The sequence below is a fragment of the Ammospiza caudacuta genome, chromosome 26 (assembly GCF_027887145.1).
Source record: "Ammospiza caudacuta isolate bAmmCau1 chromosome 26, bAmmCau1.pri, whole genome shotgun sequence".
In the NCBI taxonomy this organism is placed as follows: Eukaryota; Metazoa; Chordata; class Aves; order Passeriformes; family Passerellidae; genus Ammospiza; species Ammospiza caudacuta.
In genome coordinates, this window is record NC_080618.1 from 5,531,713 (window position 1) to 5,655,587 (window position 123,875).

A 123,875-nucleotide genomic window follows, 5' to 3' on the forward strand; every position below is an offset into this window, starting at 1 on the left:
ATAGTATAGTATAATAAAATAAAATATAATGTAATATAATATAATATAATATAATATAATATAATATAATATAATATAATATAATATAATGTGATATAACGTAATATAATATAATATAATATAATATAATATAATATAATATAAATATCATAAAATAATAAATCAAGGGAAAGGGGAGGAAATGGGAGGAAACGGGAGAAAAGGGGAGAAAGTGGGAGAAAAAGGGGGGAAAATGAAGGAAAAGGTAGGAAAAGGAGGGAAAAAATGGAGGAAAAGGGAGAAAGTGGGAGAAAAAGGGAGAAAAGGAGGAGAAACGGGAGGGAGGGGGGAAAAAGGGGGAGAAAAAGGGAAAAAAACGGAAAAATTGGGAGAAAAAGGGAGAAAAGGGGGGTCCCGCCCAGACCCCGCCCATTTAGCGCTAAGCCCCACCCCTGTCCGGGCTAAGCCCCGCCCCCGTATCGGGACGCTTCATTAGCATAACTCCGCCCCTTTGCATTGAACCGCGCCCACTCCCGTGTAGGCCCCGCCCACCCTGCGACCCGCCCGGTGCCGTTCCCGTTCCCGCGGCGGAAGGGGCGTGGCCCGGGCCGGAAGCGGCGGGCGGGCGGCGGCGGCGCTGGTGCCGCTCCCGGTCCCTGTCGCGGTCCCGTCCCGTCCCGGTCCGGTCATGTCGGGCCGCTGCTGCCACGGGCAGACGCCCAGCCGTGACATCCCGGGCCCCGGGAAATGCCTCGCCCTGCCCGACGGGGCCCCGCTGCCGCCCGGCGACTACAGCACCACACCGGGGGGCACCGTGTTCGGGACCACGCCGGGCGGTGAGCGCCGGGACAGCGCGGGAGGGAGGGCTCGGTTCCAGCAAGGGGCAGGGAGCGCTCCCGTCCTGTCCCGGGATAGGAACCGGGAGCTCCCGCCCGGTACCGGGGCTCGGTGCGGGTTTGGGGGAACCTCGCAGGGAGCAGCTTTGGCCTCCGCGTGGTTACTGATTAATTGTAATCTCCAATATTTGCTGTTTTCCCTGGCAGCCAGCAAAGCCTGGGGGCTTTTTTTCTTTCTTTCTTTATTTTTTTATTTTTTTATTTCTAACCCCACACCGCTCCAAATTCTGGAGCTGCAAACGCGCCATGGGCTCCTTCCCTCTTTGCCGGCCAGGAGAGGAACCTCCTGTAGGGACTTGTCCTTAAGTAAAGTAATAAACTGATTATGCCAAGGGTTCCTCTATCAGAGAGGTTTTGTGTCCCCAAGAGTAATAAACTGATTTTGCCAAGGGTTCCTCTATCAGAGAAGTTCAGTGTCACCATCTCTCCTTGGCACTTGTGTGTCCCCATCTTTCCGTGGCAGTTTTGTGTCCCTATCCCTCCATTTTTGCCAGTTTTGTGTCCCCATCCCTCCTTGCCAGTTTTGTGTCCCCATCCCTCCATTTTTGCCAGTTTTGCGTCCCCATCCCTCCATTTTTGCCAGTTTCGTGTCCCCATCCCTCCTTGCCAGTTTTGTGTCCCCATCCCTCCATTTTTGCCATTTTGGCCCCCAGAGAAGCAGCCCCAGCTCCAGGTGGTGGCACAAGGTCAGTGTAGGGGATTCCAGCCGTCTCTGCTGCCCCCAAGCCGGGTTTTGGGGTGATTTTGGGGTGATTTTTTTTCCCCCACACCTTGTAGAATCTCCCCTTTGCCTCCCTATCCAGGCGGGTGTAGCACCAGGAATGGTGAAGGCAGAAAAACAAACCTTGGGAGGGCATGGAGGGGTTGTTGTCCCGCAGGATTTGAGGGGTTAAATGGCAAGGGGAGAAGGGGAAGTGACACTGCTGATTCACGTGTGCAGAACAGCCGGGTTTGGGGTGGGTTTGGCCGGGTTTGGGGTTGTTCTGGTCGTGTTTGGGGTGGTGTTGGCCGGGTTTGGGGTGGTTTTGGCCGGGTTTGGGATGGTTTTGGTCGAGTTTGGGGTTGTTCTGGTCGGGTTTGGGGTTGTTCTGGTCGGGTTTGGGGTGGTGTTGGCCGGGTTTGGGGTGGTTTTGGCCGAGCTTGGGGTGGTTTTGGCCGAGTTTGGGGTTGTTCTGGTCGCGTTTGGGGTGGTGTTGGCCGGGTTTGGGGTGGTTTTGGCCGAGTTTGGGGTTGTTTTGGTCGGGTTTGGGGTTGTTCTGGTCGCGTTTGGGGTGGTGTTGGCCGGGTTTGGGGTGGTTTTGGCCGGGTTTGGGATGGTTTTGGTCGAGTTTGGGGTTGTTCTGGTCGTGTTTGGGGTTGTTCTGGTCGTGTTTGGGGTGGTTTTGGCCGGGTTTGGGGCTGTTTTGGACGTGTTTTCCCTCCTCTGGAAGCAGCGAATTGCTGAAGGCTCCAGCAGCACCTGTGGGAGCCTTCCCCAACCCTGAGTAATGCAGCAGAAATGAAATGAAATGAAATGAAATGAAATGAAATGAAATGAAATGAGCAATTAGCACAGCAGAAATGAGATGAGCAATTAGCGCGGCAGAAATTAAATGGGCGATTAGCAGCGTGCAGTAATGAGCCCTCCAGGGCTGGCAGCCCTTTGTCTCCTGCGTGTTTGGAGCAGGAGGAGAAGCTGGCCTGGGTTTGTGGCCGGGGTGTGCCCACCTGGCAGTGCCCGGGGCTGTCCCTGTTGGGGACACCGTGTTGGGGACACCGTGCTGCCCAGCCCTGCTGTGGTGCTGAAGGGAGAAGGGACTCAGAGCTGCTGGGGGACAGAGCCACGGGGCTGTGTGTCTGTCCTGTGGGGCTCTCAGGGGGCACAGCATCCCGTGGAGTGTGGGTTTTGCTGCTAAACACGCCCTGGCAGCACCCAGAGCTGTGGGGAATGTGGGTCTGGGTGGGTGCAGGAGCCTCTTGGTGACAGCCTGGGCTGGGTGTCCTGTCCGGCTCCATCTGGGTGTCCTGTCCTGCTCCATCTGGGTGTCCTGTCCTGTCCTGCTCCATCTGGGTGTCCTGTCCTGTCCTGTCCTGTCCTGCTCTATCAGGGTGTTGTATCCTGCTCCATCTGAGTGTCCTGTCCTGTCCTGTCCTGTCCTGCTCCATCTGGGTGTCCTGTCCTGCTCTGAGTGTCCTGTCCTGTCCTGTCCTGCCCCACCTGGGTGTCCTGTCCTGCTCCATCTGGGTGTCCTGTCCTGCTCTGAGTGTCCTGTCCTGTCCTGTCCTGCCCCACCTGGGTGTCCTGTCCTGCTCCATCTGGGTGTCCTGTCCTGCCCAGGGTGTCCTGCTCTGAGTGTTCCTGTCATGTTCCATCTGAGTGTCCTCTCCTGCTCCATCTGGGTGTCCTGTCCTGCCCCGAGCATCCTGTCCTGCTCTATCTGAGTGTCCTGTTCTCCATCTGAGTGTCCTGTCCTGCCCAGAGTGTCCTCTCCTGCTCCATCTGAGTGTCCTGTTCTCCATCAGAGTGTCCTGTCCTGCTCCATCTGAGTGTCCTGTCCTGCTCCATCTTGGTGTCCTGTCCTGCTCCATCTTGGTGTCCTGTCCTGCTCCATCTGAGTGTCCTGTCCTGCTCCATCTTGGTGTCCTGTCCTGCTCCATCTTGGTGTCCTGTCCTGCTCCATCTGAGTGTCCTGTCCTGCTCCATCTTGGTGTCCTGTCCTGCTCCATCTTGGTGTCCTGTCCTGCTCCATCTTGGTGTCCTGTCCTGCTCCATCTTGGTGTCCTGTCCTGCTCCATCTGAGTGTCCTGTCCTGCCCTGCTCCTCCTGGCCACATCCCCCTGCCTTTCAGGAGCTCTGTTGGAGGAAGGTGGAAGCTCCCATTGCTGCTACAGAGCTGCACTTCCAGCAATCCCTGTCCTCTCCTCCCAGGAATTCCACACCCCTCTCCCAGCCAGCTAAATGTAGAGATGGATCCTCCTCCTGAAAGAACTGGAGTTCAGAATCACCAGTGAGAAGTTTTTTGGTGTTTTGAGAACTCCCTGGCAGAGCTCCACAGGAACACAGCTGCTGGACGTGTTGTTTTATGGATTTATTGTATATTTACAGTGCTCAGACCAAAGGGAGTTGCTTGTGCCAGGACAGATGGTGGCAGGAGCTGTTTGCCCACACTTGTGTACTTTAGTTAACACTTTTGGGGAGGGCACAAGGACAAATCCCTTTCCCTGTGGCTGGAACGGGAGCAGAGCAGGACACACCTGATCCAGAAGGGGAAGCAAACACTGGCTTAAGGCTGTGTGGGCTGTTTGGAGGGATCCCTGCTCTGCCTGTGGTTTTTGAGCACTTTCCATAAATTCCTTTATAAGGAACAGGGTGTTCAGTGCTGTTCCTAGAAATCCATGCCTGCAGGCTGGAGCTGGCTGGTTCCTGGTTCAGCTTTGGAGCATTAACCACGTGTGTAAACCCTGAGCAAGGTGTGTGTAAGTGCTGCTGTGCTGAGAGAGGTGCCCATGCAGGAATTCCACCTGTCCACCTGCAGCTTTTAGCCCCATTTCTGGCCATGACTGGGAATTAAATTCAGTTTTCTATTTGCTCTGTGGGCTGCTGTGACCTTGGGCAAGGTGGGAAGGGTTGGATCTGCTGCTTCTAGGGGTTTTGGAGCCCAGGGACCCAGAATTCTGGAAACTGAAGTGCTACATCACATTTACCACTTAAATACCCAATCCCTGAGCGTTTTGGGCTGTAAGGGAATTTAAAAATGATGGAACGCTGTCCCCCCAGGTACCAGGATTATTTATGACAGGAAGTTTCTGATGGAATGCCGCAATTCCCCCGGTGCCAAAACCCCTCCCTCCGACCTTCCCGACATTCCAGGAGTCACCAGCCCCAGCGTGGAGGAGCTGAAGGTGGAAAATCACCACGTGCAGAGCTGTGAGGAGAAAGTGAGCGCAGGTGAGTGCAGGCAGCAGGGCCCAGACAGCTTCTGAGGGGCTCTGCTGGCTCCTAGAAGGTCCAGAGCTGCTTTGGAGCCAGGAGATTCTCCAGAAACTTCTTGGAAAGGCTCGGTGTCACAGGGTTTTGCAGTTGTTTGATCCTCAGCAACGTAGCTTTTGCAGTTTTAGGTGTAATTTAATATGATTCCCATTAATTCAGCCTTTAGGAGGCTCTGCTGGTTCCTAGAAGTTCCAGAGCTGCAGTGGAGCCAGGAGATTCCCAGGAAATTCTCCAGAAGCTTCTTGGAAAGGCTCAGTGTCACAGGGTAGCAAAGGTTTTGCAGTTGTTTGATCCTCAGCAACGTGAGTTTTGCAGTTTTGGGGTGCAATTTGAGATGATTCCCATTAATTCAGCATTTGGGAAGCTCTGCTGGTTCCTAGAAGGTCCAGAGCTGCATTGGAGCCAGGAAATTCTCCAGAAACTTCTTGGAAAGTCTCAATGGACTCAATGTCACAGGGTTTTGCAGTTGTTTGATCCTCAGCAATGTGGCTTTTGCAGTTTTGGGGTGTAATTTGATAGGATTCCCATTAATTCAGCATTTGGGAAGCTCTGCTGGAATGGAGCCAGGAGATTGCCAGGAAATTCTCCAGAAACTTCTTGGAAAGTCTCAGTGGGCTCAGTGTCACGGGGTTTTGCAGTTGTTTGATCCCCAGCAACGTGAGTTTTGCAGTTTTGGGGTGTAATTTGATAGGATTCCCATTAATTCAGCCTTTGGGAAGCTGCTGTTGGATCAGGAGCCCTGTGCAGAGCAGAGGAGCAGCTGCTGCTGCCTCTCCCTGAGCTGGGCTGTGCTGCAGCTGCTGGAGGTTCAAGTTACAATTCAGAGCAGGATTTACTTGGGTTTTTAATATCAGCCTGAGTGGGAAATTCCTCCTGCCTGTTTCTGACCCCATTTAGTGACAGGGACACTTCTCTGAGGCCCTGCTGCAGCAACACAAGCCAGTGCTGCCTTGAAAAATTGTTTTTAAAATTATTTGAGGTTATTTCTGAACCTACCAAGTGGAAGCATTTATCTCCTCTCTCTAAAAATAAAGATCTAAAAGCTCTCGTTGTGTGATTGCTGCAAGTAAAACCTTTCCAGGGTCAGGATTGCCCCGTGCTGTGACCTGAAATGGCTCAAGGGACACCCCTGAAATGCTGGGCCAGAGAATCCCTGTCCTCAGGAGCAGCTCCTGGCTGTCAGGCTGTGGGATAAGGGCTGTGAAATGTGCCTGGCTGGGTTCTGTCCTCAGTGTGGTTGTTACAAGGAAATCCAGGGGGAAGAATTGATTATTTAAAGGGCATTATTTAAAGATCCATCCCCCCCCAGCAGCGACACCTTTAGCACAGCTTCACAAGCTGATTTTCACACCAACCCTGCTGCCTGAATGCACCTTTTAAACCCAGACTACCCCATTCCTGAAGCACAGCTGCCAGCCACCGCAATCTTTGCTGTTTAATGTGGAATTTCGGGGCCTCACCTGTGGTTTTTGTCCCTCCCAGCAGGTGAGGAGGAGCAGTTTGACATGGACATCTAAACACACCTGCCCTGGAGTGATCCAGTGAAGCAGCAGGACTTGTCTGGAGGATTCTCACCAGCAGCCATGCCTTGAGTGCCTTCCTGCTCTGGGAAAGGCAGATTATTCCCTCAGGAGAGCAGGGTTTGTCCTGTTCCAGGGGCCAGGCCAGGGGTGCTGCAGGGGAAACTCTGCCCCACCTTGGTTTTGGTTCCAGTTTTATGCTTTTTGTTAATCATTTTAATACTGTAACAGTAACGGAAATGCAATCGAAGGGAGAAATAAAAATCACGTGGAGTCTCCTGGTGTGGAGATGAATGCAATGAATGTGATTTCTGTGCCTTATTTCAGCAAGAAACTGCCAACCTGAGGGGTTAAATGGTGCTCCCTGGGGCTGCAAGCATCCCTGGTCTTTGGGGGAATTTTATTGTGCCAAATCTGCCCCAGAACAGAGACAAAAACTGTCCCAAGTCCTTCCAGAAGGTTCTGTCACGAAATACTGTAACAGAAATGCAATATAAGGGAGGAATAAAAATCACGTGCTGGTGTGGAGATGAATGCAATAAATGTGATTTCTGTGCCTTATTTCAGCAAGAAACTGCAAACCTGAGGGGTTAAATGGTGCTCCCTGGGGCTGCAAGCATCCCTGGTCTTTGGGGGAATTTTATTGTGCCAAATCTGCCCCAGAACAGAGACAAAAACTGTCCCAAGTCCTTCCAGAAGGTTCTGTCACGAAATACTGTAACAGAAATGCAATATAAGGGAGGAATAAAAATCACGTGCTGGTGTGGAGATGAATGCAATAAATGTGATTTCTGTGCCTTATTTCAGCAAGAAACTGCAAACCTGAGGGGTTAAATGGTGCTCCCTGGGGCTGCAAGCATCCCTGGTCCCTGGGGGTGTTTTATTGTGCCAAATCTGCCCCAGAACAGAGACAAAAACTGTGCCCTGATGTCAGAACTCATTGCATCCCTCTGGGTGTCCAGAGTTGCTGAGGACCCCGTCAGGGGGCTCAGAGACCCTGGCACACAGCCCAGAGCACCTGGGGATTTGATTTTGGCCCCTGGAGCAAGTTGCCAACTTTGTATGAGGATGTGAAAGTCACACAGGTTTGAATGGTGGAATAACAAAATGATCACAGGGTGAAAATGTAGATTTTAGGATTTTTGGTATGGGGTTTATGGGGACAAGATGGAGGAATCTGGGTGTGTCCAGCCTTTCTTTCTTCTTCTTTTTGTTGTTCTCCATTTTCTGCAGTGATGTTGGCACTTTGGGGTTGGTCTAGAGTAGAAGTGCACTGTCTAACACAGGTGATGGGTATTGGGAATTAAGTGTAAATATGTTACACGTAGTTTGTGGTATAAAAGGACAACACAGAGTGCCCGTGGCTGCCCTGCTGAGCAGATCTCGGCTGGGCAGAGAGAAAATTTTATAGATGAGAATTAATAAACAACCTCAAGACTGAAAAGTGAAGAGTCCAGACTCCTTCTTCAGTTGCACGGGCTGAAGCAGAGACACCCTGCACATCCTGGGGCAGCAAATATCAACCAAACCCAAGACCCTGAGTGCTTCCAGAAGGTTCTGCCACAATTGGTGTTGCAGCCTGGCTGAGCTGCAGGTGGGGATGTTTGGGCACAGTTCACCTGGAGGCTCTTGGAGGGCTCCTGGCTGTGCTGCCCTCCAGTTTTGCCCCTGTAATTCTGATTTTTCTGACATGTGCCAGCCTGGGTTTGTGCTCCGTGGTGGAATTTCCCTGCTGCTTTAGCCTTGCTTCTCTTTTTTTATCCTGAGGTGGGCAGGGGAAAGAGCTTTGGGGAAGAGGTTTAGAAACAAAAACAGTCTGGTTTTGAGAGGGGAATTTTCATCAGAGAAATAATTACATTTTTATTATTAATAATAATAAATTTAAATAATAATTATATTAGTTATAATTAATTATAATAATATAATTTCTATATTAGTAAATATATATAATGATATATAAATGTATGTAATTAAATATATACTATAATTATAATATAATTAAATAATAAGTACATTCTATTATTAATATTAAATTTAAATAATAATTATATTCATTATAATTAATTATGATATATTTTAATATATTATTAAATATATAATTACATATAAATGTATATAATTAAATATATAATTTAATTCTAATAATATAATTAAATAATAATTATATTCTATTAACAATGATAAATAAGTATTATATTTGTTATAATTAATTATAATAATATATATTTTATATATTAATAAATATATAATTATATATAAATGTATATAATTAAATATAATTTACTTCTAATAATATAATTAAATAATAATTATATTATATTAATAATAATACATTTAAATAATAATTATATTATTTATAAATAATAATAATTTTTAAATATATAAAATTATACTTTTATATAGTATTAATTCTAGAATTATATAATTAAATATATAATTTAATTCTAATAATTAAATAATAATTATATTATTATATTAATAACAATGAATTTAAGTAATGAATAAAAAATAATAAATTTAAAATAATTTTAATTAATTGTGCTGTTTGGGTCCCCAGAGCAAATATCTTCATTTTTAGCCTCTGTAATGTTTGATAAATGTGGTCAGGACATTTATCAACCTCACAGAGTCTGTAAAACGTTGCTGTGTTGCTGCTGGGGGGTGGAAGAACCTCAGAGGAGGAGAATCCTGAACTTCAGACTTCCCAAAAACCACAGGGAGTGTCTGTGCCCACCAGCTTGGGCAGATAGCATTTAAATATCTGCTAATGATGCTCGGTGGTGACATTATGATATGCAAACCCTCCATAATGAGTAACAGAACAAAGCAATTGCTGCAGATAAACCTGCATTTCTCGAAGATAAGATTGAAGGCTTTCTCTGAAACCTTAATGGGAACAAATCCAAATTTTATTGCCCTCAGGTGTGACTTTATCTGGGTTCTGAGGATGGTTTAGAGAGGAGCTGCTGCAGCTGGGACTGACTTTTTTCTATTTTAAATTGGTGGTTTTGGTTTAAAATAGCACTGCTGGGCTGCGGTGCAGCTGCAGCTTTAGTTTTAGGAAAATTCCCGTGTTGATGTAAATTCCCCAAAGTTCCCCCACTGCAGGGAGGACTGAAATAGCCCTGACAGGCTGGGCAGGCTCTGCAGGGATAAATCCCTGTGCTTGTGCTGGGGTTCTCCTGCTGGCCCAGCCAAAATGAGGAATTCCCACTCTGCTGTGGGTTTGTCTGGGTGTCACCTCCCTGAGCTGTGTGTCTGGGCAGTGTCCCTGTGTCACCAGCGCTGTGGGTTTGGGGGGCACACATAATTCTGGTGACCCTGGCATCCCCCAGGTGCCATCCCAAGCTGAGGGCTGCATGGCCAGGAAGGTTTGGGATTCCTCGAGGTGCTGAGGGCTTCACATCCGTGCTGTTTTGGGGTCCCCTGAGGTGTCATCCCAAGCTGCATATCCAGGCAGGTTTGGGATCCCTCAAGGTGCCACCTCAAGCTGCACATCCAGGCAGTTTTGGGATCCCCCAAGCTGCACATCCAGGCACTTTTAGGATGTTCCAAGGTGCCATCCTAAGGTGCATGTTCAGGCACTTTTGGGATCCCTTAAGGTGCCATCCCAAGCTGCACATCCAGGCAGGTTTGGGATCCCTCAAGGTGTCATCCCAAGCTGCACATCCAGGCAGTTTTGGGATCCCCCAAGCTGCACATCCAGGCACTTTTGGGATCCCTCAAGGTTCCACCTCAAGCTGCACATCCAGGCAGTTTTGGGATCCCCCAAGCTGCACATCCAGACAGACTTGGGATCCCCTGAGGTGTCATCCCAACCTGCATATCCAGGCACTTTTGGGATCCCCCAAACTGAGGGCTACACATCCAGGCCATTTTGGGATCCCTCAAGGTGCCATCCCAAGCTGCCCTTCCAGGTAATTTTGGGGTCTCCCAAGCTGCACATCCAGGCAGGTTTGGGGTCCCCCAAACTGCACATCCAGGCAGTTTTGGGATCCCTCAAGGTTCCACCTCAAGCTGCACATCCAGGCAGTTTTGGGGTCCCCCAAGACGCACATCCAGGCCATTTTGGGATCCCTCAAAGCGCCATCCCAAGCTGCACATTAGGCAGGTTTGGGATCCCTGAAGTGCCATCCTAAGATTTTGGGATCCCCCAAGCTGCACATCCAGGCAGTTTTGGGATCCCCCAAGCTGCACATCCAGACTATTTTGGGATCCCCTGAGATGTCACCCCAAGCTGCACATCCAGGCACTTTTGGGATCCCTCAAGGTGCCATCGCTGCACATCCAGACAGTTTTGGGATCCCCTGAGGTGTCATCCCAATCTGCACATCCAGGCAGCTTTGAGATCCCCCAAGCTGCACATTCAGACAGGTTTGGGATCCCCCAAGCTGCATATGCAGGCAGGTTTGGGATCCCCTCAGCTACCACCCCAAGCTGAGGGCTGCACATCCAGGCAGTTTTGGGATGTCCCAAGCTGCATATTCAGGCAATTTTGGAATCCCTCAAAGTGCCATCCCAAGCTGCACATTAGGCAGGTTTGGGATCCCTGAAGTGCCATCCTAAGCTTTTGGGATCCCCCAAGCTCCACATCCAGGCAGTTTGGGATCCCCCAAGATGCACATCCAGGCAGGTTGGGATCCCCCAAGATGCACATCCAGGCAGTTTGGGATCCCCCAAGATGCACATCCAGGCAGTTTTGGGATCCCCCAAGCTCCACATCCAGGCAGTTTTGGATCCCCCAAGCTCCACATCCAGGCAGTTTTGGATCCCCCAAGATGCACATCCAGGCAGTTTTGGGATCCCCCAAGATGCCATCCCTGCACATCCAGGCATTTTGAGCAGAAATGAGCTGATTTCAGCCTCGGCCAGCCATGGCTGTTGGAGTTGGCCTTTCGTGCTGGTACAGAAGTGGCTGCCTGGTGTTTGGGGGTGTCAGGTATTGCAGGTAATGCCCTTAAATGCCATTCCTGCCACCTGCAGGAGAGGTAACACGTGCTGGAGGTGTTAATGCTTTGTGTCCCGGCAGCAGCTTTGGCAGCTTTGCATCGGTATCTGCAGCTTATGCAGATGGGGGAGCATCAAAGCACCAGGTGCCTGTGCCAGAGGGAGGGAGGAAACCCTGTGAAACACCTGGCCAGGTGTCACCGGGGCCCTGCTGGGTGCTGGGTGCAGGCCCTGGGGCCATGGGTGCGTTGGGATCGTTATGGGGGCACACAGAGCCTGACCAAAGCCTGAAGTGATGAAGGGATGTGCACATCTGCTCTGGGATGGTTTTGGGGGCACACGGAGCCTGACCAAAGCCTGAAGTGATGAAGGGATGTTCACATCTGCTCTGGGATGGTTTTGGGGGCACACAGAGCCTGACCGAAACCCCAAGGTGAGGAGGTGATGTTACCACAAAATGATAAGAAGAGATGTTAAATACTTCATATTTATTCATGTTTATTCGTATTTATTCAAGCATGGAATTGTAGAGTATGGCAACCAAAAATTACTCAGATCAGGACATGATAATAAGAGATATTAAATGCTTCATATTTATTCATATTTATTCAAGCCTGGAAGTGTACAGTATGGCAACCAAAAAGTACTCAAATAAATATATGTCATGTCCCTCAGAGATATTTTTTTGTTAGAAGTTGTCCCGACAGCAACACTTTTCCTTATTTTTAGGGATTCTTTTATTAAATCTTTGCTTACTGATCTCAAAAAAGCTCATCAATTCGGTTCCACTGTGCACAGGGCACATCTGCTCTGCTGCAATTTGTCCCAAACCCGTCCCTTAAACCTCTCCACCCGTGGTGTGGGACCAAGTGGTGTCAGCATCCCATTGCTCTGGTCCTTCACTCCCTCCCTTCCCCCTGACACCCCCAGCTGCTGCATCCTTCATCCACACGTTTTTGGGCACATCTCCCTCATGCTTTCACCTTCAGAGCCCTTCCAGGAGCAGCTTGTGAGATGCAAAGCTGTGTTTCGTGTCAGGTAGTGTGACTGCGAAATGTGCAGACCCCGACAATGGGAGAGCTGTGAATTCTAATAATAACTGAGGAAAATAAAGCATGGAAAAAGGCCTTTGAACCTATCTGTTGTTTGCAAATTAACCCTAGTTGATTTAGGAGCATTGGAATTAAGGTGTTAAACATGTTGCTTTTTGCTTGCATTTAATCCATAAAGAGCTCTGCAATAATAACCTTTTGAAGGATAATTTTAGAATATTACTTGTGTCCTTGAAACTATAGCTTTGGAATATATATAAAGGAAATATGCTTATCTCATGCCTTATTAAAGCAGAGAAAAACAGCTTGAGAAAGGAAGATGAACATCACCTCAAGGGTTTATGGTTTCGACCAAAGCGAAGCTGGACATCACTGTTATGAGATTTATAGGCTTTGCAATTAAAAGGTGGACACACATCTGGGGAGCTGGACCCCACCAGATGGGATTCCTCTTTCTTCTTTTGGAAACTGGACCGTCACCATCTGAGAATACTCATTCGAGATACATCCTGAGAAATTAAAATCACAGTAGCGTATAGAATTGTGATGTAATGATTTGGAATAAAAATTGCTGATGAGTAAAAGATTGGAAATAGAAACTGCTGAAAAAAAACTGATGAGTGCCCCTATAAATACCTGTAACCATCAATTATCGGTGTGCAGCTGGAGGGAAAACTTCCCCCACTGTACCCAGCGCTGTATTGCTCACACTTTACCACATTAAATAATAAATTGATCACTGCTTGAATATTGGCCTAGTCAAGCTTCTCATTCATAACAAGCTCAGCATCCCAGGGCACATCCCTGCTCCCCAGGCTCTGTTCCTCACCCCACACTTGCTCTCCCAGGCCCAGGAGCTGCTTTTGGCACGGGCTGAGCCCCGTTGAGCACGGTGGGAGGGATGGAGGCAGCCGTGGGTGGCTGAGGCACAGCTGGGATGCTCCAGGGAGGTCCAGGCGCAAGTTGGCTTTGTCCTTGCATTTCCCATCCCAGCCCCTTTTTGTCTCAGCCCGCTGTCCCTGTGTCCTGTGTCCCTCAAACACCACCTGCCTGGCCAGGCTTTAAAGCACCATTTGTACAAATACCACCCCGGCTCTGTTTGTTCTCACTCTTTCCTTTTCACGTGTCCAAAGTCATCTCGGCCCTTCCCAGAGCACGAACCTGCCAGTTCCTGAAATCTCAATAATTCATAACATTATTGTTATAAATAAGAAGCTTGACTAGGCCAATATTCAAGCAGCAATCAATTTATTATTTAATACGGTAAAAGTATGAGCAATACAGCGCTGGGTACAGTGGGGGAAGTTTTCCCTCCTACCGCACACCCATAGTTGAGGGTTACAGGTATTTATAAGTGTATTTATCAGCTTTTTCAGCAGTTTCTATTTCCAATTTTTTTTTACTCATCAGCAATTTTTATTCCAAATTATGGCATCACGATTCTATACACTATTGTGATTTTAATTTCTCAGGATGTATCTCAAAAGGAGTATCCCCAGATGGTGATGGTCCAGTTTCCAAAAGAAGAAAGATGAATGCCATCTGGTGGGGTCCAGCTCCCCAGATGTGTGTCCACCTTTTAATTACAGAGACTCTAAATCTCATAACAGCGATGTCCAGTTTCCCTTTGGTCAAAACCATAAACCCTTGAGGTGATGTTCATCTTCCTTTCTCAAGCTGTTTTTCTCTGCTTTAATAAGGCGTGAGATAAGCATATTTCCTTTATATATATTCCAAAGCTATAGTTTCAAGGACGCAAGGAATATTCTAAAATTATACTTCAAAAGGTTATTATTGCAGAGCTCTTTATGGATTAAATGCAGGCAAAAAGCAACATCCTTAACACTTTAATTCCAATGCTCCTAAATCAACTAGGGTTAATTTGCAAACAACAGATAGGTTCAAAGGCCTTTTTCCATGCTTTATTCTCCTCGGTTATTATTAGAATTCACAGCTCTCCCATTGTCGGTGCCCACACATTTCACAATCACAACTACACACATCGCCTGTTTGTACATGACACGGAACACAACTTTGTATTTCACAGACAGATGAAGGTGTCATGGCTGAAATTCCATTGCTGGGTGCTGACTGAAAGGCCAGGCAGACAATCGGAGCATTTTTCCCTCGCTGTCCTCTGGCAGGGATGATAACCACAAGGTGCCTGTGCCCATCGCATTCCCTCCTCCTCCAGCTGCATTACACTTTACCTTCCATTCCAAAATATAATTGAAGGCTCCTGGGCAGGACTGGGGCTGTGTCCCCGTTTATTGTCCTCATGTCTGGGTTCCTGTGTCCCCCAGCCGATGTAGATTGGGGCAGGGGCAGGGCCAGAGCTCTCCCTGCTCAGATCAGATCCCCCCTCCCATCTTTAGGCAGAACCTCGCCTGAACCCGACTTTATTGTCATTGCCGCGCACTTTGATGTTTTCCTTACAGCCCTGGAATCCCGGCCTTTATTTTTCCACCCAAGGGAACGGCTGCTGCCTCCCCCTTGGCCCGGCACAACTTTTTGAACCCTCTGCTGGATTCCAGGCAGGCGTGACGGAGGGGCAGAGATGGCAGAGATGAGATACAGAGCCCGATGGAGGGGCAGAGATGGCAGAGATACAGAACCTGACAGGGCAGGGGTCCCGGGGGGGCATTGAGGGTGTAAATCCTCCTGCTTTGGAACCCTCTGTGAGCAGCAAAACCGCGCAGAAAGAAAAAGGCAAAACGCCGCAATTTTGCATCCCCCAGGCTGTGCTTTGCCTCCTGCCGGGGGTCAGCCCCGCGCCCCCGGCCCACCCTTTGACAGCTCCTGCAAATGACCCTCTAATGACGGGCTGGTGGCGGTGTGAAAGCTCCCGGAATATGGAAGCGGCCCCGGGGAGGGCTCGCTGAGCTGGGGGAGCTGCAGACACGCTTTGTTTATCCGCCGCCCGGGATGTGGATTGGGGATAATCAGCCCGGGCTGGGATGTGGAATGGGGGCTGCTGCTCACAGGAGGGGCGGGCTGGGGATGGCCCAGGGACAGCAGGGCCACCAGGGCCAGCAGGGCCACCAGGGCCAGCAGGGCCAGCAGGGCCAGCAGGGCCAGCAGGGCCACCAGGACCACCAGGGACACCAGGGCCAGCAGGGACACCAGGGCCAGCAGGGCCACCAAGGACACCAGGGACACCAGGGCCACCAGGGCCACCAGGGACACCAGGGCCAGCAGGGCCACCAAGGACACCAGGGACACCAGGGCCACCAGGGCCACCAGGGCCAGCAGGGCCAGCAGGGCCACCAGGGACACCAGGGACACCAGGGCCAGCAGGGCCACCAGGGACACCAGGGACACCAGGGCCAGCAGGGACACCAGGGACACCAGGGACACCAGGGCCAGCAGGGCCACCAGGGACACCAGGGCCACCAGGGCCAGCAGGGCCACCAGGGCCACCAGGGACACCAGGGACACCAGGGACACCAGGGCCAGCAGGGTTTGGAGTCCCGCCCGTGCCCTCTGCTGTCCGGGGGTCCCCAGGCGTGATTTGTGTCCCTGTCCAGCTGTGAGCCTGGGGGTCCCGGCGCTGCCAAACCCGGACTGATCCCCCCTCCTCGGGGCTGCCAAACCCGGCCAAACCCAGACTGATCAATTCGGCCAAACCCAGACTGATCCCCTCTCCCCAGAGCTTCCAAACCCGGACTGATCCATTCAACCAAACCCGGATTAATCCCCCCTCCCGGGGCTGCCAAACCCGGCCAAACCTGGACTGATGAATTTGGCCAAACCCAGATTGATCCCCTCTCCCCGGGGCTGCCAAACTGGGCCAAACCCGGACAGATCCATTGGGCCAAACCCGGACTGATCCCTGCTGTCCAGGGCTGCCACACCGGGCCAAACCCGGACTGATCAGTTCGGCCAAACCCAGACTGATCAATCCGGCCAAACACGGACTGATCCTCTCTCCCTGGGGCTGCCAAACCTGGCCAAACCCGGCCAAACCCGGACTAATTCCCCCTCCCTGGGGTTGCCAAACCCAGACTGATCCATTCAGCCAAACCCGGATTAATCCCTGCTCCCGGGGCTGCCAAACAAGGCCAAACCCGGACTGATCCCTGCTGTCCAGGGCTGCCAAACCGGGCCAAACCTGAACAGATCCGTTTGGCCAAACCTGGACTGATCCCCCCTCCCCCAGGTAGCCAAACCCGGCCAAACCCGGACTGATCAATTCGGTCAAATACGGACTGATCCATTCGGCCAAACCCGGACTGATCAGTTCAGCCAAACCCGGACTGATCCCCCGTCCTTGGGGCTGCCAAACCCGGCCAAACCCAGGCTGATCCGTTCTGCACACCCGGACTAATTCCCCCTCCCCGGGGCTGCCAAACCCGGACTGATCAATTTGGCCAAACCCAGACTGTTCCCCCTCCCCGGGGCTGCCATGCGGGAGGACACGCTCACCCCGGGGCTCTTGGGACCCCAACATCTCCCCCAGCCCCATCATCTCCCCCAGCCCCATCATCTCCCCCAGCCCCATCATCATCCCCAGCCCCAACATCTCCCCCAGCCCCATCATCATCCCCAGCCCCATCATCGCCCCCAGCCCCATCATCACCCCCAGCCCCAGCATCGCCCCCAGGACCCCTCTGGATGGTGCCTGCACCACACAGCTCAGAATTCCCTGCTCCTACAGGGCACGGCCCTTCCCCTATCTCCCAGGGGTAAATAAAGCAGGAAAATCCCTTCAGCCTCCCCTTCCACGCTTGCAGGTGCCTCCTTGAGCAACCCAGGGTGGGAACAGTGCTTATCTCAGGCGAGATTTGGAGCTTTGCAGCATCTCTTGAACCCCTCACTCTGGTAAGTTCCAGAGGTCACCTGCTCTCAGAGCAGGGAGGAGCTGTGGGTGCAACAGAGGGGACACAGAGAAAGGGACACTCACACCCTGGCACGCCATCAACAGCAAAAATCAGCAGAACCCAATGGGCATTTTTAATAGATATAATTTATTGATGAATTGTACAGCTGTGACCTTTTCACTACCAGCCCTTCCAATGAGGGGGAAAAGGCTCGAGCAGAGCTGTGCTTATTTGTTTGTAACATCTGCCCAGCTGGGGCTCTGGACACTGACAAATACATTCACTTGTCTGAGTTGTCATAGAAAGGTGACAGTTTTAATAGAAATATAATAAAATTGTTGGAAGAAACACTTAAACCCGCGGGGAAATTGAACACCCCAGTGGTGTGTATGCTCAGCATGGCCAGACCCTGGAGCTGCAAGCTCCTGAGAACCTCTGGCTCCTGGTGATTCCCATGGCTGGGAAAAGCAGCTGAGCCATGGCACGGAGCCGTGCCCAGCCCCGCCTCTGTCCCACACAGGGCACCCTCCAGCCCCTTGGCAAACACTGGGCGCAGCCTCAGGGAGGTGCCTGGTGACTTTTCCATGTAGAGCCTGGATCCAGCCAGGCACTGTGGCCGTGCAGAGCTGCCGGGCACCTTCTCCTCCCCAGCTCCTGTGCCAGCTTCAGGGTCACCCTGCTGCTCCGTGCAGCGCTCCTGGGGCATCGAGGCACTCCTGTGCACCTTCCTAGCGGTGCCTCAGTTGCAGCCACACTCCTCGACGATCATGTCCTCGTGGTGGCGGACCACGACCTCGCCCCTCTCGTAGTAGAGCATGGAGAGGGGGCTCATCTTCACCGGCGAGCAGGCGGGGCACGGCACCAGGTTGGGCTTGTAGAGCTGCAGCAGACTCTGTGGGAGACACGGGAAGGGCAGAATACCCCCCTGATGGGGCGAGGGGGTGAGGGGGATGCGGGGGCAGCACCCTCTTACCTGGATATAGGCGTGGTTGGTGGGCTTGAACGTCTCATCCACGGGCGAGGGGCACAGCCCCTCGCAGCGATACGCGTTGTACTTCTTGGGGTACACGATCCAGCTGCCCCAGCCCGTCTGCTCGAAATCCACCATCATGTCCACCCTGCGGCACAGCGGCCGGCCCTGCTGCCGGCCCTGCTCCCGCGGGGCGCCGCCTTTGATGCGCTGTCTGTCCGTCCTGGTCCTGCGCTGCCGCCGCGGCCCCGCGCCCCTCCAGCCGCTCTCCCGCATGATGTACTTGGAGGTCTCGGCCGTCCTGATGAGGCTGTGCTCGCCTGGAGACTTGTCCTTGGAGAAGACGAGCAGCAGCACGCTGTCCGCCGCGTCCCCGCCGCTGTCGGCGTCTCCCGGTGCGGCGGGAGCGGCGGAACCGTTCACATCCCACCGGCTCTGCTGCCCGGCGGGCACGGCCTGGTGCAGCCAGCCCCGCAGCAGGTTGGTGACCTCAAAGACTTTCCAGGAGGCTTGGCTGGCAGAGGGGGTGCCAACCACGGTGCCCAGGAAGAGCTGGTGGGGGCAAGCCCCGTCCGGGCGGCACCGGCGGCGCTGGCTGTGGTAGATGTCCAGGGAGGCGTTGTGGGCGCGGGAGAGGCCGGACAGACGGACGCGGAGCTGGGCCAGACTGACCTCCTGGCTGCTGGACAGCGAGGACATGTCGAAGGAGAGCGACCAGCGGGAGCCGTTGTGCATGGAGCCTGAAAGGCGAAGGAATGGTGAGGGGAGCGGTGCCAGGGGTGCCAGAGCTGGGGGGGACGGGCACCAGCCCTGCCAGGGGAGCCTGAGGGTCGGGAGAAAGCAGCTGGATCCACCTGAGAGGCACCAGAGCCTCGGACAGGGCTGGGATGCCCGGGACAGGGGGAACCGGGGACAGGGATGCGCGGGGACAGCGCTGGTCCCGGGACAGGGACAGTGGCAGTCTCGGGAGGAGGGATGGTGCTCATCCCGGGGACGGTGCTGATCCCGGGGATGGGGTCTGATCCCGGGGACATCAGCACCGGGAACGGTGCCGGTCCTGGGAATAGTGCGGGTCCCGGGACAGGGATGCTCAGGGTCGGTGCCGGTCCCGGCACAGGGATGCCCGCGGCACCACTCACCGTGCGGGGAGAGGCTGAGAGCGGCGGCGGCGGCGGCGCGGAGCGGGGCGGGAGGGGCGCGGAGCAGCTGCAGCATCAGCGGGGGACAGCGCGGCGGGGCGCGGGCCGGGGCGGGGGTCGGTGCCCAGGTGAGCGGTGCCCGGGGGGACGCTCCGGTCGGTGCCCAGGTGAGCGGTGCCCGGGGAGACGCTCCGGTCGGTGCCCAGGTGAGTGCCCGGGCGGGAGCGCTGCCCAGGCGGAGCAGGGCGAAGGCGCAGAGCGCCAGCGCGGGCACGGAGCGGAGCGGGACCCGCATGTCTGCCCGGGCCACCCGCAGCCGCCCTATTTGTACAGCGGCCCCGAGCGCCGCCCCGGCAGCCCCCTCCCCACAGCCCCCTCCCCTCTTCTCCCCGTCCCTCTTCCCATCCCTCCGTCCCTATCTCTGTGCTCCCTCCCCTCCGCCCCCATCTGCCTCCCGGCCATCCCTCCCCGTTCCTTTGCCCTCGTCCCCCGCCCTGCTCTTTCTCCGTCTGTCCTTCTCCCCATTCTTCCCCCGCTGCCTCCAGCCTTATCCATCCATCCATCCATCCATCCATCCATCCATCCATCCATCCATCCATCCATCCATCCCTTCATCCTTGTCTCATCCCTGCATTCCCCCAGTTCTCTTTCTCCCCGTCCGTCTGTCCCTCCGTCCCCACCACCCCTCTCCGTCCTTCTGTCCCTGTGGCCGGGGTTTGGGGGCGGCCACCCCCGCTCTATGCGATGTCACCGCTGTCCCCAGAGCCCGGGGACGAGCGGCCCGGGCACATCCCAGCCCGGTCGGTCCTTGGCGGGCGGAGCAGCACGGGGGGCACCCCTGGCCCCCAATCTCCGTGGCGGGACACCCAGAGAGGCCACACTCGTCCTTGCTGGGAGGAAATACGCTCATTCCTCCCGCAGGACACCGGGACCCGCTCCCGGTTCAGCCCCCGCTGTCAGCCCCGCTCCGGTGACGTCACGGCCGCTCAGAGTGACGTCACACCTCCCCGCGGCTCGCTCCCGGCGGCCGCCAGCAGGGGGCGCGCTCCCGGCGCCCCAAATCTCGCGAGATCCCCGCGCTTCTCGCGGCAGCGGCGCGAACATGGCGGCGGCAGCGGCGGCCGAGGGCGCCGAGCCCCCCCCGGAGCCACCCCCAGCCCCGGAGCCCCCGGCGCCGCCAGAGCCGCCCGCCACCGACGCCGAGACCGGGTATGTCCCTCCCTGGCTGTCCCGTGGGAGCGCCGCGCTGCCCGGGCTCGGCGGGACCTGGTCGCGTTACCATGGGAACGCGGATGGGGGGCCCGGCACTCCGAGACTCCCTCAGCCCCAGTCCCGCCATGCCCCGGGTCCCGACCCTCCGGGGCTCCCTCAGCCCGAATCACACCGGGTCCCGGGGCTCCCTCAGCCCCAGTCCCGCCATGCCCCGGGTCCCGGGGTTCCCTCAGCCCCAGTCCCGCCATGCCCCGGGTCCCGGGGCTCCCTCAGCCCGAGTCACACCGGGTCCCGGGGCTCCCTCAGCCCCAGTCCCGCCATGCCCCGGGTCCCGACCCTCCGGGGCTCCCTCAGCCCCAGTCCCGCCATGCCCCGGGTCCCTGCCGTGCCCCCGAGCGCCGGTGCGGGCTCCGCTCTGATCTCTGTGCCCTGGCAGGGGGGACGCCGCCATGGTCGATGCCAGCGCGGCCCTGGAGACCGAGTCGGCCAACGGGAAGGAGCCGCTGGTAGGTGCCGGTGCCGTGGGCACGGAGGGGTTGGTTCGGCCGGGGAGGAGCATCCCTTAAGGCCAGCTTGGGATTTGCTTCCTTTGCTTCCTTAAAGGATTGTTTTGGAAGTTAAATCTCCAGAGTGGAGTGTACAAAACAGCTCCAGGCTGCTCGCAGCAGGGCCGTGGGTTAGGGGAAAGGATTTATTCCCTCTCAGATTGCTGCCTGCCCCGGGCACTGTTGGATTCCTGGCTCTGCTCCGCTTGCAGGACGCTGCCGGGGATGGCGCTGAAGCCATGGATGCTCAGGGCGGTTCCGGGGACGAGGAGAACGCGCGGCAGCTGGGCGAGATCGAGCTGCAGTGTGGCATCTGCACCAAGTGGTTCACGGCTGACACCTTCGGCATCGACACCACGTAGGTGATGGCTGGCAGGGCCAGCACGGGGCTTTAAAATGGAGTGTTTGGAGTCTGAGCTCCCAAGGACCTGGCCGTGTCCTTGAATAGTTGGTGTGTTGTGTAAATAAAGCTTTGTGATAAAGGCACCCCCGTGAAATACCACTGTTAGCAGTCTGTGCTTTTAGGGAGGGAAGGAATACTTGGAATAATTAATTTCTTAACCCGGTGTAGTAAAGAATAATTAATTTTCTTTCACTCCAAGAAGAACATTGAGGGGCTGGAGTATGTTCAGGGAAGGGAACGGAGCTGGGAAGGAGCTGGAGCACCAGGAGGGGCTGAGGGAGCTGGGAAGGGGCTCAGCCTGGAGCCTCAGGGGGGACCTTGTGGCTTGGCTTTTCACCTGGCATAATTACTTTCTTAACCCAGTGCAGTAAAGAATAATTAATTTCTTTCACTCCAAGAAGAGCGTTGAGGGGCTGGAGTGTGTTCAGGGAAGGGAACGGAGCTGGGAAGGGGCTGGAGCACCAGGAGGGGCTGAGGGAGCTGGGAAGGGGCTCAGCTTGGAGAAAAGGAGGCTCAGGGGGGACCTTGTGGCTCTGCACAGCTCCTGCCAGGAGGGGACAGCCAGGGGGAGTCCCAGGGAACAGGGACAGGAGCAGGGGAGGTGTCCAAGGAAGGGCTGGAGGTGGCACTGAGTGCTCTGGGCTGGGGACAAGGTGAGGATCAGGCACAGACTGGACTCAGAGGGCCTTTCCAGCCTCACAGATTGTGGGATTCTTGAACCTGATGCAATAATTGCACTGTACCCAGCCCTAACAAAGCTGATTTTCCCCCAGGTCGTGTCTGCCCTTCATGACCAACTACAGCTTCCACTGCAACGTGTGCCACCACAGTGGGAACACCTATTTCCTGAGGAAACAAGCCAGTGAGTTTGGGAACAGCTCCTTGGGAGATGTTTTGTGCAAGATCATCCTGGAGGCTTGGTTTTGTCTGAAATCAGTGGGTGGGCTCTGCTGAGACTTGTGGAAAATGACCCAAAATCCCAATTTTACAACCATGTGTGGCTCCTAAAAACGTTTTGGTATTGATTTATGAAGGTGTATAACTGGTTCAGGACAGAATTTGGGAGGTTTTGCAGTTTTCTCAGGGTGATCACTGTGTCTGGGTGTCTGATTTTTCCCCCAAGTGTAATTGGGGTGTTTTGTTTCTCAGATCTGAAGGAAATGTGCCTTAGTGCTCTGGCCAACCTGACGTGGCAGTCAAGGACCCAGGATGAGCACCCCAAAACAATGTTCTCCAAGGATAAGGTCTGGTTCTTGGGGAGCTCACAGCACTGGTGGTGTCAGCCAGCAAGAGGAGGAGCTCCCACAAATGTTTTCTGTTCCTACAGGACATTATCCCCTTTATTGATAAATACTGGGAGTGTATGACAACACGGCAGAGGCCTGGCAAAATGACTTGGCCCAATAATATTGTCAAAACCATGGTAAGGATTGAGGGGAAATCTGTGGCTTTGGGTTTCTGACATCTGGGCTTGGAGCTGCTGATGTATCATTAATAGGAACTACTGGGGTTTAAAAATTGTTAATGAATTTGTTGTGATCTTACCCTGTGTAACTAAAACTCCTCTGTTTTAGTGTAAAGAAAGAGATGTGTTCCTGGTGAAAGAGCATCCAGACCCAGGCAGCAAAGACCCAGAGGAAGATTATCCCAAATTTGGGCTTCTGGATCAGGTATGGGATGGGAGACAGGAGGAAGGTGGGGTCCCACTGATTCCTTTCTGCCCAGTCAAGGGGCAGATTTTGGGTGGGTGGGAGCCCCAGCAGGCTCAGAGTGTTCCCTTTGATCTCCTGCAGGATCTTGCCAATATTGGTCCAGCCTATGACAACCAGAAGCAGAACAACGCTGTGTCCACGAGTGGAAGCTTAAATGGCAAGTTCTTCACTCAGGGGGGGTTTGGGTATTTGGGACTAAGCTGCATTTCCCAGTGCAGTGAAACTGTCCTGTAAACTGACCTTATGCTTATGCTCAGAAAGTCTCTCTGTGCCTTTTTATAGAAAGATTAACTGTGTGTCTTGGGAAGGTTCAGCCCTTTCTTGACTGTGACGAGATAAATCAAGGTGCTCGCTGAAGGCTGAGCTTGTCACTTTGCTCCTAGAATGGTTTTAAATTTCCTCCTTGACTTATTCAGATTTCCTGTTTCCCATCTTGCTGAGGGTACTCAGGGCAGCCTTGCTGCAGTAAATTAACTGTTAATGACTTTATGTATTAATAATCTTTATTAAACACATCCCAGTAGTGCAGGCAGGAGGTTTTTGGGTCTTTTTAAAGCAGGTTAGAGATATCTCAGGTGTGTTGTTTCCATGTCATGCACTGGTTGTTTTTTGTTCCATTTCTGGGAGACTGACAAACATGTGGTGCCACTTCTGTTCTCGCAGGTGGAGCCTCCCTGGGAGGTAAATATTTACCTTTCAGCTTCTAAAACTTAAGTATTGCTGTTTGCAAAGCTTTTCTTGCTCGATTCTCTTAGAAGCCAAAGTCAATCAAAAATGAAAGCGTGCCCTGATGTGATTGCAGTTGGACTTCAATACAAACCAGCAATTCCAGTCTTTAATCTCAGTAGTTAGAAGCTTTTAATTGCCATATTCTGCCCTACTTGACTGATTTAAAGGTTTTATTTATTTATTTTACTCCTATGTTTGTTTTTTCTGTATCAATTGACCTGATGTTGTAGTTTTAATGCTTAAACAATTGGTCTGAAATTTACAGTGCAGTGGTTTGTTGGGCAATAATTGGTTTTTTGGGCAAGGCTGACAAACTGGAGAGCCTGAATGTTTGTCTGCACTGAAATCAGGGAGTGCAGCTGGGTCAGGTCATGTTTGTGCAGAATATGGCATTCCCTGGATGGTTTGGATCCCTTACACTGTAAGGGAGTGCTGGTAATGGAAGAGCTGACTGGAGTTTTAGTTACCACACAAATGTGGTTTGTGAAGGTGTTTGTCTACAGTACATGAAATTTCCATAGTTTTCCTTGTAAATCAGCAGTGATATCTTTGGAAATAGCAAGATGACAAAATGCATGTATGATTTAATTTGTTTAAACCTGCTGATATTAATTTAAGTTTGACATGTAGCTTTTCCCACACTCAGTTTTATTACTGAGTGCTGAGTTCAAACTAATTTGCTGCTCAATCACAGAACTGATTTCAGTAGTACTGAAGAGAAACACCTCTTGCTTTTCATTTTTCCTCAACTCAGGTGTATTTTATTTTGTAGATGGAAATTGAACACTGAGTGCTTTTTGTTGGTTGGTGTCAGTGTTCCTCCAGCACAGGGTCACTGGGTTGGTGGCTGTGATTTGGGCTGTGACTGGAATCCCCAATAATAATAATATTAAAGCCTCTGAAGTGGATCCCAGTGCTGCTGCAGAAAAAGATTCTTAATTCTCACCTGAAAAGCTCAGATTGAGCTTGTTTTGCTGCTCAATCTCCTTTAGCTCCCGCTCTAAATTCAGAGCCCTCAAAAGCTGAGCAGAAGCCACATGAAAGTTGTGGGCTTTGCTGTGCTCGTTGGCAGTGAAGTTTGGTTCACAGCACCTGTGGCCAAAGGCACCTGAGCCCAGGAGCTGCTTTGGTGTGGCTGCTCTGCCCCTCTGTGCCCAGGGATGCCGTGGGGCTGGCACTGGCCAGCAGCAGCTCCTGAGCAGGGCTGGTTTGTGTGTGCAGGGGGAATGGCTGCAGGGGGCAGCGGCAAGGGCAGAGGGGCCAAGCGCAAACAGCAGGACGGGGGCACCACGGGCACGGCCAAGAAAACACGGAGGTGAGAGCTGGGGGCCATGGAGGGCAGGGATGGGCACGGGGGATGGCACAGGGATGGGCATGAAGATGGCACAGGGATGCGTACAATCGCTGGCTGGGGGCTCTGTACAAATCACAGACAGGACAGGACTGCTGGGAACGTGCCTTGAGCTGTTTGATTTTCCAGCATCAGCCTCATTACATGGTTATGACAATGGAAAGATGCCATTAGTTCATATCCTCAGCAGCAGACCAAGAACTTGGTGGTACAACTCACTTTAAAAGTTTTTTGACCAATCACAAAGCAAAAGCACATTGACAGTAGTTCTGTTCAACCACTATAAGCACAGGTACCTTTGGTTAAACAATGCTTGCTGATTTCAAATACAATCCCTGCTTGTGAGCCTTAAAACACAACACACAGAGCTCCATTAAGCTTAAAACTGCCTAATATCTCGCTAGATAAACTTTCTGTAGCTTAGGGAGTTATTCTAGACAAGCATTAATACACAGACCATTGTTCTATTCGTCCTTACTTTTTTACTTTTTACATAATTTTTCTGCTGATTTATTTTATGGCTGCTGCTTAGCTCTAATCACAGTTCTGCTGTCTCTGAGCCCGGCCTTGTGCAGCTTTCCCAAAACTTTCTGATTTTATGGATTCCCACAGGTACCAGTCAGGGACAGTGGCACTTGTGATGCCCTAAGCTGCCTCCCAGCTGTCTCTGCCCTTGGTGGGTGTCTGGGGGTCACTCCTATGATGTCACTGGTGACATCAATCATAGACCTGATTTCAGAAACACTTTTTGCACTGATGACATCATGAGTGACTGATGGGTCACAGGCTATCAGTGATTTGCAGTACATGACTGCGCTCGGAGCGTGCAGCCCCTGAGCACAGGGACAGCTCTGCAGGGGGTGTCCTGGGGTGACAAGTGGCAGCCCCTGGGGATGCCACTGTGGTGTTTGTGTGTTCCAGTGACCCGCTGTTCGCAGCCCAGCGCCTGCCCCCCCACGGGTACCCTCTGGAGCACCCCTTCAACAAGGACGGCTATCGCTACATCCTGGCCGAGCCTGACCCCCACGCCCCCGACCCTGAGAAGCTGGAGCTGGACTGTTGGGCAGGAAAACCAATTCCTGGGGACCTGTACAGAGCCTGCCTGTATGAGAGAGTCCTCCTGGCACTGCATGACCGAGGTACAGAGCTCCTTAGGGTGGGCACTTGTGTTTCCTTCCAGAGGCATCTCAGTCAGAGCTTAAATCCACCTCTGTGTTCACTTGCCTTTTGACATCGCCACGTTAAAAATGACAAGTGTGTGCTCCCCTGCAGCTCCCCAGCTGAAGATCTCTGATGACAGGCTGACTGTGGTTGGGGAGAAGGGCTATTCCATGGTGAGGGCCTCGCACGGCGTGCGGAAAGGAGCCTGGTACTTTGAAATCTCCATGGATGAGATGCCTCCAGACACAGCTGCCAGATTAGGCTGGTCACAGCCCTTGGGTAAATAATCTTACAAAACATTTCTCAGCAGGTGCTCCTGCTGCATTCCCTGTGTTCACCGTGAAGGGTTTGTTTCTGCAGGGAACCTCCAGGCCCCTCTGGGATACGACAAGTTCAGCTACTCCTGGCGCAGCAAAAAGGGAACCAAGTTTCACCAGTCCATAGGGAAACACTATTCCTCTGGCTACGGACAGGGAGATGTCCTGGGGTTTTATATCAACCTTCCAGAGGATACTGAGACAGCCAAATCCCTGCCTGACACCTACAAAGACAAGGTGAGGTGCAAGTTCACTGTTGGATTAAGCATTGGCAGGTGGAAAACTGGAAAATGAGCTGCTGTGCCCCTTTTTGTGCCCATCCTGCCTCTTGATACCTCTGTGGTTCCTGGGGGAGAGGCCCAAAGTGTTGATCTCAAGAAAGCAAAACACTCCAGGATGGGATTGCCCACATCTCCTTTCACCTTCCCCTCCTGGCTCTGAAATCTCTGAGCTGTGGGAGTCACTCCTCACAGGTACTCTGACACCAGGCACGCCTGGCCCTGAGCAGGCGACAGGTAACAGATTTTGGGCTTGTTCCTGATGTTGTTTGCTGCTTTTTTAGGCTTTGATCAAATTCAAAAGCTACTTGTACTTTGAAGAGAAGGATTTTGTGGACAAAGCAGAGAAGAGCCTAAAGCAAGCCCCTGGAAGCCAGGTGAGTTTTTGCTGTCACTTCAACTCGTGCCTGACCTGAGTGAAAGGGAGCAGGCATTAATCTTGTCAGGGTTGCTGTGTCCTGACAGCCACCATCAGTGGGAAAACCTTTCATTTTTCAGATCATATTCTTCAAGAATGGTGTCAACCAAGGAGTTGCCTTCAAGGACATCTTTGAGGGGGTTTATTTTCCTGCTATCTCTCTGTACAAAGGCTGCACAGTAAGTGAGGGGTGTTTGAAAGGGAGTCCCTAAATCCATCAGTTTCACACACCAAGTGTGTTCATGCACAAAGTGTGGGCATCCAGGAGTGTGCCAAGTGAAAAGGAAAGATGGGAATCATTTTAGTGACTCTGGAACAATCTTGCTGTTCACATGTGTAACAAGATTATCAAATTGCTGAAGTAACATCAGCAATGTTTGTTCCTGTTTGCTTGTACAGGGTGTGGAGAGGCTCAGGAGTAGGAAGGAATGAGAATGGAGGACTAAAGAGATTTCCCTGGATTTTTAGATTTAATGAAAATATGTTTTCCACAGGTTTCCATAAACTTTGGGCCATATTTCAAGTATCCACCAAGAGACATCACTTACCATCCTGTAAGTAAAACTGAACTTCGTACTTCATTTGAAAACCTCATTATTTAAATCAAAGATGTTTTGGTGTGATTCATAGCACACCTGTACCTGCCCTTCAGTCTCAATACCTGGACTAAAGGAGCCAAAAGGATTGTGTTAAAGTATATGTAAGGACAGATATCCAAATGAATCATTACATTTTAATTAAATAATAGGTGCTATTATCTTGTTCCTCTTGGTAGATTTTTGGCCTCATTTGTCAGTAAGGGGGCTGAATTGTTGTTCAAGGAAACACTTGGAATTTCCCCCCTGCCAGAACTGTTTTGAGGAGGGAAACAGCCCTGGGCTGTGTGGTCCCTCCTTGTCCAGGAGTGCAGCTCACTGTGCTTCCCCCTGCAGATGAGTGACATGGGCTGGGGGGCCGTGGTGGAGCACACGCTGGCAGATGTCCTGTACCACGTGGAGACAGAGGTGGATGGCAGGAGGAGCCCTCCCTGGGAGCCCTAAACCCCAGCACTGTGGCTTTGCTGCAGAGGAAGCTCCATCTGTGTCTCAGTGATCAGCCAAGGAGCCAACAGGCCGAGGACGGTGCAGCCCTGGCTGGCAGGTGTTGTGTGTGTGTGTGTGTGTGTGTGTGTTCACAGCTCCCCACGGCCCCAGGAGGGTGTTTTGTGCTGCTGGGGGTGTTGAAGAACCTTCTCCCAGGCTGTGACAGCTCAGGACCTGCCAGCTGTGGCTGCAGTGACCCTGTGCTCAGGTGTGTTTGGCTGGTGGTGGCCAACAGCTCCCAGCCAGGATGGCTCTGTTGGAACAACACGGCTGCATGCAAGACTGAAATTTGGGCTTCTGTCCAAACTGTATTTTTTTTCCTCCACAGACTGGAAACCAGTTTAAAAATAAAGGCTTTAACTCTTCTTTTTATTCTTGTTTTTGTCTTGTAAATTGTTACAAATGACATTGAAACTCAAAGTAGCTACACTTTGAGATCTTTTGAGCTGAAGATCTCCTGTGCACAGGAGTTACATGGGGCCTAATGATCATCATTGCAGAGCTTTGGGTGAATAAATAATTTGACATTTCTTATTTGTTGGTACAGGAAAAAAAATAAATTAGAGCTTAACAAAATTAAGTAAGTGGTGTGTTTGAGCTTAGGGAGAGTAAAAGTTGAGGTTCAGTCAGGCTTGTGTTTGCCTCACTGAGGATGTACCTTCCCAGTCAGCTATTAGCCCAGACCTTTAATTGTAGACAGCACTAATTAAAGCTTTATTTATTCATTGAAAGTAATTAGGGAGGGTGGAGTTGGCTGATTGGGCCAGCACATGCTCAGTTAAGCAACTGCAGGAATTAAATTTTTAGTCCTGCACTTACACAACAAGCTTCAATAAATAAACTATTCTATTTATTGAGTGTAACTGTGCATTAATTAGTGGAGTCTGCTATTAAAGGCCTGGCTAATTGAAGTGACACGATTCCATACTTGGTTCCTGAAGGAAGCCCTGCACAGGGTGGTCAGCAGGTCATGGTCAGTAGGCTGTGGTCAGGTGGTGATCAGCAGGTCGTGGTCGTCAGCAGGCTGTGGTCAGCAGGCCCTGGTGGTCAGCAGGCCCTGGTCAGTGGCTCATGGTGGTCAGCAGGCTGTGGTGGTCAGCAGGCCATGGTCAGTGGCTCATGGTGGGCAGCAGGCCATGGTCAGTGGCTCATGGTGGTCAGCAGGCCCTGGTGGTCAGCAGGCTGTGGTCAGTGCCTAATGGAGGTCAGCAGGCCGCAGGCACCGGCCGGGCCAGGCGCTTCCGCAGGTGTTTGGCAAAGTCCACCTGTGTCTGGGACAGGACCTGGTTGATGATGCTCTTGGGCAGCCACCCCTGGGGAGAGCAGACACAGCCTGTGAGCAGAACTGGCCTCCCTCAGTGCCCCTGGCTCCCCCAAAACCCCTGGCTCCCCCAGGCTCCCCCAGCCCCAGGTACCTTGAGGTCAATGCTGAGCAGCCAGGTGAGCCTGGTCTGGGAGGGGCTGCCGGGCAGTGGGCGCAGGACCATGCAGGTGGGACCATTCTCAGCCCTGGTGGGGAGAGAGGCTCAGGTCAGACCCCAACTTGGACTTTCCAGCCTCAAAAATGCACTTTGGGCTTTCTGCAGCAGCTCCTGCTGCCTGTAGAAACCCAGCGACCCTAAGCCTGCAGTAAAACCCTCGTGCCCTGTGGGAATCTCCTCCCTGCTCACACATAACAAGGCTGAGCAGGTGTGGGTACCTTATGAAGCCCTCCTGCTCGGGCATGGCCCCGTAGGTGGTGGACATCCCTGCCAGCACACAGGTGGAGCCGCGTCTCCTGGAGCAGCGCACGCTCACAAAGTCCCGCGGCCCCACGATGTTCCCGGGGGTCGCGGCCGCCTTCTCGTGGGTGATCACCGTGTCCTTGCCAATCTTCTCCAGGATCTGCAGATCAGAATTAAAGCTTTCACTGACTGCAAGCACAGCTAAAAGCTGCCTTTGGCCACCAGGTGTTCAGATACAGGGTCTGACAAAGACTTGACAATGACAATAATTCCAAATACTTGCTGTCGCAGACAACTTCTATGAAAAATCCTTTCCTTAAGATTTTTCCTCCTAAGAAGCCTCAGGAACAAAATGTAAACATTGATTATCTGCTGCTGTGAAATGCAACAGGTAGACCTTTGATTGGCCCATGTTAGATGTTTGTAATTAATGGCCAATCACAGCCCAGCGGGCTCAGGCAGAGAGCCCAACCACAAACCTTTGTTATCATTCTTTCTTTTTCTATTCTTAGCCAGCCTTCTGATGAAACCTTTTCTTCTATTCCTTTAGTATAGTTTTAATGTAATATATATCATAAAATAATAACTCAAGCCTTCTGAAACACGGAGTCAGATCCTCATCTCTTCCCTCATCCAAGAACCCCTGTGAACACGGTCACACTTGCTTGCTCCCAGGTGAGAGGTGTTTTTAATTCCTGAGTGAAAAACTATTCCCTTACTGCCTCTATGATTCTCTGTGCCTATTTCTTCCCCAGTCAGCCCCAACTTCCAGCAGAACTGGCAGCTCCTTGCAGGAAAATGCAAGGTGTTTCCTTACACTTGCATTAATTTCCTGCAGAATTAATCACACAGAAACTGCTCCAGACTCGCCTCAACACAGATACTGCAAAACCCCCTCTGCATCTGCAGCAGGAAATGCACTGAACACAGGCTGGCAGTGACAGGTGTGACACATTTCTCCTACCCTGACTTCTTTAACATTGGGGTTCCAGTCTCCCATCTGCTCCATGTTGTCCACCAGCTCTCCATACACCGTGTCCAGGGGCTGGTCCACCACCACCTCCAGCCGGAACACCTTCCCCACGTCTGGCAGCACCTTGCTCAACACTTTGTCCCCGTTTCCCTGCAGAGGGGAGGGCAGAGTTAGCACCAGAGCTGCTCTCAAGGGGAGGGAGGGCTGCAAGGCAGCACCACAGGGCACAGCACCCACCGCCACCGTCTCTGTCTTCCAGTCGTCCTGGTCCTCCAGGATTCTGAGGGATTTCTGCAGGGCCTCCTCTCCTTGCTTGATGTAAGACATTTCCATCTCACTGAAGGGTTTCTCTTCCAGCCTTGAGCCTGCAGACAGAGGCAGGGCTGAGCAAGAGCAGTGTAATGTGCCAGATGAGCTTTATCCACACCAATACCCTTCTCTGTGCCCAGGGGATGGCGATTACACCCAGTTCCCACTCTGCCTTTGGCTCGCAGAAGCACAGCCCGCCCTCAAGCAGGTTTTCCCCCAGCCTGTGAGGGTCTCTCCCCAGCAGGAAGGAACAGACCCCTCAGGTGTGTCACTTACTGAGCAAGGAGCTTCTCCTGCGCACCTGGTGGATCCAGGTGCTGGGTCCTGGGCTGTGGCTGGCCAGCCTGCTCAGCTCCTGGCTGATGGCCACGGCAGCTTGTCTCCTCAGACCTGGGGAGAGAGCATGTCACCCACCTGGCCCTTACCGTGGTCTTTTCCCCCATTTAAACACACAACATGGAAAAGTCCCTGCTTGTCACCATCTCGGTGTCCCTACAGGCACAGGGAGCAGCTGGCTGCCATCACACTGCCCTGGGGTAGGTGATTCTAAGCAATCCTGAGCTTGGATCCAGCTCCAAACCATGCAGCAGTAAAAGCACCGAGGAGCATCGTGCAGGAAAGAGCATGGAAATGGAGCACAGAAGTACAAAACCCTCACAGCCAGGGGAGTGTGACCCAGAGCTGGTCACAGGGACATGAGCCAGCCCCTTAGTGACAGGGCTCAGGGTTTCAGGGACAGTAAACCACAGAACCCAACATGCTGCAGAGCGGGGAGAACATCGCCGAGGCCCCAGCCACCACTCTGAGGAGTTCGGGAAGAAAGAGAGCCCTTTGTGGAGCCTGTGACTCAACAGGAGCTTCTCTAAAAAACTTGTCAGAAAATCTGACTCTGCCTGTGACAGTGGGGAGAGAATCCCTGAGCCCCAGGCAGCCGGACAGGAGCAGCCTCAGTCCCATCCTGTCCCAGACAGCCGGACAGGAGCAGCCTCAGTCCCATCCTGTCCCAGACAGCCGGACAGGAGCAGCCTTGGCCCTGTCCTGTCCCAGGCAGCCGGACAGGAGCAGCCTCAGTCCCATCCTGTCCCAGGCAGCCGGACAGGAGCAGCCTCAGTCCCATCCTGTCCCAGGCAGCCGGACAGGAGCTGCCTTGGCCCTGTCCTGTCCCAGACAGCCGGACAGGAGCAGCCTCAGTCCCATCCTGTCCCAGGCAGCCGGACAGGAGCTGCCCCGGCCCGCAGCCGGACTCACCGGTCATGTTGCGCAGGTGGCGGTAGGAGATGGCGGCGCAGAGCTTGGACGTGGCTGGCAGCATCTTCTGAGGGCTTGGAGCGTCGGCTGGGCAGTGATAGTGACAGTGGCAGTGGCTGTGCCCTCAGGGATGGCCGCGCTGTCCCGGCGTCCGTCCGTCCGCACCGATCGCTGCTCTGGCCCGGCCCCGCCGTGCTCGGCCTTAAGTACGCGGTGCTGAAGGATTCTGCCCCGTCAGGCGGGAGATAAGCGCCGTCACTGCGGGCCCTCACGGCGGGCCGGGCCCCCGGGCCAAGGCCGGGCCCGCTCCCCGCGCACAGCACACGGGGCCGGGAGCGTGAGGGCCCCGCGGAGCTGGCCCGGGCCCGGGCACGGCAGAGCCCCCATTGAACAGCCCCGGCCCCGGGCACGGCAGGCAGAACGCCCCCGAACAGCTCCGTGATGTTTTCTGAAAAATCCTTTCCTTAGGATTTTTCCTCCTGAGAAGCTGGGAGGCCTCAGGAACAAAATGTAAACATTGATTATCTGCTGCTGTGGGATGCAACAGGTGCATCTGTGATTGGTCTCATGTGGATGTTGGTAATTAATGGCCAATCACAGTCCTAACCCTAACCAGACTGTCTCAGTCAGTCACAAGCCTTTGTTATCATTCTTTTTCTATTCTTAGCTAGCCTTCTGCTGAAATCCTTTCTTCTATTCTTTTAGTATAGCTTTAATATAATATATATCATAAAATAATAAATCAGCCTTCTGAAACATGGAGTCAGATCCTCGTCTCTTCCTTCATCCTAAGACCCCTGCAAACACCACCACAGATATTCCACAAATTGTGGAATAACGAGCCAGGCTGAGACTCTGTGCACAGGAACCCACAGAAAGCTGAATATTAAAACCATTGAGCTGCTGAGCCTGGGGCTGAAGTGAGGAGCAGCCCCCCTACTCCCCAGGCGCCGTTATCTGCCCCAGCACGGCGGAGCAGCGATAATGCTCAAGGCTGAGATGACATTTCTGGCATGAATTACGGCCTGGAGAGCAGCACTCGCAGGAACCTGTGAATTCCAGCTGCTTCCTTTGACGTCAGCCCCTGCACCCTCTGCAGGGAGCCTGACCTTGCTCCCCCATTTCAACAGCGTGGCCCAGGGGGAGGTCACCCCCTCACTACGCCAGCAGCCCGGCCATGGGGAGCTTTTTGTCCCCCCCTGCCTGTCCCCCAGCTTTCCCGAGGTGATTTGAGTCCCACCTGCCTTCCAGAACGCTCCTGCTGCTCCCCAGGGCTGCCATTCTCCACACGGGCCAGGTCAGCATTGTGGGGTTGCAGGGAGGTGCTGCAGGGAGCAGGAGGAAGCCAGCAGCTGCACCATCCCTGTCCAAAACCTTTGCTGGGAGCTCCTCTTCTGTGCTATCCCTGTCCAAAACCTTTGCTGGGAGCTCCTCTTTGCAGCCACGCTCCCACAAGTGTGATTCCCAGGTCATGGCACAGCTCTGGGCTTCACCCACCTGCTCCCACCGCCCTGCACAGGTGGGGAGAGAGGGTTTGGAAGCCCTGGGAATGCCCAGCCCAGAGCTCTGGCCGAGCACACACTGACAGGTCTGGGTGTTGGGGACACCAGAGACACCCCAATATTGTGCTGTGCCCCAGCCCTTGCAGTCCCCCTGCCCTGGGAGTGAGGGCACACAGCCCTGGAGCTGTGAGTGATCCAGGGTTCTTATCCCAGATCCAGGGAGCCCCTGGCTGGAGTGATCCAGGGCTGTTTTCCCAGATCCAGGGAGCCCCTGGCTGGAGTGATCCAGGGCTGTTTTCCCAGATCCAGGGAGTGATCTAGGGCTCTTATCCCAGATCCAGGGAGCCCCTGTGAGAGATCCAGGGCTGTTTTCCCAGATCCAGGGAGCCCCTGGCTGGGAAGGATCCAGGGTTCTTATCCCAGATCCAGGGAGCAATCCAGGGCTGTTTTCCCAGATTCAGGACTGTTATCCCAGATCCAGGGAGCCCCTGGCTGTGAGCAATCCCCAGATCCAGGGAGCCCCTGGCTGGAGCAATCCAGGGTTCCTATCCCAGATCCAGGGAGCCCCTGGCTGGAGCAATCCAGGCTTCTTATCCCAGATGGAGGCGCCGCTCCCAGCGCGAGGCCTCGGCACAAGGACACGCAGTTGTTTGTGAGAAGAACCAAAACAAACCATGCAGAGCCACCCCTCTGGCTCCAGGCTGGAGGGCACCAGCCCAGCTGTGCCCTCAGGAGGGGACACAGGCACACTGTGCCACAGCATGGGAGGAAATGCTGCCGGTGAGCAGGACACAGAGCCCAAAAAGGCAGCAGGAACCCTCAGGGGGATCTGGTTAACTGGGACAGCTCAGCCCCCACAGACCCAGACTCCTGCACAAAGTCACCACACACAGGGCTTGCAGTACAAATGTACAAAATGTACAAAAACCAAAATGATGCCAACCAAAGGCACTGGAGCTTCACCAGGACCTGAAGGCTCAGGGACCCAAGAACCCTCCAACCTGCCCAGCTGAGCTTCCTTCTAGAACATTCCCCTCGCCCAGCCCGTTCCCAGGCTCTGTCAGGGTGACCCTGTCCCTCTGCAGCAGCACAGCCCCATCCCAAGGCTGCCCTGGTGCTATTTGGAGAGCACAGACAGACCAGAGTGCCACAGAGGTAACACCCAATACCCCGATAAGATAACAACAGCAAGGATGGATCCATGTCCTGACCCCCACCATCTCCTTACACCCCCAAAGCCCTGGGCTGCAGAGATGGGACCCCAGCACCAGGCTGGGCAGCCCTTGCCTTCCTAGGCATCTCTGTTATGATCCCCCCTCACCCCAAAACACCCCCCAAACCAACAGCAGCAGCACAAACACCCCCAAAGAGCCACCCCTGCCTGCCAGAGACTTCCCAGCCACAGGCACCAGCTCCATTGATGCTTTTTATTCAGTTTTGTTAGAACAAGAAATAGCATTTCCTTGTTTAAACCTTTGCTACCCCCAAACCCACAACACCCACTCCAGCCCAACGGGGCAGAAACGTTTCTCCCCAAAGGGAGCGAGTGAGAGTGGGCCAGCACTGGCCACAACAGCTGCCAGTGCTCAGCCCCAGCAAGCTGGGCTTGTCCTCTGTCCCCCCAGCGTGGATTCTCCACCCAAAGAACTCCCAGGGGAGCAGCCCTGCGTTGTCCCCGCCGAGGTTTGCCCTTCCCTGCCCACACCAGGAGGCTCCTGGGGCCTGGCAGCTGCCCAGAGCCAGCCCTGAGGCCAAGGACTCTCCTCCCCACGGGAGGAAGGGCCAGGACACCTCGGGGCAAAGCTGACACAGCTGCAGCAGCTCCCCCAGCACCATGGAACAAGGAGGGGCTGGAGCTCCAGGCTGTGCCCAGGTGCAGCAGCTCTTCAGCAGCAGGTAATTAGTGGGTTCAGCTGGTAATTAGCAGGCTCAGCTGCAGGGGAATGGCACAGCCTGGCTGGGGGGGGTATGGCTGGTCTGTGTTGGGGTACAGGGGTTCTGCTGCCCTCTGCGTTGGGGTACCCAGGTTCTGCTCCCTTCCCACAGCAGGATCTTGCCACAGGCTCCAGCATTCTCTCAGAGTGGAGCAGGGGTGCCATCTGTCCCTGCACAGCACACATACAGGGGACAAGAGCTGGCCTGAGCGGTGTTCATCCTGAGAGACGGAACTGCCAGGGCCAGAACACGGGAAAACCATCGAGGTCAGGATCAAGGATTTATTTACATGTCAAGGAAACTCTCACCCAGAGTCATGTGAGGAGGAAAAAGCAAACAAAGCCAAGGAGCAGTGATTTGCCTCCCAAACACAAATGCTTGCACTCCCAGTGCGCTGGGCCCTCCTCATCTCCTTCTCCAGAAGGAGACCAAAGGCATGATTTGTGTACAGTTACCAGCACCACGGAAAAGACAATCTGAAAATGAAACCTGCCTTTCCAGGCAGTGTGCGCCTGCCCAGGGGGGTCCTGGAGCAGCCCTGGCTCCCTGCAGGAGAGGAGCAGCCCCTCAGTACTCATCCAATGTGTCAGCACGTGGCACGGAGAGGCCCCGCTCCTTCAGAGCCTGCACCTTCAGCTTCTCTGACTCCTGCTTGGCCTGCTGCTCCACCCGCTGCTCCTCCAGGATCTCCTCGATGGACACCTGCTGCAGAGGTGTGTCACTCTCCTTCTCCAGGTCCTGCAGGAGAAAGGAGCCTTCAGCACATACAGTCACCTGTGGCCATGCAGCAAGTCCCAGCAAACAGTGGGGCTGACAGAAAACAGAGGTGCTGGAAGTGCTCTGAGGGGTGGGGATGTGGGCAGGGATCTCCTGGGAAGGGGATCCTTTAGCAAACAGTGCTCAGCTCCTCCTGAGCCCATCCCAGACAGTGCCTGCTGGGGCAGAGCCAGCAGGGAGGTAGCAGGCAGGCAGCAGTGCCACCCTCCAGCAGTGCCACACCAGCTGGAGTTGTTCTTTGTCCTTGTGTCATCCCAGAGGAGCTGTGGCAGCAGGAGGCAGCCCTGCCCTGCAGGCTGGCCTTTCTGTGATGGCTCAGCCTGAGCTGCCTCCAATTCCAGCCCAACACAACAGCAACATTTCACAGCAGACAGACAGACAGACCGAGCATAACCCCGCCCAGCAGTGAGATTTGAGCACTTACAATTTCCCCCAGCAGCACCACATTCTCGCCCCTCACCACGAAGATGCCCCGAGGGATGTCGCCGTACTTCTTGCCCACGTGGATGCGCTCCACAGTCTGGTGCAACACCAGGTTCGCTGCAGCAAAACAACGACACAGACACAAAACCAGCGACGTTCCACCGTGAACCGCGGCTGAGCAGTGTCCCCCTGTCCCCTGGCACTCGGTGGCTGCCGGAGCCGGGACACTGAAGCCACCGAGACCCAGCGAGCTCCGAGCTGAGCCCACCCGAGACCCCCCAGCACAGAAGACGATGGTGATGCTCTGAGCAAGGATGGCCGGGAGGATGCAGGAGGAGGATGAACATCACGGGTCCGGGAGGAAGATGATGAACATCGCCCGGTGCTTCTGCCCATCAAGCAGAACCACAGCGCTGGATGCACCCACGGCACGGGGAGCGCCCAGTGCAGGAGAAACCCCCGTGAAGCGCCCGGTCCAGAGGTTCAACCCCCAGCACAACCACACTGGGAAAGCAGCACGGCTCCCTCCTCATCTTCCTCCTCCTCCTCGCCATCCCCGGTGCTCCCCGGCCCAGCCCGGCCGTACCGAACTGGTCGATGCTCCGCAGGTACCCGATGAGCGTCCGGCCGTCCCTCAGCAGCACCAGGTGTTTCTCTACGGGAAAGAAGAGCGGAGCATCGGGCACGGCCCCCGCAGCACCGGGACCCACCGGGCTGCACGGGGAACGCGGAACCGCGGGGCAGGACCGGGGGAAGCGGGATGCCGGAGCCCACGGCGGGGCGGCCCCGGGACACTCACTGTCGATGTCCTGGATCAGGCTGGCCGTGCCGGGCATGTAGTTCATGGTGCCGCCGCGCCCGCAGCGGAAGCGCCGCCATGCGCCGGTGCCGCCGCCGCCGCCCCGGAACCGCCCGCGCCGGGCGGGGCCCACCCGCCGCTGCCCTTTTAAGCCGCGCCAGCCGTGCGCGCGGGGCCGCCGCCGATTGGTTGGGGCCAGAGGGGAGCGGCAGCCGATTGGGCACGGGGCGCGTTGGGGGCGTGGCCCTGGCGGCGGCCATGGAGTCCCGCACGGCCGGGCCGGGCCCGCCCGCGGCGGCCGCGCAGGTAACGGGGGCGAGGGGCGGGCACGGATACCGGGACGGAAACAGATCCCGGGATGGAAACGGCCCCAGAGGAGGGCACGGCCCCGGGGATCGGACACAGCCCCCGAGGCGGGCACGGCCCCCGGGATCGGATAGCGTCCCCGGGACGGAAACGGCCTCTGGAACCGGACAGGGGCCCCGGGATGGACAGAGCCCCCCGGGAGGGCACGGACCCCATCACGGAAACGGCCCCGGGGCGGGCGGGCAGCGCTCAGCCCGGCCGTGCCCCGGTAACGGGCGCGCAGGGCGGTCCCCGGGCGGGCCTGCCCGCAGCCTCCCACGCCCCGCCGGCTCTCGTGGCTCTGCTCGCGGGGCCCTCCGGGCGTGTAACGGGGCGGAGAGCAGCGCGGGGAGGGAGGGAGGCGCTGCACCGGGACGTGTCTGGGGCACTGTGCTGGTGCGGAGATCCCGGGAACCCCGGAGCGCTTTGCGGAGCGGGAGGGCCACGGTAACGGGGCCGGGCATTGCCGGGTCCGGTGCCAGGGCTGGGGGTTACCGGGTCCGTTACCCGCGGGGTTGATGGCAGCTGGGTTTCGGGCTGCCGTGCAAATTCCGTGTGATGAGAAGGGTTTGCCGTGGTTTGGTTTGGTTTGGTTTGGTTTGGTTTGGTTTGGTTTGGTTTCTCCTCTGGGCTGTCAGGATGGTCCGGCCCTTCTATAAATCCCGGCACACAGGTTGTGCAGCCTGCACTGTGGGAAGCAGCTCAGGGTGGAGAAATGCTGCTTTGCCCGAAGGTACAGGGAAATCCTGTCCTTCAGCATCCCCTCTGCCAGGTGGAAACTCAAGTTCCCTACACATCAGTTATGGGATGGATCCAGGTAAATTCTCAGACGTGGCCTGGGTGTGCAGACAGAGACTCACATGAGCTGCAGCTCCAGGAGCTGAACGCTGGCTGGCAGAGCTTGTCTGTTTGAGAACGAGCTTTTCATGAACACTGGCTGGCAGAGCTCGTCTGTTTGAGAATGAACTTTCCTGGAGAGTTTTCCATCTTCCCACTGGTGATGCAGAGCTGGCGTTGAATCCTCCAGGAGCCGCTCACTGTGAGGGGCTGCACAACTCCCCCTGAGGCCAGCTGGTACAGCCAGGTTAGACCAGGAAAGCCTAAAACTGGGGCAGAACACTGCAGGAAGAGCCAGACTCGTTCCTGGATCACCTGTGCCCGTGCCCCATCACCTTCCCTGTGCTCTTCCCCTGTCCCCAGGCGATGGATTCTCCCTATGCCAACGGAGCCTACAGCCCCCCGTACCCGCACTACGCCAGCCTGCCCCAGCCTCGGGGCTTCTACTGCTCGGGGCCCCCGCGCAGCCCGTACCCCCCGGAGCCCGCGGGCCTCTACCGGCCCCCGTCGCCCGCCCCCGCCTGGAGCTACGTCCCCCCGGAGTGTCCCCCCGAGGGCTCGGCCCTCCGCAGGCAGCAGGTGCCCGGCTACTCCCCGCCACAGGTAAGGGCAGGGCGTGTGGTTCGTGGCACGGGTGGCGGGGCTGGGACAGGGGGAGCGGCTCTGGTGGCTCTGAGGGCCTGGTGCTGCCTGGTTTTGCTCTGAGCAAAAGTGGTGGGCAGCCTGTTCTCTGGAGAGCCTGAGCTTTTGGGTCAGGGAAGTGGGAATGGGGCAGACAACGTGAGCTGCTGCTGCTCCATCCAGCTGCCAGGGCTGGGTGAGGGTGCAGTGACCCCGCTGTAACACCTGTCCCAGGGCTGTGTGAGGAGCAGGGCTGGGAATGACCCCCCTGTAACGCCTGTCCCAGCTGCCGGGGCTGTGTGAGGGTACAGTGACCCCTCTGTAATCCCTGCCCAGAGCTGTGTGAGGGTGTTGTGACCCGCATGTAACGCCTGTCCCAGGGTGCAGGGCTGGCAGTGAGCCCCCTGTAATGTCAGTCCCATCTCCCAGGGCTGTGTGAGGGTGCAGAGCTGTGTGAGGGGTCTGTGCCCCCCCTATAACACCTGTCCCAGGGCCGTGTGAGGGTACAGGGTTGGGAATTACCCCCCTTTAATGCCTGTCCCAGCTCCCAGGGCTGTGTGAGGGGTCTGTGCCCCCCCTATAACACCTGTCCCAGGGCCGTGTGAGGGTACAGGGTTGGGAATTACCTCCCTTTAATGCCTGTCCCAGCTCCTAGGGCTGTGTGAGGGGTCTGTGCCCCCCTTATAACACCTGTCCCAGGGCCGTGTGAGGGTACAGGGTTGGGAATTACCCCCCTTTAATGCCTGTCCCAGTTCCCAGGGCTGTGTGAGGGGTCTGTGCCCCCCCTATAACACCTGTCCCAGGGCCGTGTGAGGGTACAGGGTTGGGAATTACCCCCCTTTAATGCCTGTCCCAGCTCCCAGGGCTGTGTGAGGGGTCTGTGCGCCCCCATAACACCTGTCCCAGGGCTGTGTGAGGGTGCAGTGCCCCCCGGTCACTCCTGTTCCCGTCCCTGCAGACCCCAGGAATGCCGATGCCGCAGTATCAGTACGGAGACAGCAGCGCAGGAGTGGCAGGGCAGGGCCCAGTGCCACAGCCCCGAGCCCTGGAGGACACCTGGAGCCCCCACTCTGGTTTTGGGGTGCAGCCCCGCTACGCCTGGCCCGCCTCGGGGCACGGCAGCCTCTACATCTCGGATTCACAGCCAGCCTGGAGCGGCAGTGGGGCCCCTTCCCACCCTCCCTCCTGGGACTCACAGGGACAGGTGAGCTCCTGTTTGCACACAGAGCACTCAAACCCATGGCTGGGATTCTTGTGAAGGGTAAAATGTCCTGGGTGGGTCTTGAAATGGGTCTGACAGGCTTTAAAGTGACTCCACTTTTTTGGTGCCCGGTAGCAGCCCTGATGTGACCGTGCTCACAGGGGTCTCAGGTTGAGGGAAGAGATTCTGTGTTTCAGAGGGCTTGATTTATTATTTTATGATATATATTACATTAAAACTATACTAAAAGGATAGAAGAAAGGATTTCATCAGAAGGCTAGCTAAGAATAGAATAGGAAAGGAATGATAACAAAGGTTTGTGACTTGGACTCTCTGTTCAAGCCAGCTGACTGTGATTGGCCATTAATTAGAAACAACTAACATGGGACAATCACAGATGCACCTGCTGCATTCCACAGCAGCAGATAACCATTGTTTACATTTTTGTTCCTGGTGCTTCTCTGCTTCTCAGGAGGGAAAATCCTAAAGAAAGGATTTTTCAAGAAAGATGTCTGTGACACCCTGATGGGGGTTCAGGGGTTCAGATTCCTCCTCTGCACAGGTGCCCCTTGCTGGGGTGTTGTTTCTACCATAGGAGCAGAGTACAGCTCCCTGTCCCAAGCATCCCCAGCCCTGTTGGGTGCAGGATGAGAGCAGGAAGCTGCAGGTTAAAAGGAAATGCACTTAGAGATGTTTTCTCCCTCTGACTGCAGGACTCTGTCTACAGCAGAGCTGAGCAAAGCCCCACCCAGCACAGTTACTACCCTGATGGCAACCAGCGGCACTCAGGGCCAGGAAATGAGCACAGAGTGGCCAAGGCTGCCCCATCCCAGCCCAGGGTGCAGTACAGTGCCCAGCCCCAGCTCTACGACCTCACCTCACGGAAACCCACGGCCAGGAGCCACGAGCTGGGCTTCAAACCCGCTGAGCAGCCTGCCACACATCCTGCAGCCCTGCAGCCGGAGATTCAGAGGATCCTGCACGTCATGGGCGAGGCCGAACAGCTGGAGGAGGAGGTGGATGAGTTTGTAGGGAAAAAGACAGATAAATCCTACAGGCTGCTGGAGGAGATGCTGACCAAGCTGCTGCTGGAGCTGGATTCCATTGAGACTGGGGGCCAGGACAGTGTCCGGCAGGCCAGGAAAGAGTCCGTCCACAGAATTCAGGCCATACTGGAAAAACTGGAAAGAAAGGGGTTGTGAAAGCACATGAGCCACAACACACAGCCTGTTGTTGAGGTTCCAAAGAGTTCTCTTAAATCTCAGCTCGTTCTGCTACGCACTATTTGACAATGGAATAGCAATAAGCCCTGAGTTAACAAATCAAATCCAACCCACCAAAAAAGCCAGCCCAGAAAGCCCAGCCCTGACAAACAGCTCAGCAAAGGACAAATGGAGGGAGGTTTGAAGCAGCAAAAGTGTTGGATGAAGGTGTTGAAGAGAAGTGGGCCAAGGATGGAGCCCTGTGGGGTTGTGCCCAGTCTCTGGGTGCCTCCCACAGCCACAGCCAGGCTTCAGACACTCCTCAGATGTGCTGCAAGGTGCAGCCACCAACCAAGACTCTGGGCTTGTCCTCACTGCCTGTAATTTCAGCTTCAGCTCCCTTGCCATGAGCCCCGTGTGTCCTCAGAGGGGTTGTTTGGGTTTAGTGCACTCAAGGAGCAGCACTGAGGTGCTGGAGGGAGGGACTGTGCTGGCACATGTCACATCATGTGGTGCAGAGCCAGTGTGGGGTGTCCCTGTGGGCACAGAAACAGACCTGAAATCCCCGTTGTGCCACTGAGAGGAGTGCAAGTCAAGGCAAGAGCAGGGGCAGGATGCTTGGAAGTGATTTCCAGGTCACTTGGGTCAGAATCCCCTGTTTTATGTCCCTCTCCATCCTGTGAGTTGTGCAGCACCACGGGGAGGGAACAGCTCGGCCTGTTCCAGCCTCCTGCGCAGCAACTCACTGCTATGTGTGGCACCTAATAAACCCTGACCAGTTTTAAATGTTATTTTGTAATTGAGATGTCTCAAAGTCTCTTTTTCTTTAAAGAGAAGAGGTGAGGAAGGTTTTGTAACTCAGACTAAAGCTCCAGCCCAGCAGTACCAATGAACAGAACATCTGAGAAGGCTCTTTTGGGGTGCCCTATTGCTTCCCAGGCAGTGCAGATGCTCCAGGAGCCTCCAGCTGTGGCTCTAGGGCCGGTGTGAAAGAGGGTTTGGAAGGGATTTAGGATGCCTGGCCATGCCCTGTGTGCTCCCAGCCAGCCAGATGAGGTCCTGGAGGCAGATCCCACATTCCCAGACAGGGCTGTGGCCACAGGATGACCTTTGGAGCTTGTTGAGATGTGTCCATGAGCACACGTGGTCAGTTTGCACAGCCAGCCACATCCAGGCTGAGCTGGCAGTGAGCTGCATGTCGTGGGACAGGGAAAGGCTCTGCTGCTGCTTCATTCTGTGTCAGGCAGGGAGCAGTTCTGAGCTGTTCTGTGCTTCCAGCCTGGCAAGTGCCTCCTGAGGGCTGCTGGCTGTGCTGGGAGATCAATAATTCACATATCAGAGAGTGCTGCCCTGTCACTGTGCTGGTGAGGTGAGTGCCACCCCTTCCCAATCAGCTGAACCCATCCAGGTAGGATATTCCTGAGCAATATTGCTTGTCCCTGCCTCCTTGGTGGAGGGTTATGTAAATCCCTGGAGAAAAGCCCAAGATGAAGGGGTGGGCTGAAACTGGAGGTTATCATTGCAGGGTGTGGGGATCCCACAGCTCTGTGGGACACCGTGGCTGCCTGGGACACTCCACATCCCTGGGTGGGTTTTGTGTGTTACCCCCAGAGCTGAGCTGGATCAGGGGTCAGGCACACATCCCACACCTCATCCTGCAGGAAGCTCTGCTGTAATAACCCATCTCTACCTGCTGCCTCTGCCTCTTGCAGGCAGGACCAGAGTGATCTGAGTGGGGACCGTGTGACACGGACAGGAGCTGTGTCAGCACCCACTGCTGCAGGCTCTGCAGGGCCTCCAGCTGCACAGTGGGAAGCTGAGCACTCCTGACCCTCCTGTTCTTCTCACCAGTCCCTGCTGTGCCACTGGGACAGCAGTTCCTGGCAGCTGGTTCATCTTGCAGCATCCACTTGCAGCATCCACCCACACCACAAGCCCCAAATTAGAAAGTCTGTCTCTGTTTATCGCTGGCCTCATCTCTACAGAAACCAAACTCTTACTCTGGGGTTGCCCCTTGCCTCTCCAGCACTGCTGGAGTTTCTCAATCCCCACGGAGGCTGAAGTGTCACAGAGGGACTGAAAAACAAACATGAAATCAGCGCCGTGTGGTTTGTGCTGCAATCAGCCCGTGCTGGAGTGTTTGTTCGTGCTGCAGCTGGCACTGGGCTGGTGTTTCCCTGCACCCCGGTGCCCCTCATCCAGCTCGGGGCCAGCATCACCCCCACCTGGGCAGGGAACGTGGGCAGGGGGCACAGGGAGGGAGCAGGGGCAGGGGACAGGGACCAAGGGAAGGGAATGGGAGCAGGGGACAGGGAACATGGGCAGGGAACAGGGACCAAGGGAAGGGAACATGGGCAGGGACCAAAGGAAAGGAACGCGGGCAGGGGGCACAGGGAGGGAGCAGGGGCAGTGGACAGGGATAGGGACCAAGGGAAGGGAACGGGAACAGGGACAGGGACCAAGGGAAGGGAACACGGGCAGGGAACATGGGCAGGGACCAAAGGAAAGGAACGCGGGCAGGGGGCACAGGGAGGGGACAGGGAGCAGGGGCAGGGGAGCAGGGAGGGAACAGGGACAAGGAACAGGGACCAAAGGAAGGGAACATGGGCACGGTTCACAGGGAGGGACCAGGGATAGGGACCAAGAGACAGGGGCAGGGAACAGAGACAAGGAATACGGGCAGGGAGCAGGGGAAGGGAACACAGGCAGGGTTCACAGGGAGGGACCTGGGGCAGGGAACAGGGACGGAGGCCAAGGGTAGGGACCAGGGGCAGTGGTCACAGGCAGGGATAACAGGCAAAGGTCGCGGGCAGGGATGGCGGGGCTGCGGGCGGGGATCCGGAGCAGGGGCGCTCCGGCGGGCACTGCGGGCACAGATTGCGGGCGATCCCCGCTCCGCCCCGGCCGTGACGGCGAGGGCGGGCCGCGGGCAGCGCCGCCCCGGGCTGGGCGGGCACCGCGGCCGGAGCGGAGCCTGCGCTGCCGCCCGGGCCGGGCCGGGCCGCTGGGGCCGCAGCAGCCGCGGGGGCACCGGGGCCGCTCGGAGCCGCTCGGAGCCGCTCGGGGCCGGTTCCCGCGGAGCCCCCGGTGGTGGCGGCGGGAGCGAGCGGCGCCTCCGGCCCGGCCGCAGCAGCCCCATGGCGGCGCAGGAGCCGCCGCGGCCGCCCCCGGGCAGCGCCGAGCCGCTGGAGCCGGAGCCCGGCGGGCGCTACGAGGCCGTGGTGCCGCACTGGTTCTACTGCAAGGTCACGGACACGCGGGAGCGCTGGGTGCCGTTCAGCGCGCAGGACTCGGAGCGCCTGGAGGCGGCGCACGGCGCAGGTACGGCCGGGGCGGCGGGCGGGGGTCCCGCGGTGCCCCCGGGCACGGCTCCCACCGCCCTCCGCTTCGCCATCCCCGCTCTTGGAAAACCCTAAGTGTGGTCGGCCTGCTGAGCTTGTGTTTGCGATTCTTCCCGTGGCTTCCACCTGCGATGCTAAATTCCCTCGAGGGATTCTAAATTCTGGCTTTTTTTTGGCCGTGTGCCTGCCCCCAGTAACCGAGCGGATGCATCAAATGGTCTGACCCCATTCAAGTGGTGCCGTTCTGAATTATATATAATCACGCTGCTAAGCATCCTCTGGTGAGGCCGGGAGAACGCTGCCAGGATGGCAGGAATTCCTCTGGGGATTCCTCTGTGCCTGCTGTGGCAGCGAGGATTGCAGGTGAGCCCCAAGCCCTTGTGTGCCAAATGTCGCCATCTGTGCCACCTGCTGCTGCTGCTGCCGCGGGCACAGCTCCGATTGCCCAAGGATTGGCTCGCCCAGGAAGTTTCGGATTAGAGGCTGTGCTGCTCATCCCCAGTGCTGCTGCCTGGCACAGGGTCCGCGGGCAGCCCCAAAAGGCAGCAAAATTCATAATTTGAGGCCTGTAGAGAGTTCTCTGTTTTGGAGAGAGACAGGAGACCCTGGTGCACCCTCACTGTCACACAATGCCCTTCCCAAGGCCTCCCAGTTTCACTTCTACCCTCCAGGCCAGGCAGGAGAGGCCACGTAAGCGTGTGCCCAAACTGGAGAGAAGGACAGGGTACAAAGTGGAGAGAAGGACAGTGCAGTGGAATGTTTTCATCTTACCTCCTGGAGCATTGTCCTGGATGTTGTTTGTTCTGTTGCTGCTAAAACCCTGCCTGCTCCCTGGGATTCCAGTGCTAACCCAGCCTCAGAAATGGTGGGAATTGGCTCTGCTTGGTGTCCTTGGAGCAGGAAAACCCTCCTGGAGTGGCTGCGCCCCCTGTGCCATCCCCCTGGTGTCCCCAGGGCATGCTTGTATTTCCAACCATATTTAACCTCATTAAAAGAGGGGAGAAACCATCTTCTCCAAAAAATCCCACCAGATTTCCCTCTGGGGGAAATCTGAATTGGGGCATCTCGCCCTGACAATAAGTTTGGCGGTGGTGCTGTGGTGGCTCTGAGATGTCCAAGAGGGTGAGTTTGCCGTTCCTGGCCGTGTGAGGGTTCACTGCAGGTCCTGTTCCGCAGGGAAGGAGCAGGCTGGCGTGGTGGTGCCCACCTCGGGGGGCAGGTACGACGTGCACCTGCGGGAGCGGCGGCGCGTGGCCGTGTACTGGGAGGAGGAGGCGGCCGAGGTGCGGCGCTGCACCTGGTTCTACAAGGGGGACAAGGACAACAAGTTCATTCCCTACTCTGAGGCCTTCAGTGAGGAGCTGGAGGTAAGCACACCCTTCCTCTGCTGGTTTCCATCCCAGTTTCTCCTGGTCACACAGTGCCTCTGATGTCCCAAACCCTGTACGAGGCCGCTGGGGACATGAACTCCAAAGAGGCTTTGGCAGGAATTCCTGCAGCAGATTGATGTGACTGTGAGCTCTGCTGTGAGCTCCCCTTCCCCTGCCCTCAGTGCATCCTTCCAGCACCCCTGAAAGTGCCAGGCTTTCCTTTGGGATGATGCAAATTCCAGCACACCTGGAAATGCCAGGCTTTCCTTTGGCATCATGCAAATTCCAGCATGCCTGGAAATGCCAGGCTTTCCTTTGGCATCATGCAAATTCCAGCACGCCTGGAAATGCCAGGCTTTCCTTTGGCATCATGCAAATTCCAGCATGCCTGGAAATGCCAGGCTTTCCTTTGGGATGGTGCAAATTCCACCTGAAAGTGTCAGGCTCTCCTTTGGCATGGTGCAAATTCCACCACACCTGAAAGTGCCAGGCTTTCCTTTGGGATGGTGCAAATTCCACCACGCCTGAAAGTGCCAGGCTTTCCTTTGGGATGGTGCAAATTCCACCTGAAAGTGCCAGGCTTTCTTTGGCATGATGCAAATGCAGAAATATATAGAAAGATATATAAAAATACCCATCTTGGCAGTAATCTGCATTCTGATGTACCAAAACCAGCTCTCAGGGGATGGGAAGGTCTGATGCTGCTGCTGTCAAAGCGAGGAGCTCTTAAGCATTCTCAGCAGGTGATCCTGGGATGACCCTGCTGCTCCTCCAGCTGATTTCTCAGCTTCTTTTGCACAGTATTGATAAGAGATTCTGAAAATTGGGTGGGGAGTGTCCCAGGAGGGTGAACACTGATGGGCAAGCTTCCAGCTGACTCACAGTGGGTGTTCCCTTCTGCAGGAAGCTTACATGATTGCCGTGACCCTGGGTGAGTGGAAGAAGAAGCTGGAGTCCCCCAACAGAGAAGTCATCATCCTGCACAACCCAAAGGTGAGCAGGGCCTGGTGAGGACATGCCCTTGGGTCTCTTGGTGCTGTTCCCTTCAAATGGGTTGTCCCAAAGGCATTCCACTCCCCTGTGCCAACAGCTGAGCCTGCCACCAGCCCCACATTCCTCTCCAACGCCTCTGTGGGCAGAGCTCGCTCTGGTGCCGCCCTGTGCCAGCCACAGCTGCTGCCGCTGTCCTGCTCTGGGTCACTGACAGGCTCTTCTTGTTCCCAAGCTGATGGTTCACTACCACCCCGTGGCCAGCTCTGATGACTGGGTCTCCACCCCCACGGAGCAAGGCCGGCCCCGCACTGTGAAGAGAGGAGTGGAGAACATTGCTGTGGAGATCCCCAGTGGTGAGCCCATCCCAACCCTGCTCCCATCCCAAACCCTGGGTGAGGGTGTCCACAGGGCTCTGAGAGTGAGGGAAGAGAGAGGATCTGACTCCATGTTTCAGAAGAGTTGATTTATTATTTTATTGTATATATTATATATTTTATTTATATTATTATATATTTGTAAACATATTTATAAATATATATAACATATAATATATAATGTATAATATATCATATATATATTGTATATTATATAGTATACAATAAACAATATATTTTATATATTATATATTGTATAATATATTATATATCACACATTATATATTATACATTATATTTATATATAATATTTATAATATATAATATATCTAATATCTAATATATAATATCTTATATCTTATATATTATATATTATATTTATATATTATATATTACACATTATATATTATACATTATATTTATATCCAATATATCCAATATATAATATATAATATATAATATATAATAGATAATATATAATAGATAATAGATAATATATAATAGATAATATATAATAGATAATATATAATAGATAATATATAATGTATTATATATTATCTATTATATTATCTATTATATTTTATTATATATATTATATTTATACTAAAATAATAGAAGAAAGGATTTCATCAGAAGGCTGGCTAAGAATAGAAAAGGAATGAATGATTACATTCCTGATGTAATGATTAAAGCTTCTATCTCGGACAGAAAGTCTGAGCCAGCTGACTGTCATTGGCCATTAATTAGAAACAACCACATGAAACCAATCACAGATCTACCTATTGCATTCCACAGCAGCAGATAATCAATGTTTACATTTTGTTCCTGAGGCCTCTCAGCTTCTCAAGAAGAAAAAATCCTAAAGAAAAGATTTTTCATAAAGATGTCTGTGACAACCCCGGGTGGTGTTTTCCACCCTGCTCACAAAGACTGGAGGGAGCTCCCGTGATCCTTTAAGTCAAGTGCACGTCAAAACATTTTGTGCCAAAAGGATCCAAATGGTTTCAGAAACCTCCCCAGCCCCTGCAGAGCTGCAGATCCAGGGGAGGGCGCAGAGACAGAGCTGCTGGCAGCTCTGCAGTGCCTGCAGTGACCCCTGAGATTTCGATTTGTACAGGAGGGGAGTTCCTTTCCCTGCTAGGGACACAGTGCTTTGTCACTCACCTTTGTGCTGGTGACTCTCTGGGACACCTGCTGTCCCCATCTCTGTAGCCAAGGGTCAGCTCTGTCCCCTCCCAGCTGCCCTGAGCTGCCAGTGGTGCTCAGCCCTTGTCCCCATGAGGACACCAGGCAGTTGCTCCATTTTCCATGGGTGCCTGCCCTCATACGCAAACCAAGGTGTGTGGGAAGCAGGGAACAAGCCCTGACTCCACCTGGGCTCTACCTGGGAGATGCAGCTCCATGGGGCTCCTCAGGGTGGGCTGGGCATGGGGCAGCTGCACTGAGCCCTCCCTGGTCCTGAAAATTCAGCGCTGAGACCTCCTGGTGCTGAAATTCAGCAGTGACACCTCCTGGTGCTGAAATTCAGCACTGAGCCCTCCTGATGCTGAAATTCAGCACTGGGACCTCCTGATGTTGAAATTCAGCACTGAGCCCTCCTGGTGCTGAAATTCAGCACTGACACCTCCTGGTGCTGAAATTCAGCACTGAGCCCTCCTGATGCTGAAATTCAGCACTGGGACCTCCTGATGTTGAAATTCAGCAGTGACACCTCCTGGTGCTGAAATTCAGCACTGAGCCCTCCTGATGCTGAAATTCAGCACTGGGACCTCCTGATGTTGAAATTCAGCACTGAGCCCTCCTGGTGCTGAAATTCAGCACTGGGACCTCCTGATCCTGCAGTTCCCTGTGCTGGGAAGTGAGGATGAGCCACCAGCCCTTCCTCTGCTGTCCTGTTGGTCCAAATCCATCCCAGGGCAGCAGAGCTGAGCAACCCCAGCAGCCTTGAGGTGTAAATGCAGGCACTGAGGAGGGTTTTCATGGGCCCAGGTGAGGGTGGGAGGCTCCAGCCCTGCCCAGGGCTGTCTCCAGCAGTTCTGCTCAGCAGCCATGCCCTGAGCTGCCCTCCCCTCCTCAGGAGAGCCTCTGCAGATCGACCACCTGGTGTTCGTGGTGCACGGCATCGGCCCCGCCTGCGACATCCGATTCCGCAGCATCGTGCAGTGCGGTAGGGCTGAGATGGGAGGGGGAAAATGGGGGGGAAACTGGGAGGGGAATCTGTCAAGGGAACGTGGGAGAGGAACATGGGAGAGGAATCTGGGATGGCAACCTGGGAAGGGAACCTGGGAGGGCAAAGTGGAAGGGGAATCTGGAAGGAGAACCTGGGAGAGGAACCTGGTGGGGGATCCTGGAAGGAGAACCTGGGGGGAAACTTGGGAGGGGAACTGGGAGAGGAACCTGAGAGGGGAACCTGGGAGGGGAACCTGGGGGGAAAATGTGGCAGAAGAACCTGGGGGGAACCTGGAAGGAAACCTGTGAGGGAAACCTGCAGGGAAAATGTGGCAAGAGAACCTGGGAGAAGAACCTGGGAGGGCAACTTGGGGGGGAGCCTGGGAGGAGAACCTGAGGGGGGAACCTGGGAGAGGAACCTGGGAGGGGAATCTGTCAAGGGAACGTGGGAGAGGAACATGGGAGAGGAATCTGGGATGGCAACCTGGGAAGGGAACCTGGGAGGGCAACTGGAAGGGGAATCTGGAAGGAGAACCTGGAAGGAGAACCTGGGGGGAAACTTGGGAGGGGAACCTGGGAGAGGAACCTGAGAGGGGAACCTGGGGGTAAAACCTGGAGGAGAACCTGGGAGAGAAATCTGGGAGGGAAACCTTGTGGGGGGAACCTGGCAGGGAAACCTGGGAGGGGAACCTGGGAGGGGAACCTGGAATGGCAACCTGAGAGGGGGACCTGGGAGAGGAACCTGGCAGGGCACCCTTGGAGGGGAACCTGGGAAGGAAACTTGGAAGGGCAACCTGGCGGGGGAACCTGGGAGGGCAACTTGGGGGGAAACCTGGGAGAGGAACCTGGAAGGGAAACCTGGGAGAGGAACCTGGCAGGGGAACCTATAGGAGAACATGGCAGGGGAACCTGGGAGAGGAACCTGGCAGGAGAATCTGTCAGGGGAACCTCACCCTGGGGCTGCCACGCTGCCTCAAACCACGCTGACCCTGGCAGGCTGACTGTGGGCAGTGTGAGCAGAAGGCTCCCTGACCACCAAATCCACCTCCTGACAGGGTTTAGCCAGCTGCTGCTCCTCAGTTTTGCTTCAGAACAGAAGCAAATTTGTTTCTCATAAATTTCTGTAAGTTTCTTATCCTGCCCCCTGTGAAGGAGGTGCAGATGGGGCAGCGAAATCCAGTAGCACACGTGGCAGGGCATGGAGCCTCCCCTGATCTGTAGTTAAAGATTCAGGGACTTAGGGGAGCAGCAGCAGCTTAAAGACCCCACTGGGATTTCCCCTTAATGATCTTTCATGGTATTAAGCGTGGTTGGTGGCACGGGCTGGCCCCGGAGCCTGGTGCATCTCGCTGAGAGCTGTTGTGTTTCACAGTGAATGATTTCAGGAACGTGTCCCTCAGCATGCTGCAGTCCCACTTCAGGAAGGCCCAGGAGCAGCAGCAGGTGGGCAGGGTGGAGTTCCTGCCTGTGAACTGGCACAGCTCCCTGCACTCCACTGGCGTGGATGTGTGAGTATCCTGCAGCCCCTGCCCCAAAAGGGGCACAGGCAGCCTCCTGCCCTGGAAAATCCACTTCTTCTGTTGGGAAAGCTGTGAGTTTTTAGGGTAGGAGGGAGCAGGGACCCCCAGAGCCCTCCCCACTGCCATTCTGCAGCTCCCATCCCATCCTCAGAACAGAAATTTTTGCCTTGCCTGGCTGTTCTCAGGAGGGACGGGAGATAAAATCAAATATGGCAACCAACAGGATGCTCTAGTTCCCTAACGATTTTCTTTCTCTTTTCTTGTTTTATTTTTGGTTTTGTTCCCATTCATCATTGCAAATAGTTTATTTGTGTTATTTCCTCGAAATAAGGATATTTTTTTCTTTTATTCATCTCCAGAGCTATCACATACTAAATCAATATTGAGTATTAAGGTGTTAGATGAGAAAATTCTCTCGTAGCCTTCAGTATGAGATTTGTGTAACTTACAGAATTCTTAATGTACTTGGAGATTGTTTTTAGCCTTCTTATTTAAGTTACATAGTTACATCAAACAAAAATGAAGCTTACAGTGATCTCAAATTGAATATTTGAACCTTGCCATCGTGCTACACATTGCTGAAGCCTCTGAGAGCTGAGTGCCCCAGCAAGGGCAGAAAGCAGGGCAGGCTCTTTATTCTCAGAGTGCAACAGCACAGGCTGTGCTTTGCCTTCTGAGGGTCTGGATTACAGCACACCACGTTGAAAACTGTGCCCGTCCTCATCAGAACTCATATTTTGCTGTAGAAACAGGGTGGGGTTCAGCGGTTTCCCCGTGTGCAGCCCCTCTCTGTCCTCTCCCCGCAGCGACCTGGAGCGGATCACGCTGCCCAGCATCAACCGCCTGCGCCACTTCATCAACGACACCATCCTGGACGTGTTCTTCTACAACAGCTCCACCTATTGCCAGACCATCGTGGACACGGTGGCCTCGGAGATGAACCGCCTGCACCGGCTCTTCCTGCAGAGGAACCCGCGCTTCAAGGGCGGCGTGTCCATCGCGGGGCACAGCCTGGGTGAGAGCCGTGCCAGGGGCACGGAGGGCACAGCCGGGCTGCTCGCGGCTGGGAGGGACGCCAGACGTGAAACCAGGGTGCTCCAAGCCCTGCCTCAGCTTCCAGAGGTGTGGCAGCCACAGATTCTCTGGGCAGCCTGTGCCAGCGCTTTGCCGAGTAATAATTCCTTTACCGCGTAATAATTTCTTCACTGAGTGATAATTTCTTCCTGACATCTAATCCAGCCTGTCCTCTACCACTCTAAAGCCATTGTACCTTTTCCTGTCACTGTCTGCCTGTAAAAAGGCCCAGAGTGCAGCTCCTCCATCCCAAAAGAGGATTTTCCCTCCCTCCATCCCCAAAAAGAGGTGGCTCGGGTTCTTCCCCTCCAGGTGCTGATGCTCTGCCCATGCCTGGTTTCTAGAGTCACTCATTTTGTTAGAAGGGACACCAGCCATGAAACCAGGCTGTTCCAAGCTCTGCCTCAGCTTCCAGAGGTGTGGCAGCCACAGATTCTCTGTGCTTCACCACCGAGTCATAATTTCTTCACTGAGTAATAATTTCTTCCTGGCATTTAATCCAGCCTGTCCTCTGCCACTTTAAAGCCATTGTACCTTGTCCTGTCCCTTTTCCTGTCACTGTCTGCCTGTAAAAAGGCCCAGAGTGCAGTTCTTCCATCCCAAAAAAGGATTTTCCCTCTTTCTCTCCCTCCATCCCAAAAAAAGAGGTGGCTCAGGCTCTTCCCCTGCAGGTGCTGATGCTCTGCCCCTGCCTGGTTTCTAGGGTCACTCATTTTGTTAGAAGGGACACCAGCCACGAAACCACGCTGTTCCAAGCCCTGGTTTGTGTGTGGCAGCCACAGATTCTCTGGGCAGCCTCTGCTGGTGCTTCACCGAGTGATAATTTCTTCACTAAGTAATAATTTCTTGCTGGCATTTAATCCAGCCTGTCCTCTGCCACTTTAAAGCCATTGTCCCTTGTCCTGTCACTGTCTGCCTGTAAAAAAGCCCAGGGTGCAGCTCTTCCATCCCAAAAGAGGATTTTCCCTCTTTCCCTGGTGGCTCAGGCTCTTCCCCTGCAGGTGCTGATGCTCTGCCCCTGCCTGGTTTCTAGGGTCACTCATTTTGTTTGATCTCCTGACGAACCAGAAGGCTGATCCTGAGGAGAAGGAGCGCTGTGTGCAGGTAGGGGAGGCCACTGCCCCCTCCTGCAGCTGCATGGGGATGGGGCAGAGGAGCAAAGAGGTGAGCACAAAGTGGTGTGATCCCTCCTGGATGTGTTCACAGGGGTCCAGGACAGCCTCAAGCACGGGGGGTATTGAGGAGGTAAAAGAAATCCTGAAGAAGCTGGAGCTGTCTGAGTACTGTGATGTTTTTGAGAAGGAGAAAATGGACAGGCAAGCACTGGTGAGAAGTTCCTCTGTTTTTCTGGCTCTTGTGGCTCTTCTTTGCTTTTCTTCCCCATCATCCCAGCCCTGCACATTTCCTGGTACTGAGTCACACATGAACCATTGTGACCGTGTTCACAGAGGTCTCAGGATGAGGGAAGAGATGAGGATCTGACTCCGTGTTTCAGAAGGCTTGATTTATTATTTTATGATATATATATTACACTAAAACTATACTAAAGGACTAGAAGAAAGGATTTCTTCAAAAGGCTAGCTAAGAATAGAATAAGAAGGGATGATAACAAAGGCTTGTGTCTTGGACAGAGAGTCTGAGCCAGCTGACTGTGATTGGCCATTAATTAGAAACAACCACATGAGCCCAATCCCAGATGCACCTGTTGCATTCCACAGCAGCAGATAACCATTGTTCACATTTTGTTCCTGAGGCCTCTCAGCTTCTCAAGAGGAAAAATCCTAAGGAAAGGGTTTTCCATAAAAGATGTCTGTGACAAACCATCTCTGAGGTTCACACAGTCCCACAGGACAGAGACCTCACCATCCCTCTGCTCCTGGACTAACACCAGCCTTGCTTATTTTCCAGCTCTTGTGCACAGAGAACAACCTGAAAGAAATGGGAATTCCCTTAGGGCCCAGAATGAAAATACTCCATTACATCAGCTCTGAGACAGGGATGAAGGTTTGTTCTCCACATGGCTTGTGCTCATCCCATCCCACCCCACTGCACCCCTCTGACACCAGGACCCCTTTGTGCTGCTGCAGGGTCGGAGCTCTGAGCCAGGGTCCCCATCCCAGCTTGGGGACAGCTCTGAGGATGGCAGGAGCTGCCAGTACCGGGACGTTGGCTTGGGACAGGTACAACAGAGCTCTGGCTGCACCCCAAACCCTCACGAGACAGCACAGGGATTGTCTGATGAACAAATCTGAACATCCCCCATTCCAGGTGTCAGCAAACTACCCCCAGCTGAACTACAAGCCCAGCATCTTCTTTGCCTTTGGCTCTCCCATCGGGATGTTCCTCACGGTGCGGGGAGTGAAGCGCATCGACCCCAACTACAGCCTGCCCACCTGCAAGGGCTTCTTCAACATCTTCCACCCCGTAGGTATAAGAGCCAGAGCTGTGTCCTGTGTGACACACACGTGGAGCACGAGCCCTGGCCGCTGTCACTGTCCCCCTCTCGTGTGCAGTTTGACCCCGTGGCGTATCGGATCGAGCCCATGATCGTACCAGAGATGGAGTTTGAGCCCATGCTGCTGCCCCACCACAAGGGCAGGAAGAGGATGCACCTGGGTATGGCACAGGCAGCCCCTTTGCCCCGGGCTGGGGTCGCTGCTGCAGCCCCCAGCCCCACAGCCAGCCCCCTCCTGCCTTGCAGAGCTGAAGGAAGGGCTGACCCGCATGAGCGTGGACCTGAAGAACAACCTGCTGGGCTCCCTGAGGGTGGCCTGGCAGTCCTTCACCCGCTCCCCCGTGCTTGCCCTGGAGGCTGGGAGCTCGGAGGCTGAGGCAGAGGCAGAGGCTGGCACTGAGAAGCAGCCAGGTCGGTGATGGGGGCATGGGGCAGCCAGGGGTGCAGCCCTGGGAGCTGTGCCCAAAGGTGGGCACAGGTGATGGGCAGTGTGGCTGTGGCACTCTAGGCACCTGCATCTCCCTGAATGCTGTGGCCTTTCCCTCTTAGCACCTGATGAAGGGGTTTCTGAGGGTGTCTCAGCACACCACACCACGTTTTAAGCCCACCCCTCTCCTCTGGCAGCACTTCAGCTGCCTCTGCCCTGTGTGAGGGAGGGCACTGCCCTGCTGCTGTATTGCCATGGCTGCTGGTGCCCTGGGGCTGAGCCAGGCTGCTCCTCCTCCCTGCAGACACAAAGGCAGAGGAGCCCCCGGCAGCAGTGAAGGAGGAGAGCCCTCCCATCAACGTGGGGAGGCTCAACGGGGGGAACCGCATCGACTACGTGCTGCAGGAGAAGCCCATAGAGAGCTTCAACGAGTATCTGTTTGCACTCCAGGGGCATCTCTGCTACTGGTGAGTGTCTGTGCAATGCCCAGGGCTTCAGATTTACCTGTGGTGAAGCAGGATGGCATCGGTTTCAGAGGCAGTGTAGTGAGAAAAGCCTCAGGTGGGCGAGGGAGCAAGAGCTTGTCCTGTCTGTGGCACACAGAAGGTGGGCAGGGACAGAGGAAGCAGATTTGTGGTTCTCCTGGTGCTGCCCCAGCTATCGCAGAGTGCAGGGAAGCGTTCCCTCCTGATTCCCCTTCCTCCCCTGCAGGGAGTCAGAGGACACCGTGCTGCTGGTTCTGAAGGAGATCTACCAGACACAAGGCATCACACTGGACCAGCCTTTACCAGGGAGCCAGTGACCCACCTGTGCTCTTCTGGCTGTAAGTCACCTCTGGATTCCCCTTCTGGATTTCCCAGGACACCTCAGAGGAGATCTGCTTGGTTTAGGGGAGAATTATCCATTATCTAAGGCAGGGAATGTGTGTCAGCTTTCTTCTTTTGCTGTCAGCACCTTTGGCTTCTTTCCTCTTCCCTCCATGATCAGACATGAGGAGAGGAGCAGGGAGGGTCCAGGGGCTGCATTCTGACTCCAGCTATTGCTGTGTTCTCCTTTTGCTCTCTCAGGTTCAATCCCACAGAGCACTCACCAGGAAAGTCCAGATCTCATCTCTTGCCTTCCTCTCTCCTCTGCTGCCGTGTCCTGCATGCTGCTTCCTGGAGATCAGGATGGATTTTCCTCCATTTTGGCTAGGGGTAGGGGGAAAAACCATCAAGGAAGAAACCACTTCAGCTCCAACACACACACACACCACCTGTACAGTGACTCCCTGTGGCAACGTGTGCTTTCAGCCTGCACCCTGTGAGCCCCTACACCAGCAGACGAGCTGTCCGGGCTCAGAGCCCACACCTGGACACTCACAGCCTGGGACTTGAGGAGAAAAAGCCTTAAACACAGCGTGGGAAGAGCTGCAGCAGCCTTGGAGCAAGGGAGATTGCTGAGTGCTAACACAAAAACACAAAACCCCCCAGCAGGGCACAGGAGGTGAAGCCCAGGGCACAGAGAGCTGCTGAGCCATGGAGGCTGGCCAGCATCATTCCTGCACTGCTGCTGCATCCCTGGGCACCCCTGCTGCATCCCTGGGCACCCCTGCACTGCAGCCAGGCAGGGCTGCCCCTAAAGCACCCCGTGAGAGTGGCATGCTCGTGCTCCTCCCTGCTGTGGGGTGCTGCTGGGGGCAGCTCAGCACCCAAACCTCCCCATCCTGACCCTTCCCAGTGCTGCTGGGGACACCTCAGCACCCAAACCCCCCCATCCTGAGCACCCTGACCCTCCCCAGTGCTGCTGGGGGCAGCTCAGCACCCAAACCCAGCCCATCCTGAGCACCCAGGGCTCCCCAGTGCTGCTGGGGACAGCTCAGCACCCAAACCTCCCCATCCTGAGCACCCTGACCCTCCCCAGTGCTGCTGGGGGCAGCTCAGCACCCAAACCCAGCCCACCCTGACCCTCCCCAGTGCTGCTGGGGGCAGCTCAGCACCCAAACCTCCCCATCCTGAACATCCTGACCCTCCCCAGTGCTGCTGGGGGCAGCTCAGCACCCAAACCTCCCCATCCTGAACACCCAGACCTTTCCCACAGCCCTGACCCAGCCGGTGCCCTGCTGTCCCTGCTCTGAGGAAAGCTTCCCCGCCCAGCTGGCAGTGCCAGCTCTCTGAGCCCTGCAGGGACACAGAGCAGTGTGAGCAGCAGCTGAGCACAGGGATCTGTGCCCTGTCCACGCTCCCATCCTGGTTTAGCTTTACGTGTACAAAAGGCAGCCAAGCACAGGTGGAGCCCAGACCCAGCAGGGTGTGGGCACTGCAGGAATGGCACCAGCTCTGCAGGCAGCTCAGTCTGCACTGCCTTGAAGCTCTTTTTCTGAGAGGGCAGGGCAGGAGAACCTCTGTGATGCTTCCCTGGGGCTCCAGTGCTGTGTGAGGTGTTGCTGTGCAGCCTTTGGAGAGCCAAACCACTTTTCCCCTCCTGCTGACTTTTGCCCTGCATGGGGTGAGGAGCCTTTTTCCCCCCCCCCCAGAGCCTGTTGGTTTGTTTGTCCTCCATTGTCTGTTATTTGCACTATTGGAAGGGTTTTGTTTGCAGCCTCCATCCCTCCTCCCCTCCCAAGGCACTGTACCTGAGTGCAGGAACAGCCAAGCTGCTTGGTCAGCACCTGACTGGCTGAAGTCTCATGGGAGCAGGAAAAGGGACAGTCTTAACATGGGACACTAATGATCAGCTTTTTAAGTTATGCACTTTGTTTAAAAAAAAAAAAAAAAAAAGGAAGTTAAATACATTTTAAATGTTATTTAATGTCTTTTCCAGTAAAAACCAAAATAAATAAGTAGGTGACTGTGGTGTGTGCATGTCTGGGGGGAGAGGGAAGGGCTGGAAAAGTCAGACGTGGAGTTTTAGGGGAAAGTGAAGCTATTTCTACTCTTTCTATTTCAGTAGAATTATTTCTGTGATTCTTCTGAAGCTGCAGAGTTACAGAGGCTGCAAACTGCAGCTGATGGGTTGGTGTTTCATTGCTGACTCCCCTGCCTTGCTCTGCTGCAGCCTCACCTGTGCTGTTTGCATGAACACACACCTGAAATCTGTCTTGGAAGGGACCAGGGACAAACAGCTGCTCCCAGAGGAGCTTTGATCTCTGGGTCTCAGCAGCACTCAGCCCTTCCTTCTCTGAGACAGACTGGGGAAATCAGGGATGCTCCCAGGCACCATTCCATTTTTTGCTGTCATTTCCTTGAAACTACTAAAGCTGCAAGCAAAGAGCACCCATAGAAACCCCATAGACACCAGAGGAAATGGTTTATAAAGCAACAACCCAAACCTTGAAACAAAAGTTTTAGTACCACGGGTCATTACAAAAATTAAACTCCTTTATTTGGGACATTAGAAAAGCTCAAAGTTGGCAGGTCCTGCGCTTCATTTCCCAGGAGAAGGGCTGGGACAGCTCAGCTGGACTGCAGAGAGGTGGCCAATGGTTCCTGGGCTGGACACAAGAGCTTCCACCAGACTGGGCACCCTGGGCTGTGCCATTTTCCCAGTTGTGTTCAGGACCTTCACACCCAACTGTCTCTGTGCAGGTTGGCACCTTGAGTGCCCCCCTCATTTCACAGTGGGCCTGAAGAAGGGGTGGCCTAAAAATCCAATGAAATGCAGCAACACAAGGGCCAGGGCAGGGAACTCACCAGCTCAGCAGGGAACACCTGCCCAGGGCTGCATCCTCACTGCTCCTGAGCAGCCTCCCCCAGCCTCACCCTGCCCTGGCATGCAGGGAGAGGCAGACAGAGCCTGGCACTAAATGTTCATGTGGAAGCTGGGAGCTGGAGGCTTCTCCTCGTGCCCTGGCAGCGCTTTGGGCTTGGCCAGAGATGGTTTGTGGCACGTGGTGTCTGTCAGGGCAGGGTAGTACTGCCTGTAGCACAGGTATGCCAGCAGCAAACCCATCGCTGAGCCAGCCAACACATCTGTGGGTGAGACCAGAGCAAAGTTAACAGCCCTTCACCCTCCCAAGCCTTGTGAGCAATTCCTCATGATCAATTCCTCAGCAGCAGCTTTTCTGCTAGATCCATAACTCGATTTAGCTGTAAACCCAAGCTTGGTATGGATTTCCAAACCATTTCCCTGCAGGTGGCAGCAAAATTGCCACTGGAGGAGTGAAAAAACAAACCCCAAGTTGCTGCTGGGGGTCTGAACATTTCTGTGGCACCAAAAGCCCCCATGGCTGGTGCACCTGGAGCCCTGTTCAGGTGCACCAGGAGATGCTCACCCACCTTCCCAGTGGTGTTTGTAGTCGCAGGTGCGGGACACGGCGATGAGGGTGGCGAGGAAGAGGGGCAGGAGGAAGGCACAGAAGCGCAGGGCCCGGCCCCCCCGGCCTGGGACGAAGCTGTGCAGCTTCCCTGCCAGGTAGAAGGCAGAGAAGGCAAGGCCAGCAAAGGCAACTGGAAGAGAACAGAACAATGTTGGGTCAGAATAGCTCCAGGTTTTGCTGCCAGACCCTGACCCTGCTGCAGGGAAAGGGTTGTGAGTGGTGTCTGTCTGTCCCTGTGAGTGGTGTCTGTCTGTCCTGTGAGCCAAGGGAAAACCAGCTGGGAGTGTGCTGGGGAAGATGGAACAGGAAAGCCTTATCAATATGATTGCCTGGCAAAAGATTTGAAGAATATGGAAACTATAAGTGAGATTGAAATGAAAGCAAGCTTTGAGATCCCTCAGTTACTGAACAACTGGAAAACAATGGTGTGGCTGGCTGAAGGTGATCCCCTTTTTGATGGAACAACACCCTCTGCTTGCAGACAGCTCCAAGGCTCAGAGCAGACCCTACAGCTTGGCAGAAGGGCCCAAAGAGGAGTTTTTAGGGTTTAAAATGTAACACAGGATGGTAATGTAATGATTCTTATAGGCTGTATGGAAATGCTGTAGGATTTGTATCTTGCACTAGATTGGTTAGTGAGAATGAGAATATTCAACACAGAAGAAGATTTACTGTGTTGGAATGGGAACTTCACCCTCTTACCCCTTTTACTCTCTCATCCTCTCTCTCTTTCTCACTCTCTCTACCCCTCTCTTCTCTCAGGCCTGCTCTGAGCTGTGCCTGGCAGCTCCCAGCAGGGCCCTGCACCCAGGCCCTTTGCAATAAACCCCAAATTCCACCACCTGGCTGCAGAGATGTCTCCATCTGTCCTGACCATCCTACCCCCATTGCTCCTACAGCAGTGATGGATCCTAGAAGCTGCTCCCTGGCACACATCCCTCCTCCTGGGTTGCAGACAGCTTTGGACTGCATTTCTCACCCCATTGCTTTGCACAGGGAAACCTGAATTCCTCTCAGAACTCAGCCAATGTTCACAGGGGTCTGAGGATGAGGGAAGAGATGAGCATCAGAAGGTTTGATTTATTATTTTATGGTATATATTATATTAAAACTATACTAAAAGAATAGAAGAAAGGATTTCATCAGAAGGCTGGCTAAGAATAGAGTAAGAAGGGATGATAACAAAGGTTTGTGGCTCGGACAGAGAGTCTGAGCCAGCTGGGCTGTGATTGGCCATTAATCAGAAACAACCACATGAGCCCAATCACAGCTGCACCTGTTGCATTCCACAGCAGCAGGTAACCATTGCTTACATTTTGTTCCTGAGGCCTCTCAGGAGAACAAACCCTACGGAAAGGATTTTTCAGAGACTATCATAACTACAAGCCAAAGCTGTGGGGCGCAGGAGAACAAACCCTACGGAAAGGATTTTTCAGAGACTATCATAACTACAAGCCAAAGCTGTGGGGCGCAGGAAAACAAACCCAAGGTGCCCAGAGCTGTGGCAGGAAGGGACAGACCCTGTGTGGCACTCACAGGACGCGTGGCCGCTGGGGAAGCTCTTCCTGCCCTCGCTCACCCTGCGGGCGTCCCCCGTGCACAGCAGCTCCGCGTTGGCGCGGCCGTCGGGGAAGCAGCGGTGGAAGAAGTCGGGTCGCGGCCTGGGACAGGGAAGTGCAGCTCAGGGCCCTCCTGTGTGGGCACTCCCTGCACCCAGGGAGCAGCTTGTGCCAATGCCATCCTCCCCAGCCTGTGCCCAAGTGAGCCCATCGGAGTGATGGCTCAGCTGCCCAGTGTTGGAGCAGTGTGAGTTGCAGCTGGCATAGTCCAGGGTAAGGAAGCAAAAAGGATTTTTGCATAAGATCCACAGATGTTTTATGTGTGGATATTATGCAAATAATACCCACGGTGAGATGTTCAGGTCCCAGCACCCCCACACACACAAAGCACCCTGCAGCTTTCTCCCTACTGCCCCTGCTTTCACAAAGGTGAGGGCTGATCAGTGGCTCAGGGACACAGGAACAGACATAGGAACAGGGGAAGGAGCCAATGGGGTCTAACAGCTTTTTGAGGGAAGCTTCTTGTGTCTCCCTAGACCATGGAATGCCCCCCCCACGCCACCCCAGGGTCTCCACACAGTGGTTTTTCTATTTCTAAATTGTTTTTGCAGCTAGGAAAAAACCCACATTCTTTCCAGGCTGAGCATGTCCAAGTTCAGCTCCTGGCCCTGATGTGGCTATCCCAGAATCCCAGAATGCTGGGGTTGGAAGAGACCTCTGAGATCATCCAGTCCAACCTGTGCCCTGACATCCAACCAGACCATAGCACCCAGTGCCATGTCCAGGCTTTTTTTAAACACACCCAGAGATGGTGATTCCAACACCTCCCTGGGAAGAGCATTCCAGTGCTTTATTATTCTTTTGGTGAAAAATTTCTTCCTAATATCCAACCTATACCTTCCCTGACGTAGCTGGAGACTGTGACCTCTGGTTCTGTCAGTGCTGCCTGGTGGAAGAGACCAATAGGTTGGATATTAGGAAGAAAATTTTCATCAAAAGATTAATAAAGTACTAGAATGCTCTTCCCAGGGAGGTGTTGGAATCACCATCTCTGGATGTGTTTAAAAAAAGCCTGGACATGGCACTGGGTGCTATGGTCTGGGTGAGGTGTCAGGGCACAGGTTGGACTCAATGATCTCAGAGGTCTCTTCCAACCTCATCATTCTGGGATTCTGGGATTCTGTGGTTCTGGGATTCTGTGACACCTCCCCTGCCATAGCTTGAGGCTGTGTCCTCTGGTTCTGTCAGAGACCAACCCCACCTGTCCACAACCTCCCTTCAGGAAGTTGCAGAGAGCAATAAGGGCACCTCTGAGCCTCCTCTTCTCCAGGATAAACAACCCCAGCTCCTTCCAACGTTCCCACAGCAGAGCTGCCTCCCCCACAGCGCTGGGAAGCAGCCAGTCCTCACCTCCCCACCACGAGCTTCAGGGCGTTTGTGAAAACCCCGTTCAGGGCAAGAGCAAGGCTGGCAGCTGAGAGAGAGCAGAAGGGTCACATCAGCACTGTCCCCACCTGAGAGTGCAGCCTGTTCAGGCACGGGCAGGGCTCAGGCTGCCTTTCCCTGAACAAGGAGGAGCTCACCAAGGCAGGCTTCCCTCGTGTCCTCGTGGTCAGCGCCCATGCACAGCCTCGCCAGGAGGATGAGCAACAAGGGAGACAGAAATGCGATGAACTGCACGACACAGGCAGAATTTTAGGTCAGTGAAGCAGGTTTAAGTTCTCATCAGAACCCAAGAGCACTTACTCAAGACTCTGAGTGCACTTCCCCAAAGCCCAGCAGCAATCTGTCCTCTGCAACCAGAACACAACCCCTCCAGCTGGATTTGCAGCAGGCCCTGATGAGCCCAGCACATCCTTTGGTTCTCAGACAGCTCTTCTGGCAGAGTGCTGCTCTGGCTGCTTGCTGGGGGCGTCCCCAGGCACAGCACCTCAGCTCTGCCCTCCCTGCAAGCCCCAGCATTAGCGCTCAGTCAGCAGCACCCTCGCTCTGTCAGCAAAACCTCGGCAGCTGCTGATTCAGAGCAGGCAGTTCTCATCATCCCCATCTCTGCCCTGGGGGATTGCACCCCGGGACATCCTCAGCGCTGCCAGGCTCCCATGGAGTCTGCTCCCACCTGGCACACGTCCTGCTTTACACATTTACACTGCCTGTTTCAAATGCTACCCCAAGGTTTTGTCCTTAATGTTTAGCAGCCACCTCTTGCAGGAAACCCCACCTGGATTTACCAACAGCCATTCACCTCACACCAGTGGCAAATCAATCCCTCTGACACACTGCTCTCTCCTAGAACTCCAACACAGACTTAGTCAAACTCTTCTAAACAAGCCTAGAACCATTAGGAAAACATTTGACAATAAAATGATAAATCCCTGCTATAAATAGCTGCTTGCAAGGAAAACATGCCCTGATAGCAAGAGCTATGCTATCTTCCACACACCCGCTAAGTGAGACGTGGAGTGGATTATGGACAGCAGTGCAAAGTCCTGATCAGTTTATGAACTTCAAATCCCAAGAGCAATGGATGGTAAAGCCTCAAAATATGACAAAAATCACTGTGTGTTCAGCCTGGTTGGTATTAATCTCACAGAAAGGGTAGAAAGGGATCACTGGGGACCATCCTGCTCAGGGTCCACATCACCCGGGACTGTGTCCAGGTGGATTAGGAGTATCTCCAGCTAAGGAGACTCCCTCTGTCTGGGCAGCCTGTGTCACTGCTCAGTGACCCACACAGCAAAGTTCCTCCTCCTGTGCAGGTGGAAATGTTCCAGCTTGAGCCTCTCGCCCCACTGAGCAGAGCCCGGCTCCATCCATCCTCGCAGCCCCTCCCCGCAGCCATTTATCCACATGGATGCGATATCCTGCACTTTCTGCAACGTGCACTAGGAGCTCCAGGTACGAGCCTGTATTGCAGTACAAGCTTTTAGCCAGCAGCTTTGTTTTAAAAGGAGAGCTGGCAATTCGAGAATAAATCCAAGTAAATGCAGAAAACACCGGCACAGGCTGCCCAGAGAAGCTGTGGATGCCCCATCCCCGGAACTATTCACAGATTATTGTAGGCTCGGTCTGCTGGGAGGGGGAGGGAGGGACAACACGATCCTTTAACCTCCCTTCCGACCCAAACCACGTCAAGAACCCGCTAAACTCACAAACATGAAGACCGTGGGGACGTGATCCGCTTCCACGTAGGGATGTTTGTAGAGCCACATCTCCTCAGGCTGCACCACGCGCTGGAAGGGCGGCAGGAACTCCATGATCCTGCAAGGAGACGAGCGAATGAGCGGCGGGGAAGGGCCGGGCAGGGCTGGGCAGGGCTGGGCGGGGGTCCCGCACCCACCCGAAGGTGGCGAGGAGCAGCACCCGCAGCCCGGCATCGAGAGCCAGCTCCGATCTCCGCATGGCCACGGCCCGGCTCGGAGCGGAGCGCGGCGAGTCCCGTTATCCCTCCCCGCGTCCCGCCCCGCCCCGCAGACGGAACTGAGTCATCTCATCATTGGAACATTCAGAACGATTTATTGAAGTCAACCTCAAGCAAAAAAAAAAAAAAAAAAAGAAAAAAAAAAAAAACAACCAAAAAAAATTTTTTTCAGATCGGTGGAATGTCATTAAAAATTTTTCCTCATGGAAAAGTAAAGGGAAAAAAACAAACAAACAAACAAAAAAAACCAAACCAAAACCCACATCTGAATTCCAGAGTATTTGTAAAATAAAAAAAAAAAAAAAAGGCAACATCTCAGTAAATAGAATGTACAAAAATTATATGTTCTACCATCACACACAGTCAGTAAGAAGCTAAAATATTACAGGCAAGTCTCGATACGCTCTACCTAGAGGACAGGAGCTATCTATGTACAGGGAACCAGCTTTACAGGCTTCACACTATGCAAGAGGACAGAGGCCAACACAAACCCCCCAAAATATTGGATATCTCAAAGTCTATGCGGCAACATCAAGTCATGATACAGTAATGCCCCGTGGAATCAGACACTCCTCGTAGTGCCAGGGCTGAATCTGCGTCCAAAAACTCTTCCAAACCAACTCCGGTGAATATCGACGCTTTGCTTAAAGACTCGAGTGATTTCCTTAAAATAACATTTCACAGAATCTACAAAGTTTGTTACAGATAAACAAAGTCTACAGAAAGAACGACTCTACAAAGGTCCATCTTACAGAGCACGTGGGGATGGAGACGGATCCGCGGGGATCTGCGTTGTGCAACATCACTGGTGTGGAGACAGACGGGCTGGGGTCCTCAGAGCACCCCAAATGCAACCCCCAACCCCTGGCTCAGATGGGACAGGATCACCCTGGGGGCTTGGTGGAAAAGTGACACCAAAATGAGATACAGATCCACCTGGAACAGGGAGTGTAGGGGTTCGTCCAGCCTGGTTATGACCCAAAAGCGAGAGAGAGCTCCAAGGTGGGACCCCAGGCAAGAACCCACTGAACTTACAAACAGTGGCATCTCCAGAGGCAGCTGAGTTCTCCAGAGGGACCCCAGGCAGCTGAGCTCTCCAGAGGGACCCCAGGCAGCTGAGATCTCCAGAGGCACCCCAGGCAGCTGGCATCTCAGAGGAACCCATGCAGATGGCATCTCAGAGGGACCCCAGGCAGCTGGCATCTCCAGATTCAGATCCAGATCCCCCTAGAGGGACCCCCATGCAGCTGGCATCTCCAGAGGAACCCCCATGCAGCTGGCACCTCCAGATCCAGATCCCCCCAGAGGGACCCCAGGCAGCTGCCTGTCCCTGGAGCTGGTGGTGGCACAGCCTCGGGGCACAGGGAGTGGTAAATGGCTTTGGCAAATTCACACATGTTTTCCCTTTTTTATTCACATTAAGCACAGAAATCCCCTACACAAAGCACAGTTCCAGCTCCCCAGCTCCCCAGGGGAACACAGACCTGAGCTGCTCACTGGGAAATACAGTATTACAGGGAACATCCTTTCTTTTCTTCCTGTTTTTGCCTTTTTCTCTTCCTCCTTTTTCCCTCAGAACAACACTGGGAATACATCCAACGTGTAGGAGTGTATCTTAAGTGCAAATGTTTTTGCTACACAAAGAGAAATGGTGGGGAAAGCTGATGGGGATGGGAAGCAAAGGGACAGCACTGCTCCAAGGTCAGCATCTCCCACGCAACACCTGGTGAGCACAAACCTCCCAAACCCTCCTGTCTGCCATGGATCCACTGCACAGCAGGAGCAGCAAGGAATTTGGGGGGAAGTCAAGGACATTTTTCAATGCAGTATACAAAAAAAAAAAATAATGTATAAATAAAAAAAAGCTGTAAAAGGAACCGCAGAGCTTCAAGTACATTAAACCCTGAATTCAATGAGGCAGAGGTTTCCATGTTAAAGTGACTTCTCCGTACCAGCGTCGGACACCCCCATCCCACCCTCCCCCCTTCCCCTCCCACATAATTCTGTAAAGTTTCAATATATACAGATTTTATGCTCATTGATAGTTATGTCTAGTAATTGTTGTCTTTCCCGTTCTATCCTGAAATTAAGATAAAAGAAGGGTTTTTTTTTTAAGAAGAAAGGCCAAAAATCCACATTCCAGCCCTATTACTCCATTTGAACTGATTCTTCAAGACCATGTGGTGACCAAGAGAAGGTGATTTGCTCATGAAATTTCCTTCCTGAGCTTCAACAGCCTATGGACAGGACAAGTCTATACAATAATCTGACAGCTACAACAGCTAATGCTTGCACAATGTGTTCAGGAATGGTGGAACCAGCCCCTGCATCACTGGAATCACAGAATTGTGGAATTTTGCTTCTAAATTCATCTGGCCACAGGTGCAGCTGCAGAGAAGAAGCTCCAATAAACCACAAACTCTGTTCCCTGGGCAGGGCAGCTCAGGCAATGCCCAGGTGCCAGAGATGGAGGCAGGAGGTCACCAGAAGTGTGGGGCCACCCCAAAAATGTAACAAGAAAATAGGTGAAAAACGTGTCACTGTGTGCCCATGAAGGAAAAACAATGTGCTGGGACAGCACACTGCAATTCTCCACCAAAATTACCAGTGCTGTGGATTTCCCCTAGGTCTCAGCATGAAATGACCCAACTATCCAAGATTCCTTATTTTGGAGCCCACACAAATGAATTCAGCAGCTGCCTCCCACTCTGCTGAGGCCAATCCATCAGAACAGCTGTGCAATATTTTCCTTACAAAGGAGCTGCACTAAGCAACTGCATTCTGGATACTCAGCTTACAAAGATGTGGTTGAAATGTACATTTTAGCATCTGAGCCTGGCACTCAGAACAGTCACCAAGATCCTCTGAACTGGGTTGTTCTCAATGTTAAAGCTTTTTGAAAGACTCACCTTCTCTTCAGTTCAGAGTTTTGTTCACAAACTAAACAACCTCTCCTGTTTTCCCTCCTGAGTCCAAGCCCAGCTGCTATGAATCACTTTTTGGTGGAAAAAAGGAGCATCTCTAAGAAGTCTGAACACAAAGTGAACCAACACACAGGAGGAGCAGCAGGCTCCATCACAGCGTTTGAGGAGTTTAAAGCCTTCTGTGCCCTGGGCACAGCACTGTGGCACTGCCAGGGTGGCCACTGACAGTTTGTGCCACCTGTCCAGTGCTCCCAAGGTGTCCTGGTGCTGCCACACCTGCTCAGCAGGTCACCATGGACACAATAAATGGAGCAGGCTGGGGCACTCACACAGCAGCACAGTACCAGCAACATATCTGATATATATAAATACATATTTTTATACATATATATATATATTTTTATACATATATATATATATATCAGCTGATAGCTGCAATATCAGAATGCTCTGACTTCAGAGAAAATCACTGAACATTATCAAGCCTAACAAAGAATATAAAGTGAACACCTCAGGCCTTACAGACATGGTAGCAAGAGCTGTGTTTGGAATTTCTGAGAAGGTTAAACATCCTCAATAAGAGCATAAAAAGAGACAATTCTCACACAAAACGTTAAGAAAAATAAAATCCTTTTTGTACCTTATTTTTTTTTCTTTAAAAATACCAAAATCCAGCAGGGTTAGTGTTGGACCCTGGCTGGAGCATGGCCCACAGCAGGAAGTGCTTTAGGGGTCCCAAAGCTGCTGGCCCAGGTGTGCCCCAGCACCTGTGGGGTCTGGCACCCCAAGGGAGGCGTGGGCAGCTGCTCAGGGACTGTAGTGTATCCATCACTGATTGCACACACAAAAAACTCCCCCTGCACACCAGTGTGAGGATGAGGAGGACACGAGGCAGAGGCAAGACACGGTCTAAATTCCACACAGATTTTTTTCTTGATCTGAGAAGTCTCTGTGTTCCCACAGGTTTGTGTAAGCAGTTTTCCAGAGACAAGGTTCTTAATTCCAAGGCTCAGATGCCAGCAAGATTTGATTATTTTCAGTACCCACGAGCAGAGGCTGGCAGGGAGTAGCTGTTATCAGCACACAAGGCAGAAGTACTCACTGTACCAGGGCAGGGGAGGGACAGTGCTTGGTGAGATTGTGGGCTGAGGGGGGAAGAGTCACCAAAACTAGCTCCAGCCTGGGGACACCAGTGCCCTGTGGCTCCTTGCACAAAAAATGGAGGAATATAGGTTTTCTAAAAATATTCTGGAGCAAGAGGCAACCTAAGCCACCTTGAAAGCCTCACTGAAGGAGTCTGTCTCTCTGATTAACAGAGGAAATCCAAGACAGAACCATCTCCAGAGGCATCAGCTGGCTGCTGGGATATGGCCCCTTACCCAGACACAAAATACCCTGTTCACTGAGGAAGTGCTGAGATGTTCCTCAGCTCCATTAACAATGAAGGTTAAAGTTAAAAGATCTCTCTCAACAAAAAAATATTAACACTCCATTAAAACCAACATGCACATGGGTCAGGTCCCTCACGTGGCCAAGTCTCCCTGAAGCCAAGGGGAGCCTGAGAAGGCAGGACTGAAGAATCACTCAGGAACTGCCACCAAACCAGGTGAGGAAGCCACTGGCAGGACTGCCTCCAGCTCTGATTGAGGCTGGGAGCCTCTCCTGCCTGGGAGAGGTTTCCAAAATATATGTGGAATACAGAAATGACCACTGTGCAATTACACTCTGAATTTTTGCTGTCCAAGACAGCTCTGGAGCAAGGCACCACCATTTCTTCCTCACTGCCAGACCTTGTGTTACGAGCACTTCCCAGAAGTCACACACCTGGTTTCTCACAGGAAAAGCTTCACAATAATATTCAGAAGTAAACATGAGAGACAACCTACCTTCTCCAATGCCTTTACCAATAAGTAGTGGAACAGAGGCATTGCAGAGCCACCTGGTCTGACACCCACACCTGTCTGTTTGGCATCTCAGTGTTACAGAGGGGACAGGCTTTGCTCTTTCCATAAACTAGACACAAAAGTTACGTTGGCTTCGCTGTTTTGTTTTTAAAGACACGATGACTGATCAAAGCCAGATCTTCAACACCCTTTCAAAATTAAATAAATAAATATGTGGCTATGCTTTGCTTTCTACACTCAAAGAACATTATTTTAAACAGAATATTCTTTTCACTGTCAAAAGGTTTACGGTTTTCTTCAAAGGCCAAGACGCTCCTGGTTTCCAACAGTAAGAGCTGCTGTAGCACATTCAAGGGTAAAAGAAAGACCAAACAATAAAAACCAAACACCACTGCCTGGTCCTTCTCGCTCAGCTCAATGGTCCCATTCCAGCTCACACGCGACGGCTCCGAGGACAAAGCCGAGTGTGGCGCTGCAAACTCCGAGTTCATCGCCTGCTGCCCCTCTTCTCCCCTCCCATGTTTGTTCTTAACCAAATTCACTCCTTTGCCTCTTCCACAGCGTTCTGTGCTTCCAATTTGCACTTGATCTTGCTCCAGTACTCGGGTGCCACAGGAGATTTGGGGTCGTGGGCAGAGCAGCAGAGGCGGCCGTCCAGCGCCGACGGCACCAGGGCTCCCTTCTCGTGATCCTTGCAGAAGGAGTGGGGGCAAAACTCACAGAAGGACACGGCAGGATTGCTACAGATGTCACACTGATGCCATGGACATTCCCACTTTCCTGAGGTGGGGAGGAGAGAGAGAAAGGAGCTGGAATTAGTGCACTTCGGAGACAGCGCTGGCCTTTAATCCTCACTCCATGCTCACATGAATGCAAACAAAGTTCAGAAAAATTAGCCACTACTTCTGCTTCTCATGTACAACAATCTGACTGAACACAGTTCTGTTCTGCATTTTTTAGACAAAAAGATGATGCTTGTGTTTCAATCAAATTAAGAGGAAGTTTGATTGATTCAAGGAGAGGAACAAGAGCAACATTAAATGTATGACAAAGCCTCTGCCCACCAGCTCCATTTAGGAACAGTCACCTGATGTACTGCTAAAAGTGAGTGGTATTGCAAAAGCAAATTTGGTGCACTCAGTGCAAATGAATACTGCATTTAATGTAAGTGAACACTGTATTTTATTTACATGCTGCATTTCATCTCCAACACTGCCTTGTAGCAGGAAGGAGAAGCTGAGCAGGAGGAGCCACTGTTCTTACCGAAAGGTGGTTGAGTCAGGTTAAGGCATAGGAGGTGGTATGCTTTGGGACAGTCCTTCTTATCACACATGACCAGCTCTCCCCCATCTCCACACTGGAAACAGTTATCTTCATGCATCTGCTTCTGCTCTGTTTTTATTTTCCGTTTCTTCTGCTTTAGTTTTGCGTTTTTCACCTTCTCTTCATTTGCCGATGCAAATGCTGTCTGAGAAGGCGAAAATAACAGAGTCATTTATAAACCCCCAGCATTCAAGTAAATTTTGGGCTATTATTTGCATGAATTCTTCTTAAATGAGACCAATTTAAAATAGTTTTTAAGCTCTAAAAGCCAGAAGTGCTCATTCAGATGTTTCTGAATTAACTTCCTGCCAGATACAACAGCATGGCAGGGCAGACTATAGAATCTTTGGAGACTTTTAAGGGTAGAAAGTATTATGCTAAATAAATAAATATTTTGAAATAAATCCAACCCCTCTTTGCCCTAGAGAATCTCTGGGTTTGGGAGGGGAAGCTCCAGTTCCAGCCATGTACCTTGGGCCGCACTCCCAGGAAGCCGCTGCAGTTCTCTGCTCCGCAGTGACACTCGGTCCTGCCATTGCCCAGACAATCCAGGTTGTAATTGAATGTTAATTCCATTCCTGAAATGTAAAGAAAAACAATTCACCCACGTGGACACTCAGTCCTGCCACTGCCCAGGCAATCCAGGCTGTAACTGAATGTTAATTCCATTCCTGAAATTTAAAGAAAAACAATTCACCCACATGGACACTGAGGGAAGACAGGCCTGTGACAATGACATTTCATTAGCATTTATTACCACGAGACCCCTGCTAAAAATGGCATCTGAAGTATCATCTCCACACCAATGAATGAAAAGTTCCTAAATACTTCACTGGTATTAATAACTTCAAAGAAAAAGCCATGATCCCAAGTGAGGAACTTGGCCACTGCAAGACAAAAGCAAACATGCCAAATAAAGCCATGCTTTTACCTGCAGGAATGTCACAAAGAGCAAACAGTCCAACTCTAATGTCACCATTCACTGTCCACTTCTGTGTTTCACAGTTTGGGTTACAACTATGGTTCATAAAACGAGAGTAGTTCCCCTTTGGGCCAGCATCTATTATTCGGTCCTTCAAGGAAAAAGACAAAAAATGTGTTTAGTGCTTACAAAGCAAAGAGTTTTCCTGCTGCTGAGTGATATTTGCTATCAAACAAGACACAATATTCACCTTGGTTACAGTCAGCATATAAAAATTGGTGACACTGTTCTCGTGAGCACGTTTGATCCGCAGCCGGCACTCCTCCTCATCAATCAGCTCCCCAACATATTCATTCACAAATTCACCCTGCAAACAAGAACAAAAGTAAGTCATCTCTGCATCCTAAGCACAATCATAAAGGGAAGCAGCACAGAAAAAAGCATTTCTTATAAAATAAGACTCTGATCATCACAGAAAGTGTTACACTTTACTGGTCTGGCAGGCACAGTGTGAATACATGCACCAGGTAATTGCTGTCCTAGAATTACACCCAGGCAGAATAAAAGGCAGCCCTGATCCTGCATTCAGTACACAAAACAGTTGTCAGGTCTATAAAACCCTTTCAACCTTCTCACTTTCTTTCAAAGAGGACAATGTGACAATATTCATGGACTCCTCAGGAAACAGGAACTGTTACAGTAAGTATTTTCAATATATACTTCACTTTTATTAGGACTTTAGTAGTCAATAAGCTCAGAACATTTGCAGTAGCACAATTTTCATGAAACACAGATTTTAAAAGTTCTGAATTTAATAAAACTAATGGCTAAACCCTGTGTTTAAAAGTATGGCCTGCTTTTTCCAGAAAATATGACTGGAAGGGATTTTTCCAGAAAATTTGACTGTGACAGTGCAGAGTGCAATGCTTTCACCCATACCCACCCTGATGGCTGCCACAGCCCTGTCCTGGCTCACTGTACTGTCACTGTCATATTTTCTGGAAAAATCTCTTTGCCCAGGACTTTGCTCCTGAGAAGCTGAGAAGCCTCAGAGAAAAATGAAAACAATATTATCTCATTTGCTTCTCTTGTGTTTTGCTGCTTTGCAATGTGTTTGGAGATTGTTTCATTGGTTTCATGTGAATTGTTTTTGACTTCTTGGCCAACTGGGGCCAAGCTGTGTCAGACTCTGGGTAGAGAGTCACGAGTTGCAATTATTATCTTTTAGCCTTCTGTCCGTATCCTTTCTGTATTCTTAGTATAGTTTAATTTAGTATTTTTAAATATAATATAGATAATAAAATAATAAATTAGAACATGGAGTCAGATTCATCATTCCTCCCTTTGTTGCGGTTGTTGTGTTGTGAGGTCTCCAGGATGAGGTGAGAGATGAGAATTTGACTTAAAGTTCTTAGAAGGTTGATAATAATAAATTATATTATACTATGATGTATTATACTATACTATATTATATTATATTCTAAAACTATACTAAAGAAAGAAAAAGGAGATAACAGAAGGCTACAACAAGAATGAACAATAAAATCCCATGACAGACCAGAGTCCCAACACAGCTGGACTGGGATTGGTCTTCAAGTCAACACAATTCACATGGAACCAATCATAGACCACATTCCAAAGAAATACTTATTTTCTGAGACTTCTCAGCAGAAAAATCCTGGGCAAAGAAGATTTTTCAGCAAATACAACCCCATACCTTTTTGATGCTCCTCTTGGTGCGCAGGCCCCAACCGCGGCGCTCGGTTTTGATGATCTCAGCATCGGGGTAGAGCCTCTTGGTGAAGCACTGGTTCTGGCAGCGCTCCCCAGCTGGGCACACCTGAGGGTGGCACTCGTACTGCAGCATCCTGTTGAGGCACTCTGACTCCAGCCCACACGGGTTCTCGTCTGAGGGCTTGCAGTTACAGCGGGGGATCTCCGACAGGTCGGCAACCTGGATCTGCACCTTGCCGATCACCTTGTTGGACTGGGGAGAAAAGGGCACAACAAGGCATGAAGGCAATGCACTGGGGACACAGAGTCAACAAATGACATGAAAAGGCAAAGGAAAATTATTTTATTCTGTGTTTTATTCTGTGTTTCCGGTCGGCCACCTGGATCTGCACCTTCCCAATCACCTTGTAGGACTAGGCAGCAAAGGGCAGAGCAAGGGATGAAGGCAATGCACTGGGAACACAGAGTCAACAAATGACATGAAAAGGCAAAGAAAAATAATTTTATTCTGTCTTTTATTCTGTAAAAAAATATTTTATTCTGTGTTTCCAATTGGCAACCTGGATCTGCACCTTGCCGATCACCTTGTTGGACTGGGGAGAAAAGGGCACAACAAGGCATGAAGGCAATGCACTGGGGACATAGAGTCAACAAACGATACAAAAAGGCAAAGAAAAATTATTTTATTCTGTAAAAAATTATTTTATTCTGTGTATTCAGTCGGCCACCTGGATCTGCGCCTTCGTGATCGCCTTGTTGGACTGGGGAGAAAGGGGCACAACAAGGCATGAAGGCAATGCATTGGGAACACTGAGTCAACAACTGATATGAAAAGGCAAAGAAAAATTATTTCATTCTGTAAAAAATTATTTTATTCTGTGTTTTATTCTGTGTTTCCAGTCGGCCACATGGATCTGCACCTTCCCGATCACCTTGTTGGACTGGGGAGAAAAGAGCAAAACAAGGCATGAAGGCAACACACTGGGAACACAGAGTCAACAACTGACACCAAAATGCAAAGAAAAATTATTTTATTCTGTGCTTTATTCTGTAAAAAATAATTTTATTCTGTGTTTTAGGGTACTGTAAAACACAACAAGAGATTAGTGAAAAGAACAGCAAAATTATTTACGTGAATTTCCTTAGGCTGAACACCTTGGTGTAGGTAGATAACTTAGAATTACAGAACAGTGTGAGTTGGAAGGGATCTTAAAGAATATCCACCCCAACCCCTGCCATGGGCAGGGACACCTTCCACTAGACCAGGTTGCTCTGATCCCCACCCAACCCACCCTGGAACACTGCCACAACTTCTCTAGGCATCCTTACTCATGCACAGGGCAACTTCCTCACACACAGAATAAAAATAAAATAGAAAGAGGCCAACTCACTTTAATGTGTTTATAGGGCGGAGGCTTCCTTGAATTCCTTTCAATTTCCAATGCCTCTTTGCTTTCTCTTTGTGCTTTCAGTTCCTGGAAACGCTTTGCTGCTTCTTCAAGTGCTGTGCAAGGAATTCAGAATAGAAAGCAATCAGTCCCAGTTGCTGCTAATCAAATATGTACATCTATCTATTTTTTTAAGACTAGGAACAGAACTTCATTAACAGAAAGACAAGTTAAAATTAGTTATTGCAATTTATCATGAATTTATCAGCAGGTACCAACATACTGAACAATGATCCCATGCAGCAGAGCCCAAGATCCATCTCAACATTCCCCCACTGTGGAAGCACTGAACTGGCCCACAACAACACACAATGAGTAGGCACTTCAACACATTTTTATCTGCAGTCAAGGGATCAACACAATGCTTGGATTTCACGTGAACACAGAACACTAGTCACATAATATTCCCATGCAGGTTAAGTGGTGATGGAGACACAAACACGTGGAATTTTTGTCATAAACCACTATAAACTTTGTTTGATTTTACCTTTCTTGAAGGTCTTGTTAATACTAGTTTGCCCCTCAGCAAAGCTTTTATCTCCTTCAACATAAGGGAAAACTCTGCCCTGGTGTACCCAATAGTAGTCATGTGAACCAAAGAAAAATACTGGGAAGTCCCCGATATCATGTTTGAGGCCCTGTATGTTGAGAGGCACAGACCTGGGATTGCAGATCTCTGCTGGCCACCACCTGCAGAGTAGGAGAGAAAAGAAGAATGTAAGTTCCCTGAAGCAGAGCTTCCCAGTTTCCCTATGGGACTGAGAAATCAAAGCCAGTTTTCCTTTCCCGGGAGGCTGCAGGCGCAAAACACAAGCGATGTTACTCCAAATTTTGGGAAAGACTTCTAAGCATATCCATGGCCTGAGAGTGGGTTTCAGGATCACCTGCAAACACCTGTATTGCTGCAGCTGACTAAAGCAAATACCAGCAAGGACAGCTGGGCTCTGGCAGCCCCTGCTTTCCCACATCCTGACCACGCTCTGCAGAGCAAAGGTGGTGCAATCCAGAGCCCAGCAGAAGCTGCAGCATCACATTTCATCCATGTCTGACCCCAAACAGAGGAATTACTGCATTTCTAACTCTTGCTCATGATGACTGAGCTGCTTTATCTTCTTGCAATTCCAGAGTGCATTAAAACATCCAAAAGTTGAACTTGCCTGTAATTCCCAAGCTTGACCCAAACGATCTGCTTGTACCGCAGCTTCTTGCCAGCTTTACAGTCATTGCAATTCCAGCAGCCCTCAGGCATTTCTATGCTCAGACACTCGGGGTGGAAGGAAGCTGGGCACGACTCACAGCACAACAGTTTGCCACCTTGAAACAAAGAAGCCCTGCTTGGTTTGTAGAAGTCAGGATTGCTCCCCCCCGTGCACAGTAATTGATATTTATTTTAGATCATCCGCTCCAGATTTCCCACAGAAAAACGGCAAAAGAAAGGGATCAAGTCAAGCTTAACAATGTTGGTTAAAAAGGACTGTGCAGGGTTTCATCTAAGCTGGGACTGCATCAGACAAAAAAGCAGGTGAGGATTCAAACATGAGGTGAGCTGGCAGGAGGAGCACCATTGCCAAGGGAAGCACTGCAGCTGGGAACAGTGCTAGCAGTTTTTAGTGCTCTGGTGATGGCCAAAGCAACCACAAAACTCCACATTTTTCAAGAATCCTTTTCAATCAACATTGCTCTGACTGAATCCCCAGCAATCATCAGCGAGCACCAACCCCACAGCCTATAGGTTGATCAATACTTTTCTGCTGCAAGGACAGGAAAAGGAGTTGTAATAAATGTGTTTATTCCACAAAAAGTTTACCAGGATAAGCCCAGTACATAAAGCAGAATGAGACACACATGAGTTGTCCCCATCCCAAAAATTCCTGGTGCACAGAGGGAACCTCAGCACTGGGGTTCACATGAATTTCTGAAGTTGACACTAATTTGGGCAAAAGTTATTTTGGTTGGCTCACATTTTGGACAATGTGTTATATGTGGAGAGCCACAGCACATCTCTAAGCCACCCTCAGCAAAGCAGCTCATGGAAGATGACATTACACATACTGTAATATTTTATACATGTAGGTATATAAAATATATATACACGTTCTTATATGTATATATATTTAAAAATTAACAAGATTTTGTCTCCCAGATGGAAAATCTGGGAGATATTTGAGAGTATTCAAACCAATTTTCAATCACAGTATCAAAAGAAGTGTGAATAGTCACTTTCAAACCTTTATCAGAAAATCTTGTTCACCTATAGACTTGCCAAAATATCACTGCATTAATTGATCATTGCATATTACAATAAGCATTCCTTAAACAATTCAGTTGCATGACCAACACTGTATTTCCTCTGCTAAAACCAGTAAAATCCAGTCACACGGATCCTCCAGAGCTCCCAAACCCACAGTGAAATTTTTGAAGTATTTTTTGCAAATGTAATTTCAGAGGAAATACAGACAAATCACTGAAACATTATCCAAGATGAGAAAATGCCAAGAGATGCAAAAAATCAAACAAAATCAAACACAAAACTGTCAATGCTAAGCAAGAAAAAACCCAGCATGGCTCTCGGGATGCATTAGGCAGATATGGCTCAAGCTAAGCACAGGGCTCAAAATAATTCTTGTTTTGAGGAATTACAGGACTACTGCAAGCCATTGATCTCACAATGCTGACAGCGACCTAACTTGGGCTGGGAAATGGGGCACCAGCTCTGAACGCTCCGGGGAACCAAAGTTCTGTGGGGAATGAAACACCAGAGCTGAGCATTGCACACAGACAGCAGCAACTGCCCCACAGGGCTCCGGGGAGCCTCAGTCCCCTTGGCACTGCCCTGCAGGGATCTGGAGAGCCTCAGCAGCAGGAACTGCCCCAGGGACCTGGAGAGCTTCACCCCCCTGGCACCAGGAACTGCTCCTCGGTCCCCTTGGCACCAGGAACTGTCCCCAGGGATGTGGAGAGCTTCACCCCCTTGGCACCAGGAACTGCCCTGTAGAGATCTGGAGAGCCTCAGTCCTTCAGCAGCAGGAACTGCCCCAGAGGGATCTGGAGAGCCTCAGCAGCAGGAACTGCCCCAGAGGGATCTGGAGAACCTCAGCAGCAGGAACTGCCCCAGAGGGATCTGGAGAGCCTCAGCAGCAGGAACTGCCCCAGAGGGATCTGGAGAGCCTCAGCAGCAGGAACTGCCCCCAGGGATCTTGAGAGCCTCAGTACCCTTGGCAGCAGGAACTGCCCCTCCATCCCTCAGCAGCAGGAACTGCCCCCAGGGATCTTGAGAGCCTCAGTACCCTTGGCAGCAGGAACTGCCCCTCCATCCCTCAGCAGCAGGAACTGCCCCAGAGGGATCTTGAGAGCCTCAGTACCCTTGGCAGCAGGAACTGCCCCTCCATCCCTCAGCACCAGGAACTGCCCCTCACCCCCTTGGAAGCAGGAACTGCCCCCAGGGAACCAGACAGCCTCAGTCCCCTCAGGGGCAGGAACTGCCCTGAAGGGATCTGGAGAGCTTCACCCCCTTGGCACCCGGAACTGCTCCTCAGTCCCCTTGGCACCAGGAACTGCTCTGCAGGGATCTGGAGAGCCTCAGTCCCCTCAGCAGCAGGAACTGCCCCTCAGCCCTCTTGGCACCAGAAACTGCCCCCAGGGATCTGGAGAGCTTCAGGACCAGGAACTGCCCTGCAGGGACCCAGACAGCCTCAGTCCCCTCGGCGCAGCACCAGGAATTGCCCCTCAGTCCCCTCGGCAGCAGGAGGGGTCCCTGAGCTGCAGGGTCCCATCCTGGCTGTGGCAAGGACCCATCCCCATGGGAGGGGACAGGATGGGGCACTCAGGCTCAGTGCTGAAGGTGGGACATGAGGCCCATGGGGCACACTCAAGTCAAACCTCCCTGCCCTCCTGCTCTCCGCAAGGACACAGCACCCACCCTTGTCCAGCCCCAAACACCCTCTCTCCTCTCTCAGGACCTGCACAAGGTCTGAAACAGCACATCCCCCTCTGCTTCCAATCCCTTTAAGAAGTGTTTTACATCATCCAGGTAAATACTGAACTGCAACAACATCAACATCCATCTGCCTCCTCTTCATATTGCTGTGCCAACAGCTCCCTGAACCTGGAACAGCCCAGGCCAGACAGAGTGACCAAATCTCTTCCAAGGAGAATTTAGTGACAGCAATTATTTTAAGCCCTTTTATAATTAAAAAAATAAAAATTAAAAACTGCCAACAACATGAACACAGGCTCACAAAAACCATGAGTGAAGGTCACTGAAAGCAGTCAGTGTCAGGGGACAAGCAGACATTTCTCCGTTGATTTAGAGAGAAAAAATAGAAAAAAAGCGAAAGTAAATTAAAGAGAAAGAAACTATTTTGGTTACCTTTCTCACATTTCTTTTTGGAAGCTGACGAAGGAGGAGGAATCATAGGTAATTTCATCAACTCAGCACGATTTGACTCATTCAGTAGGTAGTGGGACTTATAGGCATAGGAACTGAACAGGGGGTCTGAATGGTCCTGCACTACCAGCCCTATACGAAACAAACAGAAAGAGATGAGTTGCAATGAAAGTACCCATGATTCCATGAAGGAAAAACCAAATACACCCAATGAACACCTCTAATGCAGTATGTGGGAATGAAAAAAAGGATAAAATGAAGAAAAAGGAAAGTCTGACAAAGTGTCTGCGCTAACAAAGAGGTTGTGCTGGAGAGACTCAAACTTAACTGGAAAATCTTGCAATGAAGTGGAATTTCAATTGTTTTTTTACCCTTCTAGACAAGCACAAGAAAAGCAATAATGTTTGAATCCATGGGATCCCCTCTCCTGCCCACAGGGCAAAAGGAAGCTCCTCTGCAGACCTGGGGTGATGGTTCCTGCAGCTGGGCTGTGCTCTGAGCACTGGGGCTACAGATGGAACAGAAATTAGGAATGAGAACTCACTGTCCCACTCCCTACAAGCCTATCCCTGAGATCTTGCCTACAGAAGTGTTTTGCCCCTGTAATTGTGCTGGAAAGCAAGGAGGAGGTCAGTGTTCTGCAAGGCACCAAGGGGGAAGCACAGATGGAGGTTCTGCCCTAGATGGTGAAGCTGCCCCACCCAGCCCTCCCAGGGCTGCTCCAGAACAGTCCAGCACTCAGTTCCCTACACAACTCCACCCCAGGCCTTTGCAATTCTCAAGAAAAGCTTTTCCTTGTTGTCTAAAGATCCAGGCAGCCCAGCTGAGAGCCCAGAGCTGCAGAGAGAAGCACTTGGCCAGTAACTCATGGCAAGAGCAGAGCAGCTGAGCCCCAAAGAAACAGGAAAGATGAGCTACCAAGAGAACCCCCAATTCTTCCCCTGAGGGCTGGACAGAAACTCTTGGATGGTGCCCAAAGCACTGCTGTAAGAAGATTGGGGTCAGCCCACCTGGACATGCATCACTGGGAGGATTCCTAAAACAAGGGAATCTACACATGAACTGCACCATGCTGACTGTAGTTATTGCAGCGTGCTGAATAAGAGGTCTTCAAATATCTTGTATTTCAAAGTAAGTTTGTATATCTGATAGATTGTCTCTCATCTACATTTCTCACTTCAGTAACTGCATCTAAACACAAAGTCTCTGCTTCTGATAGCAACTAACACTAATTAAATCAGCACTAATTAAATTCTCATAGAGATGTCCAAGGATTTCTGAAGTGCTCAGTTCCCTGTTTCTTTCTGAGCAGGTGGCTCAGTGCTTTCACTCCTGATTCCAGCCAGGCCTGGTGGACAAAAGCCCCACAAGAATGTTCTAGAGGAACAAGTACAGAGCTGCTCTAAGACACAGAAGATTTAGGCAGTGGCAATGGTTTGGAACTGTTCAAGTTCTCCTAATTAAGATCTGGGGAATACACAGGACAGGGAATTCTATCTGTCAGGGCACAAGAGGTTGCTTAGATTGCCAGGAGAAAATCCAGACTTGTGCAGTTGCATCTCTGATGGAGCCAGATTCAGGTATAAAGAGAACTATTAAACAAATGTAAAGTGGAAAGAAGAAAAAAAAAAAAGGCATGAAAAATTCCTTCTGCATTTCTTGAGACGTGGAATTATTCCTAAAGCCAAACTAAACTTCCACCTGAATGAACACAAATGAAAACAAGTAACTTCAGAATCCAGCTCACTTTCATTTCCCTATTAGTGACTCTCAAAAGGGCTGCAGAGACCACATCCAATATAAACTGCTGGCATTCTGTAGAAAGTACACATTAATAATATTCCAAGAGAATAATGGTACTTTCGAATCTTGAGACCAAGGTAACTGCTGCAACAACATTTTTTAAGCTGCTCTCTGGCAGAACTCTGGTGACTGAAGAACCATAAAAGTAACAAGTGGGAAAAAAAAGTCAAAAAGAAAAAAAAAGAACTTTGACACATGGAAAAGCTCAGCATGAAACCTGCTCGTACAGTACTGCTAAAGGTTTTCTTTCAAAGTTCTCAAATGTGAAGGCAGTTATAAATGGAGTTATTCTAGTTCATGAGTAAATCCCACCTTTTAGCCTTAAAACTTAGTTGTAAATCTGTAGCAGTGAAAGAATCTCCTTCTGCTTAATATAGTGATTAACAACACAGCATTCTCAGCATGAAAAGGCTGGAATGGGGGGACTGGGATCTGCTTTTCCCTTCTTTACAGGCAGAACAAGTGGGCCTGAGTGCCTGGTGCTGCTTCTGGCTATCAAATGGACCAACACAGCAAGCTGAATCTCATGAGAACTGCTGACCAAAATAAAATTAAATTAAATTACATAAAAAATCCCAGGCAGCATTTAACCCCAGCAAGCCCTAAGGGAGGAGTTCCTCACGAAACACTATTTTTACAACTAAACTACACAAATGACAACTACAAACTATAATTGACAACTGTAAACTATAGAACTATAAACCAAGTGTCTCACCTCTTGCACAAACGAAACAAAAGCCTACATTTACAGCTGATGAGGAGTGAGTCCTTTTGGAATGGTTACTACAGATGAGGATGTGGGATGACACAAACAAGCTTCCTGCAGCGATGCAGCCGTCTCCAGAGTGATAGGCCACGGGGCAGCGCAGACATCTCGCCATGCGACCTGGAAACACAAAACACACCCAGGGCTAGCACCAGCCAGCCAGCTGGAAAACACCACTGGGGACTGTGGGAATCTACAAAATTAGAGGCTTTTGGGAAAGCTGCAAGATGCAGGCTTCAGAGACAGCAGAGCTGTGAGTAGAGCTGAGCAGCTGCCGTGAAGTAGGTCAGCAGAAAAAGTGTTTGTACCAACCAATGCTCAGGTCAGGACAGGACACAGGCAAGGCTGGGTCTATTCCAATGGTGTAAAAAAAGGAAACAGCTACATCTTTTTTCTAAAGAAAGTTTCAAAATATTACCCCTTAACTTTCGCTTTAAAATTGTTAAGAAAATCTTCCATCATTCCAGAGGCTGTTTGTTTGCTTTAAACATTTTAGTTCATTTCTAAGAGGATCTTCTTCCTTGAAAAATAATTGTTCACAAGGCCATTACAAATTGTCTTCAAAAATCAACATTCTTTGGCCTAGTACTGTGAACCCCTGGCTTCCATTAAACCTGTTGCCCTGTTCTTCCAAGCCTTCTGATGTTCACATTCTTGTAACAAACCTTCTTATTGCACTTTTTACTTAATGACCAATCACTATCAGCTGTGTCTGACTGAGGGGTCAGTCACCAGTTTTTCATTATCATTCTTGTTAAGCCTTCTGTCTGTACCCTTTCTCTCTTTCTTTAGTATAGTTTTAGTATAGTATTCTTCAATATCATATCATATCAGCCTTCTGAGAATATGGAGTCAGATTTTCATCTCTCACCTTGTCCTGGGGACCCTCACAAACACCACACAGGTGCAAGACACCTGTGGTAAAACACCTCACAAAAGCAATTAGTTTCCTTGTTCTCTTATTTTTCTAGTAAATTGCTCAGGCAGGACTTTTTGGCTTCTGTGCAATTGGCTATCCTTAAGTTTGAGGTGAAGTCCTCCAGGTCCTACCAGATATCTTTCTACCTAACTGAGGAGAGAAACTTCTGGGCTTATTTCCTTTTTGAGGGGACAAAGGAGAGTTTTGTCACTCTGTCAACAAGAAGCACACTCCTATACAAGACTTTTTGGCTTCTTGTGCAATTAGCTATCCTTAAGTTTGAGGTGAAGTCCTCCAGGTCTCTATGAGATGTCTTCACCTAACTGAGGAGCGAACTTCTGGGCTAACTCCCTTTTTAAGTGGTCAAAGAATAGTTTTATCACTCCTCCAAGGGGACAAAGGATAATTTTGTCAATGGAGGGCACATTTCTGCGGCTAGCCTCACCTTTGCTGGCTTTGTGCATGTCCTTGTCCATGGAGCAGGCGGTGCAGCAGTGCTGCGGGCAGCGGAAGCCGCGCGACTCGAACAGGGCCGTGGCAAACTTGCGCACGCAGGACTCGTGGTAGAACTTCCCACAGGTGCTGACAGAGCAGCGCTTCACGTCCTTGCCAGGCTGCTTGCAGGAAAAGCACGTGTGCTCTCCTTGGAAGAGAAGGAATAAGGAATGCCAATTGTAAAAGCAAACTCTGATGTGGAAACCCAGGGCACCACAGCGAATATTTCCCTGTCTGCCCTGACCCCCAGTGCAGCACTGACTTTGACCCTCATTCATGAAGAAACTTTCCCAGACTTCAAGATAGACCAGAATCCACAAAAGTGTGAAATAGATTATAGAGAGTAGTGTAGGTGTATAACTTGGTGAGAAATTTAGGTTTTGGGATTTTTAGTATGTTGTGGATGGAAGCAAGATGGAGGGCATGGGGTGTCATCCTGGGTTTCTTCTTCATGTTTCTTCTTCATGGGTTTGGGTGGCATTTTGTAATTGGGCAGAAAAGTCCACATTGGGATGTTATTGGGTTAAAAGGGGAAATAATCTAGGTGTCAGTTCTTAATTGGATGGTTTAGTCTTAAAAGACCTTGTAACAAGAGACTGTTGGCCATTTTGTGCCTTCTAATGAAAAGCTGTCAAACTCACAGTAGTGAGGCTGTTTTACTGATAAGAAATAATAAACACCTGAGTCTGAACATGAATTACTGTCTCAAGTGCCTTCAATGCAGACCCAGAGAAACCCACAACTGAAACCCCCACACTCTGACATACTGATATTATCCAAACAAATTCTGAAGCCAACAGACTGTGAGCAATACAGGATCCTTCCCATCCAGCAGGCTGGGTTATTGTGATCCACAGTAACACTGGAGTAGCTGCTCACATAAAAATCTCTTATTCCAAGTAAAACCCTAAGCAGCCCTTTTTTTTTTTTTTTCTTACAAGGTACTTGCTAAATGGAAAATGAGAATCTGGTCACAGAGGTTAAAAAAGCAACAGAATAACCCAAACTTAACTCAGAAACCCTCGGAAAGCACCACCTTGGTTTGCTCTGACCAGAATGGGAGGAAAGGGGGAAATCCTTCCCATTTTCCAGGCACAGGAACACACACTCACCATTCTTACACTCGGTGCAGATGAACTTTTCCTCAGGCACGGCCTTCAGGCCGAGACACTCCAGGTGGAACATGCTGCAGCACTCGCCCTCGCAGGCCAGCAGCGACTCGCCAGAGCTCTCACAGATCTGCAACAGGCAGAGAGCTCAGCAGGGAACAGGGCACCCTGACACACCAGGAGCTAGCAACACAACTGCCTGGAATTGCTTCAGAATTAGGGTAAGGCAGAACTGAACCTGGCAAACCTCAGGGTGAGGACAATCCCAGCACTTGCTGCACCTTTCTCTGGTGCAAGCCAAGACAGAGACAGGAGAGGCACCACAGCACCCACCTGCCCTCCATGCCTCAGGGAACAAGCTGCTCTGGCTCTTCAGGTCCTTTACTACTGACCAGGGACTGGACAGAACATCCCAGGATTTATTTTTTTTTAATACTGAAAAATTCTCACTCTGTCCTATCCTGACCAACCATCTGGAATCTTCAAATGGAGCAGAAAACAGCATCTATACTTTTTCTACTGATGCTGGCAGGTATGGATTAGACACCACCTTCCAGCTGCTGAGCTTTCTGGCCTGCAGGAGGGCTTAGGAATCATTTAATATGGATCATTTCCAGAACATAAAAACTCCTAAAAACCTTGATATTTTATCTGAGAGCTCAAATTAAGACAACTAACAGAAACAGGGGATACATATTTAGTATCCATCACTTCCAAGTATCACCAGTTACCTGACAAACAGTGTCTTTTTTACTTGTTCCAGTTCCTCTCCTGGATAAGCTGGAGTCCACTGACTGCACATCTGAGGCATCAGCATCAGCAGTGGCTGAGGGGCTGTCTGAACGTTTCCCAAAACTGCCCTACAAAGAGGAAAAACCCATGGCTCTCAAACCAGACAATGCCAAACCACAACCACACCAGGAAAAGTACTTCTGTCGCTGTTGAGCAAAAGAACATTTGGTAGGTCAAGAGACATAAAGGTCCTGGACTTCACTGGCATGACACAAGTGCTGCCTTCTTGATATATTTTACCTGTAAAAGCCAAACACCATAAGGAGATCTCTAGGAGTTACACCAGACACAGCAGCATCTCCCAATTCCCCAAGAATTTCAAACCTTCCACAGAGCAAATAATGATCTAAACCAATGCTTTGCCAGACAAAGTAACAGGAAAGTTTGTAAGTAAATATTGCACTTTTACAACAAATCAGTGGAGGGGATTAGAACAGACTAGGTTTTATGTTTTTAGATAATAAAAGATTCAAATTTTGTAGAAAATAGGGTTCACATATTTAGCAATAATCAACTGAAAAGCCTCTTGTACAGTGACAGCTTGTTCAGGTTCCTGGGAGAACCAACTATGAAACCTTTACCTGCAAATCATTGAGTCCTCTGGAGTCAGAGTCAGACGTGTCCCTGTAGGCTGAGCTGGTCAGTTCCATGTCAGTGGAGGCACGACTTCTCTTCTTTAAGGGTTTACAGGAGTCTGAAATCTCACTGGCACCTTAACACAACACACTAAAATTAGTTTAATACATGGTCTCGACTTTTCTCCTACACTTAATAAAGGAAAGAAAGATGAGGGCTTGGGTTCCATTATCTGTCTTAATTATTCAGTTTGCAATTTTGTTACTAGTTGAATTCTCCCTGAAAATTAACTGAAAACCAGCTTAGGCAGAGTTTTGATAAACTTTTAACATGGTGATGCAGTGGAGGAAGGCAATAAATTGTCTCTAAGGGACGATAAATCCTTAGATTTGCTCTTCATCCTCCATCTTTAACTTTGGCTAAGCAGAGATTTTTAAGAATGCCCAGAAGCTCTTGGGGGCTTACAGCTATGAACAAACAACATCCTCCCCCAGCAATGCATGAGGACCAAAACCCCAAACACAGCCTGTCCCCAGGGAAGCTGAGCTCAGCCCTAGAGAGCACCAACATTGTGGCTCACATGGAGCAAAGCTGCTGCCAAAAGGCCACAGGCCACCAAGGTCAGCTGAGTTAATTTTCACCTCTCACTCACCTTTCTGCAGCCCCGTCTTCACTGCTGCCAGTGGGACAGCTTCAACCTGTTTGAAAGGAAAATCCACAGTTAACACCAGAGGAAAGTTTCTCCCTAGTACCAAAAAGCAAACAGGTCAGTTCAAGGGGGTTACAATTCAGGTGGGAGCTGCCACCCCCTCCTCAGCCCGAGTCTCCACGTCCTGCTGAATCCACTCCTGCCTAGGCTGGTGCCCACAGCCCTGGCAGCCAGGGGCCACTAGGCAGGGCCACCAGGCAGGTCCTTCCTCTCTGCCCTGGGGCAGGAAGGTGCCAGGAGCGCTGCATCCGTGTCCAGCAGGCAGGAGCACCCTTGGGCAGCCACTCCTGGTGCTGTGCAAAGCCCACAGAGCTGTGTGAGCACACTGGGTGCCCCTGGCAGGGCTGGCACTGGGCTAGTGAGGCACAGGGTGGGTCACTCGCTGCTCCCTGCAGCTCCTGCAGCCCTTGCTCCCCGTCTAGAGCTCTGCACAGGCCTGCCCAGGTGCCGTGGTGCAGGGCTCTACACAGCTGGAACTCCAGGGCACAGGCACTGCAGCACACAAATGCACAAGTTTACAGTCTTGCAAAAGCACTTCCAGTCCTTGACCCTAGGGAGAAGTTTAGGAACTGTTCTGCCAACACACATGGAAGATGTGGGAATTTGGTGACTGGGTAATATTTACAGACGAAAGCTGTAGCCTAAAATCCTGTTCTCAAGGTTAAGAATTACAAGTTATTGCTTTGCAATGTGGTTACATATGCATGGAGAAACACATTTAGTAAATATTTAAGGATTATTCTATAATTTTTTTAAAAAATATTTTATTTTGTTGTACAATAGGTAAAAACATACAGTAGAAGGATTTGTATAGGATACATTTTGTAATACAAATATAAAATCTAAACAATCACTTTTATTTCTCCACTAGTCACTGTAACAGTAGCATCAACATTTTGTTTTTCCCATTAATTGTACTCGTTCCAGTTGTAATTTTATACCAAGTTGTTGCAGACTAACTGGGGAATCAAGAAAACTTGACTTTGGGTAACAAATATTGTTGCATAATTGTAAGAAGTTACTAAGTTTTCTTTTTTTTTAAATTTAACTTAATACATTCAAAGTTTTGCGCATTACCCCTGGGTTTCACTTTAGCCAGATACTTCTCCTGAGAAAAGCACTTTAATTAAAGTCCACAGACTGAGTCAGCCAGGTAAGAGAAGCACATGAAGCTACCTGGCATCCATGAAGTTCATCTTGTTGGTTCTTATACCTTTGTTAAATTAAGAAACCTTTACAAACATAAAAACTCTTGAAAGGGGGAGGCTGCGACAGCTCGTGCCAAGAGGCTCCACAGTCCACATCAGGTGTCACACACCCGACACCTGAATTGCTTTAAAGTTTCACCAAGAAACTGCCTCAAGCTGGAGCACTTCTCTGCTGCACAGCAGTGCAGAAATGCTGCAGCATCAAAGGAAAAATAAGGAAAAAAAACCCCAAAAAAGCAACCGAGTTCACTTTCAGTCTCTGAAGTGAAGGAAGTGCAAAACAAAGCGCAAAGGGCAAAGAATAAATTAAAGAGATAAAAATATTTTTTCCCCTTCCCATATAAATCTTCATCCTGACTATCCCTCTTTAAAAATTCTCACTGGGAAAAGCTAAACTATTAAACATTTATATAAAATTCTCAGCTTTCAGATAGAGGCCTTTGAAGCGGGAAAAATCAACCATGCAAGGAGAAGAACCAACAACTTTGACAAATTTGTTTAAAGTGTATGCAAGTTTTGGTATTTCTGTCCATCCACTGCACTCTCCTACTCATTTCCATGCAGAAATTTGTTATCATTAAAATTTTCTTAAAGCAACAACATTTGTCTGTCTGACATCCAGATTAAAGGAATGCCCTGTACACGTCAGAACTATTTCAGGAAAAAAATGGTGTATCCCAGAACTGTTTTGCTGATGTCTGCCAACATGAAAGTCTGACTATTCATCTTTAAGTGAAATCATTCTTGAAGTCCATTTTCAGAAGTGGTCAAATTAATCACTCTAACTTCATTTGAAAAAACAAAGCCTCAACACAAACCAGCAGCTAAATCAAGAGCCAAAGGAAGGAACCTGGTGGCAATTCCATCCAAGAGAAATCACTGAAACAAACCCATTTTGCTCAGAACAGAAATCTCAAAGGAAACATGGCAGGTTCATTAGGAGTCATCCATCACTTCCATAGCCTGACTGATACTGAGAAGATGCCAGTAGCAGAGTCACAGCAATGGCATTGACAGGGGGATTTCATGGAGGATAGTCCAAACCGAAACCCGATGGGGAAAAATGGAGAAAAATAAAAAGGCACCAATATAAGCCACAACATTTATGAATACAATATATTTTAACTCTCTACATGGAGGAAGCCAACCTGCTCCTTTTTGATCTTCTTCTTTGGCACAACTTCAGTGGATTTCTCAGACTCGGAGCGGGTTCGAATCGATCTTCTCTGTTGCTTCTTTTCTACAGAACCTGAAGAAGGAAAAAGGTTTCCATTATTTGATTCCTTGTATTTCTGAGGCACAGCAAGATGTGCAACACCAAACCAAGAGGTAAAGGAATGAAACCAAGACTTTGTCCTCTTTTGAATGTTTTATTTTTAAATTCAGTTCCAAGCTATTGACCAGCTGGTGCTGTGGCTGCAGACACACATTCTGATTCCAGAGATCAGCTTCAGAAAACAGACACAAGTAACAGACTGGAACAAAAGGCTAGAATTCAGATTAGGGCAAACAGATTTCCATAATCCATAACACACCTCTCTGGCATGGTCTTCACCTGGGTAATTCTGAACCAAACAGTCCATCTTTGGTGTTTTGGGAAGGTAGCCACAACCAACTCCTTTGAACAAAAACAAACTAGAAATTTCAGATGCAAAGCACAGCTTCAGGATCTCCTCCCAAATGCCAGATCTGTGTCCCCCTCTGTGGGGTGATGGCCTCTGTCCCACCCTGTACCACCTGCAGCCACACCAGACCTCAATGCTCACCTGGAAGTTTTGAGGTGAAGAAAAACTCAGCACAAACAGAGGCATCAACCATGATGTGTTACCATCATTGATGAATGTGAAAAACAAGTTTTTCAAAGCATTAGCATAGAAAACAAACTCAGATTAATGAAGGCTACTGTGACATTTCAACAGATGAAGAGGGAGCTACTGGAATTTTGGTAACTAAGGCTGGCAAAATCAAAAGACCTTTCTGTGCTCCAGCACCTCCTCACCAGGCACATGGAGAACCATGGACACAACACTATGGGCAGCTGTTGGAACAAGCACAACACCTGGGGCTGACAAAACTGGCACCTGAGCATTTACAATGAGCTGCTTTTGGGAAGCTTTTTGTTGGATTTTCAGCCTGGGAGGTTTCACCTATACAAGACAACTGGGAAATACTTTGTTTTCTTCCAAGCAAAACTGCAAACTCTTGGGAGCTGACTGTGTCAGATGGATGCACTGTTAGGAGCTGTAAACCTGCCTGGTCTTGTCAGAAGATCCAGTATCTAGAGACACACATGGGCTTGAACCAGACTGAAAGACAGCCTTGCAAAAGAACTGCAGAGAAAAAAAAATGAAAACTTTTTTTCCCATGGCTGCATGGCTTGGGAATGTCTCAGTAACTAAACTACATAGCTGGAAATGTTATTATGTTACAATAATTGGATTTCTGAGGGGAAAAATTTCTTTTTCTTAGAGGGAAAAAGCTTTTACAGCATATTAATTAATGAAAAATAGCAATTAGTTATTAATAATTTAGAAATTAATGACTGAGGTCAACATCCATCCTGTCTGTCCACGTGTAATTTCTGGTTAGGCCCCATCCCTTGAGGAACTTGCACAGCAGCAGTGGGGCTCCGCATCAGAGCTGGGAAATATCTTTTGTCACTTTGCTGTGTGACCAAAACCCCCTGAAGCAGCTTCAGGTAAATTTGAGCAGATGTGACCAAGAGGTACTTTAAGCAAGAATGGATTTTCTCCCTGAAGCCAAGGAGAAAAGATCAAACCCTGGATCAGAGAATTCCAGAACCAGAGCGTCTAATGTTGGCTGACAGCAACACTGACCACTGCAATGGGCACTTTCTCCTCTTCCTGCCCTCCAAGGATCCAGCCATCACCTTCACAATGCTCCCATCCCATCTTCAGGTTTATTTTCATCCAAAGTTTCAGGAGAGATGTTGGACCAGCCCTCCACCTTGCTGGAGATGAATCCCAGTTCAGTGTCTGCAGGCCAGGGATTCTCAGGGCTGCTCTTGCAGTTTCATGTAAGGGAATTAATTATCTTTCCAGCATTATTGAATTCTGTGTGTCTAACTGCAGGTTAGCTATAAGGACTCCCAGAGTCAGTCTGGGAAATACTTTACCATAAAGGAATTCTGAAGTTCCACTGACCTTACATTTGAAAAAAAGGACTTGGCAGTTATGTTCCACAAGAGGGGACCAAAAACTGAGCTTTGGAAATGGCTTTGAGAGTGACTGGAGTGTGCACTGCAGGTGAGCTCAGGCACTTACAGGGTGTTAGCAGGTGCAGTGTTATGTATCCAAAAAGCCTGAGAAAATGAAAAAAGAGAGGCTCAGAATTCCCACCCCCTACATCTGAGGAGCCAAAGGGAAGCTGGAGCCTTTAGATCCCAGGTGAGAGAAGCAGATGGAGATGGCCTCTCCTGCTGCAAGGCAATCCAAGGAGCCACAGCAACCACAGCTGGAAAGAACCACCACTGTCAACAGCAGGGGAATCCCCCCCTGACAGCAGGAAATTCAAGTGCTGCAGCCCCAAACACTCCATAAACCAGCAAACAACCCTGCCTAAAACCAGCACACACCCAGAACCTGAAATGTGTTTGCACAGGACTCATGGATGCTGACCACTGAGATTTCTGACTCTGGTTCTCATCTATTTCATGTTTGGAAAGGGAGAAATAATTAAATGGATGGATAGTTAAAGCAGAAGTGACACCTGGCAACATTATGAGGTTCAAATAGCTCATTCAAGGTTTTCCCATTTCAGGCCCAAGTTCCATGATTTGCTTCAGTGGTTCTTCTCCCTCAGACCTGATAGTTCAAAACTTTATGATGTACCCTCTGTGATGGCTTCAGAAGGCAAGCACCATCTCATTTGGATGGAGTTAGCTGAAGCAGTTTTAAAAAATCCCTGCAAAACCTGAACAACAAAGCCTAGGGAGTCTCCAGCTTGAATCAGACATTCCCTACTGAAATGTGCCACTTCCCAACTCTTTTTGCTTTCATGACAGCTCTCATATTTTCCATCTGGGACCAAAAGCCATGGCAATACTCTGCTAACACACATCCACTGGGTTGTCTTCTAAAGCAACTTTCCATTGCTCTGCACAGGACATCATCCCTTGAGTATGTTGCCTCAGGCTGTGAGTTGCAGACACAAAGTTCAGAGGCCAAACCACCAATCCCACCCCACAGCCATGCTGTGTGTGTTGGCTCACCACGTGTGACATTAGCCATGCTCATTACAATCACTCTGTGAACAGAAAAATGTTAATAATTCTTAAGTAATGACAAAATGCTGGGTTTGATATTTGAGTTCTCATGCTGCAGGCTCAGGTTCAGAGCAGGATTGCAGTTTCCCTACCTGCTGCCCCAGAAGTTGTCTCAGGAGAGGATGCATTTTGCACCACAGCTTTCTCACTTCTCTGAGCTGATGAAGAATTCAGTTTCTCTTGTCCTTTGACGCTTATTTCTGTTTTGTTACCAACTCCCTTGAAAAGAAAAAAGGAAAAGATTGTCTTCCCCTGTTACAAAGCTGTGCTGCTACCAGGTAACAGGCCTGCCCCTGAATCTCAGAACAGAAACAATCAATGCTCTCCAAGCCAACACATAGACAGGATTAATCTGCTATGGAGCTGCTTCCCTGCACAACTTTCCACCCCTCTCAATCTCCCCTCACACACAAGGAAAAAATAATTCCAGTGACTTTTCTAAACATTACCTTCTCTATAGGGCTTAGGATGAAATAAACACTCTCCAGGTAGAGAGGCAGAAGAAGAAGGCACAGAAATAGTCCTAAGCCTTTTCCTTACACTGACTGTGGGAAGCTGCTGTGCACCTGAAGGAAGCTCAGAGGCAGAACTCAATTTAAAAGTCTGTTACACAAAACGTAGTTATTACTTTTTAGTACATTATGAACAGTCTTGTCATCTTTTTCCCAGAAAACCACTGATTTTTATCAAGAATTTTTTTGGACTATTTCAAGTAGGAAGCAGAATATATTCTATATATATTAAATATATTAATATATTAATATTAATATTCATTATAAATTGATATAACAATACAATAATTATATATATATTACTATAATGATATATTAATATCCATTATATTAATATATTAATATAAATATAGAGATATTTAATATATTTAATGTGTTATAAACAAAAATACTGCCATCTGTAGGGAGCTGCTCTGCCACCAGCAAAACAGTTACTGCCAGAGCTGCACTGAATGTGGGGTTCAGTGCCCTGAAAGATTCTATTGTCACATCTGTCTGTTAATCTCTCCAGTAAAGGAACGTGGGTAGTGAAAGCTTGATGGACACAGCTCAAGCTCCCCAGTAAGGCAGATTCAGGATAACTCAGGAGCAAAAAAAGGGTCACTGCACCAAGCACGTACCTTGGTGGAATAAACAAATTGATCGATGAGCTTTCCATCCCCAGCAGCATTCTGAAGGGCAAAAACCTGTTCAATTTTAACAACCGGAGACATGTTACACTTTTGCAGATCCAGGTTGTGCATGGTGATGGAAGCTGGCAGGGATTTCCTAGCTGCAGCTGTTTTCCAGGCGATTTTCACAGGTGGAGCCTCCTCCTCCTCGGGGCTGGAGTGCCTGCGCTGGCCCTGCCGGCGCTCACCGTGGCAGGGTGAGGAGCCCGGGGCTGCAGGGCCGTGCTCCGGCTGCGAGCTCGGCGCCGCCTTCGGCCGCCGGTTCTTCTTGGCCTCTGCTTTGGAAGCAGCAGTCTTTTTGGCTTTGGCCAAAGCTTCCTCTGGCTCTTGGTCTACGTAAATGAAGGTGTACTGTTCTATCCTCTCTTCCCGGGTCATTTTCAGCGCTTTCTCGGCGTGGGCAATGCCGATGTCCCACTGCGCTCGCTCCCGCTGCGGCCGCGGCTTGCGAATCTTAGGGGACAAGACAAGCGGTGGTTACACTGAAGATTTTGCCACTACAGCATTCAAACACAACCCTGAGGGTCTCTTCATCTCTCAGGCAGCAGTCTGCTCTCCATTTACAGGGTATTTTTGACACTGAATCTATGTTGCCACGTTCTCTTCATAGAGAAAAGCAAGGCATAATTTTTCCCAAGAATATTTCTGAGATTCACGTTCTCTGAACCTCAGAGAAAGAGAAAGCACAATTCTTATCACTTACTGTGCCTATATTGTGTCAATATAGAGATTGTTTATCAAAAGTGAAGATGTTTTATTTCCTTGGCCTATTAGGGCTGAGAGAGTGTATGTCTGTCTGCTGACAGTCACAAAGCAATGAAGAGAGGAGTGCAGTTCTGTGCAGTTGTGTGCAAAGTAAGTGTTTGGCAGATTCAGTTTAGATGAAATGTATAATAAAGTATTATACACTTAAGAGTATAATAAAGTAATTAATTATTAATATATTATAGTATAATAAAGTAAATAATTAACCTTTTAATAAGTTAGAGTCAGATACATCATTCTCTCCCCCTCGTCATAGTCATCCTTTAATAAATGTAGACACAGAATTCTCTGCTGGTGAGATGCAGCCAGTCCTTCCCAGGACAAAGCCCTGGAGCATCTCCCTTACAGAGATGATCCCCCCAGTGCCCCCTGTACCTTCTGTTTCTCAGAGTGGTTGCTGGCTTGCTTGGTTGCCTCAGCCAGTAACTGCTCGTACTGTTTGTGCCCTTGGTACTCGCGGACGCGCTTCTCGTGCACCCAGGCCCGCTCTGGCTGGTTGCTGAAGAACTGAACGTGGTATTCCCGGGCACCTGAAAGGGCAAACACCACTCAGCAGTTGCACCAACACTGCTCTGTTCAGCTCACACCTTCCTCCTCCTTCCTGCAAGTGAAGGCACCTAGCCCAAGTGGCCCAGATCCAGAACAGTCTGATATGGAGGCTTGTTATCGTATTTTCTGAAAAATCCCTTTGCTAAGGATTTTCTCCTGAGAAGCCTCAGGAAAGAAATGTAAACAATAATTATCTGATTGCTTGGAATGTAGTTGGAGGTTGCTCATCAACAGGTATATCTTTGATTGGTTCCATGTGAATTGTTTTAACTTAATAACCAATCAGAGCCAGTTGTGTCGGACTCTCTGAGTCTGTCACAAGTTTTTATTATCATTCTTGTTCTAGCCTTCTGATGTCTCCTTTCTCTTTCTTTAGTATAGTTTTAGTATATAATTTTATATGATATGATAATTTAATAAATCAGTCTTCTGAGAACTTGCAGTCAAATCTCATCCTGGGGACCCTCACAACACAACAACAGATGCTCAGGACACCCTGCCCACACCGAACTCTCCCACTGACTTGAGAAAAGCAGAAACACCTGTGCACCAGCCCATTGCCACAGTGCCACCTGCAGAGATCACATGGCAGGTGCCAGTTCTGTCCTGTTCAGCACACACACAGCAGAATTCATCCCACAAAGGCAGTTTAGCATGAGGATATTTTTAATAACAGAACAGCTACAGACACCTGCCACTCTGGCAAAGAGCTTCCTGTCTCACCTCTTGTGTTAATTTTGGTGTGCACATCAAGCTGTGGATCACAGGACACCATGCAAGGCCACCATGGGTACGTCCCCACCTTGGACCAAACCAGATCCCCAACCTGGAACTGGACGTCGTGGGTGACCTGTGCTGGAAGGGATGGCACGAGCTGCTGGACCTGCAAAGGAAACACCAGATTAAAGCCACAGGAGAGGATTCAGAGCACTTGGGGATGCACACACCATCCACAGGGACTTGTTGTTGTTGCTCTCTCAGATATCCCTGAGGTTTGATAATCCAAGATGAGAAAAACATTTCTTAGAAAATGTGAAAGAAAGGAGCTGCACTCAGCTGGGATTTATGTAACAACATCACTGACAAACAGAGACACAAAAGAGCAACTGCCACCCCCCCAAAAAAAGGATTCTGCTTCCTAAGTTGATTAGAAATACTGCTTTTAGGATAAAATAAAATAATAAAATAGGAATAAAATAAAAGAAATATTTAGGAATAAAATAAAGCAATAAATCCAGTGCAATAAGAGATGAGTTGATGCAGTAATGAGAGTAATAAGAGTTTAAAAGAAATGACAACTGATTTAGCAGATAAATTAAAGAATCAATGGAAGAAACAGACATTGTCTGAGCTCCCAAAGTGTAAATTGGTGCATGTACTAACCGGGGCTTCCTCCAGCACTGCATCTTCTCTTGGTCTCTCAGAGAGTGTGCTAAGCCTCTCATTTGGTCTCTAAGAAATGGGTAACAATGAAGAGAAAAAAGGAAAACAAGACTTACTGTAAAGGGACAGTAAAACAACAGAAGATAATAGTGAAACCAGGCAGAAAAAGATAATTCATAGAGAGAAAAGCAACCATGAACCCAGAAAATGTGAATATGACTATTAAGTAACACAGTAACATCACAATAAAAAAATACCTGCTTTCCCCTACACTTTTTACATTACTATCACACCTAAATATAACTGTGCTCTCCTGTAACAGATGACAGAAGAACATCCATTCATAAACAGCAAATCCAAGTAACTTCACACCTAAAATAACAAACAATTTCCAAAAATCCATGTGAGGATATCCACAGTGATGTGGTGAGTCTCACTGTGCACCAGTCATTTGCCAGAACTGCAGTACATAAATTATGCTAAATATACAACATGACCATTGTAAAATCGATGTTATATTGCATAGAGTAGACAAATATATTTGGAGGATCAAAAATCCACAACACGGAGCAGAATCAGCCCCGACCAGAAGCTGACACTGATGTGGGGTGGGTGTGAGGGAACAGGGGCTGAGGTTCAGGAGACAAATGCCACCCACTTGCTTTCCCTGCAGCACAGAAGTCAAAGGACTCAAAGAGCAGCAGAAGGAGCAGTCAGACACAAGCAGAGAGGAATTAATAATGCTAAGGACCCCATTATTGCCACTCCAGGCCACTCCAAGCACAGACCCCACATCAGTCCCTGCTGTGTGCTGCAGAGAACTGGGGACACAAGGAAGGGACAAGGACAGCTCAGGGGGGCACAGCCCATGTCTCATCTGGAGCTGTCTGTACACAACCTCCATTTAACACTAATCACTTTGCTCTTTGCTGGGCAAAAACTCTTCCTCCCTGCACAGCAGGAAGCAGAGCACTGACTGCTGCCCCAGCTACAGGGAGTTGGTGAAACCTCCCCTCTGCCAGGCTGCAAAATTCCAGCTCCTCACAGAACACGACTACTGAGCAGAGAGGCTGATTCTCAAAACAAGGATTCAGAGCTTGATGTTCACCACTGTTTTCACAACATTTCCATTTTAAATCAGCCTCTCCAGTATGGGCATCCCCTCAGAGTTAGTGGATTTCCTCTGAAATTACAGAATGAGAATAAGGAACAACTGGTGACCATCTGACTTGCCACAGCCTCGTTGAATGCAAACCTATAAAACCACAGTTGTACCAAAAGTTGTTTGTTCCTATGAAGATGATCCCAAGCCACAAATCTCACACCTTTAACACTGAAGATGACAAAAGTGTACATGAAGATGAAATCATGCAGTGGAAAGTAAAATGATGGGACAATGGACCTGAGACTGCCCTGGCAAACTCATACTGAGAAGCACCAGCAGAAAATCCTGCTCCTGTCAGAGCAGGCCATGTCTGAAACAGGGCTGGGTTCCACAAAACATTTATTGCAACACCACCTTTAGAAAGGGAAATGAAAGCAACAAGGAAGACAATAGCAAGACCAAGATTTCTGCTGAACTCTGGATGACACACATGACTAGGAGCTTGGAATTCAAGATGCAAGGCTTTGGTTCAGTCTGTGAGAGACAGAAGATTCCATTCTCATGGCAAGCAGGTAACAGCGCCACGGGGGACAGGCACAGCTGAAGCTCCAGGAGTAGAACAGGAGTCACTGGCAAGAGGGGAAACAAACTGACAGGCTGATGTGGGGGTGATGGAGCCTGGCCAGAAAGCAGGACCAGTGCAAGAGGTGCTGCTCAGGGAGTGCCAGCAGAGCACAGCAGCTCCTACAGCCTCACAGGGGCCCCAGCAGCTCCCTGCAGCACAGAACCCACTCCACCAGATCACAGCTGCTGCTGCAGGACAGGATCTTCTCCCTGAAGAGAAGAGCAAGCACCAAGGGCTTCCACAGGCCTGACAACAAACTCAGCTATGTTCTGTAACAGCCCAGCCTGTGCTGGGCAATTTCTGTCCCTGCCAGAAATGGCAACTTCCCCATTCCTGGCACTTACAGCCTCTCTGCCACCCATTCCCTTAAAGTGGGAGAGGCAGAAACCAGCACCACAGAGGTGCAGAAACAAGCAAGAGGAAAGGAAACAGAAGCATTGGAGTGGCTTATGAAACTGAAAGAAAAAGAATGAGAGGGCACCAAGGTAATCTGGGTCTTTACTTCCCAGAATCTCAGTTAACACCACCTGATGTACATCCTCTGGATATGGACAATATGGTACATGATTAATTAATGTTTCACTGCTGAATACCCCAAGGAACCTCACTTTCCACTCAACAACCTAGCACTCTTTTGAGAGGCAATTTTAGAAATGTGTGAGCTTTCATCCAGAAGTTCCATCCTCAACACTGACCAGAGTGTAGCAAACATATTATAACACTAAATAATATTTAAAAACAATTTTCTAAGATATGTTCTTCACATGAGCCTTTAAACCACCATTGTGTTACGTACAGCCACAGCTCCTGGCAACCTCATCCTGAGGCTCTGACGAGTAACTACAGCCTGGTGACTCAGCGTGCACACAGCCAGAACAAGGACAAACCCTGCTGGACACGCTCTCCATCAACAACACCAGGTGTACACATGGCTCAGTTACCATTCCACTTACATTTTGCTCCTCTGGTTCTAATTTTGGAATTTTGTGTGCCTTGCGCTCTTCCGAGCGGGAAGAGTCATGCTTGCTACTTTTTTTCCTTTTCTCTTTCCTCCCTTCATGTTTTGCCTTAGCGTACTCCCTGGCTTGGACTTCATTCAACAGGTCCCCACACAGGGAGGACTCAAACAATTCCCTGCCGTTCTGGATAGTTTTGGTTATTTTCAGTTTGATCTCTGGTGAGCCAGTCTTCTTTGGAATCCCCACTTGTGGAGGCGGCGGCGGTGGCGGTGGAGGCGGCTGGGGAGGAGGGGAAGGTTTCTCCAGCACTTCGTGCTGCCTGCCATTGGAGTTCTCCAGCTGGTAATACTCCGTGGGGCTGAAGTTCCTGCCTGTCCCAAAGCCATTGGCAGATCCATTGGGGTACTGAGGGTAGCCCTGGTACTTGCCCTGGGGTTCATACATGCTGATGGCCGGGGGGTAGCCGTTGGTGAGGGTGGGCAGCTCCTCTGAGGGCGTGGGGTACTGGAAGCCTTGCTGCAGCGCGGCCTCGTACGGCGTCCGGCCCCCATCCTCGGCAATGTCACTGCTGCCATCAAAGGCCTCCTCTTGGCGGATGTTGGCCGAGTCAATGAGTTGAGGTGGTTGCTGAATTGTGTTTCCCATGATCCCTTGCATGAAAGAGAAAGAGAAATCCATTGTTCTGCTCCAGCATCCTTAGCTTTCCCTTTTTCTCATAGGGCCTAGAGGCAGGGGAAGGGAAATAAGAAGTCAGTGTAAATTAAAGAACGGTAATTAAGCAAATTAAACAGTTGAGGAAAAAAGGGATCTCAAGAACAATTTTCCCCTCTCTATTCAACAGACACCCTCACGTGGATTTAGAGAGGACTGGTATTACTGAGCCTTTACTGGCATGTCTTTCATATGGCAAATTTCTTCTTTCCCAAGACATTTAAAAAAATATCACAAGCACCTAGGAGTGCTTAAGAACTATAAGCCAAAGTATTACAAAGTCAGAGTAACAGTGCCAAACTCCCCAGCCTTCCTAGCCATGCCCTAGGAAGGGTTATTCCAGCCTGAAGCAATTCTGGACAGCATTTCACCCTGCAGCAGGTAAGAGATACCAAGCTGTCCTGACACTGTCACTGTAAACTGCACAAACCAGGAACACAACAGAAAGGCAAACAGAGAAACCTCTTCTCCTCCTCCCTCCCCACCTCCTTGCCAAAACTGGGCAAGCCATGGGATGCTCTGAGCAACAGCACAATGAAAACAAGTGGGTCATTCCACCTTGGCCACTGGGAAACCAGTGCCCTGCAGCAGCCTCAGATGGAGCTTCCCAACCTCCTCCCTTCCCAGAAAAGCAGGGTACAATCTGCACTGGCTCCCAGCAGCTGTGTGAGGAGGGTTATTCTCCTGCCCCTCACACTTTATTTTAATATTAAGCACTGTATGGATCAGAGCCTCAGCACCAACAGACCCACTGAGTGAGATTCCACACCTTCAACCTTCCTGTGCATATTAAAACACCACAACCAGACTCAAAGACTTCCAAAACTCAACTGCAGGCTCAGAGAAGGCTTTGGCATTGATGTAAGCAGCTCAATGTTCAACAAGAAGCAACACAAAGTGGCTGACCTGACCTGCACGTAAGAAACACCAGTTTGCTTCCCACAAGGTTAGCTCAGCCCTTCCAAAGCAAACAGAGCCCCATGGTATTTGTTGTGCCTGTGTGGGCACACAGGACGGTTACTGTGCCCTTTTGGTCTGGGTTAGAAATGACATTAATGCATCCCACAGACACTTCTTCTACAGGAAACCTCCACTAAACCCTGCCCACATGCAGTTCTCACCCTCTCAATACCTTAGAGCTTTCCTAACACTGAGAATTTCCCTCCTCTAAGACAGCAAAAAGTAACTGAAGTTCCAACAGGAATAAAAATTCAAACAGATTTGTGCTGGATGTTTTGGGGTGATGTTTTTGATGATCTTCACACTTGATGTTTGGCCTCATCTTCACTGTCCCGTGAGATTGACTTGGGCACGTTTGTCACTGTAATTAAGCAATTCAAGACAATAACAGCACAAGGCTCTGCAGCAGAATTTTCTCATTGCAGGAACTTTTAAACCTTGGGGCTATGAAACCATCCCTTCCTCCACAGCTCTGCACATCAGCCAGCAAACCAACACAGGCAGCACCATCAGGGGCAGCAGATCTGAGGAGCAGCACTGGGATTGCACAGCAAGGTCAAAAACCCCAAGCCACCCCTGTTCTGGGAAGAGGAAGTGGGACTGTTTGTACAATTTACCACTGAATTGTTACTCTCCATCTGCGAAACCAAAGAGCAAACAGCAGATTCTCACACTAGGCCGGCTTTTATTTTTTACTAAAACCAGGTTCAATCTTCTGAATACTGATAAAAAACTCTTGGGAAGCTGTGGCAGCCCTTCAGGAACATCCACAGCTGGGAGGGCACAGTCCCAGCTGCCAGTGCAGCTCCCACAGGCCCTGCAGAGGTGGCTGCCCTTGTGCTTTGTTTTGCTACACGACAGAAATGTGGATTAATGAACTCCAAAGCACTGCATTTAGAGGCCACCAGTTAAAGAACAGAGTTATTTGGTTTTTTTGTTTGTTCTGGAGCTGTGTCTCTCAGCCTGTGCTGCACAGCTGGGATCAAACCCCATCCCAAACTGGTTCCTCAGGAGCTCTGAGCAGGCTGAGAACCAGGGTCAGGGCTGCACAAAGTGCCCCAGCAGCCCCAAAGCACTGAGGCTGTTCTCTGCTCCTCACTGCCATCACTGTTAACACACCCAAACCTTCCCACTCTCCTTGCCCAAAATTCTGCCCCACATGCTGCCCAGTGAAGTGGCAGCTGGGCAGGATTACAGTGAGAGTGACCACAAAACCAGGACACAACAAAGAACCCTGAGCACACAGGAACCTCAACAGCCAAACCCAAGCAAGGATCACTTTGTGTCTGTCCCTCCTAAGCACTAATGTGAGGAACACCCCACTGTGACCACAGAGAGCTGTCCCTGCCACACAGCAACACCACCCAGACCACAGGATAACGGGATTTCCAGCTGATCTTGCAGAAAAGTATTCCAGAATAAATTCTTCTCACTATGCCAGTGATTACTCTATGAACCCACCGTGGCAGCCTCTGTGAACTGCAGAGTTTGGCTTCCAAACATGACCCATAACAGATCCTGCACTGATACAACACAGGAGATGAACAGATAAAGAAACTGTTTCATCACTTCAAGGTTGGTAGGAAATGGACACTTCACAGTGGCTGCAAACAACTTGAAATCGACAATGAAACAATTTGAAATTAACACTTTGAAAAGTGCAACTGTATTTCCTGAAGAGAACATTTCCTCTTAGAAGGTGCAAATCCCCCATTCTGCTCAGTCCTTTCCCAGGGCAGACAGGGACACAGGGCCATTTACAAACACTGAGACTTGACACACCTTCAGTAAATATTTTCCTGTCATCCATGGGAGAGTCACAATTCAAAAGAACAGAGGAAAAGGTAAATGGTAAAATATAAGCAGCACAGGATAAGGCAGGGCAGCCTAGCAGAGTGAACACTGATAGTTTCAGTTCCCATCCCGAGCACAACCCAAAAAACCAGTTCTACTCCAAGAGTGCTCAGGGAGGGGAAGGTTTTGCAGAGATTATGAATCCTCCAGGTTCACTTTTTCACCAATATTTCCACTTATCTAAAACCAGTTTTAATACAAGTATTTTTCAACTTTGCTTTCAGAAAACAAGACTTGAAGTTCTCAAACCTTGCTTCCATGCTGCATTGGACTAAACAACAACTGACCTCAGATTATCAAAGAACTCCAATCCTGTGTGATCACAGCTTTTCTTATTCCCAATCAGGGAGCTCTGTAGGTCTGGCTGACACTGGCTGTGACCACAGCAAGGAAAAACACAACAGCTACTGATGAAGTCCAGCATACAAACATTTTAAACAGAGGTTTTACCAAATCTTTTGTGTTGACAATGCCCACCCAGGGCTAGAGCAGGCAGAGGTAAGTGTGTTTTGGATGGAAGGTGTGTGCTGTGAGGCAGGAGCTGGAAGCACTGCTGTGAGTCAGAGTGTGTGCTCAGAATGGTGTCACTGCCTCGTCACCCTGAGCTGGGCTTTCTATCACCAACCTCAAAAGCAGAACCTCCAGGACATCTCAATGTCCAAACACCACCCAGTTCCTGTCCACAGAGACCTAAACTAGAGAGATTCAAACCTCTGCTCACATCCTACCCACCCCTCCTTACCCCACAGATGTTTACTGCCATTTCCTGTGCTGTTTCACCCCAAAGTTTCACATCCAAGCTGCACTGGGGCTGCTCTCCTCACCGCTGCAGGTGTTTGACTGACAGACAGACAGAGAGACAGACAGACAGAGCTGCCTGGCTGGACAGGCCGGGTGTCTGAAGTGATGCAATCACTCCTGACCTCTCAAAGGCCTAAGTTCACACACACCTCACTCTCACACCCTCTGCAGCTCACACCCTCTGCTCCCAGCCACATTAACCACGGCCCAGAGGGACACCTGTGTCACCTGGAGCAGGGACACCTGTGTCACCTGGAGCATCATCCTGGTGGGCCACAACTGTATGAACTGCAGAGAGAAATAAAACAATTGTTCCTACTAATCCCTGCACTCAATCTGCTTTGTCCCATCCTTCTCTGCATGTCCTTAACAAATCCCCCAGACAAAGCTCTGTTTGCACACCTTAAGACAACACCAAATTTTCACCTGCACCTGAGTCTTTAACAGGAAACCTGTGGATTTTTCCTGACTCCAGCTGGGCTGAGCTGTTCCTCCTGGCAGACACCAGTGGTGAATCAGAGGCCTCTTGACAAACTTTAAAGCACGAGGTGAGGCTGCTTCCCTGTGCACCTTTGTAAAGGTGTTTTGTGTTTGGTTTGTGAGTGCCAGAAAAAAAAGTCACATCTGCAACTGGGCTAGATAAGGGCATTTGGAAGGAGTTTCCCACGGTGCTGTGGAAAGAAACAACTTGGGGTTTGTCTGAAAAAGGAGCTCAGGGACTCATTTGTTTAGAGAGCCATGGGATTCAAATGGAAAATATGGAGCAAAAACTCTGGATCTTCAGGAAAAATCATGGGCTAATACTGCTATGAAGCCAGAAGTCAGGTATCACAGTCAGAGCAAGAACCACAACGTGTCTCAAACAAACCCTCTCAAACTCAAGCAAAGTTGTGAAACTGGAAAATGCAAAATATGCTTGTATTAAAACAAAACATACAGTGTTTGACCACCATCCTTCACTCTTACCCTGCACCTTCATAAAGCATATGCTCAGGAGCAAAATCCTTCCAAGCAGTTCATAACAATAATAATAAAAAAAAATATATATATATATATGTAAGTACCAAAATATTCACTATGCATCTCTGCAAAAGGCCACTGAAAGACTTGAACAGCCATCAAAACACGCTACAGTTTTCCCACCAACTATAACAACTGGCTACTTCATACAGTCCTTCGGGCTAGTTGATATCTGTAGAACCGTGTCATCATTCAGACTTTTAACAACAAATTGCACCGAAACAACCGAGCGCACCGCGAGCCAAACGAAAGCACAGCGAGACCACAACAAAGTGCAGCACAACGCAACAGCACCGCAGAAAAACAACAGCGGAGCGACAACAAACCCTCGGCTGATGCGCAGCTCTTCCCGCGCGCAATAAAACCGCGTTCCCCGAGCTGCGGAGGCCGCGGCACGGTGACACCGACGGCTCCGGTGGGCGAACCCGGCACAGGACGGGGCACGGCCCCGGTAAGAGCGGCGGAGCCGGAGCGGGGAGTGCGGAGCCGGCCGGGGGTCCCGCAGAGCCGGGGCTTGTCCTGACCAGGCTCTGGTCCGGCAAACCCGGGTCGGGTTTGTCGCGACCGGGCTCTGCCCTAACCGGGCTCTGCCCGGGGTCCGGCCCCGCCGCCCCGGTGCCGCCGCAGCTCCCGCAGCAGCAACATGGCGGCCGCGGCCCCTCCGCCCCGGGGCGGCCGCGGCCCCGCGCTCACCTTCAGTCAGTTCCATTCTCACGGCCCCGCCGCGTCCGCCCGGCCCCGCGCAGACAAAGGCGGCGGCGGGGGCGGCGCGGGGCCTCCGCCTCCTCCTCCTCCCGCAGCACCAGCAAGGCCGCGACGGAGCCCCGGCCTCGATTTCCGCGCCCCCGCCGCTAGCGCCGGCTCCGCCCCGGGGAGGCCGCCCGCCCCCAGCGCCCGCCGCGGCCGAGGGAGGCGCTGGCGGGGCCCGGCGGGTTCCGGCGGGTCGGCGGCCGAGGGAGGCGCTGGCGGCGGCGGCGGCGCTGGAGCGGCTGTGCCGGTGCGGCCCCGCCGAGCGCCTCCGCCCCCGCCCGCCCCCCGCCGCCGCCGCACTGCGCAGCCGCGCGCGCACGCGCCGCCCTCGCCCATTGGCCGCCGGGGCGGTGCCCGCCGCGAGGCATCACGGGAGGTGTAGTTCGGCCCCGTGTGGCGGCGGCGTGACCCCTGAGGGGAGATGGGGACAAGGGGGGGACTGGGCCGGATTTGTGTCCCTTTCTGGGCTTCTCGGACAAGAGGGACGAGAGGTGGGGCTGGGGACAGCTGTAAGAATGGAAATTTAAAAAGTGATTCTGCTCCTCACTTTAGGGACCTTCCTAAAGGCCCGTGCTCATCACAGGAACAGCCACAGATGAGTCTCCTCTGGAACAGGAGAGGAGGCTCATCTGTGTCCCTCATTCCCACAGGAAAAGCTCTTTTATACATAATCTAAATGTGTTTAAAGCCCAGTTTAAAGTCCTTTAAACTATTTAAACTGGGAGCTCTGGCAGCAGACTTGGGAGCTCGGTCCCTTTTTTCACCCCTCTACTCCATTTTATTTTCTACTTTTTAAAACACTGTTCAACTGTTTGGGCATCCATTAACCAAAGGGTTCCAGACCCTTTTTTCACTGGGGCAATGAATTGCTTTTTCTCCTCTAGTCTCTGCAAACCAGGTAATATTTAATGGAATCTCAGAATGGCTCTGGTTGGAAGGGCCTTTAAAAATTCCATGGATAAAGTCATCCGTCACCTGCTGGGGACGTTTCTGAGCTGTCAGTGTGTTCCACCCACCCCTCAGCTGTGAAAAACGCCCATCACTTGTTATTTTTAAATTTAAAAAGTTTACTAGAAATACAATGGTTATAAAAATAGTAACACAATTAGAGTAACAATAATTTGGACAATTTGAATTAGGACAATATGACACAACAAATACAAAGAGTTACGGATGTCCAGGTACCTTTTTCTGGGCAGCATGAGCCCGAAAAAGGACCCACGTTAACAAAAGATTAACGCTTAAAATCAACAGCCTGTTGCATATTCAAACACCTCATACATGATGCATAAATTCCATTCAAACACAGGATTCTGTCTGGTCATCATCAACTTCTTCCTCTGAATCCTAACAGCACCTTCGAGGTGGGGAGAAGTTCGTTTCATCTGATAAGAGAGCAATAAATTCTTTTTCTCTGAAAGATTCAGGTATCCTGTGGCTGCTATCTCGCTGTGAGTCCTTTCTTTAAAAAAGTGTCTTACACAGCATAGGTTCTATTTTAACATTATGACCTAAAACTATATTTAAATCACTACTTAAGAGAATGAACACAGCATCGCTTTCTAACACAACACATATAATATTCATTTGAATATTTGCGAAAAGCCAATCACATGCATTTTTCACATCCTGGATACCCTTTAAGGCCCCAGTGCGGCTCTGTCGGAGGCCTCAGGGCCCCGCGGGCCCGTCCCGAGCACCTCCCCACGCGCGTGACGTCACGCACAACTACCCCGTCTCGCGATGGCGTCACGCCACCGGCACGTAACGTCACGGCTCGCGCGCCCAATCAGCGGCTTTTCCCGAGGGCTCCTCAGGTCAGGCCCCGCCCCACTGCGCTCCTATTGGGCGAACCTCCGGCAGGACAGCGGTTCTGACTTCTGATTGGCTAGCGTCGAGCAGGGCGTGGCGCGGCGCGATGGCGTCACGGCGCATTCGCCACAGGGCGGCGACAGGTCCGAGCGGCGCACGCGCGGGGCACGACGGGACGGGTGGGAGGGGCGGGGAGCAGAACCGGAACCGGAAGCAGAACCGGTACCGCGACCGGGGCACCGGGATAGGGATCGGCATCGCCGGGACTGGCACGAGCACCGGGACCGGAGAGGGGCGGCGCGGCAAGCCCCGGTCCGGCCCCGACGCGCCCGGCAGCGCTCGGGGATGGGGCCGGCCGGGCCCCGGCGGCCCCCGGCGCCCGCCGGAGCTGCCGCCGCCCCCCGCCGCTACCAGGGCTGAGGGCCCGCCGCGCCCGGCCCTGCCATGGCTGCGTGCGGCTGTAACGCGCTCCTGGCCGCGGCCAGGGCCAGGTGAGCCCGCGCGGGGTCGGACGGGCCTGGGGGGGTTCGGAGCTTTTATCCATTCCCCGTTAAAGCGGCTCCGGGAGTGGCGGCGGGGCTGCCCCGTCAGGGCGGGCACAGCACGGCTGGTCCGTGCTGCAGCCGGTGCTGGGGGATCGGGCTGTCAGCACAAAAGCGATTTCACGGGGCTGGTTTGGGTGTGATGCCTCGCTGTCGGGATCTTTAGCTGCTCGCAGTGATCCCGAGAAAAGTTCCAAAGTCTCTTTTCCCAGCCCGGCGCTTGAAGAAGGAGTCAGAGCTCTTCATTTCTCCGTCTCAAGGTTGTTTATTGTATCTTATCTATAAAAATTTTTCTCCTGCCCTGCCGAGGTCCATCCAGCAGGACAGTTCCAGGCACTCTGCCTGCCCCCAGGGTGGTGTTATGTCTTTATACTAAAAACTACATGTACAATATTTACAATTCCTTCCCAATACCCTATCACCTGTGTTAGACAGTGAGCTTCTACTCTTAACCAGTCTGTGAGTGCCACCATCACAGCAGAAGGTGGAGGCCAAGAAGAGGAAGGAGGAAGGCTGGACACACCCAGATCCCTCCATTTTGCCTCCTGAACCCCTAAAATCTACTTTTCCACCCGGTGATAACTCCACTATTATTCTGCTTAACTGTTGTGGCTTGCAGATCTTCATCTAAGGTCGATAATTTGCTCCATGGGTCATAATCAAAACCACAGAGGGGTTTTGGGCTGTGTGCCAGGGTCTCTGAGCCCCCTGGCAGGGTCTGGGCTGCTCAGGACAGCCAGAGGGACGTCCTGGGTTTCGGCACTGGGTTTTCCTGCCCCGCTCTTACCCAAACACCTCTCCAGTTTCAGGGGCTCCCGTCTCCTGGCTCACTGCAGCTCTCCGTGCTCCCCAGCCGCCGCTCTGGTCCAGCTGGTGGATCCCCAGCTGAGCTGGAGCCGCAGGGACTCCAAAAGCCAGCCCTGGGCACGCCGGGCCTGCCTGCCCCGCTCCCCTGCCCACGCCCTGCACACCTGCAGCAGCTCCCAGCAGCAGCTGCCAGGGGATCCGCATGGAAAACCCAGGAACCAGGGGGCTAAAGCTGCTAAAAACCTGGCCAAGCAGGTGGTGGCTCCTGCAGGGAAGAGACCTTTGAGGCAGAGGGTCGTGGATGAGCTGAAGCATTACTACAACGGGTTCCACCTGCTCTGGATCGACACCAAGGTGGCTGCCAGGATGGTGTGGAGGCTGCTGCACGGGCAGGTGCTCACCAGGAGGGAGAGGAGAAGGGTGAGTGCTACAATTTTAGTGTTCAGGAACACATAATTAGAGAATAATTATGTGCAGGTGCTTTTATTTGGGTCAGGGGTACAGACCCAGATCTGACAGCAACATGGTTTTGAGCTGAACATGTTTTATATCCTATCATTGTATAACTTACATATTAATTATTAAACTTACATTGTTCTATTCTATGCATTAATTTTATCCAAGCATGGATTTCTTGTGATCCCCTCAAACCCCTAACATAGTTATGATTCTTTAAACAATAATTATATCTAATCACATCTAAAAATTATATCATTTATCATATACTGACTACACAGGTGCAGTTTCACATGATCTAGCAAGATGTGACATAATGTGACATATAATATAATATAATGTGACATATATAATATAATATAATGTGACATATATAATATAATATAATGTGACATATATAATATTATATAATGTGACATATATAATATTATATATTATATGATATATATTATATGATATATATTATATGATATAGATTATATGATATAGATTATATGATATAGATTATATGATATAGATTATATGATATATATTATATGATATATATTATATGATATATATTATATTATATTATATATATAATATAATGTGATATGTAATGTAATATAATATATATGTGGTATATAATGTGATATATTTTATATATAATATAAAAATATATAATATATACATGTAATATATGTAATATTTGATGTATATAACATGACATATAATATTTAATATTATATAATATATAATGTAATATATAGTATGTTATCTATAATATAATGTTTAATATTATATGATATATGATATATTATGTAGTATGTAATATATATTATATATAATATAATATCTAATCTAACTTTCCCAGGGCCCACCTTTAACATTTCCCCAGGGCCTACTAAGCCTAATTTTCTTTCTAGCTCCCCGAATTTTCTATGATTTTAAAATATTTTACTATCAACAACACCTGGGTAAAGTGATGTATTAAGAGGCTTAACCCCTTCTTTGGGCACACTTTGGTAATCCCTGCTGTGCTTTTCTCCCTGCAGCTGCTGAGAACTTGTGCAGATCTCTTCAGGCTGGTTCCCTTCCTGGTGTTTGTCATTGTTCCCTTCATGGAGTTTCTGTTACCTATGTTCCTGAAGCTCTTCCCTGACATGCTGCCCTCCACGTTTGAGACGGAGTCAAAAAAGGTTTGTGGAGTGTCCCCAGCTCCTCAGAACATCTGGGCAGCTGTGCAGGGCTGCTGTTCCCTGCCTGTGCTGCCAGTGAGCCTCAGCCTCAGACATTCCCAGCTCATTCCTGGGCTGAGTGGTGTTTCACTCATATTTTCTGAAAAACCCTCTTTGCCCAGGATTTTCTCCTGGGAAGCTGAGAAGCCTCAGCTTCTCCTGTGTTTGCTGCTCTAGAATGTGGCCTGGAGATTGTTTATCCAACATGTGAATTGTTTTAACTTAATGGCAAATCACAGCCAGGCTCTGAGGAGTCACAAGTTTTTATTATTCATTCTTGTTAAGCCTTCTGTCTGTATCCTTTCTTTAGTATAGTTTTAGTATAGCATTCATAACGTAATTATAATATAATATAATTACAATATAATGTAAATACAATACTATATAAATATAAGTGATATAAATAATATAATATCAATATAATATGAATAATATAATAATAAATCAGACTTCTAAGAACATAGAGTCAAATTCTCATCTCTCACCTCATCCTGGGGACCCCCAAAAATTCAACAGAGTGGGACAGTTGGAAGGCTCTGCTCCAGACAGGGATCAGGAGGAATGTGCACAGCAATTCCATTTTCTGCTTTATAACTTTGTATTTCCCAAATGAAGGAAGAGAAGCTGAAGAAGAAGTTGAATGCCAGGCTGGAGTTGGCCAAGTTCCTGAGGGAGACCATTGCAGAGATGGCCAAAAGGAACAAGGCAGACACAGGAAAAGGGAAACAATTTTCCTTTTACCTGCACGAGGTAGGATGGCAGCCATGGCACACACACACACCTTTAGGGCTGCTGGTGGGGCAGAGAGCAGGGGATTTGTACCAGGATTGTGGGGACAGAGCAGCTGTCAGGGGCTGTTCCCTGGGTGCCTCCCTGCCCACCCTGCTCAGGAATTCCCAGCCTGGCAGGGCACACCTTTCACCCCATGGAAATTCCAGTGGCTGCTCAATAAGGGTTTCACTGTGACTTTTAACTGGATCTCCAGCAAGGACAGGAATTCCCCAGTGAGGAGGGGAAGGAAGTTCCCAGCTGGGGATCCCACTCAGGGCTGTTTGTGCCTTGCCTTAGCTCTTGTGACTTTTAACTGTGAGGAGGGGAAGGAGGGGAGACTCCCAGCTGAGGATGCCACTGTATCCTGCTGTCTCCAGCAGGGACAGGAATTCTCCTGTGAGGAAGGGAAGAGGGGGAATGTTCCCATCTGGGGATCCCACTCAGGGCTTTGTGCCTTCCCTCAACTCTGTCCCAGCCCTGCTCACAGGAATTCCCAGCCTGGCAGGGCACGCATTTCACCCCCTGGAAATTCCAGTGACCACTCAATAACAATTTCACTGTGACTTTTAACTGTGAGGAAGGGGAAGGTGGGGAGGTTCCAGCTGGGGATCCCGCTCACCTCCGGGCTCTTTGTGCCTCCCCTCAGGTGCGTCCCAGCGGCCAGCAGCCCAGCACACAGGAGATTGTGTGTTTCTCCAAGCTCTTTGAGGATGAGCTGACCCTGGAGCACCTGGAGAGGCCCCAGCTGGTGGCTCTGTGCAAGCTGCTGGAGCTGCAGGCCCTGGGCACCAACAACCTGCTGCGCTTCCAGCTGCTGATGCGGCTGCGCAGCATCAAGGCCGACGACGAGGTGGGTCTGCAGCAGCACCCAGGAGCTGCCCACACCCCTCAGAACAGGGGAAATTGGTGTTGATGAGAGTCAGATCCTCCCCAGCACACATCCCAGAAGAAGACAGAATGAGAGTTCACCTCCCTGCAGCCTTGCAGTCTTTGGGGAGTTGTAACGTATTACAGCGACCTGATGAGGTCGCTGGGGTGAGAGAAGGATGAGAATCTTGTTTCATGATCAGAAGGTTGGATTTATTGATATATGATATATAATACATTATAACTATACTAAAAAGAATAAGAAGAGAAGTTGCAGAGGCTGCTAACCTAAGAATAGAATAGAAAAGAATCTCCAAACAAGAGAGTTCTCTGTCACTGTGTTCCAGAGAGCTTGCCCTGTGATTGGCCCTTAATTGTACACATGGAACATGAACCAATCACAGGTGCATCCTATTGCATTCTACAGCAGCTGATAATCATTGTTTACATTCTCTTTCTGGGGCCTCAGCTTCCCAGAAGATGAACAAGTTCCAAAGAAAGAATTTCTATGAAAAAATGTCTGCGACAGTGACGGAGGTGGCATTTCAGATATTGCCACTAGAACGTTTCCTTTTGGTCATGCTAACTTATAAAAAAGGAATGCTTTTTGATGTGCAATGGGGTTATTTGGAAAATGGAATCAGATTTACACATGCTGAGTTAGTGGCCATAAGTTGCAGCAAGGGAAATTTCAACTCAACCAAGTGAGTGGGTAAACAGTGGAACAGGCTGTGAAATCCCCATCTCTAAACAGGTTCAAAGCACAAATACTGAACAATTTTGAGCAGGAGATTGAACTGAGGACCTCCAGAAGTCCCTTCAGGTGCAGCAGGGTCCTGGCTTGCCCTGTGCTGGATGGGGATGTTGTGTTCATTGCAGATGATTGCCAAGGAAGGGGTCAGTGGCCTGAGCGTGGCGGAGCTGCAGAGCGCCTGCAGGGCCAGAGGGATGCGGTCGGTGGGGCTCTCTGAGGAGCAGCTGAAGGAGCAGCTGGGGCAGGTGAGTGTGCCCTGGCCTGGGCAGGTGTGAGATTCATCAGAGGACAGGCTCCAGGCAGTGCTCAGGTGCAGCAGGCACAGCTTCCTGAGAATTCATGCATGAATTTCAAGCTGGATCCTGACCCACAGAGCTGAGCTCTAAGGCATGAAGGGTCCAGATTATGTCCTAGACTAAACAGAAAACCACCTTGCTCCTATCTGGCCCTGGTTTTGTTTGAAGTGGGAGGTATTCCTAACTCTTCAGACCCATTTCTTCTCATGATGGTAACTTAAAACTGTATTATCCTCACCCATAGAGCTGAGCTCTAAGGTGTGAAGAATCCAGATTGTCTTAGACTAAAGAGAAAACCAAATAGAACCAGGGCCAGATAGGAGCAGGGTGAAGTGGGGGTATTTCTAACTCTTCAGACCCATTTCTTCTCATTATGGTAACTTAAAACTATTATCATCACCCACAGAGCTGAGTTCTAAGGCATGAAGGATCCAGATTATGTCCTAGACTAAAGAGAAACCCCCCACTTCACTTTGCTCCTATCTGGCTCTGGTTCTATTTGGTTATTCCTAACTCTTCAGACCCATTTCTTCTCATTATGGTAACTTAAAACTGTATTATCCAAACTCAAGACTGCTTTAAGGACAGTGTTGTATTAATAAATGCTCACATAGAGCCAATATGAAGCAATTTTTCCTTCTGTTTTCTTCCAACAGTGGCTGGATCTGCATTTAAAAGAGAACATTCCTTCTTCCCTCCTCCTGCTTTCCCGTGCCTTGTACTTAATAGATGTAAAGCCACAATCTGTTCCCATTCCACAGAGCAAGGCAAGTGGTTTGAATAAAGCTCTTAGGTTAATAGCTCAACCATTATGCATTATAAAAACGAAGGACTTTGATAGAATCTTGTTTTCTGAGCCTACAAGTGGACTAAAGTTGTGATTCTGTGTTCTTCAGCAGACAACTGATGCTGCTGGGATGACATCTGTGCTTGAAGGTCAGAAGACCCTCCTGGATCCTGCCTCTGTTGTGCAGGGAAGAAAGGTTAGAAACAGCAGTCTGCAAGCAGGAAAACTTGCAGAATTGGGAATTGGGTGTGACCAAACCTTTCCAAAGCTGGACAAACCCAGTGTTTGACACCACAGAGTATGAGCAGTGTGTTCTTGCACTGTGTGGGTGTTTTTTCCCTCCAAGAGCCTCACAGTTCTGATTTGAGAGGCAAGGGGAAGGAGCAGGGATCTGCTGTGGCAGAGCTGGTGCTGTGCCTGGGAGCAGCTGGTTATTGAGTACCATGGTGCTGGCTCCCAGCCAGGGAGGACTCAACCTCAACCTGAATTCTTTCAGACCTCAGCCCAGGTACATTCAGCTCAGAGGAACCAGTTAAAAGAGGACTTGTTTTGAGCCCTCTTAGTAAATTTGGGTTTGTTATCTGGGACAAAATGAGCCAAAATATCTGGAGTAAGAAAGCCAGAGCATATGGTTCTCAGCATCACACTGCAGTGAATTCCTTAGATTAGTCCCAGCTGATAAAAGCAGCAGCAGGAATCAAAGAATATTGTATCAACTGCCAGAAATATTTCCACATAGTTAAATTGTGCTGGGGAAACAATGGAAATGCCAGCACAGCTTTCACAGAGTGAGCAGGGAACAGCCTTGTTAGGGCCTGGGGGGGGTTGGGCCTTTCTGAGAGGGTTCTGTGACTTACAGCTGCTTTTTCCTTAAAGACTGAAGAATTTGTGTCCCAGCCAACAGAGAAATTGCCATTCTCTGAAGCATCAGTGAAGCCTCCTCCCCCACGAGAGGTGAGCTTGTAAGAGTTCTTACATTTCCCAAAAGGGATTGTTCTTCACACAGCTTGCAGCCAAACTGAGGAAGTTTGGAGTGCAGGGTGCTCTGAATGCTGCTGGGTTCAGGAAGCAGCTGGAGGAACTGGATGAGAACTGCACTGGGGGCTGTTCAATACAAAGATACCACACATGGCAGAGAGCAGTCAAAGTGGGAGGAATTACTGATATAACCATGTAATCTTCCTTTAATAATCTGTCTTGGGCCACTGGGACAGACCAGCCTTCCCTTGGGGTCAGCAGGGTAAGAGCCACTTGGTATCTGTAAAAATATTTCTGCAGTGATTGTCTTTGTTTTGCCCATTTTCTTTCTGGGAATGTTTGATTTCAGTTTAGGTGCTTATGTGCACATCTTTGCTCCTTATCAATTCTCCAGAGCAGCTTCCCATGCTAAATGGGAAAACACCTTCAGAAAAGATTACGAATTTCAAAAAACATTTCTATTGCCTAAAATCTGCCCTTTTCTTTTGCCCCTAGACCAAAATGGAAGCATCCCAGAGCAGCAAGGCTGGTGCCAATGGAGTCTAACGTGGAGGCAGCACTGGGAGGAAGCAGCTTCCATCTCCACACCTGCAAAGGGAGCAGGGATTTCCCAGGAGGCTGCTCTACACAAGGAGGGCAGTAGCCCTCAGGGACCTCTCTCTCTGTCCCAAGCTTGTTAGCAACTAGGCTACTGCTGTCTGGATGGCCCCAGACATCTCTTTTGTGCTGGATCCTTGCCCTGCTACTTTTAACTTATGGTGTAAATATGTTAATAATGGTGCTGCTGTCTGTGCTGTTCCTGAGCAGGTGTTTGTGCTTAGCAAAGGCAGCTTTTCATGTTAGAATGGCCTGTGCACAGAGCAAGCTGGGCTGGGCTCCAGCAAAGCCTGTTCTGCAGTGTGAAATCCTCTGCAGGAACATCCCCACACAGCCAGGGCCAGCAGCTTGTCCTGAGGGTCACAGCTCAGGCTCTTGGTCCTGTTTGGGTGTTTTAGTCGCTGATCAGCCCACAACAACCCACGTGGCCACAGTTTAACTGAGGAGGTGGCCACAGGAAGGGAAGGAGCAGCATTTGGTGTGGTAGCACTGATCACAAGGGCTTCAGGCCCTGCTGGACAGGAGCAGCCTCACCTGGGAGTGTGGGAGCTGTGCAGGTGCCACACACTGTGACAGAATCTGACTTGCACTTTCAGGATCCCTCTGGGTCACAAGAGGGAACAACCTGGGCCTGCACACCTCTCCCAAGGGTGGAGCTTTGGTTGATCCTCACCAGGCTCAGAACACACACCAAGTGCTCTCCACACCTGCAAAGTGACTCCTCATGTGCTCAGTTTTTGCCAGACTCTCAGAGGATTCTGAAAAGCTGTTTTTAGCATTTGTTAAAATTTTTTACTCTGTCCTATGTAAATACTGAGAAATTACTCACATTATGGATTTTAAATATGTATATATTTATACTTACTGTAAAATTAGATTTGGTGCTAAGTAGGAATGAAATGTCTCTTCCAGAGTCAGCCAGCCTTTAGAACAACCCAACTGAGAGCCAGTTCTCCAAGCTCAGGTAGGAGCAGCACTTTAAACCCAAGGCCTCGGGCTCCTGCAGCACCACAGAGCCAGCTGTCAGGTGTCCTGTGTCCTTAGCTCTGTCCCTGAGCCTCTCCTTGTTCACCCAGCCCGTCCACAGTGCTGGATCTGTGTCTAATAAATGGAACAAATGTTGTTTCAATAAAATAACACCTTGCTGTGGAGTTGTGACCGTGTTCACAGGGGTCTGAGGGTGAGGGAGGAGATGAGGATCTGACTCCATGTTTCAGAAGGCTTGATTTATTATTTTATGATATATATTACATTAAAACTATATCTTAAACTGGGGATGTTCACACTGCCACCCTAAACAGGGGATGGTTACACTACTACCCTAAATTGGGGATTGTGGTGGTGTTCACAGGGGTCTTAGGATGAGGGAAGAGATGAGGATCTGACTCCATGTTTCAGAAGGCTTGATTTATTATTTTATTATATATATTATATTAAAACTATACTCAAAGAGTAGAAGAAAGGATTTAATCTGAAGGCTAGCTAAGACGAGAAGAAGAAAGAATGATCATAAAAGCTTCTGTCTCGGACAGAGAGTCTGAGCCAGCTGACTGTGATTGGCCATTAATTAGAAACAACCACATGAGCCCAATCCCAGATGCACCTGTTGCATTCCACAGCAGCAGATAATCATTGTTTACATTTTGTTCCTGAGGCCTCTCAGCTTGTCAGGAGGAAAAATCCTAAGGAAAGGATTTTCCATAAAAGATGTCTGTGACATGGAGTCACTGCTGCCTCTTAGTGCCGCAATGAGGGAAGGCATCTCCTCCCTCCTGCTGTTCCAGCCCGGGGCTGCTCCACTCCCAAACCCGCCTGGCTTTCTCTGGAGCCCCGGGGAGGTTTGGGGTGAAATGATCAGGTAATGGCTCTGCCGGCTCCCAGGGCTCAGCCCCTGCTCTGGGCGGAGGGAGAGGAGGAGGCTGGGTGGGATGAAGGCAGAACCAGCCAGCACATTCCTCTGCTGAGAGGTTTCACAGATGGAGAGAGCAGAGGGGCTGGCAGGGCGCCCTGGCATCACCTGGGCACTGCCCTGCTGTGGGTGAGCTCTGGGTGGGCTCTGGTGCCTCCCACATCCCCATCCTCCATCCGTGCACCACCACATCACGCTGGTGTGTGTGCCAGGCCTCATGTGTCCATTTACCTCCTGTGTTTTCAATTTAGAAAGATCTGGAAGCTGCGACTCTTATTTTCCTTGGATGTCCTGCAGTGACCACCAGCCCCGTGTTCAGCCTGAAGCGAGCACAGGCTGTGCCAACCTTCATCTTCCCAGGGGGCAGGCAGAAGGGGATGGACCCTTTCCACACCTCTGAACAAACCCATTTTCAGATCAAAAAACCAGCCAGCTTTTTTCCTTAGCTTCACTTGGGGATGTGCCCACTCTCACCTCTGCCTGGCATGCGGGGACCCCATGCACCTTCCCAGGACCCTGTACCCTGCAGAGGGGAGAAGCAGCAATTCTGCTGCATGACCTTCTGAGCTAGAGGAGGAAACGACCCCCGTGGAGCCCCATAAATCACGCGATTCTGTTCTGCAGCACCAGGTGAACAAAACGCTGCAGAGATCCAAGCTGTGTGTGCTTTGGCGTGGGGAGAGCTTTTCCAGCCGTGCTGGTGCCAAAGACCTTCCAGTCTCCCCTCAGCCTGGAGAAACAGCTTCTTGCCTGTTTATCCTTCCCCAGGGCATCCTCACGCTCTTTGTGCTCCAGCCCTGAGCTGGGTGTTGTGGTGCCCGTGTCCGTCCCAGCGCTGTTTTGGGGAGAGAAACAAAACTCCACAAATTCTGTGAAAGTTGTAAAGCTAGTGTGTTTATTACAGCGCTGGACTCATGTGGGAATCCAATCTGGGAACTCCAGATCCTCTTTTATATCCCTCTCAAATACATATACATGCAATTTCACCATAGGTTCATACATATTCGTTCCACTGATTTCACTTGCCACTCATTGTGACCATGTTCACAGGGGTCTGAGGATGAGGAAGAGACGAGGATCTGACTCCATGTTTCAGAAGGCTTGATTATTTTATGATATATATTATATTATATTAAAACTATACTAAAACAATAGAAGAAAGGATTTCATCAGAAGGCCAACTAAGAATAGAAAAAGAAGGAATGTATAACAAAGGTTTGTGGCTCTGACTCTGTCCGAGCCAGCTGACTGTGATTGGCCATTAATTACCAACAACCACATGAGCCCAATCACAGATGCACCTGTTGTATTCCACAGCAGCAGATAATCAATGTTTACATTTTGTTCCTGAGGCCTCCCAGATTCTCAGGAGGAAATGATTTTTCATAAAAGATCTCTGTGACAATTAATACTTCAGAAAGAACTCCTGGGCCAGGTTGTCCTGCTCTCTCTGCCCCCCTTTCCCCCCTTATTTCTTGTCCTTCAGCCCTTCCAGAGAGCAGGCAGTCAGAAAAACCAGCAAGCTACAGATTTAACTGAAAGATGTACATTCCACCTAAATCAAAATGGATTTCTACCCTGGAAAATTTCCACTCTGCCTCAGCACCTTGCCCTGGAGCAGGGAATTTCTGCTGGATTTCTGCAGGACGCTGCTCCCGTGGCAGTGCCAGCCCCAGGCTTTGCGTCAGCCTCTTCCCCTGAAAGCTGCAAGGAAAAGATGCCCCGGTCAGCACTTTTGGAGGACATTAGCATTCAGAGGGAAAGGCGGTGATTTAGTGAGGCCCAAGCACAACAAAGGCTGGGGTTTACAGCTCCCGGATCCCAGCAGCACATTCCTGCAGCCCTCCTGCCTCTGCTGCAAACGTGTAACAAAGGACAGGAGCCTGAAATCGAGTAGGGACAAGGGCTCTGCCGTCAAATCTTGCATGGAGCACGACGGGGTGCAGGTGGCAAGGTCCCCAAGGTGTCCCCAGGGATGGTCCCACCCTGCTTCTCCTTGTGGTGCCCAGGACAGGGGGGTTTGGGGGAGCTGTGTGCCCCAGCTGCAGCTGCACACATCTGGCTCTGGCTCTGCTCAGCTCTGGGGGGCTGGAGCTGCACATTCCTGAGCCTTTTTGGAGCATCCCTCGGCGCGCTTTGGAGCACCTTGCATCCCTTAGAACATCCCTGTATCCTTTAGAACATCCTTGAGCCCCTTGGAACATCCCTGGGGCCCTTGGAAGCCCCTTGGAGCATCCCTGAGCCCCTTGGAGCATCCTGCTGACCCCACAGCTGGCTGGAACATGGGGGGTCATTCCCCACCCACCCTGAGCCCTGCTCGGAGCTGTGGGAGCTGCCCCGAGGTGCAGTGGCACAGGAGGTTCCTGCAGGGCTGGCAGGGTGACAAAGCCCAGCTGAGCCCTGGCAGAGCAGCCACGGCCTGGGCTGGGGCCAGGAGATTGTCCCGGCCCTGCAGAGCCCGAGGGCTTTAAAAGGAGAGAATCAGGAAGGCGAGGAGTGCAGAAGACAAAGGATGCTGTGAGAGCCAAGCACTCAGCAGGCACCGGTGCCCAGCACACCCCACCCGCTCAGGGGCTCCTGAGGGGCAGCACCTTCAGCTCCTCCATGGCCCTGGAGCCGTTTCCCAAGGGATCCTGCCCCATCTCCCTCCTCAGCACAGACCTTGGAGGGGCTGCAGGGGTCCAGCTGGGGCGTGCTCTGGTCCTGGGTGAGGCCTGTGGGGCGCTGAGGTCACTTTTGGGGTATCCCCATCTCCCACGTTGCCCACATGGACAGGATGGCTCAGCAGGAAGGGCAGAGAGGAGCTGAATTTTGCTGCTGGGCTCCAGCATTCAGGCAGCCCTGTGCCATCAGCCTCTGTGGTTTCTGCTGGGCAGCACCCTGGGGACCCTCCATGCTGTGTCCCCATGTCCCCATGGAGTGCAAGGGGCACCCAGCTGCATGTGCCCCTTCCCCAGCCTGGCAGGGAGCACCAGGTGGGTGGTTTCTAATGGGTGCCAGCCAGAACAGCACCCCAGGGACGCTCCATGTTGTGTCCCAATGTCCCCACGGTGTACAGGGGGGTGGTTTTTTGCTGGGCGCCAGCCAGGACAGCACCCTGGGGACCCTCCATGCTGTGTCCCCATGGAATTCAGGGGGCACCCAGCTGCATGTGCCCCTTCCCCAGCCTGGCAGGGAGCACCTCAGGGACCCTCCATGCTGTGTCCCCATGGAATTCAGGGGGCACCCAGATGCATGTGCCCCTTCCCCAGCCTGGCAGGGAGCGCCAGGTGGGTGGTTTCTAATGGGTGCCAGCCAGAACAGCACCCCAGGGACCCTCCATGCTGTGTCCCCATGGAATTCAGGGGGCACCCAGCTGCATGTGCCCCTTCCCCAGCCTGGCAGGGAGCAGGACCCTCCATGCTGTGTCCCCATGGAATTCAGGGGGCACCCAGATGCATGTGCCCCTTCCCCAGCCTGGCAGGGAGCACCAGGTTGGTGTTTTTTTGTTGGGTGCCAGCCAGGACAGCACCCTAGGGACCCTCCATGCTGTGTCCCCATGGAATTCAGGGGGCACCCAGCTGCATGTGCCCCTTCCCCAGCCCTGCAGGCAGCACCACCAGCAGCTCTGCTGCAGCTGCTCTGCTTATTATCATGTTTAATTGCCCTCCTGGTAACCCCAGGAAATGAGCAGGAGCCGGTTTGGGATGATGTAAACACCAACTCCAGCTCTCCCTGCGCCAAGAGAGCTGTGATGTATGCAATTTATGCGATTTATGCGATTTCTGTGATTTATGGAGCCCCCCAGCCCTGCCCCCAGCCTGGGCTGCCACTTTAATCCAGGCCCGCAAATTCAACATAAATCACTTGATTAAAAGCTCTACTTAATTTAAAGGGGGTGGGGCATGGGCAGAGTGCAGCTGATCGATTTAATTTACACCGGGAAACAGCAACAGGCAGACACATTTAAAAAGGTTTAAAAAGGCTGGGGAGGCCCCGGTGATGCTGCAGCTGCCTCAGTTTAACCCTTTAAAGGCTCTCAGCCTCCCTCCATGCATGGCCAGCCACCTCCCACACCACTGTGGGGTGCAGGGTGCTGGAAGGTTTTTATGGGAAGCACTGGAGCCATGAAAAAGCAGAATTTCCCCCAAAAGCAGATGAGCATCATCCTCCCAAAGTGCTGCCTGTTTTTTAGTTTTTTTTTGGGGTTTTTTTAGGGTACTGGAGCCATGAAAAAACAGAAATCCCCCCAAAATCAGCTGAGCATCACCTTCCCAAAGTGCTGCCTGGTTTTGTTTTTGTTTTAAAGCACTGGAGCCATGAAAAAAACCAGAATTCCCACGAAAGCAGCTGAGCATCATCCTCCCAAAGTGCTGCCTGTTTTTTAGGTTTTTTTGGGTTTTTTTTATGGTATTGGAGCCATGAAAAAACAGAATTCCCCCAAAAGCAGCTGAGCATCACCTTCCCAAAGTGCTGCCTGGTTTTTTGGGTTTTTTTATGGCACTGGAGCCACGAAAAACCAGAATTCTCCCCAAAAGCAGCTGAGCATCACCTTCCCAAAGCATTGCCTGTTTTTTGGGTTTTTTTATGGTACTGGAGCCATGAAAAAACAGGATTCCCCCCCAAAAGCAGCTGCAGCATCATCCTCCCAAAGTGCTGCCTGTTTTTTTGGGGTTTTTTAATGGTACTGGAGCCGTGAAAAAACAGAATTCTCCCCAAAAGCAGCTGAGCATCACCTTCCCAAAGTGCTGCCTGGTTTTGTTTTTGTTTTAAAGCACTGGAGCCATGAAAAAAAACCAGAATTCCCACGAAAGCAGCTGAGCATCATCCTCCCAAAGTGCTGCCTGTTTTTTGCGGTTTTTTAATGGTACTGGGGCCATGAAAAAACAGAAATCCCCCCAAAATTAGCTGAGCATCACCTTCCCAAAGTGCTGCCTGGTTTCTGTTTTTTTTTTTTTTTTTTTTTTTTTTTTTTTTTTTTTTTTTCTTTTAATGGCACTGGAGCCACGAAAAAACAGGATTCCCCCCAAAAGCAGCTGAGCATCACCTTCCCAAAGCATTGCCTGTTTTTTGGGTTTTTTTTGTGGTACTGGAGCCATGAAAAAACAGAATACCCCCAAAAGCATCTGGAGCATCATCCTCCCAAAGTGCTGCCTGGTTTTTGGGGGTTTTTTTTTGGGTTTTTTTGTGGTACTGCAGCCGTGAAAAACCAGAATTCCCCCAAAAGCAGCTGAGCATCACCTTCCCAAAGTGCTGCCTGGATGAGCTTGAGCCCCCTCCCCATCACCCCCCCACCCCAAGGGAGATGTAAGGGTGGTTAAAGTCTTTTAATAATTACAAGAATTCCAGGATCTCATTACAGAAAAGAGTTTACAACAAATAATATTTCTCCGTACAAAGGCAAAATAAACTTTTCAAGTAACAGCGGCCCGGCAGGGAGGGATTTCAGGGGGGGTGCCCTGTCTGTCTGTCTGTCCGTCCGTCCGTCCGTCCGTGGGACTGCAGGGGGAGCACAGAGCTGGGCTGAGGGTGTGAGGATGCTCCCAGGTAAGGCACTGGCAGGGGATGCCCGGGCACGGTGGGGTTGGCACCGAGCTGGGCACTGCCCAGAGCTCCCCCCAGGCACGTAATGACAACAGATTCCCAAAAGGCATCATCGACACGTTATTATTATTATTATTATTATTATTGTTTAATACAACCCCATATAAAACTGAAGCAGCAGCAGCAAATTCTTATCGAGGGACCTAAACTGAAATAGGTTTAGAACATAATTTAAAAAAATAAAACCAGCAAAAATAGCAAAATATATGACTTTTTTTTTTTTTTTAATATATATATATAGCAACTGATATCTACCAGCCACTAGTACCTTCCTACCAAACTGGTATATCTCTGGTAACAACCCTTTTTAAAAAGACATGTAAATATATATTCATATTTATACATATTTTTTTCGTTATGTACACGGGACTCTGGGTTTAGCACGGGTGGGTTCAGGCACCTCTGAGCAGCGCAGGGCTCCTGCCCTGGCAGTGCCAGGCCTGGCTCAGCAAAGCCCACGGGTGATGCTCTGGGGCTCTGGGGGCATCCTGGGCACGGAGGGAGCCACACCACGAGGGTGCTGGCATGCCGAGGGTTCCTGGCACACCCAGTGATGGTTACAGAACACCAGTGGGGCGCCTGGCACACCAGCGATCCTCCTGGCACACCAGTGAGGCTCCTGGCACATTGGTGAGGCTCCTGGCACACCAGGCAGGGGCACAAAATCCCTATGGGGCTCCTGGCACACCAGTGATGGTTACAGAACACCAGTGAGGGTCCTGGCACATTACTGATGGTCCTGGCACACCAGTGAGGTTCATGGCACACCAGTGAAGCTCCTGGCACATCAGTGAGAGTCCTGGCACACCAGGGAGGCTCATGGCACATTAGTGATGGTCCTGGCACACCAGTGAGGTTCATGGCACACCAGTGAAGCTCCTGGCACATCAGTGAGAGTCCTGGCACACCAGTGAAGCTCCTGGCACATTAGTGATGGTCCTGGCACACCAGGCAGGGGCACAGAACACCAGTGAGACTCCTGGCACGCCAGTGAGGGTCCCAGCACACCAGTGAAGCTCTTGGCACGCCAGTGAAGCTCTTGGCACATCAATGAGGCTCCTGGCACACCAGTGATGGTTACAGAACACCAATGGGGCTCCTGGAACACCAGTCAAGCTCCTGGCACACCAGTGATG

The 123,875-nt window shown here is 50.8% G+C and overlaps 10 protein-coding genes across 12 annotated transcripts; 5 read left to right on the forward strand and 5 right to left on the reverse strand.

The window, feature by feature from the left end:
* The first annotated feature begins 583 nt into the window (after positions 1 to 583).
* Positions 584 to 6,664, forward strand: EIF4EBP1 (eukaryotic translation initiation factor 4E binding protein 1). 2 transcript variants are annotated; one of them, XM_058820267.1, is made up of 3 exons: positions 584 to 815; positions 4,633 to 4,803; positions 6,328 to 6,664. In XM_058820267.1, the coding sequence occupies exons 1-3, from the start codon at positions 668 to 670 to the stop codon at positions 6,360 to 6,362; spliced, it is 354 nt and encodes a 117-aa protein (XP_058676250.1). In that variant the 5' UTR covers positions 584 to 667; the 3' UTR covers positions 6,363 to 6,664. The 2 variants fall into 2 exon arrangements, with proteins under 2 accessions (XP_058676250.1, XP_058676251.1); XM_058820268.1 differs by having other exon boundaries at positions 6,331 to 6,664.
* Positions 6,665 to 17,923: 11,259 nt separating this feature from the next.
* Positions 17,924 to 19,588, reverse strand: NODAL (nodal growth differentiation factor). The gene is made up of 3 exons (XM_058820301.1): positions 19,294 to 19,588; positions 18,158 to 18,894; positions 17,924 to 18,076 (listed from the first exon to the last, which is right to left on the reverse strand). Exons 1-3 carry the CDS (start codon positions 19,586 to 19,588, stop codon positions 17,924 to 17,926), a joined length of 1,185 nt encoding a protein of 394 aa, XP_058676284.1.
* An 803-nt stretch (positions 19,589 to 20,391) lies between these two features.
* On the forward strand, positions 20,392 to 28,873 carry ASH2L (ASH2 like, histone lysine methyltransferase complex subunit). The gene is made up of 16 exons (XM_058820173.1): positions 20,392 to 20,502; positions 20,942 to 21,011; positions 21,263 to 21,408; positions 22,227 to 22,315; positions 22,603 to 22,697; positions 22,781 to 22,876; positions 23,028 to 23,123; positions 23,247 to 23,322; positions 25,116 to 25,209; positions 26,167 to 26,384; positions 26,518 to 26,685; positions 26,767 to 26,960; positions 27,286 to 27,378; positions 27,500 to 27,598; positions 27,914 to 27,973; positions 28,352 to 28,873. Exons 1-16 carry the CDS (start codon positions 20,396 to 20,398, stop codon positions 28,457 to 28,459), a joined length of 1,809 nt encoding a protein of 602 aa, XP_058676156.1. The 5' UTR covers positions 20,392 to 20,395; the 3' UTR covers positions 28,460 to 28,873.
* Positions 28,874 to 29,607: 734 nt separating this feature from the next.
* Positions 29,608 to 32,929, reverse strand: STAR (steroidogenic acute regulatory protein). Its single transcript, XM_058820289.1, has 7 exons — positions 32,756 to 32,929; positions 31,784 to 31,897; positions 31,436 to 31,563; positions 31,190 to 31,348; positions 30,201 to 30,385; positions 29,917 to 30,010; positions 29,608 to 29,814 (listed from the first exon to the last, which is right to left on the reverse strand). Exons 1-7 carry the CDS (start codon positions 32,817 to 32,819, stop codon positions 29,707 to 29,709), a joined length of 852 nt encoding a protein of 283 aa, XP_058676272.1. The 5' UTR covers positions 32,820 to 32,929; the 3' UTR covers positions 29,608 to 29,706.
* A 3,120-nt stretch (positions 32,930 to 36,049) lies between these two features.
* Positions 36,050 to 38,318, reverse strand: LSM1 (LSM1 homolog, mRNA degradation associated). The gene is made up of 4 exons (XM_058820049.1): positions 38,192 to 38,318; positions 37,979 to 38,047; positions 37,394 to 37,509; positions 36,050 to 36,930 (listed from the first exon to the last, which is right to left on the reverse strand). The coding sequence occupies exons 1-4, from the start codon at positions 38,235 to 38,237 to the stop codon at positions 36,760 to 36,762; spliced, it is 402 nt and encodes a 133-aa protein (XP_058676032.1). The 5' UTR covers positions 38,238 to 38,318; the 3' UTR covers positions 36,050 to 36,759.
* Positions 38,319 to 38,429: 111 nt separating this feature from the next.
* Positions 38,430 to 43,167, forward strand: BAG4 (BAG cochaperone 4). The gene is made up of 4 exons (XM_058820048.1): positions 38,430 to 38,497; positions 39,737 to 39,976; positions 40,953 to 41,198; positions 41,909 to 43,167. The coding sequence occupies exons 1-4, from the start codon at positions 38,450 to 38,452 to the stop codon at positions 42,395 to 42,397; spliced, it is 1,023 nt and encodes a 340-aa protein (XP_058676031.1). The 5' UTR covers positions 38,430 to 38,449; the 3' UTR covers positions 42,398 to 43,167.
* A 2,323-nt stretch (positions 43,168 to 45,490) lies between these two features.
* Positions 45,491 to 58,921, forward strand: DDHD2 (DDHD domain containing 2). Of its 2 annotated transcripts, XM_058820047.1 has the most exons (17): positions 45,491 to 45,718; positions 46,915 to 47,105; positions 48,012 to 48,101; positions 48,334 to 48,454; positions 50,553 to 50,642; positions 52,017 to 52,152; positions 52,971 to 53,179; positions 54,272 to 54,342; positions 54,445 to 54,564; positions 55,147 to 55,242; positions 55,326 to 55,418; positions 55,507 to 55,662; positions 55,752 to 55,854; positions 55,940 to 56,104; positions 56,425 to 56,587; positions 56,832 to 56,943; positions 57,188 to 58,921. In XM_058820047.1, exons 1-16 carry the CDS (start codon positions 45,535 to 45,537, stop codon positions 56,920 to 56,922), a joined length of 2,079 nt encoding a protein of 692 aa, XP_058676030.1. In that variant the 5' UTR covers positions 45,491 to 45,534; the 3' UTR covers positions 56,923 to 56,943; positions 57,188 to 58,921. The 2 variants fall into 2 exon arrangements, with proteins under 2 accessions (XP_058676030.1, XP_058676029.1); XM_058820046.1 differs by having other exon boundaries at positions 54,272 to 54,564.
* Positions 58,922 to 59,461: 540 nt separating this feature from the next.
* On the reverse strand, positions 59,462 to 65,408 carry PLPP5 (phospholipid phosphatase 5). Its single transcript, XM_058820247.1, has 7 exons — positions 65,314 to 65,408; positions 65,126 to 65,234; positions 63,560 to 63,650; positions 63,387 to 63,450; positions 61,954 to 62,078; positions 60,377 to 60,547; positions 59,462 to 60,070 (listed from the first exon to the last, which is right to left on the reverse strand). The coding sequence occupies exons 1-7, from the start codon at positions 65,373 to 65,375 to the stop codon at positions 59,901 to 59,903; spliced, it is 792 nt and encodes a 263-aa protein (XP_058676230.1). The 5' UTR covers positions 65,376 to 65,408; the 3' UTR covers positions 59,462 to 59,900.
* Positions 65,409 to 67,406: 1,998 nt separating this feature from the next.
* NSD3 (nuclear receptor binding SET domain protein 3) lies at positions 67,407 to 105,539 on the reverse strand. The gene is made up of 24 exons (XM_058820134.1): positions 105,307 to 105,539; positions 99,262 to 99,989; positions 96,579 to 96,647; positions 95,919 to 96,078; positions 95,022 to 95,176; positions 93,831 to 94,334; positions 92,791 to 92,917; positions 89,562 to 89,662; positions 87,149 to 87,194; positions 86,502 to 86,632; positions 85,860 to 85,988; positions 85,132 to 85,258; positions 83,970 to 84,167; positions 82,555 to 82,725; positions 80,019 to 80,168; positions 76,807 to 76,963; positions 76,137 to 76,339; positions 75,593 to 75,705; positions 74,185 to 74,454; positions 72,718 to 72,834; positions 72,477 to 72,618; positions 72,017 to 72,123; positions 71,486 to 71,690; positions 67,407 to 71,002 (listed from the first exon to the last, which is right to left on the reverse strand). Exons 2-24 carry the CDS (start codon positions 99,943 to 99,945, stop codon positions 70,761 to 70,763), a joined length of 4,308 nt encoding a protein of 1,435 aa, XP_058676117.1. The 5' UTR covers positions 99,946 to 99,989; positions 105,307 to 105,539; the 3' UTR covers positions 67,407 to 70,760.
* A 1,742-nt stretch (positions 105,540 to 107,281) lies between these two features.
* On the forward strand, positions 107,282 to 116,353 carry LETM2 (leucine zipper and EF-hand containing transmembrane protein 2). Its single transcript, XM_058820080.1, has 10 exons — positions 107,282 to 107,666; positions 108,454 to 108,944; positions 110,015 to 110,158; positions 110,813 to 110,947; positions 111,615 to 111,818; positions 112,715 to 112,834; positions 113,542 to 113,652; positions 113,785 to 113,868; positions 114,549 to 114,626; positions 115,146 to 116,353. Exons 1-10 carry the CDS (start codon positions 107,282 to 107,284, stop codon positions 115,194 to 115,196), a joined length of 1,803 nt encoding a protein of 600 aa, XP_058676063.1. The 3' UTR covers positions 115,197 to 116,353.
* Positions 116,354 to 123,875: the final 7,522 nt, after the last annotated feature.

Bases quoted from the DNA above. Each gene is read 5' to 3' on its own strand.
- NSD3 (XM_058820134.1), bottom strand. From the start codon at position 99,945: ATGGATTTCTCTTTCTCTTTCATGCAAGGGATCATGGGAAACACAATT. The intron at 87,195-89,561 runs GTTGGCTTCCTC...CCTTTCAAACAG, and splicing joins AGAAGATCAAAAAGGAGCAG to GTTGAAGCTGTCCCACTGGC. The intron at 71,003-71,485 runs GTAAGAACAGTG...TCCCCACCTCAG, and splicing joins CCTGACTCAACCACCTTTCG to GAAAGTGGGAATGTCCATGG.
- ASH2L (XM_058820173.1), top strand. From the start codon at position 20,396: ATGGCGGCGGCAGCGGCGGCCGAGGGCGCCGAGCCCCCCCCGGAGCCA. The intron at 26,385-26,517 runs GTACAGAGCTCC...GCTCCCCTGCAG, and splicing joins CCTGGCACTGCATGACCGAG to CTCCCCAGCTGAAGATCTCT. The intron at 27,974-28,351 runs GTAAGTAAAACT...TTCCCCCTGCAG, and splicing joins GAGACATCACTTACCATCCT to ATGAGTGACATGGGCTGGGG.
- STAR (XM_058820289.1), bottom strand. From the start codon at position 32,819: ATGCTGCCAGCCACGTCCAAGCTCTGCGCCGCCATCTCCTACCGCCAC. The intron at 31,564-31,783 runs GTAAGTGACACA...CTCTGTCTGCAG, and splicing joins CAGGAGAAGCTCCTTGCTCA to GCTCAAGGCTGGAAGAGAAA. The intron at 29,815-29,916 runs GTACCTGGGGCT...TGCTCTCCCCAG, and splicing joins TGCTCAGCATTGACCTCAAG to GGGTGGCTGCCCAAGAGCAT.
- PLPP5 (XM_058820247.1), bottom strand. From the start codon at position 65,375: ATGCGGAGATCGGAGCTGGCTCTCGATGCCGGGCTGCGGGTGCTGCTC. The intron at 63,451-63,559 runs GTGAGCTCCTCC...GCTCTCTCTCAG, and splicing joins CACGAGGGAAGCCTGCCTTG to CTGCCAGCCTTGCTCTTGCC. The intron at 60,548-61,953 runs GTGAGTGCCACA...GTTCTCTTCCAG, and splicing joins CCCCAGCGGCCACGCGTCCT to TTGCCTTTGCTGGCCTTGCC.
- NODAL (XM_058820301.1), bottom strand. From the start codon at position 19,588: ATGCGGGTCCCGCTCCGCTCCGTGCCCGCGCTGGCGCTCTGCGCCTTC. The intron at 18,895-19,293 runs GTGAGTGGTGCC...TTCGCCTTTCAG, and splicing joins TCTCAGCCTCTCCCCGCACG to GCTCCATGCACAACGGCTCC. The intron at 18,077-18,157 runs GTAAGAGGGTGC...TGTCTCCCACAG, and splicing joins CCAACCACGCCTATATCCAG to AGTCTGCTGCAGCTCTACAA.
- DDHD2 (XM_058820046.1), top strand. From the start codon at position 45,535: ATGGCGGCGCAGGAGCCGCCGCGGCCGCCCCCGGGCAGCGCCGAGCCG. The intron at 48,455-50,552 runs GTGAGCCCATCC...TCCCCTCCTCAG, and splicing joins TGCTGTGGAGATCCCCAGTG to GAGAGCCTCTGCAGATCGAC. The intron at 55,855-55,939 runs GTATGGCACAGG...CCTGCCTTGCAG, and splicing joins CAGGAAGAGGATGCACCTGG to AGCTGAAGGAAGGGCTGACC.
- BAG4 (XM_058820048.1), top strand. From the start codon at position 38,450: ATGGAGTCCCGCACGGCCGGGCCGGGCCCGCCCGCGGCGGCCGCGCAG. The intron at 39,977-40,952 runs GTAAGGGCAGGG...CCGTCCCTGCAG, and splicing joins CCGGCTACTCCCCGCCACAG to ACCCCAGGAATGCCGATGCC. The intron at 41,199-41,908 runs GTGAGCTCCTGT...CTCTGACTGCAG, and splicing joins CCTGGGACTCACAGGGACAG to GACTCTGTCTACAGCAGAGC.
- LSM1 (XM_058820049.1), bottom strand. From the start codon at position 38,237: ATGAACTACATGCCCGGCACGGCCAGCCTGATCCAGGACATCGACA. The intron at 38,048-38,191 runs GTGAGTGTCCCG...TCTTTCCCGTAG, and splicing joins CCTGATCCAGGACATCGACA to AGAAACACCTGGTGCTGCTG. The intron at 36,931-37,393 runs GTAAGTGCTCAA...TTTCTCCTGCAG, and splicing joins TGGTGCTGCTGGGGGAAATT to GACCTGGAGAAGGAGAGTGA.
- EIF4EBP1 (XM_058820267.1), top strand. From the start codon at position 668: ATGTCGGGCCGCTGCTGCCACGGGCAGACGCCCAGCCGTGACATCCCG. The intron at 816-4,632 runs GTGAGCGCCGGG...CTGTCCCCCCAG, and splicing joins GTTCGGGACCACGCCGGGCG to GTACCAGGATTATTTATGAC. The intron at 4,804-6,327 runs GTGAGTGCAGGC...TGTCCCTCCCAG, and splicing joins TGAGGAGAAAGTGAGCGCAG to CAGGTGAGGAGGAGCAGTTT.
- LETM2 (XM_058820080.1), top strand. From the start codon at position 107,282: ATGGCGTCACGGCGCATTCGCCACAGGGCGGCGACAGGTCCGAGCGGC. The intron at 108,945-110,014 runs GTGAGTGCTACA...TTCTCCCTGCAG, and splicing joins CCAGGAGGGAGAGGAGAAGG to CTGCTGAGAACTTGTGCAGA. The intron at 114,627-115,145 runs GTGAGCTTGTAA...TTTTGCCCCTAG, and splicing joins AGCCTCCTCCCCCACGAGAG to ACCAAAATGGAAGCATCCCA.